The sequence below is a fragment of the Vigna angularis genome, chromosome 2, assembly GCF_016808095.1.
Source record: "Vigna angularis cultivar LongXiaoDou No.4 chromosome 2, ASM1680809v1, whole genome shotgun sequence".
Taxonomy (NCBI): domain Eukaryota; kingdom Viridiplantae; phylum Streptophyta; class Magnoliopsida; order Fabales; family Fabaceae; genus Vigna; species Vigna angularis.
Genome location: NC_068971.1, coordinates 3,239,893 through 3,383,635, shown reverse-complemented (window position 1 = coordinate 3,383,635; position 143,743 = coordinate 3,239,893). Strand labels below are relative to the sequence as shown.

General features: G+C 34.5%; 13 protein-coding genes and 2 long non-coding RNA genes across 25 annotated transcripts; 8 read left to right on the top strand and 7 right to left on the bottom strand.

Annotated features, from left to right (window-relative positions):
- The first annotated feature begins 23,459 nt into the window (after positions 1 to 23,459).
- LOC108327807 (phenolic glucoside malonyltransferase 1) lies at positions 23,460 to 25,216 on the top strand. The gene has a single exon (XM_017561520.2). It carries the CDS (start codon positions 23,666 to 23,668, stop codon positions 25,007 to 25,009), a length of 1,344 nt encoding a protein of 447 aa, XP_017417009.1. The 5' UTR covers positions 23,460 to 23,665; the 3' UTR covers positions 25,010 to 25,216.
- Positions 25,217 to 27,594: 2,378 nt separating this feature from the next.
- On the top strand, positions 27,595 to 29,291 carry LOC108328225 (phenolic glucoside malonyltransferase 2). Its single transcript, XM_017562056.2, has one exon. It carries the CDS (start codon positions 27,779 to 27,781, stop codon positions 29,129 to 29,131), a length of 1,353 nt encoding a protein of 450 aa, XP_017417545.1. The 5' UTR covers positions 27,595 to 27,778; the 3' UTR covers positions 29,132 to 29,291.
- An 8,902-nt stretch (positions 29,292 to 38,193) lies between these two features.
- On the top strand, positions 38,194 to 40,318 carry LOC108327895 (transcription factor TCP17). Of its 2 annotated transcripts, none has more exons than XM_017561622.2 (2): positions 38,194 to 38,380; positions 38,843 to 40,318. In XM_017561622.2, exon 2 carries the CDS (start codon positions 38,911 to 38,913, stop codon positions 40,069 to 40,071), a length of 1,161 nt encoding a protein of 386 aa, XP_017417111.1. In that variant the 5' UTR covers positions 38,194 to 38,380; positions 38,843 to 38,910; the 3' UTR covers positions 40,072 to 40,318. The 2 variants fall into 2 exon arrangements, with proteins under 2 accessions (XP_017417111.1, XP_017417112.1); XM_017561623.2 differs by having other exon boundaries at positions 38,195 to 38,347.
- Positions 40,319 to 43,566: 3,248 nt separating this feature from the next.
- On the top strand, positions 43,567 to 45,558 carry LOC108328485 (uncharacterized). Its single transcript, XR_001832117.2, has 2 exons — positions 43,567 to 43,989; positions 44,131 to 45,558. It is a non-coding gene; the product is annotated as an uncharacterized LOC108328485 (long non-coding RNA).
- A 9,801-nt stretch (positions 45,559 to 55,359) lies between these two features.
- On the top strand, positions 55,360 to 57,289 carry LOC108327712 (transcription initiation factor TFIID subunit 8). Of its 2 annotated transcripts, none has more exons than XM_017561401.2 (2): positions 55,360 to 55,644; positions 55,856 to 57,289. In XM_017561401.2, the coding sequence occupies exon 2, from the start codon at positions 55,967 to 55,969 to the stop codon at positions 57,107 to 57,109; it is 1,143 nt and encodes a 380-aa protein (XP_017416890.1). In that variant the 5' UTR covers positions 55,360 to 55,644; positions 55,856 to 55,966; the 3' UTR covers positions 57,110 to 57,289. The 2 variants fall into 2 exon arrangements, with proteins under 2 accessions (XP_017416890.1, XP_017416891.1); XM_017561402.2 differs by having other exon boundaries at positions 55,740 to 57,289.
- A 3,922-nt stretch (positions 57,290 to 61,211) lies between these two features.
- Positions 61,212 to 66,621, bottom strand: LOC108318746 (protein LONGIFOLIA 1). Its single transcript, XM_017556449.2, has 6 exons — positions 66,424 to 66,621; positions 65,835 to 66,158; positions 64,383 to 64,435; positions 62,461 to 64,311; positions 62,218 to 62,359; positions 61,212 to 62,058 (listed from the first exon to the last, which is right to left on the bottom strand). The coding sequence occupies exons 2-6, from the start codon at positions 65,986 to 65,988 to the stop codon at positions 61,379 to 61,381; spliced, it is 2,880 nt and encodes a 959-aa protein (XP_017411938.1). The 5' UTR covers positions 65,989 to 66,158; positions 66,424 to 66,621; the 3' UTR covers positions 61,212 to 61,378.
- Positions 66,622 to 72,017: 5,396 nt separating this feature from the next.
- Positions 72,018 to 72,632, bottom strand: LOC128195168 (uncharacterized mitochondrial protein AtMg00810-like). Its single transcript, XM_052872147.1, has one exon. It carries the CDS (start codon positions 72,630 to 72,632, stop codon positions 72,018 to 72,020), a length of 615 nt encoding a protein of 204 aa, XP_052728107.1.
- Positions 72,633 to 81,776: 9,144 nt separating this feature from the next.
- Positions 81,777 to 86,019, bottom strand: LOC108327996 (uncharacterized FCP1 homology domain-containing protein C1271.03c). 5 transcript variants are annotated; one of them, XM_052873865.1, is made up of 9 exons: positions 85,723 to 86,016; positions 85,546 to 85,617; positions 84,530 to 84,565; positions 84,103 to 84,433; positions 83,932 to 84,013; positions 83,728 to 83,794; positions 82,875 to 83,060; positions 82,698 to 82,758; positions 81,777 to 82,186 (listed from the first exon to the last, which is right to left on the bottom strand). In XM_052873865.1, the coding sequence occupies exons 4-9, from the start codon at positions 84,422 to 84,424 to the stop codon at positions 82,014 to 82,016; spliced, it is 891 nt and encodes a 296-aa protein (XP_052729825.1). In that variant the 5' UTR covers positions 84,425 to 84,433; positions 84,530 to 84,565; positions 85,546 to 85,617; positions 85,723 to 86,016; the 3' UTR covers positions 81,777 to 82,013. The 5 variants fall into 5 exon arrangements, with proteins under 5 accessions (XP_052729825.1, XP_052729824.1, XP_017417251.1 ...); XM_052873864.1 differs by having other exon boundaries at positions 84,103 to 84,425; positions 85,723 to 86,015; XM_017561762.2 differs by lacking the exon at positions 85,546 to 85,617.
- A 13,153-nt stretch (positions 86,020 to 99,172) lies between these two features.
- On the top strand, positions 99,173 to 104,406 carry LOC108327726 (putative methylesterase 11, chloroplastic). Its single transcript, XM_017561418.2, has 5 exons — positions 99,173 to 99,773; positions 101,100 to 101,336; positions 102,258 to 102,401; positions 102,686 to 102,817; positions 103,561 to 104,406. The coding sequence occupies exons 1-5, from the start codon at positions 99,459 to 99,461 to the stop codon at positions 103,831 to 103,833; spliced, it is 1,101 nt and encodes a 366-aa protein (XP_017416907.1). The 5' UTR covers positions 99,173 to 99,458; the 3' UTR covers positions 103,834 to 104,406.
- A 1,448-nt stretch (positions 104,407 to 105,854) lies between these two features.
- Positions 105,855 to 108,930, bottom strand: LOC108329133 (receptor-like protein kinase ANXUR2). The gene is made up of 3 exons (XM_017563189.2): positions 108,685 to 108,930; positions 106,792 to 107,449; positions 105,855 to 106,710 (listed from the first exon to the last, which is right to left on the bottom strand). Exons 2-3 carry the CDS (start codon positions 107,438 to 107,440, stop codon positions 106,343 to 106,345), a joined length of 1,017 nt encoding a protein of 338 aa, XP_017418678.1. The 5' UTR covers positions 107,441 to 107,449; positions 108,685 to 108,930; the 3' UTR covers positions 105,855 to 106,342.
- On the top strand, positions 108,001 to 111,948 carry LOC128195427 (uncharacterized). Its single transcript, XR_008246898.1, has 2 exons — positions 108,001 to 108,156; positions 111,680 to 111,948. It is a non-coding gene; the product is annotated as an uncharacterized LOC128195427 (long non-coding RNA).
- Positions 111,462 to 113,364, bottom strand: LOC108329134 (receptor-like protein kinase ANXUR2). Its single transcript, XM_052872878.1, has 3 exons — positions 113,258 to 113,364; positions 112,057 to 112,714; positions 111,462 to 111,975 (listed from the first exon to the last, which is right to left on the bottom strand). The coding sequence occupies exons 2-3, from the start codon at positions 112,703 to 112,705 to the stop codon at positions 111,608 to 111,610; spliced, it is 1,017 nt and encodes a 338-aa protein (XP_052728838.1). The 5' UTR covers positions 112,706 to 112,714; positions 113,258 to 113,364; the 3' UTR covers positions 111,462 to 111,607.
- Positions 113,365 to 114,071: 707 nt separating this feature from the next.
- On the top strand, positions 114,072 to 118,474 carry LOC108329131 (putative disease resistance protein At1g50180). Of its 4 annotated transcripts, none has more exons than XM_052872876.1 (4): positions 114,073 to 114,290; positions 114,944 to 115,965; positions 116,167 to 117,945; positions 118,218 to 118,474. In XM_052872876.1, exons 2-3 carry the CDS (start codon positions 114,954 to 114,956, stop codon positions 117,939 to 117,941), a joined length of 2,787 nt encoding a protein of 928 aa, XP_052728836.1. In that variant the 5' UTR covers positions 114,073 to 114,290; positions 114,944 to 114,953; the 3' UTR covers positions 117,942 to 117,945; positions 118,218 to 118,474. The 4 variants fall into 4 exon arrangements, with proteins under 4 accessions (XP_017418675.1, XP_052728836.1, XP_017418676.1 ...); XM_017563187.2 differs by having other exon boundaries at positions 114,937 to 115,965; XM_052872877.1 differs by having other exon boundaries at positions 114,074 to 114,290; positions 114,982 to 115,965.
- Positions 118,475 to 126,484: 8,010 nt separating this feature from the next.
- LOC108328040 (receptor-like protein kinase FERONIA) lies at positions 126,485 to 129,214 on the bottom strand. The gene has a single exon (XM_017561816.2). The coding sequence runs from the start codon at positions 129,212 to 129,214 to the stop codon at positions 126,608 to 126,610; it is 2,607 nt and encodes an 868-aa protein (XP_017417305.2). The 3' UTR covers positions 126,485 to 126,607.
- A 6,977-nt stretch (positions 129,215 to 136,191) lies between these two features.
- LOC108328450 (uncharacterized) lies at positions 136,192 to 139,658 on the bottom strand. Of its 2 annotated transcripts, XM_052873770.1 has the most exons (4): positions 139,133 to 139,658; positions 138,516 to 138,617; positions 138,296 to 138,366; positions 136,192 to 136,422 (listed from the first exon to the last, which is right to left on the bottom strand). In XM_052873770.1, the coding sequence occupies exons 1-4, from the start codon at positions 139,181 to 139,183 to the stop codon at positions 136,413 to 136,415; spliced, it is 234 nt and encodes a 77-aa protein (XP_052729730.1). In that variant the 5' UTR covers positions 139,184 to 139,658; the 3' UTR covers positions 136,192 to 136,412. The 2 variants fall into 2 exon arrangements, with proteins under 2 accessions (XP_052729730.1, XP_017417809.1); XM_017562320.2 differs by lacking the exons at positions 138,296 to 138,366; positions 138,516 to 138,617 and having other exon boundaries at positions 139,133 to 139,642.
- Positions 139,659 to 143,743: the final 4,085 nt, after the last annotated feature.

Below are 143,743 nucleotides of genomic sequence, written 5' to 3'. Positions count from 1 at the left end.
TATTTAATTTCAATTTTATTTTTAAAATAAAAAAACCAACACTAAAATGAAAATAAAAATTTAATAGATAATTTTTAGGCATAATACCCAATTTTGTCCCCACTTTGGTTCAGAAATCTCAAGTTAGTCCCTTTCTAGAAATGTGAGTGGAATGGATCCTTACTTGTAATTATTTGAGTCTAATGAGTCCCTTCCGTTAAATAGAAGGAAACGGAGTTAGTGGGCTGATGATGTGGCAGTTGTCTTTGGTGAGGTGTCAAGACGCAAGCTTACGTGGTGTTAGGGTTGCACATTTTCAAATTGGGTTTTATTACAAATTGGGGATAAAAGGTTTTGGGGGTCATTCGTTCGAGATTAGGGCACGTCCGTGTGCGAGAAAGAAGACAGAGGCACGCTGTTATTTGTGGAACTCGTACGAAGTTTTAGACAGAGCATTTGTGAGTGGACGACCATTGGTGGGGTAAATAACGAAAAACGAAAAGCGACTTTCGAAGGTGCGTTTATGGTAGGTTTTGTTATGTATTTCGTTGCTTTCAGTGTGGTCCCCCCAGAAGTTTTGATTTTTTTAATGGTTTGTCTGTGTTGTGTGCCCCATTTACAGTGCATTTGCTTTGTTTCTGTTGCGACGTTGTCGTTGTGGTCCCCCTTCATAGTGTGTGGTACTGTGTTGTGTCATTTGCTTTATTTAATGTCATAAATGTGGTTTTGTTTTGTTTGAGTTGTTTATGGTCTGTACAATAGTATGTTTATGCTTTGTTTTTTGCTTAGATATCATTTGGGTTAAGGGTTAAGCATAGATTAACTAACTCTGACCAATTTTATATTAGATAATATGGCCAACTCACACATTGAAGTCGTGTTTCACCATGGGGGGAAATTTGAGAATAATGGGACATTTGGATATCACTATGGTCAAACCACAATTATAAAAATAGACCCTGATCGATGAAGTTATTTTGAAATATTAAGCATTCTAAAGGAGATGGGTTATAGGAATGTAAAGGACTTATGGTATTCATTGGGTCGTGGTCCTGTATTAGAAGATTGTTTGGAACCTTTATTAGATGACAAGGGTGCTTGTCATCTGATCAATATTGCTATGTTGAATGGTGAAGCTCACCTTTATGTTATACATAGGGTGTGTGAACCTGAGTATCTTCTGCAGTTGGAATACTGTTCTGAAGGAGAAGTTGAGAGAGAGAGTGCTGATTTGCAAGTTGATAGACCTAGTGTTGAAGGACAAGTTGAGAGAGAGAGTGCTGAAAAGGAAGTTCAGATAGAGATTGGTGTAGCAGATGTTGAGGCAGTGGGTGAACCTGAATCAGAAGTTGATCCAGTAATGGTAGAAGTTGAGGTTGATGTACTGGGTGATATAGAGGGTATGGTAGAGGATGTAGAGGATGTTGGTGTGGAGGATGCAGTAGAGGATGTTGGTGTGGAGGCAGAGGTTGAGGTAGAGGATGTTGGTGTGGAGGCAGAGGTTGAGGTAGAGGGTGAGGGAAATGGGGTGAATGTAGACGTCCAGTCTGATGTAGACGTCCAGTCTGATGAGTATGATGTTAGCAGTTGGAATGGGTCCGAAGATGATGTATTTGAAGGTACTAATGAAGTTGAATTTGGTGGACCTAGGGGTTTATCTGACAGTGATTGGGAATCCGACAGTTTGAAGAGTGTTGTGGAAAGTGATAACACAGATGATGACAGGGATGACTATGGGGATTTTGGTGTTTTTACAATGCCCAAAACTATGGAACAATATAAATGGGAAGTGGGCACGTACTTCAGTGACAAAAAAGATTTTACAGAAGCTATAAGATCCTATGGAGTAGAGAATGGTAGAAAATTAAAAGTTTATAAAAATGACAAAAGAAGAGTGCGTGTCAGATGTTGTGGGGCAAAAGGGAAATGTCCTTGGAATGCATATTGTGCATATAAGGCTGCTGAAAACACATGGCAGCTAAGGAAAATAGTAGACAACCACACTTGCAGTAGAGAATTTAACATCCGTCTAATGACTTCAAAATGGTTGAGTGGGAGGTTAGAGAAGACTATGAAAGAGAATCCAAATATTAATCTGTATAACCTCCATAACAAAGTTTCTAAGAAGTGGAACATTGGTGTTTCACAGTCCACAACCTGTAGGGCAAAAGCAATGGCATCCAAACATATAGAAGGTGATTTTAAAGAACAATATAGAAGAGTGTATGACTATGCCAATGAGTTGCTTCGGTCAAATCCTGGTTCAACTGTGAAAGTTCATGTTCAACCTAATGAGGACACTCCAATTTTCAAGAGACTATATGTGTGTTTGAAGGCCTGTAAGGACAGCTTCGTGTCATGTAGGAAGATTATAGGTTTGGATGGTTGTTTCTTAAAAGGAAAATTTGGAGGTGAGTTGTTAACTGCAGTAGCAAGAGATGGGAATGACCAAATGTGTCCTTTGGCATATGCTGTTGTGGAAGTGGAGAATAAGGACTCTTGGAGTTGGTTTCTACATTTTCTCATTGATGATCTTGGTGGTGTGGAGATTTCTTCAACCATCACATTTATGTCAGATCAACAAAAAGTTAGTAACTTATTACCATTGCCATATTTTTTAATGTTTTAAACCTTAATGTGTTTTATTTTAACTTGTATAGCTTCATGTGAATAGGGACTTTTACCAGCCTTACAAGAACTTCTCCCTGGTGTGGAGCAAAGGTTTTGTGTGAGGCACATCTATGCTAATTTCAGGAAGAGGTTTCCTGGCCAGATTCTAAAACGTCTACTATGGAAGGCAGCAGCATCAACACACCCTCAAACATGGGAAGCAGTGATGAGAGAAATTAAAGGGGTGAATCCAGACGCCTTTAAATACTTATTAGCCATCCCACCAAGGTATGCCAATCCACATGCCTTTAAATGTCATTGGTCCTATTAATTGTTGTTTGTTTTCATAGCTGATATTTTGCAATTGTTATTTGTGGAAGTAGATTTTGGTCACGGTCAAGGTTTACAAGTAATGCTATTTGTGACACCTTAGTGAATAATATGTCTGAAGCATTTAATAGTGTAATTTTACATGCAAGAGGTAAGCCCATCATCACAATGATGGAAGACATTCGTCTGTACCTCATGAAGAGATGGGCAACAAATAGAAACAAAATAAGTACATATGAAGGTAGTATTTGTCCAAAGATTAAGAAAAGATTTGACAAGGAACTGCTGTTGACTAAATACTGGTTACCTAGGTATGTTGACATGACCACATTACCATTTCACTTCTTTATGTATGCAATTTTTTTACTACAAACACTGATTTGTCTTTTAAAAATTTGCAGTTGGTCTGGAGAGAATATTTTTGAGGTCAGACACATTTCAATGATGAGTGACAAGTATGTCGTTGACATAGATAAACTGGAATGCAGTTGCAGAAAGTGGAGTTTAACAGCTATCCCATGTTGTCATGCACTAGCTGCCATGACATTCATCAATATGGAGAAGACTACGTGCCACATTGGTTTACAAAGTCAACCTACCAAGAAACATACATTCCAATCATCTACCCTGTCAATGGTCCTCAGCTATGGGAACAAACTTCTCAGCCTGATGTTTTGCCTCCAACTAAAAGAGTGTTGCCTGGTAGACCAAAGAAGAAGAGAAGGCTAGAGGCTTGGGAGCTAAAGAAGGATGGCACACAACTGAAGCAAAATGGAACTCGTAAGAGATGTTCGATATGTAGACAGGTTGGTCATACAAGAAATAGTTGTCCAGAAGCTCCTCCAGCACACCAAACTCAATATCAATCAAGTGAGCAACCTGCAACCCAACCTGAACAAAGTCAGCCAACTACTGGACCAAGTCAACTTACTCAATGCGTTTTGGAACATACTCAGCCATCTACAACACAAGTTTAAAACTGATTTAGGACTGACAGTATGTTTAGCTTAAGTGATGGCTATTTTGTAATGACAAACATATATTTTGTAATCACAGACATGTTTTTTGTAATCACAGACATCTGCTTGGTAAACTGTCAGACGTGGATTTGAATTCCACTTTGTAATTTCATTATGATGTAATTATGAATGTGAACGCTCGCCCACCACTTTGTAATTCCACTTTGTTTAATATCTACCAATTTTCGTACCAAATCTACCAAATTGGGCGCTCGCCCACCACGAGAGGACGCTCGTCCAGAGAAGACTCTCAGCGGACGATCGCCCACTCGCTCAGAACGCTTGCCAGGATAAGTGGACGCTCGTCCAAGAGTAGAAGCACGAGCGGACGCTCGTCCCAGCCACGTAGAAATGGACGCTCGTCCAAGAGTACAAGCACGAGCGGACGCTCGTCCCAGCCACGTAGAAATGGACGCTCGTCCAAGAGTACAAGCACGAGCGGACGCTCGTCCCAGCCACGTAGAAATGGACGCTCGTCCAAGAGTACAAGCACGAGCGGACGCTCGTCCTAGCCACGTAGAAATGGACGCCCGTCCCAGCCAGGTAGAAGAGAACGCTCGTCCTGTCATAGGACGCTCGTCCTTCAGAAGCGGACGCTCAGAAGTGGATCCAGCAAGGAGAAGAGGACGGTCGTCCGGAATTGGAACTGCAAAATTGGAACTGTCATTATCCATCAACCACTTTCAATCTTTTTCTTTTTGGAACTGCATAATTGTATACAGATATTTCTTTTTGGATTACAGAAGCCACTTCCTCATTTTATTGCCAGTTACACACCACTTCCTCATTTTATGTTGTACATATCAAACTAAATGTAATTTCAAACCATAATTTCAGAAGCTTGAATTCAAATTTGACCTTCATTTGATAACATCATATTACAATTTGTCCAAAGTGCTCTTCACATAAACTATCTAACAGAACACATCATGGACTTTTAAACAAAAAACATACAACAATGATATTAATCAATCCCAGAAAACATATCATTGTTATTAACATCTTCTCCCTTTTTTGACATTCCCTAACACATTTCTCCAGACTATTAATCTTCCTCCTTTGCCTTGCAATAGTACTAACAGTATCATCTACGCAATCTTCACTAAGCCATTTAAAGAAATTGCATCCTTGAAGTTCTTCATTTCTTGTCCGCTTGTAGTTAGGGCAGCCCCAGAATTGTTTCCCCTCGTTCTTAATTGTTTTTGCCACTCTCAACACAGCAGCCTCCCCACAGCGGCATATTTGGCTTCCAACCAATCCTCTGGATAAACCACCACGACAGCTCCCCCATGAGCAAGACGAACAACCGTGATTCGAAGACATTACCAACCCCAAACAGCGAACCCAAAAGAGCAAACCCCAAACAGAGACAACCACTGACAACGAAGAAGAACTCGCCAACCGCGAACCACTACTGCTCCGTCTTCCCGCGATCAATGCCTGCCTCTGTCTTCTTTCTCGCACACGGACATGCCCTAATCTCGAACAAATGCACTGACAATGGGGCACACAACACAGACAAACCATAAAATAAATCAAAACTTCTGGGGGGACCACACTGAAAGCAACGAAACACAGAACAAAACCTACCATAAACGCACCTTCGAAAGTCGCTTTTTGGTTTTCGTTATTTACCCCACCACTGCTCCGTCTTCCCGCGATCACTGCATCCTCTGTCTTCTTTCTCGCACACAGACGTGCCCTAATCTCGAACGAATGACCCCCAAAACCTTTTATCCCCAATTTGTAATAAAACCCAATTTGAAAATGTGCAACCCTAACACCACGTAAGCTTGCGTCTTGACACCTCACCAAAGACAACTGCCACATCATCAGCCCACTAACTCCGTTTCCTTCTATTTAACGGAAGGGACTCATTAGACTCAAATAATTACAAGTAAGGATCCATTCCACTCACATTTCTAGAAAGGGACTAACTTGAGATTTCCGAACCAAAGTGGGGACAAAATTGGGTATTATGCCTAATTTTTAAAAAATGGCCCACCAGAAACTGGCTACCCTGTAATCCTTTTCTGTACGAAATTTGCCAAAAAGAATATGTTGAGAGATCCGCTCTGTCAACTAATTTCTCGACATGAACAATAATATGCATTCTTTAGGTGATAAATAAACGGAGATGCATGATTGGAGTAAGTATTTCACGTTATCAGACAAAAGTTGTGTGAAATTATATATTTTTTCAATGTCATTGTTTTTAATTAAACATTGTTATGCATTTTGTTACTACCGAGGGCAGGCAACCGACCGCAGAGGAGTGTCAAATACCTCTACCGAGAGTAAAGAGCCGGTCGGAGGTGCCTCAACACAGCCGATCGGGCAAACGCAAAGAGAATAGACTGCAGACAGCTGTTAAATGCTCATGAATGCATGATTAATGAGGTAACGGTCATCTTCGAGGGATTAAAGTGAGCATTGAAAGCCATTAAAAAATAAATTAATGAATAATATTCCCTGAAATTATATAAATAGAAGTCAAAGGGGAAGGTAAAGGTTCGATTCATTTTACATACAGATAGACTTGTTATAGCATATTCTGACTTGAGCGTCGGAGTGTTTGCTACAGGTCAACCCCTTCATACTGAGAAGGTGCGCAGAGGAGAGCAGGGGAGGAAGACCGACTGGAGGAGGAGGAGTGTTTCCGAACGGAGGTAGCATAAGTTTTTCCTGGTCCCGTTCAGCAGAAACATTTTAGCGCCCACCGTGGGGCCGAGGGAAGTAGGAGATAACATTTACAACCATAAGGATGGATCAAGACCCAGCAGCGTGCATACAGGAGATGAGGAGAAGAATGGAGGCTATGCAAGCGGAGATGGAAACCCTGAGGGCTGAGCGTGATGCAGCCCGAGGGGCGCAAACTAATCGACCAGCTTCGGCGCGAGCCCAATCACCAGTGGTGGAAATGCCTGAAACTGAGTCGGATTCAGAGGATGACACAGGACCTAGGCTGGAGAGTGATGGTATGGGGGAAGAGCGTAGTGAGGCTGGTTCGCATCGGGCTGCTAACCGTCCGGCTCCAGCTGGTCGGGTTAGAGCACTGCATCCGTTTACGGCTGCGATTATGGAGGAACAGGTCCCGGACCGAACGTTCCCAGCTTTGGAAAAATATGACGGCTCGGGCGATCCGGAGGAGCATTTGAGGTCCTTTGTGGACGCAATGACTATATATTCACCTAGGGAGAATGTGTGGTGCAGGGTCTTTTCTTTATCAATAAAAGGAGAAGCTTTAGCCTGGTTCCACTCATTGAAACCACGAACCATCAATAGTTTCGCAACATTGAGGGACATGTTCGAACGCCAGTTTCCGGCGGGACGAGCGCGGAATCTGACGTATCTGGAATTAACCAATATAAAGCAGGAAAAGGGAGAAAGTCTTAGGGTTTTCATGGACAGGTTCAACCGAACCGCGTGGCAAGTGAGGGGGGTGGGCAAGAAGTTCACCATCAGTACTTTGGCGACCGCATTGAGACCCTCCCCGTTCGCTGATAACCTGTTCGCTGAGCCCCCATTAACCCTGGACAAATTACAAGAAAGGGCCGCTCGTTTCATTAGAATTGAAGAGATGAGGGCGGTCTAGCGAAGGCAACAGAAGCAGGGGACGAGCGCGGGGCAAGAGAAGAAAGAAGTCAAGAAACCGTTCGTCCCAAACGAACGGCCAAAGGGCCAGAAATTTAGAGATGGCCCCAGGGGAGGAAGGTACGACCAATACACCCCATTGAACGCACCAAGAACGAGGGTACTGGAAGAAGCTCTGAGTTCGGATCTCTTGAGGGTGAGACCATCTAAGTCATCACCGAAGGCAGATGGAACTAAACACTGTACTTATCACTTGAACATAGGGCACAACACCGAGGAGTGCACGGTGTTGAAGGATAAGGTAGAGGAATTGATCCGAGCGGGTCACTTACGGAAATTTGTGAAGGAAGAAAGGAAGACAAGGAGCCCGCCCAGGAGGACAAGGGTGGAAAGAGGCGATAGAAGAGAAGACCGGCGGCCCGAGCGCAGGAGGAGTAGAAGCCGTAGCCATGACCGATCGCTGCGAGGGACCATAAACACCATCTCAGGTGGGTTTGCGGGAGGATCGTCGGCGTCTGCAAGGAAAAGGAACTTAAGGGAGCTTAAGAGCGTACATAGGGTAGATGTGAGGAAGCGGCACATGCCGCCAATCACGTTTACGGATGAAGATTTCCATGCTCCCGACCCGGATGAAGATGATCCGATGGTGATAACGGCAGTTATCGCTAGATATAGCGTGGGAAAGGTGTTGGTAGATCAAGGTAGTTCGGTCAATATCTTGTACTGGAAAACCTTCCAACAGATGGACATATCCGAGGACCTAATCGCCCCGTATAACGAGCAGATAGTGGGATTCTCGGGGGAGCGCGTAGACACCAGGGGGTATGTGGATCTTAGAGCATGCTTGGGAACCGAACGAAGCAAGGAAGTGAAAACCAGGTTCTTACTGGTGGATGCTAACACTTCTTACAATGTGTTATTAGGACGACCATGTCTCAATGCATTTGGGGCAATCGTCTCCACGCCTCACCTTACATTGAAATTTCCATTGGACAAGGGAAACATATGTGCCGTTCGAGCGGATCAGAGGATCGCGCGAGAATGCTATATGGCGGGATTGAAGGTTCAACCTTTATCGTCGGGTTCGCGCAGTCGGAGTAGGAGAAGACGATCGGAGGTCACCATGGCAGACTTAGATCCAAGGACAAATACTGACGATCGCATGGAGCCGATGGGAGAAACACGGCCCCTCCACCTGGGGCCGAAGGAACAACAAAATACAACCATTGGGAGTGAATTGGAGGAAGACCAGGCCAAGCTAATTGGCACTTTGTTGAAAGACAACAAGGACTTGTTCGCCTGGACTGCTGCTGATATGCCAGGAATACATCCGGGGGTAATGTCACACAAGCTAGCATTATTCCGGGAAGCCCGACCGGTCGCCCAGAAGAAGAGAAGAATGGGTGAGGAAAAACGGTTGGCAATAGCAGGCGAGGTGAAGAAGCTGTTGGAGGCCAGTTTCATCAAGGAAATCAAGTACACAACGTGGCTGGCGAACGTTGTGATGGTGAAGAAGATGAATGGAAAGTGGAGGATGTGTATAGACTTTACTAACCTGAATAAAGCTTGTCCCAAAGACTCCTATCCCCTACCGAGTATCGATGCGCTCGTGGATGGAGCGTCTGGGTTTCAAGTATTAAGTTTCTTGGATGCCTATTCAGGATATAACCAAATCCCCATGTTCCCACCGGACAGTGACAAAACGGCGTTCATCACCGAGAGGGCAAACTATTGCTATGATGTTATGCCGTTCGGGTTGAAGAATGCAGGGGCCACTTACCAACGGCTGATGGATAGGATATTTGCGGAACAGATTGGTAGATGTATGGAGGTATATGTGGACGACATGGTGGTGAGAAGCCGTTCGGTAGAGGATCATGTGCGAGATCTGGCAGAGGTTTTCCAACAAGTGCGCAAGTATGACATGCGCCTTAATCCAGATAAGTGTACGTTCGGGGTATCGGTGGGAAAGTTTTTGGGATTCCTGCTAACAACTAGGGGCATTGAGGTGAACCCAGATAAATGCCGAACGGTTTTGGAAATGAGAAGTCCGCGCAAACTAAAGGAAGTTCAGAGGTTGGTGGGAAGACTCACCTCCTTATCTAGATTTATCCCCAAGTTGGCAGAGCGAATAAAACCGATCGTGAAAATTATGAAGAAGAGTTCAGGCACAGATTGGGACGACCAGTGTGAGCAATCCTTTAACGAGGTAAAACGCATATTGGTCAGCCCACCGGTCATGGGGCGACCCGACGGAGGACACCCGTTACAGCTATTCTTGGCGATTTCAGAGGACACGGTCAGCTCGGCATTGATACAGGAGCAACCTCAATTCAAACTTGTGTACTTTGTTAGCCGAACACTGCAGCCGACTGAGACCAGGTACAAAAGGGTGGAAAAGATTGCTTTGGCGTTGGTGGTGGCAGCAAGACGTTTGAGGCCGTACTTTCAGAGCCACCAGGTAATAGTACGAACGGATCATCCGATCGCAAAAATCTTGCGTAAGCCTGACTTGGCGGGGAGAATAGTAGGGTGGTCTATGGAGTTATCAGAGTTCGGATTGCAATTTGAGCCGAGGGGATCATTCCGAGGGCAGCACCTGGCTGATTTTGCGGTTGAGTTACAAGATGAAGAAGGACCATATGAATGGATACTTTGTGTGGATGGCTCTTCGGAGAAATCCGGAGGGGGAGCGGGTATTGTGTTGGAAGGACCGAAAGGCTTTATTGTCGAACAAGCAATTGTCTTTCGGTTCAAGATAAGCAATAACCAAGCCGAGTACGAAGCAGTATTAGCCGGGCTAGAATTGGCCAAAGATTTGGGAGCGGTCTGGGTCAAATGCCGAACGGATTCCCAATTGGTGGTAGGCCAATTGACCGGGAGTTTCGAGACCAAAGACGATCAGTTGCTTCGGTATTTTCACAAGGTCAAGGAGTTGGTAAAGCAGTTTCGGGCGGTGGAGTTTAAACATGTGCCTAGGGAGCAAAATGCGAGGGCGGACATCTTGTCTAAGCTCGCCAATAGCAAAGGAAAAGATCACTTGTCTTCGGTCATAAGGCAAGTTATGATGAACCCATCAGTGGAGAGCTTGGCCGTTCATGAGATAACCGCTCAGCCTGACTGGAGGAAGGAAATAAGGGAGATCATTCAGAGGCAGGAGAGTGGACTGCATGTTCGGGTACAGGAAGCAAAGAAAGCCGCTCGTTATCTGATTATAGGAGAAGACCTTTATAAAAGGGGATTTTCGTGCCCTTTGTCGAAATGCGTAACCTCGGAGGAAGCCGAATATGTGATGAGGGAGTTGCATGTTGGAGCGTGCGGCATGCATACAGGCCAACGAGCGTTGCGAGCTAGGGTGATACGAGCGGGATATTTTTGGCCGACGGTGGAGAAGGACTGCAAAACGTTCGTGCAGAAATGTTTGAAGTGTCAAGAACATGGCCGAAACTTCAATTGGCCACCGGAAGAGCTACACAGCTTGATGTCGCCATGGCCGTTCGCGCAGTGGGGAATGGATATTGTCGGACCCTTTCCGGTGGGAAGAGCACAGAAGAAATTCCTGCTAGTAGCCATTGATTACTTTACTAAGTGGGTAGAAGCAGAGCCGCTCGCGACTATTACTGCCGCGCAAGTTCAGAAGTTCGTGTGGACGCTTGTATGCAGATATGGGATTCCTAAAGTAATAGTCACTGATAACGGGCGGCAATTTATCGATAAACGTTTGGGAGAATTTTACGAACGGTCAAGTAGAAGCAGCCAATAAGGTCATCGTGGGCGAATTAAAGAAAAGATTGGGAGAACCTAAGGGCCTTTGGGTAGACGAGTTGTCGGAGGTCTTATGGGGTTACCGTTGCACGCCGCACGGAACTACGGGTGAAACCCCCTTCAGCCTAACCTATGGGGTGGATGCTATGCTACCGGTCGAAGTGGGGGAACCTTCCCTACGAAGGAAGATAAGACTGCAGGATAACAATGAGGAGATGCGGGTAGAGTTAGATACTCTAGAGGAACGAAGAGAAGTGGCCATGATCCGAGCGGAGGCTACCAAGCGACTTGTGGCAAGACGCTATAACACCAAGGTAAAACCAAGACAATTTATGGAAGGGGACCTGGTGTGGCGGAAAACAGCAGAAGCCTGACGGGACAGGTCGGCAGGAAAGCTAGCGGCTAATTGGGAAGGTCCCTTTAGGGTAGTTCAAAACTTGCAAAATGGAGCATACCGTTTGGAGCACCCGACGGGAAAGGCTGTACCCAATACGTGGAACGCATCTCATTTAAAATTTTATTTCAGCTAAGAGCTTTGTATATCTCATATTATCAATAATACATGACATTACACAGAATTTTGGTGTTATATGTAGCGCGAGGACAACCGACAGAGCGGGTGAGGCAGCCTCTTCGTGAGCTCTCACCTTGGTCTTAGAGCACGCTCCTCGAGAGCTTCTAAGACCTAAACCGAGCGGGTGAGGCAGCCTCTTCGTGAGCTCTCACCTTGGTCTTAGAGCACGCTCCTCGAGAGCTTCTAAGACCTAAACCGAGCGGGTGAGGCAGCCTCTTCGTGAGCTCTCACCTTGGTCCTAGAGCACGCTCCTCGAGAGCTTCTAAGACCTAAACCGAGCGGGTGAGGCAGCCTCTTCGTGAGCTCTCACCTTGGTCTTAGAGCACGCTCCTCGAGAGCTTCTAAGACCTAAACCGAGCGGGTTAGGCAGCCTCTTCGTGAGCTCTCACCTTGGTCTTAGAGCACGCTCCTCGAGAGCTTCTAAGACCCAAAAATCGAGCGGGTGAGGCAGTCTCTTCATGAGCTCTCACCTTGGTCTTAGAGCACGCTCCTCGAGAGCTTCTAAGACCTAAACCGAGCGGAACTCACGGCACTCTTACAAGGCGGACAAGGCGAGAAACGAAAGATATACATGGAGACGAGCAAACGCAAAGTAAAGGCGAGAAATTAACTTGGAATTTTACTGACAAACGAGAAAAGTACAACGGAAGAATCAAAGGCAATAAAATCCTAAGTCTACACCTAGGAGGGCCTCGTTGCTTCACCCGTCTCCCCGATGGCTTCAGCATCAACATTGGCATTTTGAACAGTTGGCGTAGAGGGTGGAGGATCCATGATGGGTACTAATTGGCCGTTCGCCACCATCATACTCACGTTCAGCCGAGAGTCGTCGGTGGGCACTTGAAAGAGAAGGTTGCATTGGGCGAGGGCCTTGTCGAAGCCGAGCACATGCTCGTTCACCACCTCATCACCAAACAATTTGTTCTCTGCTTCCACCTCCGCTACCCGAGCACGGAAGGCATCCCGCTCGGCGGTCAAAGTGGAGATGGAGGCACGAAGGGAATCCCGCTCGGCGGTCAAAGTGGAGATGGAGGCCGTAGACTTGTGAAGGTCAAGCTGGGCATCGTCCAGTGACCTTTGCATGCGCCGTTGGGCAGTTCGGGCTTCGGCCAACATCGTGCTGGCCTTCTTCTTGTCTTCCTTGGCCATCCGCTCGGCCTCAGCCAAACGTAAAGTAAGGTCCTGGTTGGCTTTGAAGGAAGCTTCAAACTTTTCTCGCAAGGCTTGAAGCTCGGCAGCAGTAGATGCCGTATCCTCCACAGCATAGGATAGGCACATGGCTGATCGGGCAGCCAGCTCCAGGGCCATGTTGGAAGCCTCCTCTCTGGTCAGTCCACTAACCAAGGTTTTTTCCTCGGAGAGAAGGTTAAACTGGAGGCGTTTGGCCACCCAGACATTAAGGCTCAACAGCCCGGTGAGGGGCGGCCCGTCGGGAAGGTGCCTCTTTGACCTATTAGATTCAGCTGAGGTCTCCCTGGCGGCCTTGCGCTTGCCCTTCTTTTTATGCTTGGCTTCAGGATGAGGGGCAGGAGAAGATTGTTGAGGGGGGACTTCGACCGCGGCAGGAGGGGTTAAGGTCCTTTGGATGTTGGGGGAGGTGGCCGGCGGAGCAACTGGCCAAGGAGCGGGGGAGGCACTCCTGCTTGGTTTCCTAACATTACCCCCTCGTTGAGCGAAGAGGCGGGCGAAGGTGTTGTTACGAGAAGGGTCCATCTTCGATAGGTAATCTGCAGAAAGACAAGAAATTCAGTTCAGCTTTAACAGGCTGCTCAATAAAAGACGATCAGAAATAGCTTACCAAACACATCAGCCGGAAGGTTCTTGTTGCCAAGAAACCCGATCAGAACACGGCACGAGGATTTGGGGGGTAGCTGACAAAGTTGATTAATCAAGTCCAGATCCTCTGTGCTCATCTGCGGTTTCGGCCAAGAGAGGACCTTCCGAGGATCTTGGGTCCAGTAAAGCGGAAACTTAGCATCCCGGGCGGGACCGGCGTTACAAAAGCTCTCATATCCAGCCTCCGTCGGCACGACTTTAGAAAAGTGATTTTTAAAGTCCTTGTAGGAGCTGTTATAGAGAGTCAACAAGTGCTTGTTCCCGACCGTCCGCAGGGATACCCATGGCTTGGTCGGATGTGGTATCACATGGAAGAAATAGAGGAAGGCCGCGGGGGTAGGTTTAAGTGCCAAACCCGTGCAAATAGCAGCGAAGGCTTGCATGAAGGCCCACCCGTTCGGATGAAGTTGGGTAGGAGCCAAGTTGAGGGTTTTTAACACACCCATATGAAAATCAGTGAATGGCAGGGAAACCTTCAGATCTTTAAACAGGGTGGCATAAACATAGAAGAAATCAGAAGGGTATTCACCCCGACCATGACAGACGCGCTCGGTCCTCTGGCAGATAGCAAGTTTGAACCGTCTCGCGTCGTCGGAATTCTTGACCAGACAGGTACGGGTGATCAGATTCCGGAATGAGGCACGATTATAGAAGGAGGAAGGAATTTGCCTAACTTCGTTGGGCACCCAGTCATAACCGGGGACAAGAGGCCAGTCTCGGAGCTTCCCATCCCAGGCGCTAGTGGAGTCTACGTAGATAGCGACTTCTTCGGGGGCATCACTATCCATCAGAAGATCGGAGGAGTTCCCAGAGGGGGAAGCCTTAGCACCTTGACCGGTGACGGCGGCTAGGGAGGTCGACGGATTGGCACTGTCTGACGGACTAGCAGTATCTTCATCAGCATACCCCCTACCCTCGTTGCCGGAGAAATCAGACGACATGATTACCTGGAGAAAATGGATAGAGCAGAGATAATCGGAAGAGAAGACTGGCGACGGCGAAGGGAGTGGGATCAGAGTGAGAAATTACGGTGAAAGTAGGGATATTTATACTTAGGTTAAAACTAACTCAAGGGTTAAGTCTGGAACGTCAAAGGACGGGAGATATGACGGTTCAACAGATGTGGCGTTTCGGTGATGGGAGGATCTGACGGTTGAGGGGGGAAAAAAACGCTTCGTTTTTTACGCTTCCCGCCAGAATATTACAGTCAAGACTTTTTCTATCCCTAATGAAGCGCGGGGAAATTTCGTTAAAGCAGGAAGGAAGGCCGAGCGGGGGCCACTTCAAACCCTACGCAAAGGAAATTTGCTAGGGCTTGGGGGGCTTGTGTTACTACCGAGGGCAGGCAACCGACCGTAGAGGAGTGTCAAATACCTCTACCGAGGGTAAAGAGCCGGTCGGAGGTGCCTCAACACAGCCGATCGGGCAAACGCAAAGAGAATAGACTGCAGACAGTTGTTAAATGCTCATGAATGCATGGTTAATGAGGTAACGGTCATCTTCGAGGGATTAAAGTGAGCATTGAAAGTCATTAAAAGATAAATTAATGAATAATATTCCCTGAAATTGTATAAATAGAAGTCAAAGGGGAAGGTAAAGGTTCGATTCATTTTACATACAGATAGACTTGTTATAGCATATTCTGACTTGAGCGTCGGAGTGTTTGCTGCAGGTCAACCCCTTCATACTGAGAAGGTGCGCAGAGGAGAGCAGGGGAGGAAGACCGACTGGAGGAGGAGGAGTGTTTCCGAACGGAGGTAGCAGAAGTTTTCCTCGGTCCCGTTCAGCAGAAACACATTTCAAATTTTTTCAAAAGGTTATATTAACTGAAATTAATTTTAAGATGCTAATAATTTAATTACTCAAATAAATTTCACTAATTTATTTCTGTTTCGGCCGGATCCGGGCGGACCCTGCAAAAACACACGAACTTACTGTTGATGGCGGACGGGCGGACGACGAAGCCGAACGAACGGACGACTGATGGCGAATGCTGGGGCCGGGCGGATGAGCGCTCACGAACGTCGGAAACGGGCGGACACTTTCAGCTGGATCCCACGAACCGAAGCAAGCTTCACTGGCGGGCGGCACCGAGATGGACGATTGCTCTATGCTCCAAACCGGGCGGACGTCCTCCAATCCAGACGCTCGCTCTCTGCACCAAGCTGGACGGGCGTCCTCCCCTCCTGGCGGATGATCCTTTGCTTTCAGCTCCAAGCTGGGCGGGCGTCCTCCCTCTCCTTGGCGCTGCTCCACCCTCCCAGTTGGGGAGGGGCCGGGTACCTGCTAAAGGCACTCCGACGCTCAAGTCAGTAATATGACAGAGCGATTGTGATGCGTGTATGCATCGTTATCAAGTTGGTTAGAGTTCATACCTGAGACCTTTATTTATAGTGAGTTGTAATGGGCTTTTACCTTTTGGGGGCCTGGGAACGGCCCAATAATACCTTAATCTTCATTAAGGACTTAATGTCTCATTAGCATTTAACCGTGTAATCAGCGAAGTGCGTCGGTTGGGAATGATGGTCGGTCAGGGATGTTACCCTGGGTGGGCGTCCAGCTCTTGGGCGGACGATCCTTTGCTTGGGCGGACGTCCAATCCTTGGGCGGACGTCCAGTCCTTGGGCGAACGTCCTACTTCTTGGGCGAACGTCCAGCTCTTGGGCGGACGTTCTACATTGGGCGGACGCCCCACATTGGGCGGACTTACCACATTGGCGGACGCTCCTCATTGGGCGGACGCTCCACTTTGGCGGACGCTCCACACTGGCGGACGCTCCATATTGGCGGACGCTCCACACTGGCGGACGCTCCATATTGGGCGGACATGCCAACCTTGGGCGGACGTTCCGCATTGGCGGACGCTCCACATTGGCGGATGCTCCACATTGGCGGACGCTCCACTTTGGCGGACGCTCCACACTGGCGGACGCTCCACATTGGGCGGACATGCCAACCTTGGGCGGACGTTCCACATTGGCGGACGCTCCACACTGGCGGACGCTCCACATTGGGCGGACGCTCCACTTCTCGGATGGTTGGCCGCTCGTTCGGTCCTGATTCCTGGGCGGACGTCCTTGGACGGTCGTCCGGTTTCTAAGGACGGACGGTCCTAGACTATTTGGCGGACGTCCGGATTACTGGGCGGGCGTGTCTTATGCCGGGAGGACCTATCAGTACAATTTCTAAATTGGTTTCCAATAAAATCACAACAACGTTGGTTGGGCATTAGGTCATTGGGCCTTTTCTTTCTTAAAGAAAAATACAAAAGTTGAATCAATAATGGAATATCAAAATTTCAAACTAAATTAGATTTATCCTCTACTAAATCGGTTCGGTAGTATGATAAATATCTTTAAGTTGAAAGTTAATAAAATAATAAAATGAAATATACTAATAAAATTATAACTATTCAAAAATTTGTGTATTCCAAATAAATGGTTATAAAAGCAAATTATAGTGTAAAAAATTTTAGTGGATAAAAATATCTTTATATATTATGAATTTTAAATTTTAAGATTAAATATTTTTGAATAATTTTTTATTTTTTTTATTTTAAATTAAAAATAAAAATTATTAAAATATTTCTATGTTTAAAATATGTCTTTTTTTCATAAATAGAGATTTTTTTGTCAACTAAAATTTGATACACTTTAATACATAAGTTAACAAATCTTTTATATATATATATATATATATATATATATATATATATATTAATTATATATATATATAATTCATTTATTTTTATGTCTATAGAAATTCTATTTTTCCTTTACTACAGAGCATCAGAAAATAAAGTCTTGCCATAGGGTACATTTTTTCTTACTTTTATCTTTTCATTTTGTATGTAAATAGGGTTGTGTGGGTTGTAGTGAACATTCACATAACATAATCTTGACTTTCGGGTGTTTGATTTTATGACATCGTGCTAGATTTTTCAATTCCAAAAATTTCCCATTTTAATTGAATAGCCATAGCTTCCGTTGTTTTCAAATAATCATTAAGTTTATATAATTAAATTTCAAAATTAACAATTTATTCAACTTTTTAAAAGTATTCAAAAAATAATTTAAACCTCGTCTTTCAATTATACTTATTTACTTTTATTTCAATTTTATTTTTAAAATAAAAAAACCGGCACTAAAATAAAAACATTTTTTTAAAATAAAAATAAAAATTTAATGGATAATTTTTAAAAAATGGCCCACAAGAAACTGGTTACCCTGTAATCTTTTCTGTACGAAATTTGCCAAAAAGAAAACAACATAATGAAAGATCCGTTCTGTCAACTAATTTCTCGACATGAAAATAATATGTATTCTTTAGGTGATAAATAAACGGAGATGCATGATTGGAGTAAGTATTTTACATTATCAAACAAAAGTTATATGAAATTATATACTTTTTCAATGTCATTGTTTTTAATTAAATATTGTTATGCATTTATACTATAGTACATTCCTTTAACTGTTTTGTAATTTTCATTATTTTTTTTACTAAAATTACTATCAAAATTTTAACATTATAACACTGATAATTATAAAATAGGGTTTTCCTATTATCAAAGCAAAATTAGATAATAGTTGGTTAAGTACGATGAGGGTGTATATGTGTTTTATAGTCCATTTTTTAAGCTCAAAAGGAGTTTCTGTGGTTAGATGTGCACCTTACTCCATTTCTGCCCCCAGTAAACAGTAATCATAATGAAGAAGATAAATGATTGTTTGTGTTAGTTTTTTTATGTAGTTTGATTAAGTTTTTTGTAGTGTGTTTTTAGTTCCACATTGTTTAGTATTGTGAGATGATATTCTTCATTTTGCTATATAAGAAAGATTATGTAAGGTTTACAAATGCACCAAAACAAATACTTCTTAGTGTTGTATATTTCTCTTTTCTCTCCTTTATTACCATTGCTCTCAACAATTGGTATCAGAGCTCATTTCTTAGTATGCTCTGTGGTTGCAACAACGTTTGATCTTCCACTATCAGAAAAGATTTGGTCAGAGTAAATTTTCTTAGTATGCTCTGTGGCTACAGCTGCGTCTGATCTTCCACATCAGAAAAAAAAAATTTCTCTTGTTCTTGGGATCTCAGTTTAAAGAACTAGTGGGGGCTTTTCTTCAAAAGCAGTAGGAGCAATGGCAATGGACGAAGGCAAGATGAAGATTGAAAAGTTCAATGGTGCAGACTTCGGCTTTTGGAAAATGCAAATAGAGGACTGCCTGTATCAGAAAGTTCAATGGTTATCTCGTAATGTTGCTTTCAACATTGCAAAAGAAAAGACTACAACTAGTCTTATGACGGCCCTTTCCAGCATGTACGAAAAGCCATCGGCCGCAAACAAAGTTCACTTGATGAGGCGGTTGTTCAACCTACGGATGACAGAAGGCGCATCAACAACGCAACATATAAACGAACTCAACACAATTACAATCCAGTTGAGTTCAGTTGGAATCAATTTCGATGAAGAAGTACGAGCTCTAATACTTCTTTCTTCCCTACCAGAAAGTTGGAATGCTATTGTCACAACTGTGAGTAGTTCCTTAGGAAGCAACAAGTTAAAGTTTGATGATGTTCGTGACTTAGTCCTTAGTGAAGAAGTTTGCCGGATAGAGACGGGTGAATCAACAACCTCTTCAGTATTGCATACAGAGTCAAGAGGTAGAAGTTCAACTAGAGGAACCGGACGCGGCAAATCAAAGGAGAGGCAGTCCAAATCCAGAAATCATCAAAGCTCTAACAAATCGAAAACTATCGAATGTTGGAATTGTGGGAAGACTGGTCACTACAAAAATCAATGCAGGAGTGCCTCGAAGAAACAGGAGGTGAAAGATGAAGCAAACGTTGCTGTGACCTCAGGAGGAGATGATGCGCTGATATGTTCGTTGGAAAACAAGGAAGAGTCTTGGGTGTTAGACTCTAGAGCATCCTTCCATGCATCCTCACAGAAAGAACTATTCGAGAATTATGTTCCTGGAAACCTTGGTAAGGTTTACCTTGGTAATGAGCAGTCATGTGAGATTGTAGGTAAAGGTGTAGTAAAGATTAAGTTAAATGGGTCTGTATGGAAATTGAAAAATGTCAGACATATTCTCGACCTGACCAAGAACTTAATCTTAGTGGGCCAGCTAGCCAGTGAAGGCTACACGACAATCTTCCACGGTGATGATTGGAAGATTTCAAAGGGTGTGATGACAATTGCTCGAGGCAAAAAGAGTGGTACTCTTTACAAGACAGCAGGAGCATGTCATTTGATTGCAGTTGCAGCAAATGAAAATCTCAATTTATGGCACCAAAGACTTGGGCATATGAATGAGAAATGGATGAAGGTCATGCACTCAAAAGGAAAGTTACCAGGTCTTCAATTAGTAGAAATTGACATGTGTGAAGACTGTATACTTGGAAAGCAGAAGAGAGTTAGCTTTCAGACAAGTAGAAGAACCCCAAAGAAAGAGAAGCTTGAGCTTATCCACTTTGATGTTTGGGGACCAACGACTGTCCCATCCGTTGGTGGGAAGCAATACTTCGTGACTTTTATTGATGATCACTCCAGAAAGGTATGGGTTTACTTTCTGAAACACAAGTCTGAAGTATTTGAAGCTTTCAAGATTTGGAAAGCTATGGTGGAGAATGAGACAGGATTGAAGATTAAGAAGCTCAGATCCGACAATGGTGGTGAGTATGTAGACACTAGATTCAAGAAGTTTTGCTATGAGCACGAAATCAGAATGGAGAGAATCGTGCCAGGTACGCCTCAACACAATGGTGTAGCTGAGCGTATGAATCGAACGTTGACTAAAAGAGCCAGAAGCATGCGTGTACAATCAGGCTTACCAAAACAGTTTTGGGCAGAAGCAGTCAACACAGCAGCTTACTTGATCAACCGAAGTCCATCGGTACCATTGGAGCACAAGATACTGGAAGAGGTATGGAGCGGAAAAGAGGTAAAAATCTCACATCTTAGAGTTTTCGGCTGTGTAGCATATGTGCATATCAGCGATCAAGTTAGAAACAAACTTGATCCAAAATCAAAGAAGTGTACTTTTCTTGGTTATGGTGAAGATGAGTTTGGCTACCGCATATGGGATGATGAAAACAAAAAGATGATCCGCAGCATAGATGTAATCTTCAATGAAAAAGTGATGTACAAGGACATGCATAATACTGGCACCAGAAACTCAGAAACGAGTGGACCAGTTTATGAAGAGGTGAAAGATATCCTAGAAAGTCCTATATTGAGGAATCCTCAGCCAGAGGAATCAAATGAAGAAAATAATGAGCAATCAGAACCTCCTACTCCAACTCCTGTATTGAGAAGATCCTCTCGGCCCCATGTGCCTAACAGGAGATACATAGACTACATGTTACTGACTGATGGAGAGGAGCCTGAAGATTATATGGAAGCTTGTCAAACCACGGATGCCGACAAATGGGAGCTTGCTATGAAAGACGAGATAAAGTCTTTGATCTCAAATCAGACATTGGAACTAGTTGAGTTACCTATGGGAAAGAAAGCACTTCACAACAAATGGGTGTATCGGGTGAAGGAAGACCATGATGGTTCCAAGCGATACAAGGCCCGACTGGTTGTCAAAGGATTTCAGCAGAAAGAAGGAGTTGACTACACTGAAATCTTTGCTCCAATTGTCAAGCTCAATACTATCAGGACTGTGCTAAGTATTGTGGCTAGTGATGAGCTCTACCTAGAGCAATTAGATGTGAAGACTACATTTCTTCATGGAGATCTAGATGAGGAGATTTACATGCACCAGCCTGAAGGCTTTTCAGAAGGAAAGAAGAAAAACATGGTGTGCAAATTGAAGAAGAGCCTGTATGGCCTGAAACAAGCTCCAAGACAGTGGTATAGAAAGTTTGAAAGCTTCATGCACAAGGTGTGCAATGCTGATCATTGTTGTTTCTTCAAGAGGTACAAGTTCAGCTATGTCATTTTGCTACTTTATGTTGATGACATGTTAGTAGCAGGATCAAATATAACAGACATCAGAAATTTGAAGATGCATTTGTCAAAAGAATTTGACATGAAGGACTTAGGGCCAGCAAAGAAGATTCTTGGAATGCAAATCACGAGAGATAAGCAAAAAGGAGTTTTGCAGTTATCTCAGGCAGAATACATCAACCGTGTTTTGCAAAGATTTAACATGGACAAGGCCAAACCAATCAGTATTTGGCCAGTCATTTTTGTCTATCCAAGGATCAGTCTCCTCAGACAAAAGAAGAAGAAGAGATTATGGCTAAGATTCCGTATGCTTCAGCCATTGGAAGTCTGATGTATGCGATGGTATGCACAAGGCCAAACATTGGCTATGCAGTGGGAGTTGTAAGCAGGTTTATGTCAAATCCAGGTAAAGCTCACTAGGAAGCTGTGAAATGGATTTTGCGATATCTACGAGAAACTTTGGAGAAATGTTTGTGCTTTAATAAAGGTGAACTAAAAGTACAAGGTTACGTAGATGCAGACTTTGCTGGAGAAATTGATTATCGAAGAAGTACCATTGGCTACATATTTACTGTTGGAACTATAACTGTTAGTTGGATGTCATAAATACAAAAGATCGTTGCTCTATCCACTACAGAGGCTGAATATGTAGCAGTAATAGAAGTTAGCAAAGAATTGATATGGCTTCAAGGATTGTTGACAGAGTTGGGATTCATCCAGGAAAGGACTGTTTTGCACAGTGATAGTCAAAGTGTAATACATCTGGCTAAGAATTCAACTTTTCACTCCAGAACGAAGCATATTGATCTTCGTTATCACTTCATCAGATCTCTGCTTGAGGATGAAGTACTAACATTGAGGAAGATACTAGAAAGTAAGAACACAGTGGATATGTTGACAAAGGTTGTCATAACAGAAAATTTGAGGTTCTACAGTATTTCAATTGCCCTTCAAGAATAACTGATGATGAAGGCAATTACATTATGTGGTAATCAAACTCTAAGTGGGAGAATTGTTAGTTTTTTGTGTAGTTTAATTAAGTTTTTGTAGTGTGTTTTTAGTTCCACATTACTTAATATTGTAAGATGATGTTTTTCACTTTACTATATAAAAAAACTTATATAAGGTTTACAAATGTACCAAAACAAATACTTCTTAATGTTGTATATTTCTCTCTTCTCTCCTTTATTACCATTGTTCTCAACCGTTTGCATTTTGATCTTGCCCACGTGGCTTCACGTGTAAATATTCTTTTTTTGACTTCACGTAAAGATATTCTTATTTTTTAGAGGCGAATCTTTATTTTTATCAGCTACTACCAGAATTCTGCATAAAGATCAGTTGCTGTATGATTTACCCATGAACTAAGCTCATGACACTCAAATGCTCTGAGAAGGTAAAAGTAGAAATGAAGAAGAGGTTGAAATGGGGTGGGGTAAACCACTGGATGTGAATCTCCTCTTTCTTATCTTCCAGCTGTTAGTTGGAGACTGTGTGGCTGTGGTAGAGTGTAGATCTCTCTGCCCTTCTTCAACATCTTATTTAATTTGTTTTCAAAATACTATTTTTATCAATATTCAATTATTGGGATCAAATTTCACAGAAGCAGTCCTTCTGGTATGTTATGAAATGTAAGTATACTGACTGACTGATAGAACAACTACTCCCTAATAACCATGTTACAGCAACAGGAATTGATGAGTTAAATGGGGTTTTCTCAGTTTAAACAGGGTTCTATAAATACTGATAAAAGTAAAACGTGAATGAATAAGAGAGTTGTTAGAAAGTAGATGGATAGATTTTGTTTTATAAAATATAGTATCGATAATTGGTACCCGAAATTTTTTTATAAAACTAACACGTGAGTGAATGAATAAAAAAGTAGTTGGAAAGTGGTTGGATGGTTTTTATAACAATACTGCGGATTGATAGTCACTCGATTATAGCTGTCTGGTTTTCCCGTATTTGGTCTGGGTAGAACAAAGCAGCAAAAAAACCATGAAAGTGGTCGAAGTTCTGAGCATAGCACCGAGCTCTGAATCAAAAGAGCTGCCGACAGAGGCATCTTTCGCCCTCACCTTCTTCGACATATTATGGCTAAGGTTACCCCCTGTTCAACGTGTCTTCTTCTACGAATTTCATCATCCGACTGATGTTTTTTTTGATACCCTTCTTCCCAAACTCAAACGCTCTCTCTCTCTTGCACTTGGCCACTTTTTCCCTCTTGCTGGACATCTCACTTGGCCCACTCATTCCACCAAACCCCTCATCGTTTACAACCAAGGTGATACTCTTTCATTCACTGTAGCTGAATCTGACGCCGATTTCAACCATCTTGCAGGCACAGATTTCACCGAAGCTACAGAAACTCACCCTTTTGTACCTCCCTTGAACATATCCCACGAACAAACTACGCTTTTTGCCCTGCAAGTTACTCTCTTTCCGAACGCTGGATTTGCCATTGGAATAACCTCCCACCATGCTGTTCTTGATGGCAAAGCTTCAACAACATTTGTCAAATCGTGGGCATATCTCTGCAGAGAAGCACAACCACCCTTTTCTTTGCCAGCGGAATGGACTCCTTTCTTTGATAGGGAAATAGTGAACGACCCCAAGAAAATAGGAGAAAAGTATTCCCTTGATTGGTTAAAGATGGGTGGACCCAACAACAGAAGCCTCAAGGTTAGCGAGATGCCTGTTCCAGAAGAAGCAACCAGAGGCTTGTTTCATTTGTCTAGCTCAGGTATTGAAAAGCTGAAGCAGATTGTGCAGAGTAAAGAGAATAACACGAACCTTCACTTGTCAACTTTTGTTCTAGCTGCCGCCTATTCGATGGTATGCAGAGTGAAAGCAGAAGGTGGCCAAAGTACAAGTACTGGTTTCGGTCTGAATGTTGATTGCAGGCGTCAGATGGAGCCGCCTGTTCCTCCAACGTATTTAGGGAACTGTGTTGGTATCACAGTCGCAATTACTGAAACAAAAGACTTGTTGGGGGAGGATGGACTTATCGTGGCTGTGAAAGCACTGAGTGAAGCTTTGGGAACATTGAAGAAGGAAGGTTTTCTGCATGAAGCAGAAGACTGGTGGAAGATGGTGTATGAAAGTTACAAAGTCGGTGACACAAAGACAGCTGCTTTTGCAGGGTCACCGAGGTTTGAAATTTACAGTAGTGATTTTGGTTGGGGAAAACCAACGAAGGTGGAGATGGTGTCTATTGACAGAACTGCAGCGTTTTGTTTTTCAGATAGCAGAACAGGTGACGGAATTGAAATAGGTTTCGTGACAAAGAAAAAAGCTATGGAGACCTTTGCTTCTCTCTTTGAAGATGGCCTTCAATCTTGAGTCCCTATCCTATCTTGTGCTTTTCAGGAATAAGACTCTCTATCATTTGGTAGCTTATTGTCATCTGAAATGTTGTGTCGGTTTGCAATGATAAAATAAATCATTTGACAGCCATGTATTAGCGGCATAGGTATTGATTATCCCCATGTTTGGGTAGATCATTTCTCTTTTCAGGAATAAAAGTCTGGCAAAACTTTTTATCTCTTATACTCTATCATTTGGCAACTTATTATATCTCAAAAATTCTGTGTTGGTGTGCAATAGTAAAATAAATCATTCCACTATCATGTATTATATTAGCATTGGTGTTGGTTATCCCTGCAGGAGGTTTAACCATATCTGATGTGCTTTCACTCCTCACTAAGGATCACTTGCTCTCCACCCCTAATAATTCATCTGATCATCAACACATATATACATAGATCTCTACAGTGATAATAAGATAATGTTCATTTTGGATCAAGTTATGATAGATTTGTTTTTAATATCACTTCAAAAGATCTCAAATTCATGTCTATTTTTTGTTTTATATTTTTGTTTTATCTAATGTAAAACTTTATTTTTACCCAACGATTCCAATATTATTTTGTGGTAAGTTATGGGTGAATGAGGTACTGGTGTTGATTATGGAAAATGTTGATCCTCCAATTCAATTTTGGGAGGAAATGTGGAGGAAAGTGGAAGGTATGAAAAAAAAAACTAAAAGTTATGAAAAGTGTTAAAAAGGATCAAAAGGGAAAGAAAGAAAAGGACTAAAAGAATGAACGAATAATATAGCCTTACAAAAATGACTTGTTAGATTTTGTGAAGGATTGATTAGAAAGGAAAATGTGTTATGTTGACTGAATTATTTGGTGGAACTGGAACCATTGTTTTTTGGCATTATGAACAAGTTCTTCGAGAAATTGAGATGAAGTGATTCGGTCGAGGCACATTTTACACGCAGAAATAAACTTTCAATCATAACATGATAAAATTACAATGACTAAATGACCGACTAATTCACCATGTGATACACATTGTTTGGATATCTAGGTTCGAGAATGTGCTTCCTTCTTCCCCTTCTCAACGTGATCCCCTTCAAGATATCGATTCCACTACACCGATCGATCGTCCCGTACAGGAAAATACTCTGATACTCAAATCAGTTTTTGTTTAGAGTCTCAACGTTGTAATTATTTAGATCAAAAGTATCTTTATCTGGACACCCATCATATATTTATAAACTTGATTCCTAATAACAACTGTTACCTTATTCATTTGATATATTTTATTTCCTATGACCATTAACACCCATGTTTCGTTTTCACTGTATTAATTGATCTTTAATGCTCTTTATTCATCTATTATTCGTCTCCTCTCACTCAGTTTTAACCGATCTGCTAATCTCCTTATCTAACCGATCGGCTAGCCTCCTTATCGGATTGAGTCTCTTTTTGTGCCCACCGAGTACACTACACACATATTACAAATCTTAGGCATAGATCGACAAAACGATTAGAATAGAAAGATTTTTTAGTGAAACACCACCGAGCTGTTTGAAAGAAAATGACGGACGTCTCCATTTGGAATCACTTAGATGAATCTAGATTTTGTTTGTCTGCTCCGTATCAACTTGTTGATAAATATAATCTTATTTATAATTTGTTGCCTTCACAACAATAATAAAATATAAGAATAAGATTGAATTTTTTTTTATTATGATTGAAATGTTTTAAACAGATTTTATCACAATACACAATATATAGTCTATATTCCGTCTTTATCTAAACTAAAGAAATAATGAAAAGCCATTCAATAAAACGTATTAGAAAGTATAACTAATTTCAACACTACTAGACGGTCCATATTAGATAGTCTTTTATTTATTTTTTTTCGACGGTTTAAATGTTTAAGATGTAAAGATCATTCTTTTTCTCTCCCTTAACAGTGTAGATGTTTTTTTCAAATATTCATCACTTCTTATTAACTTTGATTGTTAAATCGATATGATCGACATACTTATTAACAAAACATTTCTCTTAAGTTCTAAAATATAGCTCGTTTCAGCATCTCCCGATTATCAAACATTTTTAGTCTGATAGACCCAATGCCTTGTACCTCGATGGCTTTATCATTTTCAAGAAGAACTATTTCATTAAACACGTATGATATTTTATATTTTTTCAATCTCTATCAGACCATTTATATATTTGATTCAACTCTTCATCATACAATCATCACATAATTTTATATTTTATATAGTATGGCATTACACACTTCTCCCACGCTGATATTTAATATTTGACAGACTTGGTGTGAAGGAAATTATCATCCATGGAATTTTTGGAACTGCTGAATCGATAATTGGATTTATTCCTATCACACTACCACACCCAATAGAAAGGATAACATTAAACTTAAAAATGTAATAAAAAATGAGTTACCAAAACGAAAATAAACTAAACTCAGAAGAAGTGAAATACAATTGGAATTGCACCTGTGAATTTGTTGTACACGTACGTTAGGGTTTTGAAAAATTTGTTGTAGAATTGACACGTACAAAAGATTTATGCAAGAAATGACACCTGTGAAGTATGAGATACTTCATCAGAGAAGGTTAACGATAGCTAATAGATTAGAATCAACACATTTGAAAGTTATGCAGAGAATAAAATGTATATCAGTTTCAACTAATAAGTAGAGTCATAAGATCAGAGAATCACGAGACATAACCACCTGCATCACTCTTCTATTTTTCTGTTTGGTCCAAGCAACAAGAAAGAAACCATGCATGTGCTACAAGTTTTCAGTATAGCACCAACTTTGGAATCAGAAGAATTACCAACTCAAACATCGCTTCCCCTCACCTTCTTTGACATACTGTGGTTAAGGTCACCTCCTATTCAACGCATCCTCTTCTACCAATTCTCTCACCCTACCCCACCCTTCTTCCATACCCTTCTTCCCAAACTCATACACTCTCTTTCTCTTACACTCGGCCACTTTTTTCCTCTTGCAGGCCACCTCACTTGGCCCCTTCACTCCCAAAACCCCATCATCAATTACAAAACAGGTGACTCTGTTTCTCTCACAGCAGCTGAATCTGATGCAGATTTCAACCATCTAGCCGGCTCAAATCTTTGGAAAACTGAAGAAATGCACCATCTTTTACCTCACTTGAACATATCACATGAACAGGCTACGCTTTTAGCCTTGCAAATCACTCTGTTTCCAAACTCTGGATTTTCCATTGGAATAACCTCACACCGTGCTGTTCTTGATGCCAAGACTTCAACATCGTTTATCAAGTCCTGGGCTTATCTTTGTAGAGAATCACGCGCACCCCCTTGTTTGCCACCTGAACTATGTCCTTTCTATGAAAGGATACTAGTAAAAGACCCTGACCAAATAGGGGAGAAGTTCCTCAATGATTGGTTAATGCAGGGAGGATCCAACAAAAGAAGCCTCATGGTTCGGGATGTGCAATCTCCGGAACATGCAACTGGAGGCTTATTTAAATTGTCTGGTTCAGATATTGAAAGGCTGAAGCATTTTGTTGTGTCTAAACAGAGACAGAACAACATCAACATTCATTTGTCAACGTTTGTGTTGTCTCTTGCCTATGCATGGGTTTGCAGGGTGAGAGCCGAGGAAATGAAAAACGAGAGAGTTACGTTGATTCTGACTGTGGATTGCAGGGGTTGTTTGGAGCCACCTCTTCCTCCGACCTATTTTGGTAACTGTGTTGGATTAAGACTTGCAATTGCTGAAAGAAGAGAATTGTTGGGGGAGGATGGACTAATTGTGGCTGTGGAAGCACTGAGTGAAGCTATGGAAAGTGTGAAGAAGGAGGGTGTTCTGATTGGAGCTGAAAATTGGTCATCATGGTTGCTTGATTGTGTGGGAGGTGAAGCTGATGTGAAGGCGATTGGAGTTGCAGGCTCACCGAATTTTGAGGCTTACAGCAGTGACTTTGGCTGGGGAGGACCAAAGAAGGTGGAGACAGTGTCTATTGAAAGAACTGCAGTGTTTAGTCTTTCAGATAGCAACAATGGAGAAGGAATTGAGATAGGTTTTGTGTCCAAGAAAACAACAATGGAGACCTTTGCTTCTCTTTTTGCTAAAGGACTTCAATCTTGAGTTCCTCCCTTGTGGCTTTTCAAGAATAAAATTTAATCTATTATTCTACCATGTAACAGTTTCTTATTTGAAATGTTCTGTCCTTTTGTAATAAAAAAGTTTTTATGGACTTTGATTTGAGAGATATTATTAATGGTTATGCACACACACATTTTGTTCATACATTAACTTCTCATATTATTAGAATATTTCTATTTATGACAGTACATATTCAAACTTAAATGAGTAGAATCTTCTCTATAATTTTCACATTTTCTAACTTTTCTCCATGCATCCTCATCCAATCCACAAATCTAAACTTCTTTTCAATGTAGTTGTCAATAGATTTTGTTAGTTATATGTGTATTCAAATTCTTTAATGTTATGTTTGGATTAGCATATTCACGATAGACAATTGTTTGGATTAGCATATTTACTGTAGACAATGATGGGAGGGTGAGGCACAAATTGATTGTGTGTGTGCATCCAGTAATTTGAGGTGATTTTGCTAGAGGTGAAAGGCGAGGTGAATGGTGATATTGTTGTCTTTCTAAACACTCTCTAGTAAATACATTGAGTAGTATAACATCCATTTATAGATGCTTTTGTTTTCTTCCTTCAATTATATCTATTAAATAAAACTATTATCTAAATCATAATTAATGCATTCTATTGCATGTCATAACAGTATTCTTAACTTTTTTTTATTCCAACACAATTAATTATAACAATACTTATTAAATGTAAGTAACGTTATTTAAGTTTAACTAATAAAAACATCTTAAATATTTATTCTTTCTTTCATCCAATTATTTTTTTGCTATTATGGTACAGTAACAATGACTTCGTGAACATATCAATATGTTTAACTTTTTTGTGCTCTAACTCTACATTTCCTTTATTCACTTATTATTGAATGAAGTGAAATCGAACATCAATATCTTTACTTCTCTTATAATTGATTGAGTTCTTTGCCAACTTAAATCATAATTCGTTTTTCTTGCTTAGAAGATTTCTAAGCCAAACTGACTGCAAACACTCCAAGATGTTGCAACATTCTTGGCTTCACATGTTGACAACATCACAATGGGCTGCTTCTTCGAAAGCTAGGTGAACGTTGTGTTCCTAAAAAAAAACAAATATCTTGACATGCTCTTCGGATTATCAACTTCCCCACAACAATTGTTGTCTGAGTAGCCAATTAATTGGTAATTATCTATTCTAGTATACAACAAGCCGAGTGATATTGTTCTCCTTAGAATTCGCTTTAATGTCTTCCAATGAGTATACCTCTGCTCCTCCATAAATCTTGCTTTTATTTTTAAGATGCCTAAAACTTCTAATTAAACTTCAATATTTGACTCCACCAACTTAGTCTCCACCTCCATACTTAGATACGTTTGTATTAGGTTTCATAAGGGTGAAAATCAGTTGTAACTTGTCATCTTAAACTTTCTCAAGACGTCTTCAACATACCTTTCCTAAGACACAAAGATGCCTTCTTTACCTTGAACAACTTCCAGATCGAGAAAATACTTCATAAGACCTAAGTCAATCATCTCAAATGCCTTTTTCATCATTTTCTTTAAACTTTTTAATCAACTCAACATTATTTCTCACGAAGATTACATCATCAACATATAGGACAACAAACATCACATCTTCTCTATTCTTCTTTATGTATAGAGCATGTTCATATTGACACTATTCATACCAATTCTTGTTGAAGTAAGTATCAATTTTTTCATTCCATACTCGAGGAGATTAATTCAAGCCATAAAGCATTTTCTTCAATCCTAACACTTTCTTCCCTTCTCCTCTTCGCATGTATCCTAGTGGTTATTCACTATATACTTCATCCTCCAAGACTCCATTCAGAAATGTCGACTTTACATCCATTTACAGAATTGGCCATCTGTGTTGAGTTGCCAGGGAAATTAACAATTGAATTGTTTTCATCCTTGTTGTTAGGGCAAACACTTCGTCATAGTTTATTCCTTCCTTCTGCTTGTATCCCTTCAGCACAAACGAAGCTTTATATCACTCAACATTTCCTTCAACATTTGTCTTCTTCTTATACACCAACTTTACATCAATAGGTCAAGCTCTTTTTGGCAAATCAATCAATTTCCATGTACAATTGCGTTCAATAATGCCTATCATCATCCATATCCTTTTTTCCATTTCTCGACTTGCATGACTTCCTCAAAGCTCAAGTCTTCTATATCTATCAAAAAACATACAACATGCACTTGTTAGTGGAATTGTATATGTCTTGCACACTAAGTATTCTGGGTTGTAGAAGTTCATCTTCTTCATCAGAAATATCATCATCTCTCTCAATAAGTGGTGCGACAATTTTTGTGCTTCTACTTCCAATAAACTCCTCATCTGAGTTGTTCTAGTTCCATTAACTTCCTTCATTTACTTGAACATCTCAGCTCAAGACAACTTTCTTTGTTAGTGGGTTAAACAATCTGTAGGCCTTAGTTTTTTCATCATACCCAATGAATACGTACTTCTTGCTTGTGTCATCAAGTTTAACTTTGCATGAGGACACCTATTTTGCACATAAATAGCATACTGCACAACTTCAACCCAAAACTCCTTTGGCATGGTCTTGTTCTTCAACATTGTTCGAACCATGTCAAGGATGGTTTAGTTCTTCCTCTTGACAACTGTGTTTTGCTAGAGTGAGTATGTGTTGTCAGAAATCTCTATATCCTTTGTTCCTCATAATACTTCATGAGCTCAGACGAAATGAACTTGTCTCATCGATTAGACCTAATAGACTTGAAAGGTTTTTTTGTCTTCTTCTCTACCATCACTTTAAATATTTTGACCACCTCATATTTCTCCTCTAAAAAATATATCTAGGTCTTTCTTAAAAAATTATTTAAAAATTAAATAGAATATCTTTTTCCATTGAAAGACTCACATGTAATTGGTTCACATAGATATGTATGAATCAATGTGAGTTATTCTTTTACTCGGTACTTGACAGTCCTTGGATGCTTCCCGAGCATACACTCTTCTGTTTTCAAACTTCATATTTGAGAGTCCTTGCACCATCCTTTTCTTAATTATAACTCGATCAATCCACCAAAATGCAAAGGGCTAAACTGAAACATCATAGTTTCATCCTTTACATCAAATTGTAAAGCACCTCTCTTATACCATCTTTAAATTCAACTTGGAGATCCTGTTCTTCTTCATAGTACTCGGTCTTTTTTTCGTATCTTTCTTTTCCTTTCCATCTCCTACCCAATCCAAATGATCTTAACGATAATCCAATCAATAACCAATTCTTTCATTTTAGATCTTTAATTTAATTAATCTTAATTTTACCTATCCACGAGTCAAGGTTTTTTTTTTCTTTAATTTCTAATTCCTTCCTATTGTTGTCAATATTTTTCTTTTCATCAACGATCATTAAACTGGTATTGATGGTTACTCAGACCTTTATATCTCTCTGATCAAAAGATGGTGTTTGACCAAGTTTTTATAATCAAGAAAAAAATAAAACATTCATTTACAAGTTAACTTATGTATATAATCTGTAAAAATGTTTTCATATCATTTCTTTAAAATTTTATCTTCTAAGTGTATAAGTTAATTTTAACTAGTAAAAAGGATATTTCATTTTATTTTTATTTTTAATCCAAAAAAATATTCATATATTTATTCTACATTAATTGACGAAGGAACCTCTATTAAAAAGGTGTATTAATGGATCTTCTACCAAAAAAACACACACACATATACATACATACATATATATATATATATATATATATATATATATATATATATATATATATATATATATATATATATATATATATATATAATTTTTGGATTAAGACAGAAAAACCTTTTTTCTATCTATCTCACAGATCTGATTGCCAAGATTCACGGAAGATTGATTTTTTAAATCAGGCCTTTTAAAAGTTCTAATGTCAATTGTTGTGACTAAAAATAAATCATATTTTGAAAGAAGACAAAAATATTCAATTAAAATATAACTCTGTCTTTATAATTTTAATATTACAACCTCTATCCAAAAAGTGAGGTATGTATGACATTAATCTAACCACCCTACCTTACTTCTACTTAACGGAAATTTATTAACAGAGGACAAAATTACCAACTTCAAAAGAGTAGTTTTTCTACAGCTAAATCGTGATTATTATTAAACCTACTGTATATTAAATTAATAATAAAAACAAATAAAAATGAAAGACCCATAACATAAAAAAGCAGGCGACAAATGATAGGGCATGCGTCCGACAAAGCAAGTTATGGAAGACAAAATATTAGAAAGACAAAGCAAATAAGTGACACACATTCCAACGAAACAAACCATTTGTTACGTCGAGTTCTCTTCTATTCAATCTCAAGAGACAAAACCTACCGTTTTTCTCTTTTTGTTTTTCTTTTCCTTCTAAACTTCTTTTGAATCGTCTTTCTGCAATCTTCCATAACAACAGTAACTGCATGTCACGCAAAACTGTTGAATGGAAGTTTAATTGAGTCACTTCATTAAGAAATATTAAATGAGCTTTAGATTTTTTTTTTTCTTTCAATGAATCAGTCATACAATTTTAGTCACACGGTTTTTAATGGGGTTAATTCGATTCTCAAGTATTATCTTTAAAAAATTCAATTCTGATTGAGTTTTCATATACCAAAACTATAAAATTTTAATTACTTTATTAACTGATAATGTTAAGAATTAAATTTTAATTTAATTTAATTTTACAAAAATAATGTGTAAAATAAATTTTATATCCACTTATATATTATATATTATATTATGATGGAACATTAAATATATATAGTGAATTGGAACATTAAATAGAGACAAATATTTAAATAGCATAGTTAAAACATGACACTAAAATCATTGCAAAAATATTTGAAAAATCTTATTTATCATGAAAAATAAAGCAATACATTTGCAATACTAAAAAAACTAGAATTTTAATTAAAACTAAAATATAATTAGTGATTTAGAAAAAAGTAAAAGCCAGACACTCCACTACTAAACCGTATTTGATCATGTTCTTGTTTCTCTTAATATCAGACTGAATCTCAAAACAAGGAACAACTTTTAGTGTGTGAGGGAACCTGAAATTTCAGATGTAATGGCTGCATGTGGATAAACTGCATTTTGGAAACCTAAATCACACCTTTTTTTTTTGGCAGTGATTCTAGTAATTGTCATTTAAAGCTTGGTACTAGAGATTAAAAGAATATTAATTTCTCAAAAAAATAGATATAAAGTTAGTTATGAAAATCTAATTACTTTTTTTTCTTGGAACTTAGCGTTTTTAATCCTTATCCATTAAGAAATGACCTTACTTTATAAAAATCGGTATCGAATGCTTTAGAGTACAAAAAGAAGGATAAACTTAAAAAATGAAGGATTATCTGGATGGTATAAAAAAGATAAATATTTATATTTTTTTTTGCTAAAATAATAGTTATTTCAAATAGATGGAGAGGATAGGAGTTTGCTTAACCTCTACTTTAAGTTGTGACTGATAGCTGCTTTCGTTCTCAATATGGATATATATATATATATATATATATATATATATATATATATATATATATATATATATATATATAGTTTTGGGATTTATTTGGATGAATTTATTATTAAAATGCATATAAAAATACATATAAAAAAATGAAATTAACTTTAATATAAATTAAACTTAAGTTATGTATAAATTAGAAATAAAATTAGAAAATAATTATAGCATAAAATACATGTGAAATTTTACAAAATTGCAGTGAGCGTGGTGATATGACGCGTGATTCTTTAGAGATATAATAGAGCGATTGGCATTGAAAAAATTGTAACATGATTGGTGTGGCGGTGCATTAGTCCAAGTGGTTTGGCAACTATTTTTTCATGGAGGTTACTGTCTCAATTTCTACAATTATGGGGGCCACTTATCATTCTTATAATACACTCTCTGAACATTAGGTTTTTCATTACATTATTACAGATCAGTTCTTCTGCTGGTTAATTAGTGTAAGAGAAATGATGATAATACTGAAAATTATGCAGTTGTAAACACCGTAAAAACCTAGAAGATGTGGACAAAATTGTAGTTGTAGACTGTTTCCTAATCATCACACGACTTACATACAACCGACTTATTTATTTTTCTTTATCTTTCTTCCTTTTGTATCATCTGCATATCACATCCATACTTCTTTCTCTCTGTATGATGAATCATTTTATAGTTATAGTTACCAGGCTTTAAACACTGTAGTGGTGATTACGATTTTATTGTGTTCTATATAGTCGTGGAAGTTATCACTTTTTTACGTTACAACTGATATTACAGTTGCATATTTTTTAAAAGCTTCACAGCTGTATTGCCAATTCGTGACGAATCACCAAACTTCCATTGCTGATGAGCTTAGACTGACATGCAAAATTGAAGTTAGGACTTGGACAAAGACACAAGATAACGTTACAGCTTACAGATAGTACGGATTCTTCTGCTTCTGATGCATTTTTGGCTATTTATAAAAGTGGATGATTAGTCACGAGCTCTGAGTCTGACCCAGGGTTTCTGTGACGAATCTGGAAACCATTTTTTGGATCATATTGTTTCCCATACCAAGAAACCAGTCATTGGTCTGTTTATCAATTTTTTTTTTCAGATAAAACACAAGACACTGCTTGTTCATAGTCTTTTATATAGCCTCAGAGGCTTTCACGGATGACAGAGAGGAACCCTCTATTACAGTGTAAAGAATGTAAATATTGCCATTTTCCTTTCTCCTTTCTGAAAGTAAACTTGATTTTTTTTTTCTTCCTTCTTTCCACCTTTCGCTCATGTTCTCTTGGCCGTTTAACTTCTTAATGAATGGAAGCTATATATATATTACGTATATATGGTGTGCAGATAAACGTTCTTTTAGCTGCAAAACATATTCATAGTATTCCTTTCTTCTTAAATGGTTTAAATAATGAAGCAAATTTATAACACAGTTTAGAAATGTTTGGACTTAGTGACTGTGGAATAATTTCAGCCTCCAAATGGTTGATGTAGTTCTTGATCATCCATCTCTTTCAGATATAATCACTCGAACCATGATGTCTTTTTTTTGGTAATGTATGTGTGAAGAAAAGGAATTGGAGCCAAAGAGTCGTTTGCCTTTGTTCTTTTTGTAGAATTAAAAGAAGGCCCACTTCTTTTTCTATGGAAATTAAAGAACATTGTATCTTTAGGAATATAGTCTGCCTTTTTCTATTTTGTTCATGCTTTTACATGTCAAAGTTACGCAAATTAGAAGATATATTGTTTAGGGCATTTAAGAACTTTTCCATAACCTTATTTATCAACTATTTGCTTAACATGTATCTTAATTAAAGAAAAATCAGGTTGATTGCTGTAGCTTTCAGATATCCTCCTTGTTAGGATGAATTTATCCACGTTAAACCATGAGAGAGAAAATTGTGATGAACGATACTGTATCTGAGATGGGTTTTGTGAGGGAGTTTTAGGGTTTTGAGTTGAAGGTGAATTGAATTTGAAAAGTAAAAGAATATATTTGCAGTCTTTGCCAAATGAAGAAGAGAAGAAACTTGGGTTACGTTTGTGCATCAGACATATGATTAATTGACTTTGTTTTGATGAAAGCATGCGCCATAGGGTTAATAACTGTGTCAGTGTCAGCTCAATGAAAAGCCTCAACTTGCCTCCCATGCATATCTCTCTGCAAAAGTTGTGTGGTCCTGTTTGCGCTCAGTGGGTGTACGTTTCAAAAGATATCACAACATAATTGGTCCCTCACCTACCAGTACCTTTCCCTTCTCCGAAGTAGCTATCATACACATAGACATGACAATGCCCTTGGACAAGGCACCACAACTTTTAAGTCTCGCCATTACTTATCCCAAGTGGATTTCTCTGTTTGTCTTCTAAATCCCCTCCATGTGATGCCCTTACTGTTTCTCTTTTATCTCAATTTCTCCTTTTTTTACCTTTTCTTTTCATCTCTGACCCAGCAACTATGAACATCCCATGCTCCAAAATATAGTAACTGTAAAAGAAAACAGATAATTCTGCCCAAGAAAACCGATCCAGTAGTGAAAACATTACGGATGACATATCAATCAATGTTTTTTTATACAAAAATCATTCTGACCTTTTGTTTTTTTTGGTCAATCCAAAATTTCTGTCTATCTATTCTCCTGATAACTGTTATCTGGAAAATACAAAGATTATTTTAAGAAATTATCTTCAATTTGTTTCATTCATGTATATAACTGTAAACTCTTAGTAAAACAAAACTTGGGATTATTATTGCAATTGGGCTGTCCAAAATTTGATTGATCAATGATTTTGAGGCTGTCATGTCCTTCTGAAACTTTTCATCTTAGATTCTAAGAATACGTTAGTAGAAAACTTCTTTTGCATTAATATGTTAAGAGATGTAGATATTAGTTAACAAGACTTTTGCCCTTAATAAGAGCAACATTTTTGTTGATGCTTTGCCACATCTGTGGATCCCCATGTGATGTGTTCAGTCACAAACCTTTTGTAGTTGTCGATAAAGTGTAATCAGGCGTTTTAGAAGTGTGTAGGAATGGTCCCCTTCTGTGATTATTAACTGTGTTGGTTAGGTTAAGCCCTAATGCAAGCAATTTTGTTGTTGTTGTTGTTAAATTGTGACCTAACAAATATAGAGAAAAATCTTTTTGTACAGAAGTCGAGCCTCTTTCCTGTAATAACAAACTAAGAAAACTTACCCTAAACACTTTTACCTTCCAAAAACATTAAAGTAATTTGTTACAATTTTTACAGTAAATGTTACAAATGTTGTTTAATTTCCCTCCGTTAAGTACTCAAGGTTTTGTGAGAACAAAATACCAGAATATAACAAAGGAAATGATTGCCCATTATGCCTGACCAAAAAATGATAAGACAAAGACTACCATACTTATTTGACCAGCTGGGATGTTTGCCACGTGTCAAACCATGTGCCATTGCTTTATCTTTCAGTGTGGCGTGGTAGTTGAATTCCGGCATCTTCCTTTTCCAAGCAGCAGACTCCAACTTCCACACTATTATGTGCAATTAAAGACAAGTCAAGCTCAATCGCAAATATAAAATTTTGTTCAAGCTTGTTATTCAAAAGCACAGTGCAAACTTCATTCTTCTACCTTCTGGTGCATGCTTGGTATGAGAACAGGCACGTGTTCATGTGAGTTTGCAGATACGATCAACGATAACTAGGGTTTGTATAAATATTAAATATTAAATAGTTGCATTATTTTTCCTGCAATTTTAATTACACCCTTCCTGACTATGATGCAGCCTTTTGCTGCAGTTTTCTTTATGTACATATGATAGATGCCTCTGCTTGTAATTTCTAAATGATTTTAGAGTTTTTTAATATACAACTGCATTTGATATGATTCTTTTTGGTATTTTATATAAATGTTCTTTAATCCCCACAAAATCACATCTATAGAAAGAGAACTATATGCAAACATGCGTTAGTTTTCTGCAAGTCAGCGATCTGTGTCACCATGTCATCTGTTCTTCGTGCATCTACTTCCATTTCCAAAGGGAAAGAATATGGATTTTAAACAATATTTATATTTGATTTATTTACAGCCTTTAAATCTGAGTAAATTTTGTGGATTATCATCTTCTTCGTATTTCCTATTATTTTATTTCGTTTGTTTCCATGCAGATTCCTAGGATCGAGAGACAATCCGTAAATCCGCACAAGGGACTTAAAATTTAGCAGTTTCATTGTTGATGGTACCATGGAACAGAATTTTGACAAGCATAAAGTGGAAGGACAAAACTCTGCACCTAGCTACCAACAATGAGATACATAAGATCATGATTAAGAGCCCAAAAGAAGTGGATTTTGCTTTAAAACAGGAGGGTGGTCATTCTCAAACAATCAGTGATCCTGAAAAGGAAAAGGCTTCATCAAGCTCAGCAGCACAATGGCCAAGATTGAAGGATCCAAGGATTGTTCGAGTATCTAGAGCCTTTGGAGGGAAAGACAGGCATAGCAAGGTTTGCACAATAAGAGGGTTAAGAGACAGACGGGTACGATTATCAGTACCAACTGCTATCCAACTCTATGATCTTCAAGATAGGCTAGGGCTCAGTCAACCAAGCAAGGTTGTTGATTGGTTGCTGAATGCTGCTAAGCATGAAATTGATGAACTTCCACCACTGCCAATTATTCCTTCAGTGAATAACTTCACCCTTGGTTATCCATCTGCTGCTACTTCTAATGAAGCTGCAAACTCTCACTCTCACTCTCAGCCTAATGAACAACTTCTTAATATAAATAGCAGCATTCACTGGCAAGGTTCAGACCAAAATTCTTCATGGAAATTAAAGCGTAAAGAAGTTTCAGGAGAAATGATCAGCACTGACAAGGCAAGTTGGATAAATAGAAGTGAAGAGGATAAGCAAGGAAGCAATAATGAAGGTCCTAGCACACATGTTATGCCAAATAATCTCTTGCCAAGGGTAAACCATCCTTCATTCTTGGGTCTGCTAAATACTATGCCACATGGTTACCACTGGGAAGCTTCCGCTGGTGATGTTTCTCATCCTCAGTTGGAAAACAATGGATTTTCAAACCAAACAGACATACACGGCATTAACGTTGTACCTTTCCCAACATCAACATTGTCTTTATCAACAAGGAATTCTCAAATTCTGCTATGTCCTCCAGGAGCGGCACAGCCGTATTTCCCTTCACATTTTACAGCAATGGACATGGATCAGAGGCAAATCAACCACTATCAGATGTTGAGTTCAGGTTCTCAAAACCCATTGGCGAATTCTCTCAATCATTCTTTCAGCTTGGCTATGATGTCTCATAAACCCCTCCATTCACCCAACAGCAGCAAAAGCCCATCCCATAAAGACCAAGATTTCCCTTCCAAGTGATACACAAAAATACAAAGTTTATCTGCTTCTTCTCTCACAATATGCATGGATCATGAAGACTGTGAGAAAGCTTCTTCAATTACAACATAGTCCATGTTACGGCGGGTTTGAATAATCGTTTCGTTCTTGAATGCGTGTTTGAATTTCCTTCTATTTCTTTCAGTTATAGGTAATCCTTATATTTTATCCTTTTGTTTTTTGAGCTTATATATTGCATGAAATGGTCTTACATATGAATTTCTTTCTATGGGTATAACATAGTATATAAGAGCTCTCCTTTATGCGATAATGAATAGCTTAAATGCATATATTCTGCAGATCTTAGACTCTTGTATGCAGTAAGATATTTTTTCTTTGCTTAGATTGTATTAAAGGAATTGGATTTTAGTTGGAGGGAAAGAAAAGAGAACACGAGTTCTTCTTTCACAATAAATAATTTCTATCTGTTTAAAATTAAAGACATAAAGTAACACATTAAAGTAAATTTATAAAGCCTTAATCTTCTAATTTATTTGTATGAGAATTACACAAATCTCTCAATTTAAAAAGAATAAAAAGCTAATTGTCATCCAAAACTATATATCCTTAGAGAACACATGCAAACCTTTAATCAAGTGGCATACCTTATGTCTTATTGTCCTATTATTCAGCCTTTTGTTTGTCTTGTTATTCCATGAGATGACATAAAACGAAAGAGTTCATGCGTGGTCGCCAGCGCAGCGATCTACCATAGGTTATTGTCTCAAAACGGTGAATAACTATCCCCGCCAGTCACTAAAAGGTAACATGAAAATAACGTATCTCTAAAATTGCTGCACAAAAGCAAGGAAATTAAACAGGAGATTGGTCTGAATTATTATGGAATATTTTTATATTAATGACATTATGTGGGACTATGTACTTTAAAGAAAACTGAGCAAGAAAACAGAAGTTCAGAGTACTTACACCTTCTGTATACGTTGTCTCGGAATAAAGGTTAAGAGGTGTCTTCCTAAAAGGTCAACTTGAAATGAAAGGATAAAGTATATTACTACAAAGAAAAATGGCCATAAATCTTAAGGAAAAAATTTAGATGGACACTATAAAGATTTTCTACCCCTATTTCATACCTAATAAAACTTAGTACTTTTATTTTTTAATTATTGTTTTCAAACTATTTCATATTTTAAAATAAAATATAGTTTTATTAGTGTTACATAGGTGTAGAATAGAAATGAAGGTGTCCATATCTATCATCACCCAAATTTTAACCGAAGGATAAAAGAAAAGCGATGCACTACTATAAGTGTGTTGTGTGAATTTATATATTTATATTGAGAAGAAATGAAAATATTAAATATCAATATTTATTATATATATTTTTAAAATTTAAATTAGAAATAATATGAAACTCTTGGTTAGGAATTTAAATAAAAATGTTTTTTTCTCTACTAATAACAAACCTTCACTTTAATTTAGTCAGATTTAAATCTCTATTAAAATAAAAGAAATTCCCTTTAAACAAGATTTTCTTCCTCAAAAGCGACAATCACCATACAGCAACATGTTACACAAAGAAATACAAAGTTCAAAATTGTTTCGACGAACAAATGAGTCATGATGATATTGTTTACCTGAGCATTAAAGTACCATCTACACAAACAACCATGATCAAACAAAATACCAAACCAGTAGATCGAGGACAAGGGAAAAATTAAGTGATCACAAAATTATTGGATGGTTAAAAATAAAAAACACATACAATATCACGAGGGTCGTGGCCTTTCTAAAAGAAATTGTCATGAAAATGCTCGTTTATACTGTGCACTCGATACTTCATGTTAATTATATAGCTCCTTTGAAGATTTCAATAATAATTTATAATTGTTGGACCTTACATATATAGTGTTGTTGAGTGTGTGTGTGTAATGGTGGTGTTGGGGTGAATACCGACATGATTTGATTTTAAAGTCTTGAAGTTTATTAATTTGGCAAGGCCCGTGAGAATGGCTTGAGGATGATAAGTTCTCGCCAAATATCAGGTTGAAGAGCTGATAGGAAACAATTAAGGATAATGGAGGATAAGCCAATAATACTGTCGCAACCGGAATCGCGACGGGACGACGATCCAATAAAAAGATAGAATATTAATTTTGAAAAAGAGATTTTGGAGTCGCCACCATAGTTTATTCTGGAAAACTACGGAAAAACCATAAAATGATAAGGTATGGTCAAATTGAACCAGATTCTTGGTTCGGGAGTCGGTTACGTGTAGGGAAGGTATTAGCACCCTACAACGCTGCCCTAAGGCAGTACCTTTAACTAAATGCGCGAATGTGGATGTGGTTTTCAAAGTGATTAACTTTCCCTTAAAATAAAACTCAAAAGAAACAAACAATATTTTTTAGCTTTTTGGGCCCGACAAGGATTGACCTTGCTCCTACGTATCTCATGCAGAATGAGAAATCAGGGTTACGTAGTTCTTTTGAAACTGCTTGAAAATTTTGTTTAAGGATTTGTTGAGAAATTTGTTTGGAAATGATTTTGGATTTTTGGGAAGTGAACCTGACAAGGTCTAGCCTTGCTCCTACGTATCTCCACTTTTGATGGAGAATCAAGGATCACGTAGTTCTGGCAGGCGATATTATTTGAGTTTGAAAAATAGATGTTTTTTAGTTTTTGAAGATTTTTTATGTTTTTTGGTATTTTTTATTTAGGAGAATGAAAATGTTTTTAGCACAAGAACGATGCGTGCGATCACACATGTGCCTAAACCTTTGAAACGTATTTTTGACATTTTTTTGAAGAAAGAGAAAAGGTTTTTGGCATAAGGAAGATGCGTGCGATCACATGTGCCTAAACCTTTTAAAACATATTTTTGGGATTTTGAAGAAAGAGAAAAGGTTTTTGGCACAAGGACGATGCGTGCGATCACACATGTGCCTAAACCTTTAAAACATATTTTTGGGATTTTTAAGAAAGAGAAAATGTTTTTGGCACAAGGACGATGCGTGCGATCACACATGTGCTTGACCTTTAAAACATTTTTTTTATTTTTAATTTATCTTTTAATTTTGCGTGATGAGCACTAGGCTGATGCGTATGATCGTACGAGTACTCACACGGCTTTTTTCTTATTGTTTGCGTAATGAGTACTAGGCTGATGCGTACGATCGCACGAGCACTCACACGGCTTTTTCCTTTTATTGTTTTGCGTAAGCTGATGCGTACGATCGCACAAATACTCATACGGCTTTTTTTTGTTTGTTTTATATTTTGGGTATTATATTTTTTTTATTAAAAGTGAATGCTCATACCAAATATTTATAATATCGTGAATGAAAATGAAACAAACAAACAATAATAAAAAAAAAAGAAGAAAATAAGTAAACACAAGACACAGTGGGATTATCAAGGGTGTATACGAAACAAATAAATAAAGCAGACCCAAAACAAACAAAAAAAAATTAATAAAAAAAAGATTGTGAACCAAGCTCAATTTTGAAATAAGGGTACCGCATGAGTGTTATAGGCCCATTGAAGGTGGGTACAGCAAGTTTGTTTAGAGGTGTCGCTAGTGAATCTTGGGCCCAGGTCCATATCCTCTTTTGTTTCCAAATCAGAAACCCTGAGGCTTTCTTATTCCCATTTTGTTTTCTTCGTAGCAAAGCCATAAGCCTTCTTTTCCTTGCTTTCCGCGTGAAGCCACCAGACACCAGCAGCTTCTTCTTCTTTCCTCAGCCTCTTCAAAGTCAGCAATATCACCGACGTTGAACTTGGTGGTTGCTTCCATCTCTTTGCCATCATGGCCTCTCGAACTTTATCTGCAAAACAACCTAAACCACAAATCCAACCTATCAAAATGAAAATCATACCTGAAGCTCCACCGCGAATCTCTTCAAGTCTCGCCGGAAGCCAGCCATTGTACATGCTATCAAAGTCTGTCTTTTTGTGTTTGATTTTTTTCTTTGTTTTATTTTATTTACATGATTGCGATCTCTCTTCTTTTATATTCTTCTATTTCTTAGTATGCCTTTTTTATTTATTTATGAAATGACTTTGGAATCTTTTTTTTAATAGTTAAGAGATGGAGTTGAAGCTGAAAGGGATGATTGGTCTCTATATGAACCCGTGAGTGAAGGATGAAGGCGTATCCGATGGTTTATTTCTGATAGATAAAAGGAAAAGGTTCTGACTTATCTGTTTTTTTTTTCTTATTGAATTAAGGGGTGAATTAAGGAATGAAAGCACAGCAATTGAATCTGATCTGGAAGGAGAATAATGTTTGTTTTGGAAAAGAGATTGCCATTTGATTAGGAAGAGATTATGGATGAGTAAAGAATTGGTTTCTGGAAAAGAGCTTGAATTGGTAGGTGATGGAGAGGTTATAATTAGGAGATATAGGATGAAGGAGATTATGAAAGGAGTGAAAGAGGAATTCTTGGAGAGGTGAGAATTAAAGAGCTCCTCCCTCCCTTTGGTTATGGCTTCCTTCTTCTTTAAATGGACAGAGATGAAGACCGTCGGCAAACTCTCATTGGAGGATTGGTAAAGGTAGAAAATTGTGAACTGTCCTCCATGTGATACCTCAATTGGTATATATAAAATTAGATCTTATGATATGGTATCTGTGAGCTTCCTGTTAATCTGATTCATGCTTTTTTGTGAAATTATGGGTTGATTGGAGAAATTATTTGCAACAAACGAAGGATTAAGTTAATTGGTGGAAGAGGAGAAATGAAAGTATGATTGCAAAACTTAGTGGGCGGCTAGGAAAAGAAAGTGATTGACTGAGGAGAACAATGAATGGCACGTTGGAGAATAATTGGAAAGGAGCAATGTCTAAAGGTGCAATAGGAAGATTATCAATAGAAGACACATTGGAATCTCAAATCAAATGAAATTACTACCAAATTAAATCACATTAATCAAAATCAAATAATTCCATAAATAAAACAAATTAAGATAAATAAAACTAAAATAGAAATAAAAATGAAACACAAGAAATCATAAAATAAAGTAAGTTTTAAAACAAACAAAATTAACTAAAACTAAAAACAAGTAACAGAAACAAGATCACATGAAATCACATACAATAAAATCACATGAAATAAATCCAAATAAGGAAGTCAATCAAATAAAGTAAATTTGAAACATACAATAAAATCACATGAAATAAATCCAAATAAGGAAGTCAATCAAATAAAGTAAATTTGAAACAAATCAAATAAAATTAAACCGCATTAAACCAAATCAAATAAAATTACATGCTATCCATTAAAATAAACAAAATAAATATCAAATCAAATCATTCCATAAATAAATAAAAAACGTAAAAAATAAAATCTAAGATCACATAAAAATACAAATAAAATTAAATAAAATTAGACCCACATAAAACCAAATAAAGTAAAATCATATAAGATCATATAAAATAAAATCAACTCAAACATAATAATCGATAAAACCAAGTGAAATTAAATAAAATGAAGTAAACATCATAAAAAAGGAAAGAAGTATATATTTTTTTTATTTTTCTTAATTAAAAATTACCCGGACAAAATTGGGTGTTGACAAATACATTTACAGAGTTTTTTAAAACAAGCTTGGTACTTTAGTGCCATGTTGTTGTAGTTTGAGAAGAAACATGATCCACCAGGAGGGTAAGGGAGGAATGCATTGACTGATTTTTGGCCTCTTGAGCATTCTGACGATTTTCTTGTAATTCCATGAGTTTGGATCGTAGAAAGACAATCCTGGATTGCATGAAGGATTTCTTCCAGGTTTTGGATTGCGTTGGGGAGGCATGGAGAAATAATGAAAACATCAATATTAGGTTTTCACTACAATTATACCAAGATATAAGAGTTTGGAAGGAAGATTTGTGTATTAAAATTTAGGTTTAATCATTTTGAATGTCCCTATTTGTACAGAATCGTCTCAACTAGGTCCTCGTATTATTTTTTATCTCACTTAAGTTCCTATTTATGTAAAATTGAATCAATTGGAACCTTGCCATTAATTTTAATGAACGACGTTAAAATTGTAGTAATAGGATGCTGACTTTGCATGTGTGAGACAAGTGGCAGAGTTACGTGGAATTTAATTATTTTAAATTTTAAAAAGCTATCCTCTTCCTCTTATGAGAAGAACCAAGAATCAGATAGCAAGCCAGAAACCCTCAGTTCGAGAGGCGAATATCAAACTGCAATCATCAACCTCCAATGGAACAACCAAATCTCAATAACATCCAAAACCGCAATAATCAAAACCCTCAAAATCTCCAATCGAACCCTCGCCGCAAAACGCAGAAGCCCTAACCGCCGATCTACAAGGAAGAAGAATCCCAACCAAATTTCGAATACAGAGGGAACCTAGGATTTCCCAAATCGATTTGAAGTGAAAACCCTAATCTCAGTTCGCAAAAATCAGGTATCGGCACAGAAACCTCTACAGAACCCAATCAAAAACAGAAGAAGAGGAGGAGAAGGAAGCTTCCTCCTTGCCACGAATCAGAACGGAGAGAAGAAGAATAACAACTGCCAACATGCCTCCGACACCTTTCCGTCGCGCCTCCGACGCCTTTCCGTCGCTCCTCCGCTGCGTCTTCGCGAGATCACCCCCTAAGCACGAGCCAAGGATGGTTTTTCCCAAGGTTGGGTGGTCCATGAGATTAGAGAGAAGAAGAAGCTTGAAGCTTCTAGTGGCTCACATAAAAGAAAAAGAGGACGAACTGGAAAAAAAAACAGGTTTCTAAAGCTAGCCAAGGCTGGGTTTTCCAAATTCTAAAAATACAAAGTCTGAACCCTTATTTGAGTTCTCTGTAGAAAATTAGAATCAGAAATCCAATTTTAATCTGATGAAGAAAATAATTAGGAATAGAAATTAATTTGGTTTTTGCTGCCATCCAGAACATGGCATTCATTATGCAGCATTTTTCGTTATTGGATTCCGCTTATACTGAATGGAGATGCGTGTCCAAATTATATGCCAATGACAATTTTTTCTTTTTGGGTGTCTATTTTTCTTGGTCAGGTGGTTTCTCTTAGGATCTTTGTTGGAAAATTTACAGAACCAGAAGCCTTTTTTTTCTTCATTTGTTTTGACCATTCAAAATTATCGGGGTTGTATTCCCTTTGTTTACCATTGTTTACTTTCTTTGTTTTCTTTCTTCGAGCTTTATGTTTATCATATCTTCTGAAGATTTAATGAGAGAAATAAATAGCGGATCTGTTGTGCATTTCTTAATGTCGATTGCCATGTTTTCTTTTACTCTTCCGTATCCCCCGTTTATGAAGTTACTGGTTTTTCTGAATATTTGATTGCCTTGTTGTTCTCCTCAATATTCATTTGGGGAGGAAAATTATCTTTATGGTGTTTGATATGATTTGAGTGATATAGGAAGTTTTATTTATTTTCCCTTTTGTTTTTAGTTTTTTCTGGTTTTTAGGAATACATATATAGCTATTGAAGAAGTTTCAGTCATTCATAAGAGGAAGAGCATAGTTTTTAAAAATTTAAAAGTTTAATACCGAATTTTGTCCCTAGTTTGGTTTGCAAATCTCAATTTAGTCCCTCTTTAAAAAAATGTTTGAAATTGGTTCTTACTTTTAAATTTTTGAGTCAAAATAGTCCCTTCCGTTAAGTATAACTAAACGGAGTTAATAGGTTAATGACGTGGCACTACTTATTGATTACGTGTCAAAAAAATATGCTTACGTGTTGGTTAATTAGGAAATAAATTAGGAAAGAAAGGATTTTATTCAGAAATGATTTTTTAATTGGGGAACAGATCCAGATCCAGCCCTTTGCCAAACCGGCCACCGCGCCTCTTCCGCTGCCTTCTCTTCTTCGCGCGCGAGGTCGACACACTCTCCTTCTGTCTACCGCGAAAAGCCCTCCGCCAAACCGGCCAGTCGAGCCACCGGAGCCGTCGCCAGTCGAGGCGAAATCTCTCCTCCTCCGTCGCTCGTCGCACGCGGGAAGTTCTCTCCCTTCTCCGTCCGTATGTCTCCCCCACCTCCACAAATTCCAAACTCATTCATCACTCCACATACAAATACTTCATCACCTCCGTTCACCCAAACCCCAAACTCACAGAGCACCTCCATAGCCACCAATCAAAGTTGCAGATCAGATTGAGAACCTGTGCCGTTCCCGCGCCCTCGAGGCCTTCCATCTCGATCCCTCCTAGTGGGGCATCAACGTCCAACCCCACTCTGGTTCTCCGGCCAACTTCGCCGCCTACACTGCACTGCTCCAGCCCCACGACCGCATCATGGGTTTGGATCTCCCCTCCGGCGGCCACCTCACCCACGGCTACTACACTTTCGGTGGGAAGAAGATCTGTCTAGGTTCAGAAATTTTCTAGGTTTGGATTTAGGGGAAGCTGAAAGAGAAGGTTCCCAAATTGGGAAGTGAATCAAAGACAAAATTTGACTGCCCCATCTTCCCAGGATAAATTCAGTGAACGTCATGTAAGCGAGGTCGAACGGAGGCAGAGGCGAAAAGGGAGTGGGTGGTGGCTGCAGTCAACCAAACTCAGAAACTCAGAAACCAAAACAAAAACCCATACTTCACTCTTCGTTCTCCCATTTCATCTTCATCTTCTGTTTCAAATCAACCATGAACCTTTTATGTGCTATCAAAAGAAGTAAGCTTTGTGGGATTTTCCTGAGAGGGGCTGATTTTCAAAATGGCCACTGCCAACCCCTTTGTTTTATTGGGCGACGACGCGGAGGACCCATCGTAGTTGATCGCGACCGAGCAGTTCAAGGCCGCCGCGGCGCCGAAGAAAGAGCAGGGCAAGGTTGGACCCCACGCGGGTGCGGTGGCTCAGCAGAGCAAGCTGGCTCAGTTGCCTTCCAAGCCAGTTCCTCCCACTCAGGGTGTGAGGGAGGAAAAAAATGAAACCTCTTATGGTGGCCGTGGAGGTGGCCGAGGAGGTAGACGAGGATATGCACGGGGGCCTCATCGTGGCAGTGGTCGTGGTCGTCGTGGAGGTTTTAGCAATGGTGAAGTTGATGATGATGGGTGTTGATGACACGAAGGAATCGGAGATGAAGGCGGAGGAAGACCCTCCCTTGGGATCGCCGTTTTCGAAGGGAGAAGAGTGAAGACGGTGGCGTCGTGGCCGGCAGTGGTTCTGGTGGCGCGAGTTGTCGCCGGCGAGGCCAAGGCGTGTTCTGGCTGAGGCGACGGTGGCCGGTTCTGACAGAGGCGACGCTGAGCTTATGGGTCAGAGCAAGAGACCTTGGGTCTCTGGAGAGTGTTGGATCTGGGTGAGGAATGGATTGGGTCTCTGGAGGTGCCCTAACACCACGTAAGCACAATCTCAGACACCTAATGAGTGACTACTGCCACATCATCAGCCCATTAACTCCGTTTGCCTATATTTAACGGAAGGGACTAATTTGACTCACATAATTACAAGTAAGGATCCATTACAATTACTTTTATATAGAGGGACTAAATTGAGATTTCCGAACCAAACTGGGGACAAAATTGGGTATTAAACCAAATTTAAAATAATTAAATTTCACGTAACTCTGTCACTTGTCTCACACATGCAAAGTCAGCATCCTATTTCACTACAATTTTAACGTTGTTCATTAAAATTAACGGCAAGGTTCCAAGATAAAAAGAATACGAGGACCTAGTTGAGACGATTCTGCACAAATAGGGACATTCGAAATGATTAAACCTAAAATTTATATATACTTCATTCCTACATGATAGAATATTATATAGAAAATTATTTTGGGCCAAAAACGTCTTAGGAGTGACAAAGATCGGCCAATTCGACCCATTTAAATCCAATTCAACTTTGGTATGTCAAAACGAGTTAAGCAAGATTAGTCCGTCACTTAATAACGGATTGACTCTAATATATTGGTCAAACAAGTTGTTAGGATATCGAGCAGGTCCGTCAAGTTTTTTTTTTTTAAATCAAAAATGTAATTTCACACATGTATGAGCTAAAAAAATTATTTTTTACATGAAAACAGGTAAATGATGGGTTCCTAGACTGATTCCAAATTGAAACCAATTATCATTCAGATCATTTTAGATCTTGACTTAACTATATTAGACCTCAAATTAAATGTATTAGACTTCAGCCAAGTTGTGTTAATATGAAGTGTCATGGCACGAGTTCTAATTTTTTTATTGATGCCAAGCTTGCGAGTTGGCCCAATTGACCCATGGGTTAACCTGTCAGATTGTCAAGCTTGGTGAACCGAATTGGTTTAGACTCCCAGATTGAAAATATTGTCTTAATCTGTCTTTTTTGGCCAAGTTAGCATGTTAATTCGCCATACGATTTTTTTGTTATCCCTACCTAGATCATAAGAAAAGAAAAATGTAATTATAGTATGTATTTATGCAATAAAATTCTTATCTACTAAGGTCTCTTTATAGGTTTGGTGGTTGGATTCGTCCAGTATCAAATAACTTATCGTGTTTATGGGTTTGATAGTTGAATTAGTACATGTTATATTAAAGAACTTCAGGAAAGTATAACTTCTTGTATTTTATTAAGATTTACTCATGCAGATAATTATCACTCCTTTTCACATTAAAAGCAAAGCACAAGAGTTTAGTATTGCCTAAAGTTTGTGTATATATAGAGACACACATACATAGAATTACTTGAGATATCTTGTCATATAATCCTAGTTTCAAACTTCTAAAACATTAAGGTAATATTTAATGGGCGCTCCATCAAATTTCTTCCTTCAACCAATCAAACCGGATTTTACTTTCCAGAACACGTTAGACCAATTCCGAAAACTATTTCTGGAAGATACCACCCCTATTTCGAATTAGAATTTCCAGAAACTTATGATGAGGTGTAAAAAGAAATTTGATGGGGTGCAGGAAAAAACAGCCATATCTAAGGCCAACATTTGTTATTGGGCTCATTATATTAAGGCTTAGCTGGACTGATTTCTATGAAAAAATATGCTATTTTACACCTCTGACACGTTTTCTATTTTTTTTACTAATAAAAGTATCATTTTCATAAAAGTTATAAATGCTTTATAATTCAATTTAAATTGATTTTTGATAATGTAAAATTACCAAACAATAAAAAAAACTATTAAATAAAGATACTTAATTTTTTTTATCATATTTATAATTTTAACTTTATCTTATTGATAATTAAATTACATGATTTCAAATTTAAAAGGAAATATTTGTATACCTTTTTATAACTAATTTTATATTTATAATTTTAATTTGATCTCACATTCATATATACTTTGCATAATTTTATATGAAATAATTATATATATAAATTTTAATTAAAAAAGTATATAACTTTTTTATAGTTATTGTCATATTTATAATTTTAATTTTATCTCACGATTTAATATTAAATAGTTATATGAATTTCAATTCAAAATCTGAAAGAAACTTCTTGATTAAAAAAATATCAAATAAAGATAAACTTACTGGTTAAGAAAAAAAAAAAAAGGTTGAATGAACAAGGATAAAAGAAAATTGCAGAAGACAACCATTCAAAGTTTACTTAGTAAAAAAAAATCCCCTTTTATTGTTAAGACACTAAAAAACAGAGTGACTTTACAGGAGAAGGATATCGTACATCCTAGGATTACGTATATATAACAATGAGCATTGGGATTATTTTCACATTTTTATTACCTCGTATAGTAAGGAGTAAAATGATGAAGAAATATATATACAGAAGAAATTTTTTTTTTCTATTTCCTCTTTAATTTTTTCAGTTCATTTTTTCTTATATCAAAATGTAGATTCATCATTTCTTTTTTATTTTCACATTATTTGTTTCATTTTCGAGAAAAAAAAATACATGAATATACTGTTTTTATTTATTCTTGAAAAAATAAATATAACCTTTTCTTAATCTATTAGACATTGAACATAGTTTCATAGTATAATATTTTTAATATTTGAGTTTTTACTATTTCTCACACAAAAATATATTTTTTATATTTATGAAAAATGTTGAAATATAAAAATTTGAATAATTATATTTTATCACTACAAGAAATTTTTTAAATAACAATCAATTTTAGTAGTAAAAAATAATTATTATAGTAATTAATTTAGATATCAATTTATAAATTTAAAATTATTAGTATCTAAAATAGTCTTTTATTATAAATTTTATAAAAATTTATAATTTGTTTGTTAATTAGACTTTGAATTAGTCATTAACATTATTTAGTAACTTCTTTAATAGAAAAAACTTTGATAGATAATGGTAATGAACAATTTAGAATCTAATTCACAAATAAATTATAATTTTTTATTCATAATAGAAATTATTTTAGATGCAAATAATTTTAAATATGTAAATCTAAACTAATTATTTTTTATCACTAAAATTAATTATTATTAAGAATTTTTCTGTCGTGTATATAAATGATTGTATCAATCATTCTTATTTTTTTTAAAATATTTTTATATGAGAATTTATTTAATGAAAATAAAATAAAATTTTAATTGTTATATAACTTTTAAATCATTGTTCTAATTGAAGATAAATTTTAAAAAAAATCAAAGGAAAAATAGATTCTTTTAAATATATGATTTTTTAATTATAATTATATATCTACATTTTAATATAACATTAGTAATAACGATAATATATATATATATATATTAAATATATTATTTTACATTTCCAATTAATTAAGACTTAGCATTGAGTTTATCAAACAATTGTAAAAGTTTTCTAATAAGAAGCACAACAACTTATATGATGAAAGAAACACAACAAATCCACAAAGTTCATATGATTCTAAAGATAAACTATTCTAACAAAAAAAATGTTAATTTAGCTTCTTAATTGTTAAAATAACAAATAACCATAAAATTATATAATGATACAAAAGATAAATTTCTATAAAAACAATTAACAAATAAGAATTTATATAATAAAAAATTATATATCTATGTTATAATTATATTCTAATCTATATAATAATTATACTCTAGTCGACCATCAACCGTCTCATTGTTTCTCAACACTCCTATTTGCACTATCCTCTCATATATAAAATACAATAATCGTAGGCAAATAAGCCAAATGTAAATTTAAATCATACTACTTGTAAAATTTAATATCAATCCTTATGAACCATTCATTCTTTCAATATTTCACACATCATACTCAACCATTAATAGCATAAAGAAAACATAGAAAGACTCTCATGACTCTTTTATACATAATGTACATCTAACACAACCTTTGAAAGACTAGTGTATTGAATAGAATAATGAGACTTCACACTTATCATAATTCACTCACTTTTTTCTCTTAGGTGCTATACCTAAATCATATTTGAGTAGCTTCCTGATCCATGTAGTATGACAAGGTAAATTATATATTTTACGAGTTTGACCTCTTGCCAAACTCCAAATAAAAACATCCCTTACTCTCACAACTAGTCATCTTCCTCTATATGAACTCAATAGTAAGAGAGTCAGAATGAACTCATTTCAATCTCTTTCATCAATACATTTCACACATCACAGAGTATTATTCTTACCATAAAAGTCACTAGTTTTTCATTCCATACAATTCATATAAAACCACAATTACTAATTTACAATTATTTGAAAACATTATTCATCATTCATACAATCCAAAAATCATCTTTTACACTTTGAACTGCATATTATTAATATTTATTCAACATAGATACATAATGGCAAAAATTGAAAAAGGAAACCAGGAGTATAAAAAACACAAGGTAGCATCTCACAGAAACTTCTTTGTGCCTAACATTGTAAGCCCTCGATTCCTTTGGAATTTAATCTTATGTGACACCTAAAGTAAGATCCTCAATGTTTAACACTAACCTATTATGGGACTCACCGACAAGTGAGTGTCCAATAGTTCAAGTACAATGCCCAATTAAGAATGACAACGGGTCAGGTTGAATACCGTAACCTAACTCGTATACAAAAAATTGTACATGTTACCCAGTTTGTTACTCAATGAATACCCCCACACACAAAAATCCGCAATTTTTTTTTCAATCTGCAGACACTGATTGGATACATGTTTTCAACCCATAAATATTTAAAAATATATATTTTTATGAGTTTTATGAAAATAAAAGGTTCTTCTACTTTTTGTTTGGTTACTAGAAAATAAGAAAAGAAGATCAAAAGTAGAAGTGTTTTGGTATGCAAAGGGAATACACAACCTCTGCAAAAGAAAGGTCCTAAACTAAAAGAAGTAAAACAAATTACACAACCTCTGCAAACAAAGGTCCTAGATCTAGTGTAGTTTTGCATATAATCTCATACTCAACCTTCAACTTATATAAATAATCTTTAATGACAACACCCATGAAAGTATAATCTAGAAGATGAAGGAAACAGAGTAAAGGGTTTAATCACTTTTTGGGTTCGAACATTATCCATGAAAAACTCACACCCACCACTAAAACACCATTCGGGAAAAGGAAAAGAGGTAGTTAGAAGAAAAGTTCGATTACCGTTTTTGGACAACAAAGGTAGATCCCTTTGATTCACAAGTCTATCTGATTTCTAAGTCCTAATAGCACACTAGCATCCGTACAAGAATGCACAATCACGTAAGAGGAGAGAAAATAAAAAAGTCCAGCAACTTAAGCCTAAGGATTAAAAGGTATGAAAACATATGTATTGTATATATAAGTAAAAATAAAATAATGTTTTTTTACTATAATTTATGTTACACAACATATGTATTGTATATAAATATAATAACTTTTAAAAGAATGTTTTTACCTATATATATATATATATATATGTATTGTATTTTTAAAAGTTGTGTAACATATTTAAAAGTGTGAAAACATTATTTTGTTTACGTATTTATGGATGTTATTTGTGAACGACATATAATTAAGGATAACATAAATTATAGTAAAAAAACTAAAATTTGCAGTTGAGAAATGGCTTCACTACCGACTAATTTATCAGTTTGAATTGGAAAACAAAAGCAATTTGGGTCCCAACTGATTTCTCACCTTTGGAAAGGGTCGCTTTAGGAAATTATTTGGAGAGTGGGATATTTATATAAATTTTTAATTAAAAAGTATATTTTTAAAATAAAACTCCCAATAATACCATATTAGATGTAAAAAGTCATAAGGTAGAATATATAGTCCAACAAATTTGTTATTTTGATTTATCATCTATTTTTTAAAAAGTAAGCATGGCAAGAGATGAGAAATGGTTTCTTTCCTCAACTAAAACGACGCCGTTGGATGGGAAATATTTATGATTATTTTTTGGGTATAGATGCCCCTACCCAATTAAGGTTGAGTTAATAGGAGGGTTCAAATATCGAAACCGCATCGTGTCCGTGTCCGTGTCCTTAATTCTGCTTCCAAACTTCCAACTCCCTCTGTTTCTAATGGTAGCAGTGTAGTGTATTTCGATCCAAGGGTTTCCCAGGGTTTAACCTCAAAGAAACCCTAAACCCTAAATTTCCCAATTTCTTCCATCCATATTCCGCTCTGTCTCTTTCTCTCTCTCTTTGTGTCTCATAATTGCTGACCTCTCTCGTTTGTGCTCTCAGATCCAATCACCACCCTCTTATCACTGGTAAGATTTTCTGCTATTTTCCTTTTTCTTTTTAATTCCTTTTTATGGTGAATATTTATTTCCGATTCCTCCTCCCTTTTTATTGGACGAGTTAGGGTTTTTGCTTAGCTAATACATATTGTTAGTGGGAAACGCCGAAATTGTGATCTTGACATTCAACTCAAGTTCTGTGTAATCTGAGACTCGTTTTTTTTATTGCGATTCTTCTCAGAAGTGATTGGCGTTGCTCGGGGTGTGGTTCTTGGTGGGATTTGGGATGCTGAATTATAGTGATTTGGGGAATGTGTATGGTTGGGTTTTCAAGTGATATGAAGTGCTGAATATGAGCAATGGCGGTGGGAAGACTGGAAGACAGCTTGAGCAGCCTGGCCCATGGAGGAGGAGGAAAGTGGGTGATGGGGATGACTTTGCCAGGGGAATTGCGAAGATTGCGGTAGCGCAGGTGTGCGAAAGCGAGGGGTTTCAGGCTTTTCAGCAGTCGGCTCTTGAGGCGTTGTCTGACGTTGTGGCTCGGTACATTTTTAACGTTGGGAAATCGGCACATTGCCATGCTAATCTTGCAGGAAGAACTGAATGTCATGCTTTTGATGTCATTCAAGGGTTGGAAGATATGGCATCAGTGCAGGGATTTGCAGGTGCTTCTGAGGTGGACCATTGCCTTGAAAGTTCAGGTGTTATTAGGGAAATTTTTCATTTTGTTAACGAGGGTGAACCGGTTTTGTTTGCGCATCCTATTCCTCGGTTTCCAGTTGTGAAGAAACGGGTGCTTAATCCAAGCTTTTTGCAAAAAGGAGAAGAACCTCCCGGCGATCATATTCCTGCTTGGTTGCCTGCCTTCCCTGATCCGCAAAATTATTCACAGTCACCAGTGGTGAATGGAAGGGGTACAGAACCTCGTGCAGTAAAATTTGAGCAAGAAAGAGAGAATGGCAAGGGGGAGTGGCCTGTGTTGAATTTGAAGCAGCAGATGGTCTCAAATATGTTTGACAAGTCTGCCTTGGACCCTGCAGACACTAAGGCAAAAAGAATAGCAGCAGAAGGTAACCCATTCCTTGCCGCTCCTTTGAAAATTGAGGGCAAGGAAATTGCATCTGTTCCCCCTGCAGCCAAGGTTTTCAATGATGTAGTTCTCGATTATCCTGCTGTTGAAAATTTCGTTGAAAATGAACCAATTTTAGCTTTGGAGACATTTGCTCCAGCAATTGAAGCAATGAAAAGCACATGCTATGATTCTAAGGAAGACCAGACAAAAAAATTTGTGAATGAGAAGCCTATTGTGCGTTTTAAGATTGGGATAAAAAACAAATTATTAGGAAGGTCCATTGGTTTGATCCCACAAACAGAGGAGCATAACAATACTTTGCCATGGTTTGCGATGGAAGATGAGAAGGATGACAGGAAAAGGAGGGCAGAGAAAATTCTAAGGGAATCCTTGGAAAACCCAGATCAGCTTGTTCAGTTGTAAACTAGATTTTTCTTTAACTAGAATCTGTATACTTGATCAGGAGAATGTCAGGATAGCTAGTTCTGGGATATTCAAATCTTGGTAACTGTCTGGTTAGGATGGATATTACTATTTTGCTCTGACATGTTCTCACTTTAACAATCTTTCAGGTATGTGAATGTCAATTGTTTGGTAGATCAATTTATGATTCTTTTTATTGAAGTCCTTTCGATCTGTATGATCTTATGCTAAATATAGCATATAAAAACATCTCAACTTCTGACTTACTCTAAATTGTGTACTCTACTCATTTGCTTCGTAGTTAGTGCTACATCCACAGGTAAATTCCCACAAAAAATACAATCACGTTCCTTTATGGTTAACCTACAAACTGGCGGTAGCACCCTGCTGTTTCAAATCACGTGTTATAGCTAATAGATTAGAGGACAATGCATAAGATTCGTTTAATAGTTGCTCTTATTTATCCTCTGCACATTGTCATTGTAGCATGTTCATGTATAAAGAAGTAGTATCTCAGCTTCATGCCTAAAATGTACAGAGAGAACTATTTTTCTAGTATATAGCTGTTGTATTTTCCCATTTTTCTTGTTAGCATTTTCTGTGTATTATCTTGAAAAGCCACAGTTTTTCTTGTACAAAGAAATTGACTTTTTCACTATTTTCATTTTACATATTTTAATCCATTTTTCCTTGTTTTAAATGTAGTTATTCTTGCCCTAAAGTATAGTTGCTATTTTTTTTTGGATTTGCTTTTAATACTGGACATCTGTAAACCCAGCAATACGGAGTACCGAGAATAACATAAATAAGGGTAAAGTAGATTATAAGCTTTAGATGAATAATTTGGCATACAATTCAAGGTATGAAGGTAGTCAGGTTAAAGTAGTTGCTATAGAGGAGGAATATGGCATGAATTTGCCTTCGTAAGTTTGTATATTATCATGTGAAAATGTCGAGTAAGGCTTTCCACAAGTGAGAAAAAAAGGATCAAACAGAAGATAGTTCAACTAAAATGGTACACGAGGACCCAGTAAAACATAGAGGAAATCATTAAAAACTACTTCTATCAGAGCGAGCTTATTGAAATTTGGTTCTTGTCAGAGCCCAATGACAATTTTGCTTCCTATTGCTATCTAATGTTTTATCAAGCTCTCCTGGATCAGGTTGTCATATAGTTGTTCTTAAACTGTAGAACTTACACGATGCAATTTTACTGGTATCTTCGACTTCTGCTTTATATTATGCAAGGATGTTTTGAATTTATTGTTCGGAAGCTTACTTTGTGCTACATATCTATGGCTTCTGATCAAAGTTGTCATATGATATGGCCCTTTTTTTTCAATTTTTTATTAAAATATTTTCATTTCAGATAATTTGTGGATATGAAATTCATGTTCAGCTCCAATCCTCTAACTTAGACATGTAAATGCAGCTTGACGACATTCTAGATTGAAGCAATTTGCTTTTTTCAAGTACTAAATTGAAATTTCAATTATCCCATTTGTTCGTACTAAGACTCATCTTTTTTCCCCATATCATTTGTGGAACAATGTGAACTGTCTATTGATCTTGTCTGTTGGATGTTCGATCTAAAGTGTGGAATTAAGGTTGGACATGAACAAACAACCCACATCTTCCCCTGGTTCTTTTTCCCACTACTTCTCATCGTTATAATTCCAATACTTCTTACAATATCTTGAATATCTTGCTATTTGTTGTGGTATTAGATTTTTTATATATTTCTAAGATGTTTAATACATTTATTTTCTCAATTAATATTTTCTTTTTAGGTTGTAATAATATTTGTACGAGGGTTTCACAGTTGTAGAAAGAAAAATGGGGCTGTTTCGGAAAAAGGACGATTTGTAGTTTGTTTACTGAATGAGAGCAATTTTCAATGGGGGTTCCTCCAAATTTATCCCTATAAAATTATGAATATGGAGACTTATCCCTATAAAATTATGCCTATAAGAGACTTATAAGTTGTACGTTGTATTCCAAGTTTATTGGATAGCAGCACTGTCTTGGCATCGATGCAGATTTTGGGCTAAAAAATCACTGTCTGTTCAGTTCATAGTCAAATTTTCTAAAAATGTTTTTTTCAGCTTAAGTTTTATTTGATTTAAAGTTGCAAACAATTATAGCTTTTTTGTGTGAAAAATGATTGCCAAAATGAAATAGAAATATATTATATTTTTGGTAGAACCAGGGCTTAGAATGGAATGGATATTTGGTAAAGTTAAAGGGTAAAGTGATGGATTCACAGTGAAAATCTTAAGAATTAAATGGAGTTTTACACAATAGTTTAGGTAAGTCATTTAATATATTTAACTTGTGTGGGATTCATTCACTTGTTAAATTACTCAAATTATAGTTAACTTAAGTTGATCATATTTAGTTATTAAATCAATTTCATAAGGCTAATTAACTAGTTCGGTTTTAAATTAATATCTGAGTTAGTTCAGTTAGTTGTTATCGCTCCTAAATGCAATTATATGAAAATGGTTGTGTTGTGGATGTGCGTTTTCATTGCTCTGATGTTGGGTAGTACTGTTCAAAACTCAAATTAATGCACAGACATTTTGGTTTGCATTACTCCAATTTTTGTCTGAGATGGCTCACATGACTTAAACGTCCCAACCCAACAAGGTTCATCTTACTAAATTTATTACGATAGTGTTAGAAAAGCCCATCACCACTCAGTTATTTTGTCATTTTATTTAATGCACAGGTATGCTAATTATGATTCTGTTAAATGCTCATAAAGTAAATGAAGTGACGCAATAAAAGAACCAGCTCCTCTTCAAGCTATGTTGTTTATTCCAAAATGAAACCATTTCATTTTACAAGAGACTGTTTTAAGGAAAAAGTAGAAACATAAGAAAGAAGATTCAAATTACTCCTTAGATATAATGATTTAATGCATCTTTCATTATTAATCGAGAACTAGTTAATATTGTTTAAAAATTTAAAATTGAAAGGCAAATTAAATGTTTTTCTTTTTCAAAAGATGTCTAACTTTTAATAAATGTATTCAATTATTATGAGAGTGTGAGAGTGGAAATAAAAGTAACTAATACAGAGGATAATATAACAAAAATTTATACAAACAAATAAATATACCATTTCTTGGTTAATGTCATTTTCAGATATTTAAATGAGATCTCATGTATTTTGTGTAAGGAAAAAAAAGAAGTGGTTAGAAGGTGAGTAAAACTCAAAAGTAGCTAAAAAGGTTTATTTTTTATTAGATTAAATATTTTATAGCAATGTTACTTAAAAATAAAACAAAGCCATAAATGCAATATAGTTCATATAGACCAAATATAGTTATTTTGAAGAGACAATTAATTATTGTAGAAGAAAAAAGACACATAAAAAGGAATCAAAGTTGTAAGTGCAATAGACTTCTTATAGATAAAATATGGTAATTTTGAATGAAGTGTTGATATTTATATTTAGGGCATACATAATTAATTATGCTTCTAAAAATGGTTATTTTGTTTCACAATTGATTAACTATTATTCTCACCATTCTCGTTTATATGACAAAAACATTTTTTTTTTCCAAATACTATAAACAAATTTTACTCTAAGCACTAAAATTTTGGAGGAATATTAAATTTCCAGCACAATAAATAATATTTGACCTTAGTTGCACTATTACAATATGTTCACCCATTTTTAATATATAAAAACGTAGATGGTATTAAATATTTATCTAATAAAGTTATTAGCCACTTTACTATATAGTTAATCACTTAAGATAAAATTAAACTGGATAAAAATATCTGTTTATATAATTTTTAAAATGAACATTAAAACAACACATTACAAGTTGTTACTAAATCTCAATATAAAATTGTTTTGTATAACATCTTTTTTCTTATTTAAATCAATAAATAAAGACATACACCACGATGTTTTCTTGTTTTATTAGGATTCAGACTGAATTTAAAAAAGAAGAAAGATTTATACGTAACAATCTGCATATTTTCAACAGCTTGTCACAGTTCACACCACTGATATAGGTTTGTCTATATTTCTTCATGTATTTATGAACAGTGACTATGCAAATACATGAAGAAAGACAGCAAAGGCAAAGGTAAACGAGGAAACAATTTATACTAAAACAAGTGAAACTGCAAATTAAGCAGTTTATTACCCATCAAACTATATATCATGTGTAGCTAGATTAGAAAGGTGAAACATGAAAACTACAGAACTAGATATATTCTCTTTTACCCTCATACGTTTTAGCTAACATTCCTACTTGAAAAACACTAGTTTCCTGCAATGTGTGCCAGTGTGGTTTGCTACTTCACCTCTCACAACCTCGGTTATCAAATCCTTAAAGATCAAACGTTCAATATCCAACACAACATTTGGTATCTCAGTGCAGCAGTTAGTCCAAATTGCATGGTGATGCTTCAAATTTTCATCCTCATGAGCTAAACTGACATTCCCATTTTGAGGCTGCAACTGCTCTATTTCTGTGCACAGCTCATCCAAAAGCTGCTGCCCTTTTGGTCTTGTGCCTGCAAAATCACTTGGTTTGCACCACAATGCTGAAGAACTATCCAATATCAGCTTTTGAACTAGAATGTCATTGACAACATCAAATATGAGTTTTCTTTGCATCTGCTCAGGATTTTTTAACCTGGCAATCTTTTTTGCATTGGCTTCAATGTTAAAATGTCTCTTCTCTGTCTTCACTTTTTCAAGTGCAAAGAACAACTTTGGATTAATCAAGTGACCCGGCGAGTGAAATATCTGGCTGGAGCTGTGGCCACTGAGCAGACCTGATGCTAACAGTATATCTGTTATATACTTATGGTCAGGGTGCTTAGTGTAATTGAAATTGATGAATTTCTCTTCAATCCAGTCAATTTCTTGAAGTATATCCACTGAGTTCTCTTCACTATCACCATCAGTGCTTTGAGCTTCACCTGCAGCAGAACATTTGAAAAAAACCAAAATGTAACTCAGAATTCTTCCCTGTATAATTTATGTAATACCACTAAAATGTGTATGAGTGGTAGTGATACAAGTTACTTGCAATTGATAAATGGTTTTAGATTATCCTTGACTCAATCTTTGTTGCTTACCTAAATATTTTGAGATGTCTGGTTTCTTTTTCACTGGAGATGGTGGGTCATCTCTATAGAATGCAGCATCAAGAACAGACACAGGACTTGGTTGTTCCACAGTAACCATTGTCTCAGCCTTCATCAACTCTTCAAATGCATTCTGATCAACAAAAGAATGTTAAATTCATTCTGTTCAACAAAAAAATGCTTAACCAATTGATTCAGTTGCAAAATGTTACTCTGCAAGGAAGAAATACTTACATATTGATGCATAGAACTCAGCTGGATGGAGGAACTGATGATCTTTCCAGTTTGATCAATTCGAATGACTTCAATCTCACTATGACCGATCGAGTTTCTTTTGTCGTCTAAGTCCGAAATGACATTAACATGGTGCTTAAAATTCCTCCAGTTACTACTGATCTCACTGAAACGTTCATTTATTTGCTGTAAACTGGAGAACTTATGTGTTGGTGTTGTACTTGGAGAAGACAATTCCACAGGTTGCCTATTGTGCTCTCTTGTGTTAATGCAGGAATCCGACGATGAACTGGTTGGTCGTGAACACCTCTCCAGACCAAACTTCTTTTGTAATCTGGGGCTCCCAGTCACAGTTATATAACCAGAATTGGTGGTGCATTCTTCATTTTTGTCTTGAGAAACTTCCAAGGATTGCATCAATTTTGAAGTTCTCAAGTTTTTATATGATGGACGAACCTGTTGGCCAAAAGTACCCTTGATATTTTTTGTTGAACTTATGCCTTTAGCACTACGTTTGTCAATTAATCTTCCATTTCTTGGATTACTAAGGGAACATTTGCTGACACCAGATTTTCCATGAACTGATAATTCTGTAGGAGAAGGACTATTGACTTTTCTAGTAACTTTCGCAGGTTTCATGATGACAATTGGCAATTTACTACCCCGGTTAGAATTTGACATCTCAACCGTGACAGATGCCAGGTCTTTCTGTCGTACTCGTGGGCTTTGTATGTTCGAGTTTTCATTGGAATTAGTACTGTTCTTATTGTCAGATGGAGAATTTGAAGCCTGGTCTCTAGCAATGTCTAACGAATCTTTACGTCTCTGCATTGCTTCAAGAATGTGTTTAAGGGCTCTGAGATCCTTTCCAGACTTTTTGAACTCAAGTTCTGCCACCCTTTTCTCAATTTCCCCATATACCGTGAGAGAGGTCTTTGAGGCTTTTACATCAGATTCACAATCTTTGGAAGCTTGTAATTGAGAACATTGGATTGCATCAGGTTGCCTCCAAGGATTTGATTCTAGTGCAAATCGTGAATAAGGCTTTTCATTTGTGATTGAATCAGCCTTTCTAAACCGAGGCAAGGTGAATTTTGGGTGGTGCTTATCTTCATCACTTGTGCTAGAGCAACTAGAAGTTCCAATCGGACTCCCACAAGTTTGTGTACGCTCCGGTAGGGCTTCAAGTCCCATCAACTTTGCTACAACACTGGAAGATCTTTTGGAAGTTTCTGGTTCTTGGAGTTGGTTAATCATTGTGCTAGAGCTCTTTGCATAACCCTTCTGCTGACCCTTCAACAGGTTGCGAGACTTGTTTCCTTCATTGGACCCTTCTCTGCTGTCCAAGGAAAGCCTTGGGAATTCCTTATGCTTTGTGGCAGATTTGAATGTTTCATCATAAGAGAGCCGTGGTGAGTCCCAAGGTGTTTTCTTGGACTTGGCAAGAGTATGGAATGGTTCGCCGGCAACTGTCACTCCTGCATAGACAGATTTTTGTGACCGCAGAGGCCGGGGAGAGTCTATGAGTTTCAAGGTATTAGTGTGACCCTTCTTTTCCTCTTCAGCCACAGTTCTCACAGACAATCCTTGAGCTTCTTTATGCATCGAGTCTTTGACAATATGATTGAAATGGAGGGATTGATGGCGCGAGGTATCAAGTTGCTTCTTTGCTACCTTTGAATTTGTATTTTCAGGAATTCTTGTCTGATTTCTTGATGATGATTGCATCTGAATGGTTCTGTTAAACTCAAGGGATGACATGCTAGATGAACAAGAGGATGAAGATAAAGAATTTATGGATGATTCTGTGGAGAATTGTTGCTTTTCTCTAGCATCCTTCAGATTCTTTGCCTGCACCGATACAAATATTTAACAGATTTTCTCTAAAATTCTGCACAAGAGTCACACTACTGCTATCTTACCTTAGTTTTCAGCGTTGTACCGTTGAGCTCTTTAATTTCGTAACTGCTTGCACCTGAGGAGTGAAGGAAGTTTTACTTAGAAGTTAGAAGGAAGTACAATGGAATATTTTGTCAAAGGTTAAGTTTTCCTAAATCCTTTTTCAAACATGCTGAAGCTCCACAAGTCACAGATCAATGATATAACTTTTTAGGATTTGAGTTCAGCAGAAATCTGGAAGTTGTGTGAGAAACAACGATGTTGGACACAAAGTTTTCAAGTATGCATCGAAAATCAAAATACAGAATTATTCATTTTTGGCTTTCGGCAGAATGACGTTCTGCTTGGGATGAGATTTTGAAGCAACTTCAAGCACCCATGTTGCATTGAATGAGGAAATGGAAACAATTCCATATATTCTGCAATGCATCGCTGTAAAAAGTTTTTTTTCTATACATTAGAAATTTTTCATATAAATTTTCAACTTTCGTATATTGAGCATCTTCCATCTTAGACTTCAAAAGAGGAAAAGTACTCAGATTCTTATATTGGATGGATTATGTAACTTGCAGAAACTACAGAGGAAACTCCCTACAGAATTTTATCAGCCAAATTCAAAAATATGTAAAAAAAAGAACATATTTTTGAAAAGCATAAGAAAAAAAGCTCCAAAATTTAATTACAGTCACTTGCATTATCAAACCTGAAGTTGTCCACTAAATTTATATATTCATTGGAAGATGAAATATAAGAAGTTTCACCAAAATGTGATTTTCTTAGATCAGCAACCAAACAAAAAATTCAAAGACTAGGAAACAGGATGGAAAAACAACCATGATTTAAGTTGAAACCACTAAAAAAACAAACTTTAACTACCCCTCAAAAGCTAAAATAAAAATGAAGAAATTAAATTAAAAAAGAACTCTGTGCGAGGACAAGTTCCTGACAGATTGAAATACGTTAATCGTTTCTAAAAATTAATGTAGGAGAAAGCGAATTCTAATAAAAAAAAAATATTGGTAATGCATACAAAAAAATTCAACATATACTCAGTACAAAACTAGAAGCAATTGAAGCAACAAACTTGCAGCATTTCTCTATCTCGATATACGAGATAGCAGAGAAGTTTTGTACGTATACCTAACACTTTCCACGTTATTAAAAATGCTAATTTGTTTGCTTAACCATTTGCCTTAATTTTAGTATGCATGTCAATCAAATTTTCTCTCACCCCAACATCTATCAAAAAGGTATCAAAATCTAAAAAGTACAAACACCCAAGTTGATAAATCTGACTGCAACATCAAGAGTTTTTCAGTTTTTAAGTTTATAACGGTAGTTGCATCAATTGTGTTTTTGCAGTTTTTCATGATATGAAGAAACGTGGAGAAAGCCTCGTTGTGGATTTAAAACCTTGCTAACATTATTATATCACTTTCAAAACTCTGAACAGAAACAAGTATATCACAGAATACCTGAAGTTGGTCTGTGCTGAATGCAGGTGCCGGAGCGTTGGCCCGTGAGGAAACGGTGGCGGTCAAAGAGCTGAAAAAATCCAGTGATGCACCCAATTTGCTTCTGCAAATCTGGGTTTTCATCCTTCAAGGATTTCAAAGACTTCCCAGACATTTTTGCTTTCACAACCTTCAACTTTGCAGACTCCGCAAGGTTATATTATGTTAAGTCGCAGCAGTAACAGCAGCAACAATCATGTCCCTAAGAAGAGAGAGATCTTGTATTTCTATAGGATTCAGTGGAGACAAAAGGTTTTGAATTGTCAAGATGACTCAGCACAGAACCTGAGCCATAAGAGTTTAAAGTTTCAAAACAAGATAGTGACAAGAATTTGCATACTGTGTGCTGAAATATGAAGACCTGGACATGCAAATTTCAGGAAGAGTTGTTTTTGTGTGTTACATGTGTGTGCATGTGTACAAAAGAGTGGACAGAAGCAAAGGGAGAAGAATGAGATGCAGCGAAGAGAATATTATCTACTGCAGAAACAGATGGAACAAAAGAGAAGTGGAAACAAAGGAATCACAAAGTGCTACCGCTAACATCCACCTTCTAGTGAATAACAATGCAGAAAGTGAAGAAAATTGAGGCACCCAAGAAGAGAGATGTTTTGTTAATTTTCTCTGGGTTTTCCCACAGAATAAAAGGATTGCTTTTGTTTTTTGTTATCTCAGCAGGTGCAGAAGCCAGAGTGTATTGTGTTGGGTGAGAGAGGCGTTGTAATTATTATATATGTGAGGCAAATGTTGAAAAACAGGTTGCTTAGAATATAGTATAATATAAGAAGTAGAGACAACCTTTTAATTACATTACGTAAGAGAGAGGGGAAACGGGTGGAATTTGGGGTATCAAAATCTGAGTGCCTTAAAGAGGGAGAAAGTCTTTCATACTTCAACAAAAATACTCAATTTTCTAAGTTATTTTTGAAGGAAATCAGTGTATAATAAGCCACTATTAACACGTCTATGATATTGTATAGTTTTACGTGATTTATAGTTGAATTTTCTTAACTGGTTTATGAAAAGTATGACTAATGTCTGCATAAAAAAGATGGAATTTAATACAGAAAATCAATGGTATAATGAGTAGATTGGAAGAGCATTTTGCATAGTTGAATAGATAATGAAGTGAGTGATTTGTAAAAAGGAAAAGTAAAATGTATAATTATTAAAGAAAGAGGAAGGGTAAGTGGGATAGGCGTGTGTGAATGTGTGGGACAGGTTAATCAGGTCTGGTCTTTGGTCATTTCGTAGCACTTCCATGTGGACAAAACAACGTGGGTGGGACTGTGCCTTCAACCTCTCTCCATGACCATGTGGAGTTTGTCAGACTCAAAGAAAAAATAACATGTACAAGTAAGGAAGTGGATTTTGTACCAAAACAAAAAAGCAAATTTAAACAACAAAAGTGAATACAGATATTCAGTGAAAGCCTGCAGGATCTAAACCCCTTGTTCAACCATTCTCATACACACAGATCCCACTTTTCACCAAATTGCCCTTCATCTCTTCTCACCTTTTTCATCATACTTGGGACCTGCCCTCAAAATGGATCTCATTTCACAGTCATTCACTTTGCCATCCAAAGTGCAAAACACCCTTAATTAAACTTTTGTTTTGCCTACCCAACTACATTTATTACATCAATGTCACACATACACATTTACCTTACTGCTGGGGAATTGCGTTGCACTTGCAAGCCACACACAGTGACATAAATGAATATCTCTGCATTCAATTCTCTGAAAGGGTTGTCACATGTTTAACCTAACACATTACACATACGCATCTTGGTGAAAATGGGAATTCAAGAAAGCTATTGTTATTGTTTCTATTCCGCCCGTTGCATTTGCTAACCTAGAAAGTAACAAGAGTGGCCACTCCCAGTGCAGTGAGGTGGGTTAGGTGCTTTTTAGTTGATACATTTCAGCACAAATGTGGTCCTGCTACAATGTGTCACAAACATTATTATGCAAACCTTGACAGTTACAAAGTCTAGGAATGTGTTTGGACCATTAGCGTTTCCAGAACCATGAATATGAGATTAGGATAAGATTTTGAGGGAGTCCTTTTGGACACTGTGTAGTGTTTCCGCCGCAAAGTTTCGGTGTGTTGCTGCTGCCACATTGCTTATATAGGACCACGTTGTTAGTGCATCATCGCTGTCATTGGTACTGCATGAGTTAGACTTCACTCAGCTGTTTGCATTTTTTTCTTTCATCAAATAAAAAGCTATTGGTCAAGCTGCACCTATTAGATTAAAGAAGAGTACTTGCAAAGAAATAGTTCAAACAGCTGATTGGGATCTTTCTATGTAGGTTTCATTAATTCCTCCCTTTCTCAAACCACTAGAAAAGACTAAAAAGTTTTCTTTCCAGTCATTTTCATCGAGGAGACCATCATCATCATAAACACATTCTTAAAAACTTTAGTTATTTCATTTAATTCTCTAAGTTAAACTAATTATTTGTTATTATATATTTTAGTTCCTTGCTTAATATTCAAAGACACATTTTTTAACTTTGTATAAATTGACAAATTACATTTTCAAGGACTTATGTAAAGTTTATTCAGTGAAACTAATGTGAATAGGTCTATTGTTGAAAGAACTCATCTCTCTAATGAATGACAGATTTCATCAGTTATCTATGTACATTTTAGAACTAAAGAAAGAGTTGAAACAGGTTACTGAGACCTTTTCCTTCTGTAGGTTTCATTCGTTTGTTTTCTGAAATCAGTAAAATTTTCTTCCCTGTGCAAACTAGTAAAACCAGAAAAAAGTAATAGGTCCAACGCTTAAAGAATCCATCCCTTCTCTAACATGGATTCAATCACACCATCATGGAAATGCTAACGTGTGATTATCCATGACGATCTAAATATGGGAAATCCCACCCATCACTTTCTAAACTCGATAGCATCTAATATGTTACGTCTTTTCTTCACCCTACTGAAAATAAAATTGGCATTAAGTGGCTCATATATATATATATACCTAACCTAAAATAAATAAATATATATCAACCATATTAGCTCCTAATATATATAGACTACTATATATTGAAGAAAATACAAATTGATCTTTATAAACGATAGAGAGATTTTATATATATATAAATATACTAGATTTGAATATCTATAATGTAAGAGATTACGTAACAACCTGCAGTTAGAGCATATATATATATAGTGTTCTTTCACATGCATCCAAGAAAATACTATATGGTTTACATGTGCGATATGCTTTTTAATAATGTAAGATACGTCCTATGCTTCACAACACAGTTGTACAATCGATGCTTCTGATATGCTGATTACAAATATATAATGCACAAGTTCTTAGACCACCACATCAATGTCTTATTCCTTTGAAATAGTTAAAGAATTCAAATAGAATGTATTAGTTTTTATCATGAATTGTATTATTGGTTTATTTTAAAAATTAGGTTATTTTTAATTGTAGATAACATAAAAGCTTTTACAACTAGAATATATACAACTTAAACTCTATTATTAACTTAACCAAGGACAATAATTGGAATGATTGTACAAATCAGCAAGGCTAACTTTAAACATCCACGATCTCAGGTCTTTATTAATTAGATTTCGAATCATACGTACGGGAATACAAATACAAAAGATTAATTATCATATTAAGCACTTGTTTGTGGCTAATAGTAGAAATTGTGGTCTTATAAAACATTAAGTACTGATTGGGAGATTTTTAGTAAACAATTTAGTTAGTTAAGTGAATTACACACAAAAGTTAAGTCAGAAATTTAATCATAAAAATTACTACAACTTACAAAAATACTAAGAAACTTATTTATTATTTGAATTTATAAAATACTTGTATAGGTCTACATGTATTTTCTGTTAATTGTTTCTAAAGTGGTGTATTTCAAGTAAAACTTGTTTTAGATAAAATAGATTCGAAGAGAATTGATTTGTGTTTGAATGTATTTTTTTAAAAACCAAGTCTTTGTATGGAAATTTTACACCTAAATAGTAACATTTTATAAAAGAAAGATAATTAACTTAACAAAAATTACTTAAAATTAATTCAACTCAACAAATTCCAAATCTAGAATCAAACTTGTATTTCAATTTAAATCATATATATAAACATCTATCTAAAAGATTATATATATATTAATTGATATTTAAACCTCACTTAGATTATGTACGGTGAATCAAAATACACATCAATCTGTGAGCTCCCCATATGCTTATACAAGGCATATTGTATTTGAAAAGCTTATAGCTTTCCCAAATTCTGCATAGTATAGACATTATCATCACATTAAAGCTAGAGAGACAATTGCTCAAGCATCACAATGGTGCTTTTTCTATTAGAGGTAAAGTTTATCTGAGGTCTTTAAATTTTGTCGCTGAGCTAAAAGGGCTACCTGAATATTCGTCTTACGTATGTAATGGTAAATTTTGGCTAACAAAATGGTCATAATGAGGCTGCATATTGATCATTTTAGATCATTACTAGTTGCATATTCACCAAATTAACCAGTGAGCTATATGTTATAGGTTTTTGACCAAGAGGGCAACTACTACATATATGCTAAGTTCTGTGCACCTGAGTGCTCGTAAAAGAATCATATGTTACAAGTCCATGAATGGTATTGTCCTGTATATTATAAATGCTACCACATTCATTTTATAGTATCTAGCTTTTTTTTAGCATGGTAAATTAAATGAGAGGGAAATGTAGTTTTCCTTTTTGAGTGGTTCAGGAAAAGTAATTTGCTTAGTTATCATGATTTTGCAGGTACATAATCAACGAGTAGCTTCTAGCTTAAACCAGAGAGATCTGCACACTGTATCTGTGAAAGCAATAAATGAGAGTCATTCACTGAAAATGCTAATAGAATTAATTTACAATCATGATATTTAGATACCAACAAGTTAAAGGAGACCAAATAGAAAAATTCGATTATGTAACATCATTTAATGATTTAATGAGTAGAATTGCTGTTATATTTTTTTAGAAAAGAAAAATAATAGCATATTGTATGATCGATACGGTTAGACATGTCATAAGTACAACCACGCATTATTATTGAGTCTTAACTGTTGTGATTCACAGATCGAACAGTTATCTTATAATTCGATTACATCTAACGCTCTTTAATTTATGACAAAATAACTATTATTAATTAGACCACAATTAAATCACCACTAATCCAAAGCTCATTTTGAAGTCTATAACAAGTTTAAGGTAAAGAGACATTACATTACACATGAACTTTTTGAATGATTGAATCTTTACTGAATTTGATATTGAAATACCTTCTGCAAGTAACCTTTAATTGTAAACGGATAAACGACTAGGACGAATGGTGTTGGGTTTTACAATTGGCCCAACACTGTTGCATTTGGTGTGTGGCCCAGCCCATGTTAGTTTGCCACTAACGGGGTTCAGAATACACCACTGATGCCACGCAATCAGTGTTATGTGCGCGATATGAGAGTGAAAAGAGAGAGGGCAGAGCTTCTTGAAGGTTCCGGTAGGAGCAGGAGCAGCGATGGCGTCCGCGAAGCTGAGCGTCGCACAGGCGGCTATGGGCCACGGTGCAGAAGGAAAAAGAAACGAGCACACTGCAAGAGGTAAGAAAAATACCTTCTTTTATTATTCTGTGATTGTTACAAGAGTTCTTACTAAATGATAGTCTTCCTTTTCTGTATTGAAAACCATAAACCACTAACAAAGAGGAGAGCTCTGTCAAACTAACCACTAAACTACTAACAGTAAAACCTAGAATAACAGAAAAAGGTTACTGTCTTTATGACAGTAGAGAATTAGTTTCAAACCTAATAGCCTCCCCTCAAGCTGGACGATGGATGGTCGTCAGTCTAAGCTTGGGAACAATCGATCTGAATCTGACGCGATGAGGAAACTTTGTGAAGATATCAGCTAACTGTTCGTCGGAGCGCATGGGAAGAAGGTTTAGGAGTTGTTCCTGTATCTTTTCACGAACCACATGACAGTCAAGCTCAATATGCTTGGTTCGTTCATGAAAACTCTGATTGTGAGCTATGTGTCTGGCTGACTTGTTGTCACAATATAGGGCCGGGATTCCTGACTCTTCTACTTGAAGGTCATGTAGTAGATAGCTGAGCCACTGTATCTCACATAGTGGCTGCAAGAGCTCTATATTCAGCTTCAGTAGATGATCTGGAGACAGTTCTCTGCTTCTTAGATTTCCATGAAATGAGAGAAGATCCTAGAAAGATGCAGAATCCTGTTGTGGATCTTCTGGTTTTGGGACATGTGGCCCAGTCTGAATCACTGAATGCTTTTAGTTGTATAGGAGAGTCAGCAGGGAAAAACAACCCCTCAGATGGCTTAGATTTGATGTACCTGAGAATGTGTTGGATGGCCCGAAAGTGGTAATCAGTAGGTGATTGAACAAATTGACTGAGTAAATTAACTGAAAAGCACAGGTCAGGTCTAGTGTTTGTGAGGTATAATAACTTCCCTATTAGCCTTCTGTAAGGGCCCGGATCATCTAGAAAGCTGTCCAATCTGTATAAGGAACTTGTGTCACTAAGAAATGGAGTAGATGAAGGCTTATAGCCCAACATTCCTGTGTCTTCCAGTATATCTAGAGCGTATTTCCTTTGGCATAAGTGGATCCCTCCTTTAGATCTAGCTACTTCCAATCCTAGGAAGTATTTGAGTTCTCCTAGGTTCTTGATTCGGAACCTGTTATGGAGAAGTTCCTTTATGTGGTTGATCTCCATCATGGAATTCCCTGTTAACACAATATTACATACACAAGAAGGGCAGTAAAGCTAGTAGGTGTTTTCTTAGTAAATAAAGAGTGATCAGATTTAGATTGAACAAACTTGGCAGTTATCAGGAAGGAGGAAAGTTTTTCAAACCACTGCCTGCTGGCTTGCTTTAAGCCATATAATGACTTGGTTAACCTACAAACATGTCCTTCATTGCATGTGTTTAGTCCTAGGGGTGGTTCCATGTAGACCTCCTCATTAAGGTCTCCGTGCAGAAAGGCATTGTCCACATCCAGTTGATGCAGAAACCAACTGTTGGAAGCTGCTAGAGCAATGAGTAATCTGACCGTGGTGAGTTTGGCCACAGGGGAAAATGTGTCCAGATAATCTATGCCCTCTTGTTGCGTATAACCTTTAGCCACTAAGCGGGCTTTGTATCTTTCAATACTACCATCTACTTTGTACTTCGTTTTGTACACCCACTTGCAGCCTATTGTATTTTTCCCTGGGGGCAGTTGAGTTAGAACCCATGTATCATTGTCTTGTAGAGCTTTAATTTCCCTTTGCATGGCCTCTACCCATTCATCCATCTTTTTCGCATCATTGTATGATGTGGGTTCCTTGTTTCCAGTGACAGTCATAGTGTATCTCAGATGTTTATCTGAAAGATTATCACAGCACAATGCATCAGAGATAGGATATGGTGTTTTAAAACAGTTTTGAATAGATGGGGATTGATTCACCTGGTGAATATAATCTTTCAAGTGTGTAGGAGTTCTTCTGGGTCTATTAGACCTTCTCTGCTGCTGATTCTCATGGCTGGTTTCAGTATCATTACTGTCATTTTCTTCATCATCAGGGAGCTGTTCTCCTGAGTGTTCTGCTGCTGTTGGATCAGCAACATTCAACTCGTCATGTCTGCCATTACCAATGTGATATTGGTCCTTTAGGAGATCATTTAAAGCATCAGCCTTGTCTCTTTCAGTGTTACATTCTTCTCTATTGCCTGGCACCTCCTTGTAGGGAAAAATGTCCTCATGGAAAATAACATTTCTGCTTATGAGGAGTTCTTTGGTATTAATGTCGAGCACGATGTACCCTTTTACACCATATTTGTATCCTAAAAAGATACCTTTTCTGGCTCTAGGATCGAGTTTACCCCTGTTATTCTCAAGAGTTGAGGCAAAACATAAGCTGCCAAAGGTTTTGAGGTCTAAGTAGGTGGGAGGCAGCTTATAGAGAAGTTCATGAGGTGTTCTGTGATTAAGAGTGACAGTGGGCAGCCTGTTTATTAGATAAACAGCATGCCCAACTGCATAGGACCAGTAAGCGTTAGGCAGATTGGATTGAAAGAGTAGGCTACGGGTCACATTTAGGATATGTTGGTGCTTTCTTTCAACAACAGAGTTTTGTTCTAGGGTCTCAACACAACTCTTTTGATGGTTGATCCCATGCATGTTGTAGAAGTCCACACAATTAAATTCAGGACCATTATCAGATCTAACGGTTTTGATTGATTTGTTAAACTGATTCTTAATCTTAGTAACAAAATTTTTCAATAATTCTCTAGTTTGACCCTTATTGTTCATTAGAAAAATCCATGTGTGTCTACTGTAATCATCTACTATAGTGAGGAAATATTTATGACCATGCACAGAAACAGTATTGAGAGGGCCCCAAATATCACAATGCACAATGTCAAAACAGTCAGTGGTGGCAGAAATACTCTTAGAGAAAGATAACTTTCGTTGCTTAGCATAATGGCAAGTGTCACAAACAGTATTGATATCAGTTTTAACATAGGGAAAATTCTCAGATATGTATTTCATCACCTTGTCACCTGGATGGCCTAATCTACGGTGCCATAGGTTTACATCAAGATTTTTAAAAGAAAAAACAGCTTTAGCAGTGTATCTTTGATCAGATTTAGGAGAAACTTGCAGGTAATAGAGTCCCTTCCAAGAATTAGCACATCCAATCATCTTCAATGTATGATTCTGCTTTATCTGGCAGACCTTAGAGGAAAAAGTTAGACTGCAGTCTAGGTCCTTAATGAGGCTTTGAACAGATATCAAATTAAAGCAAAATTCAGGGATATAGAGAACATTAAAAATAATGAAATCTTTGGAAAATTGCACTGTTCCAGCATGTTCAGCAGTTAGGATAGAATTGTTTGGCAGTTTCACAGAAATAGGTTTAATTTTATAGAAGGTCACAAAATTTGTTTTATCATGTGTCACATGATCTGTGGCACCAGTGTCAATAATCCAAGAAAGAATACCTTGTTTGTGTTGGGTGTCACTTCTCTGGTCCTGATTAACCTTGTGAGGGGGCTCATCCATTTTGTCCATCATTCTGAGGAGCTTATGCATTTGCTCAGCTGTGAAGGACTGGAAAATGTCCTTACTGCTTGTTTGATTTGTGCTCTGAGCATCTCCAGGTTCAGTGGGAGTACTGGCCTGGCAAGCATTTGCAGAACCCCAGTGAGCTGTCTTGTTTTGATTGCTTTGGTTGCTGTCCCCCTTCTTGTACCAAGGAGGATATCCATGTTTAGAGTAGCACTCATCTATGGTGTGATTCGTCTTGTTGCAAAAGGAGCATTGTTTCCCATGATTAGGATTCCTACCTCTTCCTCTACCTTGTCCACGAAATCCATTACCTCTTCCTTGGCCCTTCCACTGGCTGTTCTGATCAGTGGTGCTTGCCAGAATCTTGACATCGGGAGATATATTCTTTTCCTGTCTCTCTTGCTGCATAATGAGAGAGAAAACCCGATTGATATTGGGTAGAGGATCCATTAGTAGAATTTGTGTCTTAACAGTGCTGTAAGAGTCATTTAATCCCTTCAAGAAGCATATTACATGTTCCATTTCCCTGTATTTCATGGAGATTCTTGAAAGGTCACAACTACATGGGATTTTGCATGTGCAAGCAGGGATGGGTCTTAAAAATTCTAACTCCTCCCATACGATTTTCAAATCAGTAAAGAACTGACTCACTCCCCTTTCTCCCTGTTTGATAGAATGTATATCCTGTAATAAATCAGAAATCTTGAAATAGTCTCCTTTGGAGAATCTTTCTTTCAGCTCATCCCATAATTCCTTGGCCTCTTCAACCTATATGACACTCTCGGCAATCTGTGGAGAGAGTGTCTTTGTAATCCAGGACAATATCATTACATTGCACCTTTCCCATGCATCATACAGTGGCTCATCTGTCTGGGGTTTCTTTATGGACCCATCAATAAATTTTGTTTTATTCTTGGAGAGCAAAGCTCTCTTCATGAGGAATAATTGTTTTCGTTCAGTGTCTGGGCAATAAGAGTGAGACCTGGGTTCTCACCATGGTGCAGATAGTAGGGGCTGGATGGGTTGTTAGCTTCAGCTGGGTGTGGGTAGCAAGAACTGGGTGGGTCAGTTGATTGATCCATGAGAGGGAGATTCCAAGAAACAGCCCAAGAAGATACCAAGATTTGAACCAGAGGCAACGGAAGCAGAGCAGGTACTAGACCTGCTCTGATACCATTTTACAATTGGCCCAACACTGTTGCATTTGGTGTGTGGCCCAGCCCATGTTAGTTTGCCACTAACGGGGTTCAGAATACACCACTGATGCCACGCAATCAGTGTTATGTGCGCGATATGAGAGTGAAAAGAGAGAGGGCAGAGCTTCTTGAAGGTTCCGGTAGGAGCAGGAGCAGCGATGGCGTCCGCGAAGCTGAGCGTCGCACAGGCGGCTATGGGCCACGGTGCAGAAGGAAAAAGAAACGAGCACACCGCAAGAGGTAAGAAAAATACCTTCTTTTATTATTCTGTGATTGTTACAAGAGTTCTTACTAAATGATAGTCTTCCTTTTCTGTATTGAAAACCATAAACCACTAACAAAGAGGAGAGCTCTATTTATAGAGCTCTGTCAAACTAACCACTAAACTACTAACAGTAAAACCTAGAATAACAGAAAAAGGTTACTACTGTCTTTATGACAGTAGAGAATTAGTTTCAAACCTAATATTGGGTACAAACAAAGTGTCATATCAAATAAAACAAGATATAAACATGAGTTTATATACACATAAGATACTTCCCTTAGTGAGAGACCTTTTGGAGTGATATCAAATGCAAATTCATGAGGGCATAGCCCAATAAAACAAGATATAAACATGAGTTTATATACACATAAGACTGCGAGAGTTGTGAGACTTTCTTCTATCTTCTTAGAGATTATTTTAAAATCCGTATGTAAAATTTAAGTAAATTTTGTTTCCCTTAGATATCTTATATCATTATATACGGATAATATTCTTCCTAAATTTTTTTTTGACATTATTGAAAAAATCTATATATAACTCAACTTTTTATATTAGTTAGTGAAATCTGTATATAATAACTATGTATATGATAACTAATTTATTTAGGGATCCAAATTCAAGTGTAATTATATTGTAAGTTCTTTCTTACAGTGAACATATATATATATATATATCACTTAGTAATTTTAATAAATGGAATTGGAAAGAGTAATGACAACAAAATATAAATTACAATAAGAATAAAATTTAAATGGCAATTTTCTTAGCCTTTTCATATTAAAATTAAATGTGTGTGTATGCGGGATGTTTAAGGTTTTTTTTTACGTAGATTAAAAACAAAAATTAATATTTTAGATTGATTACTTGTATTTCAAGTTCAAAATCGGACCAATAGATTAATTCATTGAAAGTTTTACCAAGATCCTAATTCAATCAATTTCTGCTTCGAAACCTTAGTAACAATTCTATGATCTCACTAGTTTAGTTTTTATATATTCTTAACTTTTACCAAAATTCCAACCCACCTGAAATAAAATAAATATATTAACTTTCTTTTACCTTTAGTTCAACTTGAAGGAAGGAAACTAAAATTAAGCAAACTTATTGAAGTAATAACTTACTCTGAAGATATTGAATTTACAAAAGCATGTCACTTTTATAACCTAAATTAGTATATCACTACTAACCAGTAAAGGATAATAATAAATATTTAACTAAAAGACAACTTAATATATGAAAAACTGGTAAACATTTTCAAATATTTAGATAGAATATAAGAAAAAAAATAAAATAAAATAAAATACTAAAAAACTAAAATTATAATTATATATTACTTAAAATTTAAATTTTTATTATTATTAAAATCATCATTAAAACAATGGAATCTTGCAACTCATGAAATGAAACACCTGACATCAATATTTCAGTTCTTTCATGCATGGGGTAGAGACAATTAGGTCAATCTTTTACAGAAAATATAGTTTAAGAAAATTTGTTTCTTCGGATCATAATATTTGTAACTTGAAACATATTTTGAGGTATACTTAATATTACATTTGATTAGATTTCAATATTCTTTAAAATATTATAAAAATAATAATGGAGATAAAAGAAAAAGATGATAATGGACGTTATAATTGAGTTACAAAATATTCAGTTAGAAATTTCACTTCTTATCTTCTCAATATATAAATAAAAAATATAATAAAGGCTTACCTATTCATACGATAATTTTTTTTTAATTTCTGTTAATTTTCTTTTATGTTAGAATCTATCGTTATTTCCTTTAATATAAGGACAATAATGCTATCGTGATCACGTGCTAATAAATGATAAAGTCAACAAGAAAATATATCACACTAACATAATTAAGGTGAGACGTCTGTAGAACTAAATAAAAAATAATTATTATAAGCACTAAAAAGTGACATTCATAACGAGTAAAAGAAAAACTAATATTATTTATGAGCACTAAAATAAAATAAAAGTAACATGTTTTGAGAAAAAGAAAATATGTTTTAAATGAAAAAAAAAAAGATTGGATTATTGGTGCATATACCTAAAGAAACGGAGGTGAAGAGAAGTAGGAGAGTTACTTTGAAAAGGGATGCACAAGCACATGCAAAAAGTGGAGCATCACGAGCTACCTCTCTTTTTATTGCCCACTAAGCAATCTACATCATCTTAATTCCAAACATAACTTTTCTCTCCCACATCATCCATGTCTCCTCCCATTAATATCTTTTTAATTCACCAAAATTATTACTTTCCATTGATTCTCACTTATTTGTTTATTAATTATCTTTAAATAAAAAATTTATAAATATAAGATCAAGTTTATACAATTGAGTTATTCTTAATAAATTATACTTAAAATTTATTTTTTAATATGATATTAAAATTATAATTTTAAATTTATTTTAATAAATTTGTTGTTTATTAAACATGTATATGCCCTAATATGAAAGAAAAAAGTTAAAAATTCCATATCTAAAATAAGACTAAGTTAGAATCCATTTTATAAACTAATTTTATAAATTAACCAAAGATATATAAAAATTTATTAGAATATACACTTTTTAAAACTCCAACTTAAACGTTTAGGAGTTACATTATATATGCATAATTATTTAAATATGAAATTAGAAGTATCATATTGAATGGAATTGGAAACTAATTAAGTGGATAATATATAAAAGTGATATCATAATATATATTATTTTAATTTTTTTTTTTAAAATTTGATTTAAAAGTGATATCATAATTTTTTATATATATATAATGACTCATTACTTGATTTTAATTTGTAGATTTTATTTCGACTCCTTCTAGTATGAAGATTTAAAGAACTTGTTAATAGTAAACTTGTTTAAATTTATGAAATAATAGCATTATCTCTTGATGAGAAGGAGAGGAATCCTACCCTATTGTATTTTTTATCAATGAATTGAATTCATTTGAGTAAGTTGAGTTTTAATTTTTTTTTAAAGACACTAATTAAGTAAACTTTAAATATACTTGATTTTATGTTTTTCATGAGTGGAAAAGAAGAAGTAGTAGTGGATGAGTTGGAAGAATAAAAGATATTGAAAAGGGAGGCAAAGGTAGAATGTTGTTAAGAAATAAAAAAGTGAGAAAAAAGGTTGTTTAGATATTAAAAAAGGGACAGAGCAAAGAATCCTTGATTCCACCTTATCCTATTCCTACATCACTTCACATGAGAAGACAGCCTTTCAAATCTACCATGTGGAGCACATACTCATTCCAAATTGAATTGAAACTCATACTTACACCTTTCTTTTCAACATTTTCAAGACGTAGAAGATGAACAAGATATGAATGTGCTTCGCATTGACAGGTGCCAAAAGAAATAGCAAAATAATCACACGTGGAAGATTGTGGACTTTGCATTTTTCTGACAAATTCTTCTTTCTCTTATGAAAAGATGAACAACTTAAAGTTGATCTCAATAATAGGTGGTCACGTGGAGTAACTATTATTTATATTTGATTGCATATAAACAAATGTTTGACACAATATATGCTTAGTAATAAGAGTGTTGCCAATCTACACAGTTCATCACAATCAAAACCTTTCTTCTTCACATGTCCCAACCACCAAACTCAACATTTTTGAAGATTCCATTCTGTTTTCTGCTCTTGTCGTTTCGATATTCAGTGGCTCCCATAGGAAATTTAAATGAAATCGATAAATTAATAAATTAATTGTACAAAAATAAAAGATGGTAATTGAAAAAAAGAGATAAATGATTAAATGTGCTTAATTTTAGGTATGCACAATAACCTTCAATATGTTTTGTTGTTGGATGAATTTTAAGGTTAATCCAAACCTAATTAAATATTGACCACGTTATTCTTCGAAAACTGAATCATAAGTCTATAATAATTGTACACACAAACGCTATAAGACTATGAATGACATTTAAGTTAGTATCTCAGTATACGATAATGTATATTCGGTGACATATTGTAAAGTTATGGGAAACGGTAGTAAGAAAGAAAGTGAGAGTGATGGGAATGCGCCAAAGACAATGATTTGGAAAACCGTACAAAGGCGTGCTCAAAGGAACTCATCAGTTCCTGTTACAAGTTCAAGCTGCCATCATCATGGCCAAGGAACAAAACCTTGTCCTCATTATACTACTATGATAAAATCACTCTTTAAATAGTTTATCAAAATAAATCAAAAATGGCATTCGTTTATTTTTACCTTTTTCACTGACATTTGATTTTTAACTCTCTTTTGTAAATTGATGTGAGGCTAAATGCAGAAAGTTTACCTTGTTCGTACCAGATATTATTCTACGAAGCTCAGGGAAAAACATAAGAGACAACCTCACGATAAGAAAAAAATATGTAAAAGAAAAAATTATTTGGTATTTATTTTCAATGCATTATATTTTTTTCAGAGTACTTTTTAAAAATAAATAAACTTTAAATTTAGAAGTTTACTTGACACATTATACCGTGTGGTCTACTAGATTAAAGCTCCTAAAAATTCTTCATTTTTCTTAACTGGGGTTGATGGATTTGATTCAGTCATAAATTTTTGAATCCAATTAATTCATCGCGAATTTTGAACGCACTCGGCAATAGTTTGTAAGTTAGCTGAAAATCGAAATTTCATTCGTTCACGAAATTGCACCAAAACGACTTAGAACGTGCGACGGTGCGAGTGACATAGCAAAACTTGGCCACTAGTTATTCTATTCCGTTTGATAAAAAAACTTGAGCTACTAGGTAGTGGTAGCTAGGTAGATTTGTCAGAGATGAAAAGATTTTCACGTGCAAAGTATTAATGGGAAACCAAACATCATGAAACAGAAGCATTAAGACTCATTAGTCATACTCACAATGACACTGAAGCTTGTCTCCTTTCCTAACACTGCTTTCATTTGACTAGGGAATAGCCATTACCATCATTTCGCACAGACTGATCCACATTAAATAGGAAATTCCGTGCCTTCGTCCTATGATTAAATGGGCTCAACTTTTCCAATAAATTTTTGGCCCATTCCACGTGAAGTGGACCAAACAAACTTTAAGGCCAGATATGTTTCGGCCTGACGCTACATCTATACTCAGTCTCCAAGTAGTTTAGGAACAGGCATAAGGACATTTGATATAGTACACCAATTAAAAGACTGAAAACACTAAACTATTTTAGATTTTTCTGCTCTGACTCTTTTGGTTCATTAAAAAAGTTAATAATTCCATCATAAAAATTCTACAGTAATTGATTCAGTTACCTAATAATCAAGGTTGTTGCCCTTTAAAGAGTAAATCAAATATGTGTACTGATGAATAGAACAGATGTTCCTATATAAATATAGCGAGTGTGTAAGAATTGAAAAACAATTAAATCAATGGTAAACAAACTACTTCAGTTTTGAAGTCTCACTCATTCCTTTCAATTCTATAGCCCTCTTGCTGTTACAGCTGTTCTTCGATATAAAAAATGTTTTGTAAGATGTTCTAACGTTAAAGAATGGGAAAACAACTGCTGTGATGAGAAAAATTAAAGGAGAAGACTACTGATCCATTTATTTGGATTTTTTTTTTCACTTTTCAGGTTGACAGGTAGAAAGACTATCGAGAACCTTGCTGTAAAAGTTCCAAGATTGACTTCTTTCATCGATAGCACTTTGACCAAATGGGTGTTGCTCCACATACTTCTGTATATTTTCAGCATTTGCCAATCCATCCAGATATTCTCGCAGATCACCTCCAGCAGCTGTCATAATTCATTGGTGATTAATTACCACTAGAAAATAGTGCTTGAAAGAGAAAACAAATGATCCATTAATGCATTTTTTGTGGTTGAAAAGTTATAATGAACCAAAAGTACTTTGTCTCATGACAAAACTTGCTTACAGTACCTATAACATTGGTGATGTTCACCAATCACATATAGATAATTACTTTGATAATATATAATGTTTAATAAAGCATTGTTATATCACTTGTATTCAATTTTGTGGCTCGTTAAAAGCCTAATTTAAGTTAAAGGAGTATAAGGAATCACTTGATTATGTTCTATCTATGTATGTCATAAAGATCCTAAAGTATGAGATCAAGCTCAATGTTAACCGAAAGCTGAAGAATATAAAGGTTAAGTTCAAAGGAGAATAGAGAAGCGCTACAGAACAAATAAAATCACTCAAATCCACTTAGCCCATTAGCAAAATCTAGCCAAGCCACAAGCAAATATAAATTAGAAGGTCATTTTGTAGTTTGTATGATACCTAGTGAATTGTCGCTCTGATTCTGAAAGCTGAATGTGTGCGGAAACACGGAGTTGCATGGCTAAAACAATTTATTTCACCATTCAAGATAAAGTTAGTAAAATAATTGAAAATTGAATATGCAGGTGGTTTCTTGAATGAAAATTGAAAAAACGAAAGAAAGAATTAGTTATTTACAGGATTAAGTAATGCCTTGTATGGAGAATCATCCAACAACAATGTATTTGATTCATTATAGTATCCATTCTTCCATGGAAGACGGGAATCGTACTTCTCCCAAATTTTCCTCAAATCTTTAAAAACCAATGGCTTGTACTTGTTTTCGAGACTTTTGAAACTTGTTTTAGTACAATAAGAAAGATCCTACAAAAGTCAATAACATTTAATGAGATGCAGAGAGTAGGCCATTATCTCAAGGTAACTCCATCAAAAACAAATAAATCAAGAACAAACGAATTCACATACCGTGCCATGATAAAATAACATTCTAAATTGGCATATGCAAATTAATGCTACATCGTTGCCATGTTCAAAACAAAAACCCTAAAGAGGGGGAAGAAGAGAAAATTAATATTTAATTTTAATTTCCAGCGGGGTGGCAAGATCACCGAGGAATAGAATTGCACGATAGAAAACTTGTATAGTCCCTAAAGAAAAATACTATTTTGACACCCCAATTTTTTTTATTACAACTATTTAATAATTCTAAATAATAATCAAATACTAAATTAAGTTATTTTACTAAAATCTAAATTAAATTATTAAATAAAAATGGTTGTGATATAGATGTATAAATTTTAAAGAGTTTCAAGATATCGCCTCCCTTGCCCAAATCGAAATATATATGAATATATTAACAAGTAAACAAGAAAGAAAAAAAACCAAATGAATGATAAAAGAGGGTCTTAAACATCTAAACATATAATTTATACCAAATTTACTAAAAGAGGGTCTCCACAGGACAAATTATTTGAAAATCAAGAACAAGAGGTAGCCAAATGAATTCAGAGATGACGGATAAAATACTTACCCAACAAAAAAGTAACCTTTGTTTCATATTTCCCATCAAATAATTAATGACATAATCGATCCTTTTCCTACAAAATAGTAAAATGAAAATTTAATACGGCTCAGATAAAAACATCACTAAAAGTGGCTACTGAAAAGATTATGCAGACAAAGTGAACACCAAAGTTTTTAACTGACATTTTAGAAAAAGATGGTTGATGAATACCTGGTTCTTGAAGACCATATAGCCACTTCAAACTTCTCAAAGCAGAAGTTCAGGAAGTCAAGATAAAAGGGCCTCTTGAATACTAAAACGAAGCATAACTGGATTAGTAAAGAATGCATACGGCACACCCTCTTAGTATAAAAAAAGTAGAATAACAGAGCTATTTCTCACGTGCTTTACTTCCTACGGTTGCATCTGCTTTACGATCCTTTGGAGGAGGAGAAACAATGTCCACAAGAAGCCCATTTAGATCAAGAACAATAAGCTTTTTCTTCAAAGATACAGTTGACGGTCCAACTAAAGAAATCCGCAAAGTTTTTCGCCTTTTTCTTTTATTTCTGGTAGAAACAGAAAATTTCCTCACACGGCGAGAAACTTGTCTGCCACTGTTTGCTTCATCTAATACAGTTGACTCAGTATTCGTAGCACTTTTTATACCTTCCTTTGGCATGCCACAAACTACTATTTCGTTTTCCTTTCTGAGGGCTTTCATCCTATATATCTTTAGTTACTCAGGTAAATTAATGATGCAAGTAACACTATAACGGCAGTATAGATAACAGCAATCTTAATATACTAGCCTCCAAGGGTTGATTACCTTCTACTGTTCCACTGTCTTTTGTCCAAATGAACTCTGCAAATGTAGACATCAAAGGATTTAAATGATATATAGAATTGTATTTACAGAAAAATGAGCCAGTTAAAACAAAAGTAATTTAATAACATAGAGTTTTGTAAAAAAAGTTATGGGTAACTAAACGGATTAAAAACAAACTAGAGAGACGATTTTCAATAGAATAAAAACTTTAATTTAATACAATAAGAATTTTAATTTAGTTTAATTCTATACTACCAATGAAATAACTAATTTGCATTAGTTATTATCTTAATGACAATATGTTATTAGATATTTATAATATAAAAAAAATTATAATATCTCGAGACTTGAAAGTTATAAACATCAAGACACAACGGTATCATATGTAACAAGTTTGCTATGTTTTAGAATATAATTATTTTAAAAGCTTTTGCTACTTACAATTTGAACTCCTGTTACAAACATTGACCAGAGTTTGCAATATGAATGCATATAGCATAGGCTATGCTCAGAAGGGAATGTTGGAGGTATTGTAGGGTTGGGAAAACATTTAATTAAATATACCGTCAATTTGATATGTCACACTAATCATATTTAAGGAGGAGAAGTACTCGATACATTTAAGGTTTTAGGTAGTATTGAAATTTTAGATGATAGTATTGAATTCCTTTAATATTAGGGATTTTAAATATTAGGAATTTTCTTTATCAGGAATTTTCATTAGTAGAAATTTTAATTGTTAGGAGCTTTCAGGAATTCATATAATTAGGAGTTTTCGGTGGATAGAACTTTTAATTACATTTGATTTGGGTATAAAGAATAAAAATATCTTCACCTAATAGTATATAATACATTTCCTCACGCGAAAATTCATCACTAATTCGATTATTACCAACAGAGTATATGTCGTCAACAATTATTCAAAAAATTTCTAAACTTGTCAATAATTTTACATACGAACAAATTACCGTACAAAAATATATATACACAGGTGTTTTTTAACAGAATATACATACAATCTATACCAATCTCAGACAGTTATCCAAAACCAGATCCTCTGAAAGTACTTTGATAAGGTTCTTTGATTTCTGAAATAACAGTCCTCAGAACAACAACAATGTACATGTACACAAAATTAAACTCGTGGAAATTGCAGAAACGATTAATTGAATTCATTGTATTCTTCTACTAACCTGGCAGTTGGAGACGGTTGACGGAGCCTACAGTTTCTGTGTCCTCTGCGGCAGCGCAAGGACACCACCCTTGCTCCTCCGTTGGCCTTCGTTGTTTTGGTGGCGCGGGTGGTTTAGGTTTGTTATGGAGTTGAGATCTATTGAGTATTGGGCTCCTTGGCTTTTAGGACAAAGTGATGCAATGGCAACGCAGATGAAGTGTTTGATGAAACGGAACAGCAGCGCTTCGAGAAAATTGATGTTCTTAAGATTTTAAATAACAGTATAAGTAGATCCAATGGTGACAGTCAACGCCACGTTCACTTCAAATCAAATGAACTGCTAAAGCATATTAATGGAAATAAAAAGGGTGAGTTGCCTGACAAACTTTTTAGTGTAGTCACTAAATTGAATTCAATTTTAAAAATTGAAAAATTGTATTTTAAAAAATTGAATAACATTAAATTAAATTCTCAATTATTTAAGAAAAATATCTTTCAAAAATATCATACCTAAAAAGATTTTATTATATATCAAAAACTAAATATTGAAAGTATTTTTATTCCATTAATATGTTTTTTTCTTCATTTAGCGTATTAGAATATGCTAAAGGAATTTCTAATTTTTAATCCAAACATAACCTAACTTCCTACCTTTCCATTGAGGACAAGTACGTTTAATTTGTTTGCTATTTATGTTTTTTAATACATGAAAACATATTTTCATATATGTTGATTTGGTGTATAACAAGAAAAGGTTGTGAGAAAGAACATGTGCTTGAGTTTCGGAATTTACTTACTGCACCCCATCAGATTTCTTCCACACCCTATCAGTTCAGAAAATTATTTTCCAGAACATAATAAATAATTCAGGATTTTTTTTGTTCGGAAAGCATCTTTCCCTTCTATTACGGAAAAAAATTTCCCAAAAACTTCTTGATGAGGTGGATGAGAAATTTGATGGGAGTGTAGAAAGCAATAGCCTCGAGTTTCTCTTGTTCACCAGCCCAAGCCCAAACACGAGTTCAACGGTCCGTGCTAAAATGGAAAACAGACCATGTTGGGTAAGTCCAAAAAAAAATCACCTTAAATATTTAATTATCTTTTGATCATTATCAATATCAATTAAACAAAAACAAATACATTAAATTGAAAAAAAAGTAAAAAAATATCACATTAAATAAATGCCACAAATATTTAGAAAAAAAAAACTTATTAAACCTAAGCTTTATATATTGCAGGACGGACCACTGTTGTAAAACGACATTAATTGTATCATTAAATGCATGATTGAGTAAATATGTTATGTTTCGATTAGGCAATGTGATAATTGAAGACGTTGAACCTTTAACAACAGTGGCAACTTCTTGATAGAGCTACAATTATTTGGATATTAATAATGTTTTAATTATTGGCAGTAGGCATTTTCAAGTACGGCGTGACGCTGGAGGACAGTTAAGAAGAATGAAAGTTAAAAGATACGCAGCACATGATGATAAAAATCCTTCCGTGCATTGGTTGGTGCATCCAATATTAAATCAAATAAAGCTAACTCTATTATTAATTAATGATAATTATACTTAATTCGATTGAAGTTATCTATTTTATGTATGTGTATAGAAAATAAGATCCTATTTTACTGGTTATTAAATCATTAATAATTACTGATACTTTCCGTATACTATACAGATACTATAATGTCAAGAATATGTATTTTACGTTTCCGTTATGTACTATTCAAAACCAGGTCTTGTCATTGTTAAGCAATAGTTAGTTAGAGTCTTACAAAAGGTGACTCGCCTTACGAATTAGACTAAGCCGAAATTTTTGAAAGAAAAGAAGAAGCATGATGTTGAAGAGATATTTACTTTTAAAAAGTTTTCTCTTAATTATGTATTGCTATATATCGATATCATCCTAACCACATAAAAATTAACGCATGATCTGATAATATACTTATATTTAGTTATTGATATTATAATTAGAATTGATAACGGTAGTTATCAATAAGTAAATTTAACATAGACATTTTTCTTATTAATTACTTATTTATTGAGTGCTAATAATGTTTATCTAGTGCATCTCAACTTATAAGAGAGCATATACATGCATGTTGAGATTATTTATTTAATATTTTTTATTTAAATTAGCTTTTAGAAAAATTTTCAATTTTATAAACATCTTTATAAAAATATACAAATATTTAATTTATGTAGGAAATCAAGATTAACATGTTTTAAATATTTAACATTATATTATATTTTATTTTATATAGAGAGTACATGCATAAAATAAAGTAACAAGTTCCTCAATACAACATATATTTCATTTTCAAAAGTCTTAAAAAAATTTCAATAATGGTATCAAAGTTATTATTGTTACATGACTTTCAAAATGGTAGAAGATTTTTCAAAAGTCATATTTTCAAAATGCAAATTTTGTGAAAAGTATTGAAGGGAGACCATACTTATGATTTGCCTAAAAATCTCACCTGCTTCAAATCAAAATCCAAAAGGGAAAATAGATAAAGAAGGTAAAGGTAAAATCATGTTTGGTGTGATCATTACCAAGATCATTCCTTTAAAATCGCTCAACAAAATTTATGATTATTTGAAAGAAAAATATAAAGGAAAAAGATATTCAAGGTAAAAAAGTTTTAAACTTATAAGGAAATTTGAGTTGCGAAGGATAAAAGAACATGAAACAATTAAAAAATAATCAAACAAATTGTTGGCTTATTTCTAATAATAAACTTGTTGAAAAAATAGTTTTCAAATTTCAAACTCGTTGAGAAAATTTTGGTGATGGTGTTAATTTCATTGAAAAATACATAAAATTTGTTTACAATTACTTAGATAGAAGTTGTACATGTTTTACAAACACAAGTAACAAAGACTAATGAGAAAAGATCATGCAACTTCAATATTAAAGGTATTCTTGAAATCAAGAACAACAAAAGGAATAAATATAACAATATAAAAAAAATCATCTTATTCTTATTACAAGAAAAATAATTATCAACATAATAAATTCTAACGATCAAATGAAAACAATTATAAAACGTAGTCAATTGAGAGAAGTAGAAAAATATAAAAATTCCAAAATCCTCAAAAAGATGTAATTATATAGGATGAATTAAAGGAGAAACTACATTATTACTAACAAATCCAGAAAAGATTGGATTATAAACAATTATTATACAAATCATATGATTCATAATTGAGAACTTTTCAAATAGCTCAACAAATGAAGAAAAATATAAAAGAGTGATTTTATGGATATTTATTGAAGAAATTTGATATCTAAGTAGAGAAAATTAACGAAAACCCACATTAAATATTTTCAAAATTTCAATTTCACCATTATAGAATTCACAATTGACAAACAAAAGATGTTAACAGAAAAAGAGATACTAAAAAATGTCAAATCTAATGAAGATGTGATCCCATTAAAAAAACTACAAAAAAATAAATAGAAAATCAAGCATAAAAAAAGAAAGAAAATAGATTTATATGATTTAAAATTCAAATAAACAAATACTAATCAAAGATAAAGTAGCAAAAAAAGCATAAGATTGTAAAAAAATTTAAAGACATAATATTATAAAATAATCTCAATTTTATAATAATAAATTATTATAGTAGTATTCTTTTGGTGTGTATATTATTAAATAATACATCTTTTATGATTATTATTTTATGTTTTATTTTCTGATTTTACTATATAAAGTTTGGGAATGATATATATACTCGTTAGGATAATTTGCATATATATATATATATATATATATATATATATATATATATATATATATATATATATATATACATATATATATATATATATATATATATATATATATATATATATATATATCAGTTAGTTTTATCATGTAATATGTGAGATTTACAATCATATTTAAATGTGAAATTATATATTTATTTGTAATTTGATAAGTGATAATACGATAATAAACGTTATTAGAACAAACTTCAATATGATATTAAAGGTAAACTTTAAATTTAATTTAAAAAAATTAATTTATAACATAAAATTTGTACCAATTTATACACGGAAATCAAATTTTATATTCCATTAATGTAGAATCAATAATCTCTTTAGAAATATATAAAAAAAAAAGCGGAGGGAATTGGTGTGGAGTTGTTAATAAAAAGAAGAAAAAGTGGTGAGAAGGGTGATAGAGGAAGATTTAGTCATTGGAATGATTAGGATGAAAATTTATTAAAGGAGGGCACTTCCCACCCACTACTTCCAAATTGCAATCAATATACGAAGAAAGATACGGTACCTATGATCATCATATCATGCATCATCTAATATAATGTCACACTACCATGCCAACCGAATAACTTCCTTTATATACCACCGACATGTCCGTGAAAAAAAGTTACAACCATTTCCCAGATTCATTAACTACATAAAATTGATAAATATAATTGTAAAATAAAAATAAAAATGGTAAAAATTTTAACCTGTTATGTCTATCTCCATTGTAAAAAAGAAGATATATTATTTGTAGGTCTGTCATCTATTATCTGAAGTATGTGAATGATTGCAAGAATAATGCAAGTAGCAGTACCCAGATATCTCTATCTTGGAAGTTATAATCATATGCTATAAAAGCATTTGCCAGAAAAAAAGTGATCATATTTGTAATCTAAGTTACTGGCAGTCTTCATTGACCAGATCCTGGAAGTTAATTGGTTGCAATGAATTGTAAGCTGGTGGTTGTTACTTTGCAGAAGGTTCACTGGGATCATGTGCACATTTGATGCACGCCATGATTGTAGATTCACATGCTTAAGAAGATGCAGTGTTCATTCTACCTGTTAGAGGATTCTGAGATATAAAGCTTTTTATGGTTTATGACTCTCTTGATGCATTCTTCGGCTGAAAAGTTACAAGAAAAAAGTTTGATGCAGTGGTCCTGCTTCATAAAACTATATTTAAAAGAGTGGTCCTAGTGATTTGAAATCTGAGGAAATTGAATTTATTTGTGTGTGGATTGCTGCAACCAAAGAAAATAGTATATGCTGCTTAACATGTTTCTATAGGTTTCTTCTTTTTTTTTTCCAAAGAATGAGAAACATGTTATTTAATTAATTCGTTTTCCAAATACTTTTGGTATATTATTTACTTTTTAATATATTTCTTAAAAATAAGAATGTTTAAGATAATAAAAATTAAAATACTTTTGGTAATTTAATATCAATTTCAAAGCCTATACTCACGTTGTTTATATGTAATATAAAAAAATTAAATAATACTGAATTTAAAAATCAAAATTATACAAAATCATTAGTATTTAAATAGTTTTTATTATTATTTAAAATTTACAATTAATTTGTGAATCAAAATCTAAATTAATTTCTTACTATGATTTTATATTATTAATTTTTAAAAACTAATAATAGCTAAAACATTAACAACTAGGGATTAATTTAAATTCTAATTTATAAATTAGTATACAATTTTATTAATGATAAAATTAATTTAAATACTAATAATTTTTAATTTATAAAATAATAACTATATTATTTAATGTAATGATTTTTCTCTCAATTGTTATTTAATTGTATAGTGATGTAGTTATATAGAACGAGTATGTGTGTTAATATTACAAGTATTTATAATTTAATTTTTAATTATTAGTGGTGAAGGAAGTTATAATTATATCCTCAGCATTTACCTTTTATTCAATTTATCTATATAATTATAATTTATTCAATAGATTAATTTTTGTTTAAATATATACAAAATTTATAACATTCTATTTCAATAATATTAATAATATTATAAAAGTATCACACATCTAAAAGAGAACGTTAACTTAAAAGAGGACATATAAAGTGTTATTACTATTATTCAAACATAATTATAATACCAAAATATATATGCAATATTCTATACGAAAATTTTTCTATTATACACATTCATAAGTAGCAAAACTAGAGTTCTTCAAAACAACAAATATATAAAGAACTAAAATTCTACTATGTCTCAACTTCATTACCACCTAGCATCTATTCAAGAGATGTTTTATCATTTGTTCACATAATTAAGATGATCATAGAAAATAAGAAACAAAAAAACACAAACAAAGATGGAAGGGTAAGTTAATTTTACTACAGAAACATACATATAATTTAGTTATGAATATAATAATTGAACACAAGTAAATCTAAATTTGATCATCTGAATACATGTATTGATGTATAATTCTAACAGATTGTGCACTTGTGGTAACTTCTACTGTTCTGCAGAGTCATTGTCAATGAGTTTTACCCTACTACACACAAGGTTAATCCGTCAACATCTTATGGGCAAAGTTCCTAAACTAGGATCCTATGTTCCTCTCACCACATACATCATCTTTCTCTACTTGATATTGGATGGTTATTAGAGTGTCAGGATCTCCACTATGAAATATCTTTACATCAATACATACACAACTTGAAACTACACAAGAAACTTCTCCTTGAAATTTCTTTCACAACATACTACATATTCACAACCATGTTTACAATTCATGAAGTATCAACAATTCTAAATAAGCATGGATTGAATTCATATAAACTATTGCAAACCAAAGGGGAATAAGAAAATACAAAAAACATGCACTCATTTCGCAACAAGGAATGCTCAAACCCATCTCGCATTTTCTTTTGTTCAATGAAATAACATGAAAATACCTTGTTACCGTTCAACACCATTCGCATTTTGGTTCGTTCAACGGTAAAGATGGTGCTCAACGCCATACCAGAAAATCTGCACTTTCTTAAACTATGATATGATGAACCATGTGCCAAATCAAATGACGAAATTAGTATTCCTAGTTAACTTAGATATTGATTCAAACACGTATTTTAGTATTCAAAAGAATGCCAATTTGTTCAAATGACTATATACTTGGTTTATAACACCAAACCAATCAATTAAATTAACACACAAGCATTTTGAACCAACAAATTTCAACACTATTTTCAATTAACCAAGACCTCAATTTCACACATTTCATACAAACAACACATGTACACTTTCAACTAATAGACTTAACAGAAAATCCCTATACTATACTACCAATTTTAGACTAATTAAAACGTGTCAAACAATAAACTATCATAAATCTCGAAAACATATTTTTAATAGTGATTCAATAAATTTGGATAATAATTGCAATCAATCACATCAAACATGCACACACAAATCAAATTATTTTAGAACTTGAGAATAATTATATTTAACTTTCCTTACTTATTAGAAACTCAAATCATTCTATGAAACCTAGAATGACTTCGTCAACTCAAGAAATTCTATTTATTCCTACAAACCACATAATCATGATCAAGATATAGTGTTAGCATTATTGATCAATAGAATCTTATAAAAGACTCAAATGACACATGTAATAAAACAATACTCACATGCATGAAAAAATGCATAAACTAAAAAAAAAAGCATAAACTAACTTACTCTTTTAGAAAAGATAATTGAATAAGCTTGAATATATTGCTTCATTATTAGTTAAACACTTTTTGATCTTAAATAGATGAACTACAATTTAAAAACTTAGAAAAAGAATAAAAATTATAAAAAATAAATTTTAGAGAAATAATATGTTTTAGAAAACAAAACTTTCTATCTTAAATTATATTTATATTTTAAATTTTTAATATTAAAATAAGTAAATCTCATTATTATTTCTAATATTATGTTTTCTAGATCCACAAAATTTAATTGATAAACAAATTTAAATCTAACACAATTTAATTTAGTTTTTTTTTCTATCAAAAAATACCAAAATTGTCCCTCGGTACGTATAAGGTAAAAACGAAATATTTATAGATTATGTAATATAATACAAAAATAGAAAAAATATAGACTAAGTATACATAAAAATAAAACAAAGTTATATATATGTCATTACACTCGGCACAAATTCTGACGAAAAATCAGTGTAGCATTAATGGTGATAAAGATATTAAATTGTTAACGCATTAATTGTGCATGTCAAGAGAGGTGGGGGTTGGAAAAGAAAAGAAATGTTAGATGATCTTAGAATGTAATATTAATATAGAAATGATACAAAACTCTTTTACATCGATTAAATTAATTTATAATATTCATTCTACAATTCTCATATATCTAGATGACATATAAATATAGAATACGTGGGATATTATATAATTAAAGTGTTTTTATTGTACTGGTTAAAAAAACCTGAAATAAAAAATAATTTGTATCAGGAAAATAGTTGTGTTGCAATAAAATATTTAATTATGAAAATGTTGCCTTTGGGTTTATTAAATAATTTGTATTATCTTAATATTAATCTTATTCATTTAACTCGGGAAAGATGTGGGATGGTTATATAAATAAAGGAAAAGTAAATACTTATTTTTTTTAAAATAATAAACCTTATTTATTTAATTCGATCATATATAATAAAATGGGTGGACCACAGTTTTTATTATGGGTGTGGAGCACAGTTAAATTTGCGTCCATTAATCAAACATCGACCAAATAGTATAAAATATTACCTCAATTTATAGGCTAATAAATGAAACTCTATTATCATTAATATTTATGTAATAACAACAAAAAAATAACATTAACATTTATGTATTTGGATCAATTTGTTTGTGAGGTCACCTAATTTTGCTAGCCCTATTTATTCTAAGGAAATGGTATATATCCAATATAGTCAACCCTTCATTGTATCAAAGAAAAAATAGCTATAGTAGGTGGAAGAAGTACAGTGAGTGTGACACATGCTATTAAAAACCAATTGCTAGTATTCCTACTAATCATCGACATTTATTAAGGAATTACAAATATAAATATTTTATCTTTTTCTATTACCAATAATGAAATACAAATATATTAATTTATCATTCACCTGTTTATAGAAGAACGAAACAGCTATTAAAATTTTTCATTACAATACAATTTAAACAAACATTTAATTAAATTATTTGATTAATTTACATGGTTGGGAGGGATATTAACTAAAATTAAAATATATTTTAAAATGTTTAATTCAGATGTTAAATACTTTTTGCTAATTAACAAATATTTTATTATTTCGAAAGAGTCTAAGAACTGAAAAAGAAATTAATTTCCAACAAAATCCCAAAATGAAAAATTCAATTGTTAAGCTTCTAAAACATGAATAAAAGACTTTTTTTTTTTGTAAAAAATATGTAGGCTTGTTTTAAACCAATCATGCCAATTCTTCGATTTTCACTCATGAAATATTATAATAAGTTTCATTAAATTTTGTAAATATAAAGTATAATTTAAGTTGATGCTTTTAAATAAGACATATAAACTTTTAATCAAATATGTATTTAGTAATAAAATTAAAATTGAATATATTTTCAATTTGAGTTTAACATTAAAAATTTAATTTGTAATCGCAAAGAACAAAACTGATATTTGAAAAGAAAAGAACAAACTATAGGAACAATAAATTATCATCATAGAAATCAATTCAATTTGTTTGATTCTCAGGATTTAATTCTCCATATGGATGAAAAAATAAACTAAATTAGAAAAATTTAGAGGAAATAAAAGAAACAATATAATAGAGAAAAAAAGAAAGAAAAGAAAATCAAGAGACAATTCCCTCAAATTTAGTAATTTATGTATAAATGTGAGTTTCAATTACATTTATAAATTCAATTATAAACGTTTAAGCTAATATAGAGAAAATATAATTGGCATGGGTTCTTTTACAAAATATATTTCATCCCCATGCATTTATATTTTATTACTTTGTAATTATTTAGTATTTCTAGATGTTAAAACATGTTTATAAAAATTATAATATAAATCGTTTACTTCAGTGAAAAACTTTTATAATTAATTAAAATTATTTCTTAAAATATAGAAAAACAACAATTTGATCGAGTGTTAACCATTCTATTTTCAACTATTGTAAAATCATTTTTACCATATACATCAATTGCTTTAATAATAGATCATTTTCATACATAGTTTAATAGTAAATCATTCTCATACGTAAGCTCATTTAAAACTATACTTAAATAAGAGAATAAACAATATTTTAAATTAAACTTATTTTATTCATGAGAAATATAATGAAATGCTATTAGTTTGAGGAAACTCGTCCGGTAGAAGAATTGAAATTAACTTTTAATTGAGCTAATATGATGGACAAAAGAAAGATTCTATTATTGAAAAAGATGATGTACCAATTTAAACTATTAGGCAATCAGAAAATGGAAGACCTCTAAAGAAATCTAATGTTAAATCCTCCAAATTCTAATAATTAATCATGAGTTCCATAGGCTCGTTTTGAAATTTTAGAGGTTGGCTAATGATAAAACTCTTAATATGTCATGGAATTTGATTGTTAAGTACTAACCAAGTTTTCTTTCCTTAGCTGAACCAATGACTTCTTTTAGTTCTTAATTATCATGCTATTTATTTTATAGTTTGAACTTTAAGTTGTTGGTTGTTTCTGATTCTTTTATCGAAGTTGCTAGATTATGGTTCTTTGATAGAAGTGACTTCACGTGTGATATTACGGGTCAATTTATTTCATTTGTTATTATGGTCAAAGGTGTTATTACATGTTGTTGGGGTTTATTGTGCAACTACTTACACTACTAATCACTATTTATGGTTTTCTCTTGTTAATATTCATGATTCTTGGTGTATCCTCAAAGATTTAATGTTGTTCTTTGTGTTCAGGATGTGAATGGTGGTATTGCCCCTAGTTTAATTTCTTGTGTTGAGTTTTCAGATTGGATCAATTCTAACAAGCTTGTTGCAACTATATATTCTAGAATTTACTACACTTGGTCAAACTTTCAAGTAGGTATGCATCTTATTGATAAAAGACTTGATAGAGCATTTTTGTAATTTTTCTTGTCTTAAGAATTGGTTTGTGTCATGTTAATGTTTCACCCCAAAACTGCTTGGATCGTTATCCACTGCTTCCTTTTCTTTTTCATTCAGTTGAGGTTTCTAAACCATCAATCTTTTTAGTTTCTATAGATGTGGAAGACTCGTATGGATTGTCATTCCCTCATCAATAACTCTTGGAATGCTTCTACTTCTAATTGTCATATGTTGATTTTGTAAAGGAAATTGCGATGTCTTAAAGTTGATTTGAAAGAGTGAAATAAAAATGTTTTTGGAAACACACAAAAGTTGGTAATGGATAATCAAGGCCTTCTTTCTAATATTCAACAACAAATTTTGAATGCTTCTTCATCTAATTTGGATGCTTTGCTAATTCACAAGACTAAGATAAACGATTATTTAAATTTTGCGCTCGATTGTTAGACTCTTATTGGAAGAAAATAACCTTGCTAAAATGAATTCGTTTAAAGACGGGACAAAAATATTGGATTTTTTCATGTTGTGGTTCGCAAGAGGCATAATGCATGAGGTATTTTTAAGTTGTGTCATGATGATCAAGTTATTTATGATCCAAATATGATTAAAGATTCTATCATTTTGTCTTTTTATACTAATTTATATGTTGCTCATACTACTCATGATGCTTTCTATTACTTTTATGTAGTCTTTTGTTGTTTCTTATTTGTATGATCGTTTACCTATTGATTTGAAGATTACAAAAAAGGAATGATTTTATGCTATATTTGTTATTTATGTGATATAAATGTTGAATTTTTCTCTCATTTGTTCTTTCATTGTCCTCTTGCTATGGGGTTGTGGGTATGGTTGAAGGAAACTTTTTAGTATTTATACTTTTTTTCTTTGTATTTGGTTGTTCAGTTTATGAAATCTCCTTGTAGTCCTTTGCCTAAAATGGTTGTCATTATTGCAGTTATTTAGATGATTTGAAGGATGAGAAATTATAATAGATTTTCAGGAATAGTTATTTCTTTTGCTATTTTTCAAATTAGGGAGTTAGTGTGTATGACTAAAAATAAATCTAAGAAGTATGTGAGTATTATTGTCTTTGATTTTTTTATGCTAAAATTTTTCAATATTCAAACTAGGGACGATATAGTAGTCTCATTTATGGAAGTATGTTCCATTTGTCAATAGGCTTAAGGTGAATACGAATGGTACAACTAGATGTTGTCTTGATTTGATTTCATATATTAATAATTTTAGAGAAAGTCAAGGTGAATACGTGAATAATTTTTTAACTTTTCTTGGAGTACAAACTTCTCTTTATGTCAAATTTGTGAGAGTTATTTATGCATTAGCATGCTTTGAATGTGGGGTATCAAAGACTTTGGTTGGAGAGTGATAATTTTTTAAGTGTCTTGATTTTTTGAATGAACAAATGATTTCTTGATGAGTGATAATTTTTGAATATGTTATGGTTTTTTAATATGTCAAATAAATGAAATGTAAAAATTTATAATGATACCTCATGGTTTTATTTAGGCAACAAAAGAAATGATTTTTATATAAAAAATGTATAATAGCAAAAATAAAATCTGATGTCATAAATTTTAATAACGACTCTTAACGAATAAACGAATAAATTTAAACTGTAACAGGTGATGCATGAGGTTAGTAAAACTTGTTGGTTATGCAAACAAGTAATAAATGATTGCTTAAATATTAAACTGATGTTTAAGTGATATGAATGAAATAATAGTCACTCAAGCAATAAGTGAATGTTTAAGTAAGGGATACAAATCAATTTTGTTTTTCTATTAGACATTTAATTACGAGCACTTGAATGTCACACACAGTATTAATATTAATGTTACTTCCGAATAAAACTTGTTTCAAATTCTTGAACCATTGCTCATACTATGGAATGTTAATTACATTAGTGTAACATGGAAGATGTAAAATTTAAAATTAATCCACATGGTCGTGGTTTTCAACAAAAGTAATTCGAGTAACTTCGGGATCAGAGATTTTGTAAAGTGTGCAAGGACATGTCTACAGGAATCTGCATTCAGCAATGCAATAAAGAACCAAATCATTCAACCCTAATAAAGAAGCCATTTTATTATCAAGAATAATAAGATTTGTATTTATTTATATATTTTAAATTGATTAATTAACGTCAAACTATGTTAAATTAAAATATTTGTATAAGTTTTATGTTATTTTTTCACCGGCAGGACACATCGATAGCAGTATAGGATCAAATCCTATTGTTGATACGAAAATCCTTGTTAATGATTATTTTTTAAATATTTTGGTCACTAACTTTCGTCAAAAACATCCAAACAGCTTTATCGAGTCAAGATTACGTGTGGACAATTCTGGAAAAAAAATCTCTGGAAAGTAAAATTGGTTTTTCTTTTACCGTGAGAGAACGTTGTTTTAACTTTTGAAAAAGTGAAGAAGTTAGGTGAAGGAGAATACGTTATATTAGACAAGTTTCCGATGGGAAAAGGAAATTTGGAATTTGGAACTATCAATTCGGGAATCATAATTATTATTATTAATTTGTTAATATATTTAGTGTTGAATTTGGAAGAAACGTATTTGGAGGCGTACGTTGTGAAACAAAGAAACGTTATTTCCTGTAAACAAACAAAGTCTCCTTTTTCCTGTTGCTGCCAACTCCACACCTGACTGAAACTTCCCAAACCCCACATCACCACGCCACGCTTCGCTTCACTTTTTCCCTCTCTCTCTGTTTTTTTCTTTTTCTTTCTTTCGCTCTTTTATTGCACACTTTTATCTTCTCTTCTCTTGCATGCACCGCCGTCACCATCACGATCACCGTTGAATTGATTCAATTCAATTTCGATAGTTGCAATGGGTAACATTTGCGCTCGCTTGAAGGCGAAGCCCGCGCCGCCGCACTCCACCTCCTCGAAAAAGCGCTCCGCTTCCCGCAGAGAGAGGAAGCTCGACGACGCTGCGATTCGCGAGCAGGCCATCGCCGCCGCGATTCTCTTCAAGCAGCATCAGCAGCAGCAGCAGAACTTCGATCGCTCCACTTCGCTCAGGTACCCGAATGGGGTCTCCAAGAAGAGCAGTGGGAGCAGCAACACCTTGCCGAGGAGTTCGAGTTCGAGGGCCAGGTCCCTCACCGACCCTCTCCTTCAACCTCATCAACTTCTCAATCAGGTGAACCTTCTTTATAGTTTAAACGAAAAAAAAAAATGAAGTCAAGGTTTCTAGTTACTTTTTATTGCTGGGGATGCAATTGGATCGTCAAGGTTTTGATTTGTAGGTCCTTGTTGCGTTTTTTATATTGTTTTGGCGATTATTGATATTGGTATTGTAGGAAATTTCGGAAGATTATAGCCGCGGAAATCCCGAAAGGAAAAAAACGTTTACTTGAATTGCAATTCAAAACCTTTGAAGAAAAAAAGGAGTCATTGCGTGATTTTTTTTGAGGAATTATTTTCTTCGGTTGATTTGGTTTGTTGTTGGACTCATATCCGCTGATTTTGGAAGTTTTTAGAATTTAGTTAATTTTGGAGGATTTGGTTTGTTGTACTCGCGTTGGGTATTTTGAAAATTTTGATGATTAAGGTAACTTTGGAGTAATGAGGTTTGTTGTTTTCTTATTAGATTTTTATTTTTGTATTTTTAAAAACCTTTTAGTGATGTGAAAGGAAACGTATGCATGTTGTCGGTTTTGATGTTTATAGTAATTTTTAAAATCCTAATTACGGTGTTGATAATTACTTAAGGGGGCATCTATGATGATGTGGTTTCTTAGAGTTAAAGTAGATGAAGATGTGAAAAGTGGAATGGAATGATGAAGAAAGCTATAGGATTTTGGATAGAATCGTCTGTAATGGACAGTCATTTTAATCTTCTGGACCCGAGACTTGTATCGGAACAATGTCCGGGAATAAAATAACTTGTTGGAGAGGCAATTGTGCAGACATGTGTTAAATCATCCCGGTGAATGTGCCATAGATACTAAAAATAGAATTTTGTAAAGAATAATCTGTTCTAGCCTTGACTAATGGCAGGGCGTATGAAGGAGGTGAAGTTTGTCCTTTTGAAGTGCTTTTTACTGGACGTTTGGTGTAGCTTTGAAGGGGAACCTTATGTTGCCTCTTTCTTGTCACAACATAGATGTCAAGGTTACCAAAGTGAGATTGAAATTCAGATGGATCCAGTACCATCTTTTCTGATTTGAAATTGCATATGTTGTCATTTTCTTAGAACATTTATATTACCCTTTCTTCTTCTGACTCTAGTATGGTGTTGCATAAAACAGGAATTCATTATTATTTATTTATTTCCTTATTTGTAACTGTAGGAAAAAAACGGCATATTTTAACACTTTCATGCCGTCTTTCCAGTTATAGGGGAAAATGCAAGCCATTATTGTTTTTTAGTTCAAATATTAACTGTTCTTTATTTCATCCTTTCCCTGTTATATTTGTTGGTGTGTTTTCTTTCGCTTATACACGCAGCTTTTCCTTTCGACAGGATGTGAAAGTTGACGATCTTGAGACAAATCATATTGTCCTTGTTCATGGAGGTGGTTTTGGGGCCTGGTGTTGGTATAAATCCATTGCACTTCTAGAAGAAAGTGGTTATAAAGTAGCTGCAATAGATTTAACTGGTTCTGGAGCGAGCTCATTTGATACAAACAGCATTACAAGTTTGTCACAATATGTGAAGCCACTCACTGACTTCCTTGAAAAACTTCTAGAAGGCGAAAAGGTACTTCCACTTTCCATTTTTTGTAAATAATAGATTGATCTATTCCATCACTGTTGTGTTGGTTTGAAGTATCAAAGAGGAGATACGATCCCTGGCTTTAGCATATATGATATTTTTCAATCATCGCCAATTTCTGGTGAAAGTCATGGTTTCATGACTTGCCACATCCATCCCCTCGAAATTCACTTTGTAGTGTAGTCATAAATTCCAAAGTAGATTAATTGTCAAGGAGATAATAAGGAACATCTATTCCCATGGCTAAAATTGTGCAAAAAAATAGGACAAAGAAGAGATGCTGAAAAGCAAAGAAATTTTACTAACAGAAAAGAAAGTTTCACAGAAGTTATTGATGCTTCGGATTGAAGTTTGCAAGTGCAATTGTAAAAACCCTAAAGCTAACAAGTTATTTCCCGACTAGTGGTGAAGTAGTGAAGGGAAAATTATGTGCTTATCTCAGTTACTTCTCTATTTGTCTAATACAGGTAATTATACTTATAACTTGAAAGTATCTTTCTGAAAAAAAAAAATAGTACAACTTCCCTTAACCTGCTTAGGATATGTGGTGATGGTTCACATTGTTCACAGTGTTGCAATATATTTTTTTGTCTACATTTTCCGAGGGTTAGAGTGTTTATCATGACACTGATTGTATTTAGAAACAAACTCAGATTTAATTTGCGGTAATCATGCTCGTGTTACAATTTGTAGTTTTCCCCCTCTACAGTCTTAGTTTGTTCCAATTAAATTTCATTTTGTGAAATGTAATGTTTCACCCTCACTTGCTCTTGGGAGGGCACTCAGTTTTAGGTCATTTAGCATTGTTGCTCGCTTGGATGCAATATTGGTAGCACGAATATTCATGTTTGAGCTCTCTAGGAATTTTCTTTCCATATATTTCTTACCTTTTGAATTCTTTTGAAGGTGATTTTGGTTGGGCATGATTTTGGAGGGGCATGTATATCATATGCAATGGAGATGTTTCCTCTTAAGATTTCCAAAGCTGTGTTTATTGCTGCAGCAATGCTGACGAATGGACAAAGCACTCTCGATATTATTTCTCAGCAGGTGTTTCATCTCCTGCTAGCTTTAAGATTGATGCTTCTTTATTTTACTCCAACTGAAGTCTGAAATCTGAGAATTTCTACCAAAAAAATTACACAGATTTATGATATCACACTACTTAGGAGCCGAATGTTTATATTTTACAAGGAACTAAGGTTGAAAACAGAGACAGAGAGCATCTGAATTGTTTTATAGCTTTTGCTGGTTATATATGCGATTACAATTTCTATAAATAAAGAATTCTTCTATCCTTTTAGTGATGATTTATTTGTGGCTGTATGTTGCAGGCAGGTTCAGATGATCTTATGCAACAGTCTCAGATTTTTATATATGCTAACGGGAATGACCTTCCTCCCACTTCTTTTGATCTGAACAAGTCATTGTTGAAGGATTTGTTATTCAACCAAAGTCCCTCCAAAGTAAGTAGTTGGGTGGTGGCCAAATTTCCTCCTTTCATTTTTTGTCTAAGTGAACAAACAGAAGTCTCCCTTGCTACTGCTACATGAGCATTTTTCAAATTAGATGACAATACTTGTGAAAGTGACTCATCGTTACTTTATATCCAATCTCTTATTCAGTCTGAGTTGGTATGAAGATTCGTAAAATATTTTTTGACACTTGATTATTATTTGTAAAGTGTAAAACATATAGTTAGTTGATCTTCAGATTTATTGGGGATTCCACTCCATTCTAATCAGAGTGAGAATTATTACATAAATATATGTTGTATGATAATTGAAATTGTGCAACTAGTTGAACTGCAGGCAACTGCTTTATCAATGCTTCGTAATTTTCAAAATGGAAAGTTTTCAGTGTTGTCTGCTGAACATATTGCATTTCATAAAGATTTTGCTGTCTTTTATCTTTTACTTCAGATAGAGGTTTTACATATGTTTTGTGGACCTTTGCACTAAAAGTATATTTTGTAATACAGTCTTTTGTATAAATTCTTGCTGTCAGGATCTTTCCATTGCTAACAAAAATGGTCTCTAGTATCAGGGGATGCACTCGTAAATATGCTGACTACAGTATAAATATACATTTGGAACATTTGTATATGTGATTCAGAATCTAAGTTTTGTTTCTGTCCTTTTTAATAGTTTTGCCAACTTTTATCTATTTCCCCTGACCCTCCTTGTTTTTTGTTGCTTTCTAAATGCAGGATGTTGCATTGGCATCTGTCTCCATGAGGTCTGTACCATTTGCACCAGTTTTAGAGAAGCTTTCCCTTTCAGACCTGAAATATGGATCTGTAAGGCGGTTTTATATACAAACTCTTGAAGATAATGCCATACCCATTTCACTTCAGGAGAACATGATAAATGCAAATCCCCCAGAAAAGGTTTTCCGTTTGAAGGGGGCCGATCATTCTCCTTTTTTCTCAAAGCCTCAAGCTCTGCATAAGTTGTTGGTAGAAATCTCAAGGATCCTCTGAGAACATTCGTTGGTAAATTGTTTGTGAAGCCCTACCCACATGAAATAAGAATATGCATTTGGCTTATTACTTAAGTCTACTATTCTGTGCAAGTTACAGGTTTCATTCTTTTTCCTCTTTCTGGAGTTAAATTTTGAAAGTTAGCTTGTACATCTTGTAATATGTACCAGGTGTTACTTGCAACATAAAACTCATGTTATGTTACATGTATCACTAGTTATAAGTGTCGGTACTTGCTGATTAACGTTGCAAGTTACCCTCCTAGACAATTAGAAAAGAAAAGAAAACCTGTAACTTTTCACTGATCCTATGCAACGCTGCGATCATCGTAGCAAGATATCATGACAATACAGAGGCACATTACATGGAAGGAGTTATTGGCATCAAACGTGTTTACATTCCTTTTGATGTTCCATTAGTAATGCTGGTTGATGGAGATTTACATTTTGAGAATCCTGGAAGAGCTGCTGCTGCTGCTGCTGCTTTTCTCTAGACCTACTTTTTTGTTTTAGCCAGTTTGCTCCAATATTTTAACTTGCGACTCTAATAATAAGTGTTTTCTACCTTTATCAACACTGGTGAATAAATTCCCCGTGCTCTGCAAAATTGCAAGAAAGCTGACATGTTTCAGTGTTTTGCTTAATCACTTGCCAGTTTATGGTGATTGATGATTCTGTTGCTATCCAGCATGGATTTGGAGGAGTTAATGATAAAATTTAGTAAGAATGGTAGTTAAATCCTGCTTGGAGTTATTGCATTTAACAAAATAAAACTAATATTGTTGTTAAATGAAAACTTATTGTTTCCTAGAAAAATATTGGAAAAGTAAACATCGAAATAGAACTTCTTTTCTGTTTTGTAATATGGTTAGCCGAAAGAAAAATAGGGGAAGAAGAAAATCTGAATTTTGAGAAAACACAACACTAAGACATTACATCTCCATCAAACAATAATAGTTTGCTGGGGAACAAAAAGTATTTTAAGATTTAAGTGAGTTTGAATTTTAAATTGAGTTTTAGCAATGGCTGTTCTGAGTATAGACATCGTTGGACAAAAAGTAACGTATGAACAAAGTTGTTAAAACTGTTTCAATTTTATTTGAAATCAATGACATATCATAAATTCAATAGATCATACTATGGATTTAGGGCAAATTTTTGATGAAAAACTTCGTAATTCAAAAAGCGAGGAGAATGATACGAAAAGTAGTTGATAATTGTTACTTTAAACTCTTAAATAACATTACTAAAAAAACACGAACTTGATTATACCTTTATTTACCGTATAAATAGAGCTTCAGAATGTACGAAGATAATATGTGTTGTGATTTTTCTTCTCTCTCTGTGACAGTGTTCTTCCTCTTTGAATTTTCTGAAAACCATATTAACCCTTATATCTATATATATTCATTCGTAGTCCTGAATCATTACTTATTTATTCTAGCTTTACATGTGTTTGTCAAAAATATACCAAAAAAGTTGTTCCTAAATGCATAACTTCTATGGATGACATAATTTTGATTGAGAAATTTATAATAAAAATAAGTCAACTCTAGACTTATACATCGGAAAAAATCAGAAGTAATAAAACATAAATCATAGATTACAATTTTAGAAATTATTTGAAATAGAGAATCAACGATTTTACTCAATGTTTAGCTAATATTGGCTTTTTATGTTCAAAGCTTACCAGGTCGTCTCAAATAAGAAAAGAGGTGAGCCGTCAACTTTGACAAATAACGAGTATTTGAACTAGGCTTCCATTCATGACATGTGAATAAGGGTGTATTTACAAAATTGTGGAAATAAATAAATTAAAAAATATCACATTTTTTAAAACATGATGAGAATATTAAACATTTAAAACCAGAAAATATTATTCTAATTACTAAAACACCAACACCGTATTTCATCTCATTTTTTCATCAAAACATAACATTTTTATGGATTATATTATTTTCACAAATCTAATTTCTATGTTCTTTTCAGTATAACATTACAATAGAGCATATTTAAGTTGCACTTCCACTTCCACCCTTTATTAATTGCTTATTTATATCAAACTACAAGGAAATCTATCTTTCTGTAATATCCCTCATACTTCCCGACATTCTGGAACAATATTTCGTAGAGAATTGGACCAAAACATCCTGCGGGAAACCTCTGCGTTAACGTTGCTTGTTTTCCCGTCCCACATACTATTATTTTTCGAGTTCCAACGTTGTTAAAGCCATACTCATTAACTATCAGTTAACTTAGTTGGTCAAATTCTAAGGCATAAACTTACAACATTAAAAACTTTCTAGAGGCTAAGCATTTGATGACGATGATGGCAAAGAACTAAATCTCATTCTTGAACTTCAATTCCTTTCCCATAATTTCCCAGTCATCTGCTATACTGAGATTGATGAATAAGGAGTTTCATTGTTATTATTGAGAACCTTGGTTCCACCATCCATAAGTTTTGTCTTCAACTAAAGATCGTGCCTAGTGCCTAATATAGTTAAGGACTAATTAATAATGGTCAGAGATGATAGGTTATAATCATCACAAGTATTTCTTACATCTGCTTCTTCCTGCAGTGACAGAGAAAGCTCAAGTTGAATCTCCACTTCACCCATTGATGGTCGCTCGTTTGGATCAAAGTTCAAGCATCTTTCTGTGATGTCTATAAATACTTCCCAACTCTCTGGTGCAATCTTTCCTTTAATATTTGGATCAATATACTCCTCAACAGGGTGTTTCTGCGTCTTCTCAACACTTTTTAGCTTGTCTTTGCATACCACTTCTAGTATAACTACACCGAAGGAGTAAATATCGCTTTTTTCTGTTAATGTATTGCTTTGTGAAATCTCAGGAGCCACGTAACCATATGTACCTAGAAGTGAAAGTATTATTTGGATTAGTATTCAGTAAAATTCTTTTCAATAAACACTATCAACAAAACAAAAATAAATACCTGTAAAGCCATCTTTTGTTATTATCTTTGGTGGTGGCTTTGATGCATAATGTGGTCCTGTTAGGGAAAGTCGGAAGTCTGAGAGTTTTGCCTCCATGTTGCTATCCAAAAGAATTTTATACGGTGTTATGTCACGATGAAAGATTGTTCTCTTGAGACCTGTGTGAAGGTAGTGTAGTGCCTTCGCTACTCCTATGCAGATGTTTAGCCTCTGCTTCCATGTTAGTGGCTTCTTTTTCATATCACTACAATATAGGACATCACGGAGAGATCCATTGGTCATGTACTCATATACAATATTCTTCTCGTCTCTGTGGTCACAAAATCCTAATAGAGTGACCAAATTTGGATGGCGAAACTGGCAGAGCAACTCAATTTCGTTCTTGAACTGCTTAAGTTCCTTCTCAGTGATCCCATATATTCGCTTGATTGCAACTGTACACTCAGTAACACAACTGTTTCGGAGAGAGCCTTTATATACAATGCCAAGGCTTCCACTTCCAATTATTTGCTTTTCATCAAAGTTGTTTGTCGATTTCTTAAGATCGGCTAGAGAAAATTGAGGGCAAAGCTCTTCTATCACAGTTGGATACTGTCGCTGAGACGAAGCTGTGTGCTTAAAGCAGCAGAAGCTCAAACATTGTCCCATTTTAGATACCTGTTAGAAAAGATTATTCATTGGACAAAACTGAGAGAAAAGTACATAACTGAAATATGATTGCATACCACAAGTATTACCTAAAATGAGAGAAAATTTCTTGCTTTTTTCACCTTATTATACCACAAGTATTAAAAACTTACTGTCAGTTTTGATTTCATATTTCACTGTGTTTCATTTCGAAATAGAAAATTAAGGAAAGATAAGGGAAATGAATCTTTAGTTCTAATATTATGATTATTACAATCAAATAGTACATTCAGCTAAAAGTTATGATAGTTTCATAGATGGAGATTCATATCTCCTATACAGTATAAGTAGCCTGGCAACATACCATCCATCTATTGAATGAAAATAATTAGAAAGCAAATTACATATGTAAGAGTGTACAGTAGCAATCAAGCAAATATATGAACTGCAGATGGCATATGAATTAACTACGTAGTATTAAAATAAGCCCAAACTAAAAAAAAGCTGAGGCCCAATATTCTCTAGCTCAGAAATAGTAAAATATTACTTTTCCTAGAAGCTTCTTTTGTAAGAAGGTAGGTGAGTCTGAGAATGGATATGCACGAGAGAAAAGAAAGAGCGAAAGCTCTCTAAGGAGATTCACAAGCGGAGGTGACAGCGAAGCTCGTTCCAATGGTTGTCAGACGGAAACCCAAGAAAAGATTAAAGAGAAAGAGAAGAAAAGCTTGTACTTGGAGGTAAGTAAAAGAACGTTTACTGTATTCTATAATATATGAATGTGCTGATGATTCAAATGCTTTTCTCTTCATCATAAAACAAAATGCTAGAATCCCTGTTTATATACGGTTCCAGTGAATCAGAAAAATGGGTTAGTTACAACCCATAACAGAAACATGAAAACGTAAAACTAAAAACCCTAAAACATTAAATGTTGCTCTTAGGAGCAATTACTACAAAACAGAAACATTAATACAGAGATTCAAGAAACACATTTTCCTTTATATATTACTTAATCTTTTGAAATAACTTATTCGTTGAACATTCGTTTCCTTATTAAAGCATCTGGACTTTCTTTTTTCATACTCTTTTTGTTTGGGAGGGAAGGGGCGAAGCAATTGAAATTAAGGCACAAACCAAACAAGCGCTAGTATATAGATACCTAAGAAAAAAAAAATACAAAAGTTAAAGGGGAGTCTGCATATTTTTAGAAATAGAGAATAAAAATATATGGAATATGACATAAAGTTTGATATTGGTTGGAAAACCTGGAAATGAAGGGAATTGCAGAAACAAGGTTGTGTTCAGGCAGGGATCCTGTTGCTTCTGTTTCTTATATTGTTCTCAAATAAGTTTGCAGAAAATCTGACCGAAGATAATTTCCTCTTGCCAATTTTCTCAGTGTTTAGTGTCTTGACATTACCCAGATTTGACTTGAGATACTCAGGTGACCCACGATTAATTAAAATTTTAATTTATTTAAGCAAATTTATTAGACTTGATGGTTTAACCAACATGTTATATAAATTGGGATTTATAAGTTACTATCAATTTCTGTATTAATACTTCACTGTTTACATTTTTTTTTGAAGTAAAATAGTTAAATATTTTATTATTTTTTATGTTTTATTTGATGTTTGAGCTATACAGAGAACTTTTTTTGTTTTAATTTTATTATCTCAGGAATCCTTGTACGTTTTCTTATGTTTTTCTTTCTTAATACGATTATTAAAATGTTAGACATTTTTTCAGTTTTTATAAATTTTCGATGATTCCTTAACATTTATTTTTTAACTATATTTGTGTATTTAGTATTTAATATAGTTTATTGGCTCTCCAATCACCAAACATATAAAATAAAACAAAAAAATAAGTAGCGAGTCTGTGTGGTGCAATAAATCAAAATAGTCGAATTACAATTAAATTTAAATTCCCATTTTCTAAGAAAATAAATTAAAATTTTTATAATTCTAAATTTAAATAATTGAACTATACTCTTTTACATTTTCTTAAAATAATTATTAATCAGTTTGATACAAAATTTAAACTACTAATTTTTTTTTTCAAATTTGATTTTAAATAAAAAATAATTTAAAATTAAACCTAACAGACAAATTAAAATATACATAAAATATGAGAAAACATATAAAAGTTTATTGTAATCCAAATTTAACAATATAATATGATAAAAAAATAAACAAATATAATAATATTTAGTGTAAATTTTTATAATTGAAATCCAAACACTATTCAAGAATATTATATGAAACTTACATGCATAGGTGAATGAATTATTTATTTAAATAATATTCATTAAAAACATACAAAATATAGTTTAATAGGGTATACTTTTTCATATATATATATATATATATATATATATATATATATATATATATATATAATTAGAATGTTGTGATATTTTTTATGTATTATATATTGTAACATATTTTATATCTTTGCTTAATATGAGAATAATAATAAAAAAAAATTTATATTTTTATTTTATGTTCTTATTTTTCTAGCTCTTAATGACTATATAATTTTTTCTATAATAAAAAGTTGTTGGGTTAATCCAACTTAATCAAATTTCTGAGGAAACAGGGGTGGAAGGAAGCATATGGTTAATAATTTGCATATAACATATGTTTATGTACCAAAACAAATAGGATCTAAAATTGATGATTGAAGTGTCAAACAAGTCTTCATTACTATGCTGTTCATTTTAAAGGCTATAAATTATATAATTTCAGCAATGGAAAAGTAGTAGTAAGTCATGATGTTGAATTCGAAGAAGAAACTATATAAAATTGAAAGGTTCAAGAAGGAAAAAACTTATAATTTTCTTTCTTATCTCGGTGAAGAATGAGAAGATCAAGTAACTGCAATTCAAGATGTCAGTCGTCTTTATTCACTCCATCCATCACTTACATTTCATGTCCAAGAAGAAAGTGTGAATGAAAGGTCAAAGAAGACACAAATATATATGAAATCAATGAAAGTTACTTGTTATCTTGAATAATTATATTGTCTTTAAATAGATTGTGAGTCACTGTATTTTGAAGAGATTGTGAAAGATGTGGAGACATGTCATGGAAGAGGAAATCAATTCAATTAAAAGGAATGATAATTGAGAATTAACAAATCTTTTCAAAAGTCATGAAGCAATTGAAGTAAAATGGATGTAAAAGACAAAGAATAGAGAAGAGGTGGAAAGATACAAAATACAACTTGTAAAAGGTTACAAGAAAAAGCATGAAGTAGACTAAAATAAAGTTTAAAGTTTATGCACCAGTAGATTGGATGAATTCTTTGGCAACAGAAATGAAATGAAAATTTATCAACTTGATGTGAAATATGCATTTGTAAATGATTATCTAGAATAAGTCCATATTAAGCAGGGCTCTACCGTTGAAGAACATGAATATAAGGTTCTAAAATTGAAGAAAACTTTGTATGGAATAAAGCAAACATCAAGAGTGTGGAACAACCACGTTGATAACTACTTTCAAGATAATAGTTTTTATTGATGTCAGTATCCTGTCTTTGTCAAAACTCATGATAATAAAGATACTTTGATTGTTTGTCTTTTATGGACGATTTTATATTAACTGACATCAATTGCTTGTTTGAAGAATTCAAGAAGACAATGTCAAAAATGATAGACCTAGGGTTCATGTCATACTATTTGCACCTAGAGGTTAGACAGTTGAAAAAAGGTATCTTCATTTATCTAGAAAGCTATGAAAAAAAGGTTTTGAAAAAAAAAAAGTTAAGATGTATGATTGTAATTCAATGAACACATCCATGAAAAATATGACAAAATTATCAAAATTTGAAGATGGTAAAAAGGATAATCCTACTAAGTTCAAAAGTAATTTTAATATGTTAGAAATTTAAAATGAATTAAAAATTTCATATTGAATAAAAATAATAACATGAACAATGTATAAATAAAAAAACTCATAAATATAAGAAAATTTTGGATTGAAAGTGATATCTCTTATATTTTTTCTAAAATAAATGTCTGGCATTATTTTCTTAATTCCTTTTGCTAATAAAAAAATAATTTCCCAATCATCTGCTGTACTGTGATTGAATAACGAGTTTCACTTGTTATTAACAAGTTCCATCATCAGTCAGTTTTTGTTTTCATCTAAAGTGGTGCCTGGTGCATACTGTAGCTGAGGATTAACTAATAATGGTCATAGATAATAGGGTATAAGCATCACAGCTATTTCTTATATCTGCTTCTTCCTGCAGTGACAGAGCAAGCTCAAGTTGAACCTCCACTTCACCCATTGATGGTCGCTCATTTGGATCAAAGTTCAAGCATCTTTCTGTGATGTTTATAAATACTTCCCAACTCTCTGGTGCAATCTTTCCTTTAATATTTGGATCAATATTCTCCTCAACAGGGTTTTTCTGCCTCTTCTCAACACTGTTTAGCTTGTCTTTGCATACCACTTCTAGTATAACTACACCAAAGGAGTAAACATCGCATTTTTCTGTTAATGTATTGTTTTCTGAAATCTCAGGAGCCTCGTAACCATACGTACCTAGAAGTGAAAGTATTATTTGGATTAGTACTCAGTAAAATTCTTTTTCAATAAACAATACAACAAAACAAGAACAAATACCTGAAAAGCCATCTTTTGTTATTGTCTTTGGTTTTGGCTTTGATGCATGATGTGGTCCTGTTAAGCAAAGTCGGAAGTCTGAGAGTTTTGCCTCCATGTTGCTATCCAAAAGAATATTATAAGGTATTACGTTACGATGAAAGACTGTTCTCTTGAGACCTGTGTGAAGGTAGTGTAGTGCCTTCGCTACTCCTATGCAGATGTTTAGCCTCTGCTTCCATGTTAGTGGCTTCTTTTTCATATCACTACAATATAGGACATCACGGAGAGATCCATTGGTCATGTACTCATATACAATATTCTTCTCGTCTCTGTGGTCACAAAATCCTAACAGAGTGACCAAGTTTGGATGGCGAAGCTGGCAGAGCAACTCAATTTCGTTCTTGAACTGCTTAAGTTCCTTCTCAGTAATCGCATGTATTCGCTTGATTGCAATTGTAGACTCGGTAGCACAGCTGTTTCGGAGAGAGCCTTTATATACAATGCCAAGGCCTCCAATTCCAATTATTTGGTTTTTGTCAAAGTTGTTTGTCCATTTCCTAAGATCGGCTAGAGAAAATTGAGGGCAAAGCTCTTCTATCACAGTTGGATACTGTTGCTGAGACGAAGCTGTATGCTTAAAGCAACAGAAGCTCAAACATTGTCCCATTTTAGATACCTATTATAAAAGATTATTCATAGGACAAAACTGAGAGAAAAGTATATAACTGAAATGTGATTGTATACCTGAAATGAGAGAAAATTTCTTGCTTTTCACCTGACTATACAACAAGTAATAAAAACTCAACCTGCCAGTTTTGATTTCATATTTCACTGTGTTTCATTTCAAAATGGAAAATAAAGGAGAGATAAGGGAAATGAATCTTTAATTCTAACATTTTGATTATTTCCATCAAATAGTTCATTCATCCAAAAATGATGATAGTTTCTTAGATGGAGATTCAGATTTCCCATATCAGTAAAAGTAGTCTGGGAACATACCATCCATCTATTTAATGAAAAAAATAGAAAGCAAATCACATATGTAAGAGTGTACAGTGGCAATCAAACAAATATATGAACTGCAGACGCCATATGAATTAGCTACATAGAGTATAAAACTAGACTAATTGTACAGTAGATACTTCGCCAGCTTTTATACTGTAAGATGTAAAACTAACAATTAATCAATATAGATAGAACATCATATTGGTTGGAGAACCTGGAGATGAAGGGAAAGGCAGAAACAAAGTTATGTTCAGCGCAGGGATGCTGTTGCTTCAGTATCTTCTCTTGTTCAAGTTTCCCAAAAATTTGACCTCAGATAATTCCCTCTTGCCACATTAATAATAGATAGAACCCTTTTCAGTGTTAGGTGTCCTGAAATTAAACAGAGTTGGCTTCAGATAATAAAATGAGTTAGGAATGATTGAAATTTTAATCTATTCAAACAAATTTATTTGACTTTATGGTTTAACCAACATGTTATATGGATTGGATTTATAAGCTACTATCAATTTCTTTATTAATACTTCATTATTTACATTTTTTCTTGAAGTAAAATAGTTAAATATATTTTTCTTATGTTTTATTTGATGTTTGACCTATATAGATAACTTTTTTTTATAATATCCGTAATCCTTGCATGTTTTCTTATATTTTTCTCTAGATTAAATTTATATCTCCTATTTAATAATAAAATAAACATTTATTAAACTACAATTTACTAAAATTATTTATTAAACTACTATTTACTAAAATTATTTATTAAAATCAAGCAATATATATCAAATGTTGAAATGTATATTTAAAAGTGTAATTACTCATTATGTATTATATAAAGATTTATTTAACACTTTTTTTAATATCCGCATTCGTAATCTAAAACCATGTTGAAATATTACTTAACATAATTGTAGATAGATGTTTACATATTTAATTTTATATTAAAAATTAGTTATGATCTAGAATAGGTTTTAAATTAAAATTTTATATTCAATAAAAGTAGAAAAATATTATTATTATCTTAAAATAAAAAAAAATGTTTTTCATCATAGATTATTTAAGTTTAAAATCATTCAAAATTATTGTTATGATAAAAAAAACCAGATTCAATTTGCTGACTTTTTTTTCTTATTAAATATGCAATAAAATAGCATGAATGGAGCTTCCAAACTCCAAAGCGTCTTCTTCCTTGCACAGCCACAGCACATATTTGGTTGAACAAGAGGCACTCCATATTCTCTGAACTGGAGGTGTATCTTCTTCTTCTACAAGTTGTTCCTTAATCTTTTTCTTTCTTCTCCAATATGGTCATCCTTGACTGGATCTCGTTGGTTATGCTCCCATAATTGATTCTATACTAATTTCCCTGTTGTACTTTTTGGCTTTAAATTTATGCTTAGGACAAATTTCCTGCTGTAGAATCATGCTTCATATGAAATTATACGCTATTAAGCATATGATATTCCTTAATAATTTATTGAGCATAATTTTTCCAAAGTCAACTCTGGTCTGCTTCTGAGAGTGTAGGGATTTACTTTGCTGTTGAAGTAGCATATGCACAAAATTACATCATAACTGGATTTTTGTGGTTTCTGGAACATGGATTGGAGGAACGTAGTATAGATTTAACTTTGTATGGAAAGTACAACAGCGTTCAACATCCTTTTCCATTTATTCTTCTTCTTGTTACTGCTTTTCAACCTTCAGTTTGTCCTTTTCTTTTCAATCTTAGCATGTTTCTGTACTTGAAGTTTACATATTCTAGGTTTTCCCAGTTTTGTTAAGTGATTCTATCCATCTATATAATGCCTGTTTTATAAGAGTAAAGTAGCTGTCTCATGTGAGACTTAACGCGTATGGGATGTGAAGTTTTACCTCATGATTTTGTTCTTGAAGGAGACAGAATAATCAAGATGGTTGAGGCAGTTGTGTCCTTTGCAGTTAATAGGCTTGGTGATCTATTGATTGAAGAGGCCAGATTGTTAAGCGGGGTGAGTAACAAAGTCAAAAGCATGCAAAATGAATTAAAGAGGATGCAATGTTTCCTAAGAGATGCTGAGAGCAGGCAGGATGAAAGTGATACAATAAAGAATTATATTTCGGAGGTTAGAAAATTAGCCTATGATGCAGAGGATGTGATTGAAATTTATGCTATTAAGGTTGCATTTGGCATAAGTATTGGAACTAAAAATCCACTCTCCAGAGCTAAAAATATTCACAAAGTTGGCTCTGAGCTCATAACAATCAATTCTCGAATATCTGACCTCACAAGAAGCTTACAAACTTATGGTTTGACTGCAACTAAAGACAATGAGGAAGCGTCTGAGGTCAAAAGACAATTGAGGTGGTCTTATTCTCACATTGTTGACGAGTTCATTGTTGGTTTAGATAAGGACATAAATAAAGTGGCGGAATGGCTAATAAATGAAAATCAGGACTGTCGATTTGTTTATATTTGTGGAATGGGTGGTCTTGGTAAAACTACACTTGCCAAAAGCATTTACCATTACAATACTATTAGGCGAAACTTTGATGGTTTTGCTTGGGCATATATATCTCAGCAATGCAAGAAAAGAGATGTTTGGGAGGGAATTTTACTAAAGCTAATTTCTCCTACAAAAGAAGAAAGGGATGAGATTACGAAAATGAAAGATGATGAATTGGCAAGGAAGTTGTTTAAAGTTCAACAAGAGAAGAAATGTTTGATCATCCTGGATGACATATGGAGCAATGAGGCATGGGACATTTTAAGTCCTGCCTTTCCATCACAAAATACAAGGAGTAAGATAGTTTTTACATCCCGCAATAAAGACATTTCATTGCATGTGAATCCTGAAGGCTTACTTCATGAACCAAGTTGCTTAAATGCAGAAGACAGTTGGGCATTGTTTAAGAAGAAAGCTTTTCCAAGACAAGATAACCCAGGTACCTAGAAATGCCTTCAGTTAGCAAACGTATTTAACTATTGATGTCCATATAGTTTGTTCATTATTTCATATCTTATAATTTCCCAATTTTCTCATTTATCTTTCATATTTATGTGATCTCTGGAGGAAAGTGGTAAAATAACTTGTTTATGGGACCATTGCTTTGCTTAATGTGATAATTGCCTGTTACTTTCTGCAGAATCCACAACTTCTGATGACTTTAAAAGATTAGGCAGAGAGATGGTTGCAAAGTGTGGTGGTCTGCCTTTGGCTATCATCGTTCTTGGAGGGCTTTTGGCTACAAAGGAGTCGGTGAGTGAGTGGGAAAAAATACATAGACATCTAAGTTCGTACCTAATAGGAGCAAAGGTCCGTGATAGGCGAAGATTAGATGAAGTGTTGGATTTAAGTTACCAGGACTTGCCTTGTCAGCTGAAGCCATGTTTTCTGTATTTAAGTCAATTCCCTGAAGACTATGAGATACCAAAAACTAAACTACTGCAGTTATGGGTGGCAGAAGGTGTTGTTTCATCTCAATATGAGAGTGATCGGGATGAGACAATGGAGGATATTGCTGAACGCTATCTGGGTAACTTAATTAGCCGCTGCATGGTTCAAATTGGTCAGATGGGATCTACTGGTAGGATCAAAACCTACAGGCTCCATGATTTAATGCGGGATCTGTGTTTGTCAAAGGCCAGAAAAGAAAATTTTCTCTACATTATCAATGGATCACAACAAAATAGTACCGTTATTGCTACTGGTTCATCTAACGTATCAGATGCAAGACAAATTAATGAAGTTCGTAGGCTTGCTGTCTACTTGGATCAACATGTTGATCAATTGATTCCACAGGACAAACAAGTGAATGAGCGTCTCAGATCCCTTGTATTTTTTCATGACAAGAAGTGTAGGATGGAAAATTGGGACCTAGTCAGAGGTGTTTTTGTGAAGTTTAAATTACTTAGAGTTCTAGATCTTGAAGGAATTAAGGGGCTGAAGGGACAGTCATTGCCTAAAGAAGTGGGAAATCTTTTATGGTTGAAGTTTCTGAGTCTAAAAAGGACTCGTATACAAGTGCTGCCATCTTCCTTGGGCAACTTGGAGAATCTGCAATTCCTAAATTTGCAAACAGTCAATAAAGTGAGCTGGGATTCAACAGTGGAAATTCCAAATGTAATCTGTAAGTTGAAACGGTTGAGGCATTTATATCTTCCAAATTGGTGTGGGAATATTGTTAACAACCTGCAATTGGACAATTTGACTAATTTACAGACACTAGTAAATTTTCCTGCCAGCAAATGTGATGTAAAAGATCTACTGAAGTTAAGGAGGCTCAGAAAGCTAGTGCTAAATGACCCAAGACATTTTCAAAAGTTTAGTGAAAGTTTCAGTCCCCCTAATAAAAGGTTGGATTGCCTTCAATCCTTGTCTTTGAGGACTGACATGCTTTCCTTCCCTGAAAATGTAGTGGATGTTGAAAAATTGGTGCTAGGCTGTCCTTTCCTGCGTAAACTGCAGGTTGAAGGGCGGATGGAAAGACTGCCAGACGCCTCACTGTTTCCTCGGCACATTTCAAAGTTGACTTTATGGGGTTGCAGACTTGTGGAAGACCCAATGGTAACATTAGAGAAGCTTCCTAACTTGAAGTTTCTAAATGGGTGGGATATGTTTGTTGGAAAGAAAATGACATGCTCACCAAATGGTTTTCTTCAACTAAAGGTTCTAGTACTTCGTGGCTTGCCTAAACTAGATGACTGGACAATAGAGAATCAAGCCATGCCTAGTCTTTACCGATTGAGCATATCTGATTGCAACAATCTAAAAACGGTTCCCGATGGGCTAAAATATATCACTAGTCTTCGGGAGCTAGAAATCAGGTGGATGCCCAAATCATTCAAGACCAGGCTTGGAACTGCTGGAGAGGATTACCCCAAAGTCCAGCATGTTCCATCTATCATATTTTTGAACTAAGGATGTAAGTCAAAAAATTTAAGTACCACTTTGAAATAATTTACTCAAAATTGTTTTTTGTTAGCTTTCTGTTGTACATGTTCTTTCACTATTTCATGTTTGGCTGGTTTTCATTTATATATTTATGGAAAACAAAGGGCACAGTTGATCACTTGTTCTCCAGCTGCTATAAATCTTATGTTGCTTGAACTCTTTAGTGTTCATTGAAACAGGAAGTTATTTTGTATGATTTGTTTACACAGTAATTCATGCTAACAACTTTTTGTACATTTGCAGTGAACCAACTGTCCTCCTTTACCCTCGTGCTTCCAGAATCTGAGTTTTAAAATTTGGAACTAGCTCTGTTCGTGCCTGGTAATTGTTTGGATTGTCATCTATGAATTCATTTATTTTTTATTTAGTATGGCTTTTATATTTGCGAGATTGTTGATAGAATGGATTTTCGGAATATTCTGCGATTTGTAACTCCTATTAGTGAAAAAGCTTGGTTGTTGTATTATCACAAACTTGTACAATGTAACAACTGTTTTATATCTTTTCAGAATGTATTACATACTTCATTTCATACAACTTTCTTCACTTAGTAATTTTTTTTCTTAGAATTTAAATTAGGAAAAAAATAATCATAGAAAAATTTTAAGGGGAGAAAGTATTGTGTTCTAATGTCATGACATAGTTGACACTTGTGTGAAGAAAATAGTGCAGTCGGTGTTACATGCATGTGTAAACTTGAAGTCTCGACACATAAGTGAACCAACTCTATTACTACCCTTGTGAAAGAGTAATTTTATGGTATAAATTTAATAAGCAACAATTGAAAAATCTGAAATGAGTTAGAGTTGTTAGAGTTTATGTAAACTGAGAGTAGACTCCAATAGTAAACTCCTAAAAGTTTATTTTTGATGAAAAAAATTTATATAAATAGTATTTTAATTTAAATAAATCTACAAAATTATATAATTTTAAATAAATAAAATCATAAAAATATTGTTTATATAAATATTATAAAACATAAATTAAAGCATAAATTGAAATGTAAAAAAAGTGTAATTATGTGATCCTATAATAATGAATTTGATGCTTTTTTTCAAATATGTTTTTTCATATAACAAGATATATAAACAAAGCAGTGTAACAGAGGACTTTCTTTAGAATTTAAACACAACAACATTTTATTTAACAGAGACACAAACAGAGGAGAGACCATTTTGAAAACAACGTAGAGTTGAACTTAAAAACATAAGAAAATAACCACGTTGAGTGCGAAACAGCGGCAGACGAAGGAGGCGTGCGACCACCACTGACAGGGAGATGGTGGACGATGATAAGATATTTCAGAACCCATTAAAAATCTCAAGTAGTGGAAGTCAGGTATCAATGAAAGGGTTAAGATTTTCAGAAAGTGAAAGACAGATAACTGTAGAAGAGTGGACCGATCAATTTGTGTAGGAGGTATTTAAGTTGAAATTTTGAAATTCGGTCTCACTTTCTGCATGCACCCTTCTTCTCCAAACTGCTAAACCCCATTTTCTCCTCTTTCTCTCTAGATTTCCTCCACCTTCTCTCTAAGAATTCTCATCTTTTTCTTCTTCCGATCACCAATCAGGCACCGTTTGAACTCTCCCGGCATTAAGGACTTTCATTTAAACCGATCAAGTGATTTAAGTGGGTGAGTACTTCTCTTCTTAAGACCGTTCGTTTTCCGTGACATGCAAACCCAAATTCTGGTTGCATGAGTTTATCCTCTCATTATGAGTATTTCTGGTTTTGTGCTTGGTTTAGTTTCATAATGCGTGACCATAGGATTCTAAGAATTTTTGGTGGTGAGATATTATGTTCAAATTGTGAACGTTCGGCTACATTTAGAGGTAAGGGAAGCTTGTAATTTAATTATAGTTCTTGATTGATGATGGTTTATTGGATGGAATGATTTTATGTTTGATGAGTTGGTTGATGTTGTGATAATGCATGTTTGTTTGGGTGTATTGTTGATTGATGAAAAGGTATAACTGGGTAGGAATATAGTTGATCGTGATTCTGCATTAATATGTAGAATTCGGTAAACTGTAACCGAGAGTCATTATTGACCGTTCGGTTTATCCTTGGGTATTTGGTCTGAATTGGATTCTTCTTCTGTGAAAAATTTCAGTTAATGACCGATCGGTTTCCTCTTAGTATAATTGTAAGTAAGAGTTTGGTCTAAGTATGGTTTCCCTTTTATGCTTCCTAATTAGTTAGTTAATATATTTTATAATATTTAAAGTCGTAGACGATATCTTTATCCTTCATTGAAAATAAGTGTTGTGTAATTATATATATATATATATATATATATATATATATATATATATATATATATATATATATATATATATATTCTCCTTCATTTTTATATAAGCTCAGTAAAACTCAGTCCTAGTAGTGCTCGATTTTGAACCAAGTGCTCGGTCTCCATAGTGATTGGTCTTTAACCAAGCCTTCAGTATTTTTATTATACTCCAGTGTGTATTATTTGAGCTAAGAATGTTCGGTCCAAGTCAATAATATTCGGTTTAAGCTTGTAGGGTTCGGTTTAAACTCTTAGGTTTCTTCAATATTTATTATGATTTTCAATTAAGTCTAAAATATATGTATTCTTTAGTATTCGATTCATTCTTAGAAGTTCTGTCTAGTAAAATAATGTTCTGTAGTAACTGTTGAGTAACCAGTAAGTGTCCAAATAGTATCATGAGTGTTCGGCTTATGATGAGTTATATCTAGAATGGATCGTTCGGTCCTATTCTGTGTATAAGTGGAAGACCGCTCGGTCTTACACTAAGTGTTCAACTGTGTTAGATTAGAAAGTATTCAAAGCGTTCGGTCTTGTCTCTGGGGTGGATGTTATTATTCAGTTTTGGTTCAGTTTGATTGTATTATGGTATATGAATGGAATAGTATGGAAATGAAAGAGTATTCCAGGGAGAAATATCTCATGAGTGGTTATTGAATAGTTAAGTATGAATGTGGACAAAACTTAGCTGACGTTTATCCTAATATTCCGTGATTTCTCATTCTCACGTAGAGAACAGTAACTCATGTGTGGGAATGACAGGAGGTCCTAAACCATAAGGTGAACTTGGGCAGAATGGACTAACTTTGGATGGTAGTTGTTGAGAGTATCTCAGCTATTACATCACCCGGGTGCACAAACATCGTAGCTACACATAATTCATACAGTCCGGACAGTCACAGTAAAGTAGTTGGTCATTGCATGCTTTGACGTATAATTTTGATTGGAAGTGCATGATTGGATGTTACATTATTGTATATTGAATTATCTTAAATTATGTGAAGTATATGTTTTACTGAGTTAATTAAATTATATAAGCTTACCCTATTCTTTGTCTTGTATGTTTTGTCCGTTCGGTCATTATTTTTGTTGCAATGATCATCCTATGGATGTGAACAGAAGGAGAAGAGTGAAAGCTAAACCATAGGACCATTCGGTCATTAGGTTGGGTTCTATTTTGTATAAACGTTCGGTGTAAGCTTAGTTTTGAAACTGTTCGATCTATATTGTAGTTATGTAAAGTTTGAATTTAGTAACATGTTCGTAATAAACTAAGACAAGCTAACACGAACTCGTAGAATGAGTTGTTTTAATAAACTTAATTTATTAGGAGTAGTAGAATGTTTTTTTTTTAAATAATGCCAGTAAAACATTATTCTAAATAAATTTATATTTTAGCTGATTTTTTTAATTTTTAAATTATAACAAGATAAATGTATTTCAATAAATAAGAAAGAAAATTTTATATTTTTCTAAAAATATATTACGAATTGAAGTATAGATTGAAGATTCTAAATTAAGTAAAAATAAATTAACTAAATTGAATGATGTATATAAGAAAAAAAAAATCACACACATTAAATCCAATAAAATACATGGTTACAAGTGTTTCTCTTAAATTTGTAGAAGAAATTAGAGAATCCTATACTTAATTTTAATATCTTTCTCGTTAAAACCTACTCTTATGCATGCCTGTTTAAGTTTACAAGTTAAAACCTTCTTTAATATTTTACATAGTTATTGACCCTCTTCTGATATTTTTAAAGTTTTAAATAACATTTAAATTTTCTTAAAGAAGTAATCTAATTTTCATTAATTTATTTATCTATATTTATTGTGATCATTTCAACTGTGATTCCGAGAGACCAGAAAAAGAACCTTTGTTGAACCACTTTATTGCAACAGCGGTAGCACCTTTGTTCAGATAACCCTTGTACACTGCCCCGAATGAATCTTCTCCAATTACCAAAGATTCCTTAACATTTGTTAACGATGACTGTATCTCGGCAAGTGAAAGTTGGCAATGTTCTCCCTTGATGTTGAATGTTGTTGTGATGAGTAATCTGTTTACACCTGCATCAGGTTTAGAGAAACATGAAAAAAGTGAAAGAAGACCCATTCGTGCAGTGTTGAAGAAGTCTAGGGCACAAATAAACCATCTATATAAAGGTCTGTTACTGATGTATAAGGTTGTCTACAAATACCTGACTTGGTCACACTTTATTAGGAAAAACATATTCTTGGTTGTGTATATGGAAAAATAAAGGTTGCATGTTGCCGAGTCTTGGTTTGTGGCAGTAAGAGTAGAAGACTAAGCCAGAGAAAGCCACATTGGTCATGATGATTCCTTCTGTTTCAGCCTTTGGTGACGTTTTGTCGAATAATAATATATTTCGCTTTACACATTCCAACCGTTTTGACATGGTAATAACTTTTTTTTTAACAATTTTTTAACCATAGATAATTTATTATTATTTTATTAGTCGTATGTTTAAAATCAAATCAATAACAAGCTACAAATAAAAAAAGTTGCCAAAAGAAATCGATATCAAAAAAACATTTTAGATGCACAAATTATTGATGTAAAAATACTCTTTTACTTAAAAATGTTTTTTTAATAATTTTTTTTACAACTTTTTAATAAATTAGTTCATTTCAAATATACAAATCAATAAAATAATAATTATCAAAAAATATTAAAATTAAATTATTAAAATATCATCATCGTTTACTATTTGCAGTTCATGCCAAGTGTACTTCGAAAAGGTTAATGTGTCTATGGTTAAATACGTAAAAAGAAAAAAGAAAATAGAAACTGCACATATATGAGGATACTTTTATATTATAAATTGCCAAGTCTTGGCATTGAATATGCGTGTTGAAAATGTTATGGAAAATGATACTTGAACAACCATTTTTGACAACATTTAGACACGCGCACACGTGTCAAAATCTGAGTGGTCCATTTTCATTTAATTTTTCCAACTGGACCACTCAGATTTTGACACGTGTGCGCGTGTCTAAATGTTGTCAAAAATGGTTGTTCAAGTATCATTTTCCAAATGTTATTATGTTAAGCCTGATTTTTTTTTTCAAAGAATGATACTCAAATATCTATGTAATATTTTTATTGAGTTCAAATTTGATATATGTTATTAGTGTTGATATTTTTCAAATCCTATATAATTATTACAAAATAAAAAAATACTCGTAAAACTATTAATCCAATGACAATATAACAAATCTTTATATTATACATGCTAATTAAATATATTTCTTTTTCCAAATTATTACTGATTAAAGTTATTATCATAATTATTTTACTTTCTTTCTTTTATCACATTAGATTATCTATATCTTTTAACAGGTTTCATGTTTAACTTCAGCAGGCGATGAAGACGTCGAACAGTGAAAGGAAAATGTTCTGTTCTGAATTAGGAGAACCTAGAATGAGTTTGGATACAGGAAAACAGATAGTTCTTAGGGTTTCAGTGTTTATTTTGTCTCCCTTTTTGCTTCCACTGTGCCATCTATTTTATAAGAAAAATTTCATCAATCTCTAATAAGGAAGATTTCAATTGAATCCGTTTTAAGGGATCTTCCAAATTACGGGAGAATAAAGGCAAACAATGGATGGAGGGAGGTGCAGAGCAGCAATGAGAGAGGAAAAAGGAACAGAAAATGTGCACACTCTCAAATTAGGATTTTAATACATTTTAATGATAGATAAAATTGAAACTTTGGAATTTCTGAGGGTGTAGGGAGAAAAAAAGGGGGTTACAGGAAGAAACACTACTTTAAACAACAAAAAGCGAAAATAGGCCAATATAGGCCCAAGCGCAAAGCCCAATACCGAAGAAAAACTCAAGTTAGAGTGTTTATATTGAGCACTCCGAGCTTGGAAACAAGGCTTGAAATTTGCATATTGTAGCTTTGGTGAAAACATCGACGGATTCTTCCGTGGTTCGTATAGAATGTAGATGGAAAATGTTAGCTTGTAACTAAGGACAATTTAGTCCTTTTACTGTTGTCATACTCATATAGTTGTATCTTGGTTGTACTTTGTATCTTCATCCTCTCTATTTAGGTTAATATTTGTAATCTTATTATTTTTTATTCCCACATGTCTTCGTCCTGTTTTATTGTTGTCATTATCTATATAAAGGGCACTGAGTTTTTATTTTACTTATGAAAAAAATTGTATGAGTATTTATACATTAGTTTTTCTAAAATCTTCTTAATAAATATCACATTTTAAAACATTTTGTTTTTTGTAAATTTAAACCTAAAATAACATACAATGAACCTGTTTATAGAAATAAGAAGGATACAAAATGTTAAAAATGTTTATATTAGTTCACCTTAATTATTGGGTTAAATTAAATATTTCTTTAAAAAAAATTTAATCGATTCCACTAAATAAATTATAAATCAGTACCACTAGTACAGATTAATGAATAGGCACCGGTTATTTTCAGTCATGAACATCGGTTTAAAAACCGAGGCGTACTTAGGCGAGATAAAAAGTATACACCTCGGTTCTCTTTACTCGAAACGGTAACTAGAATTCAACTCGGTTAAATGAACCGAGGCAGTATCAGTATCAGTTCTTTCAGTGGTCAGATGGTATCCTCATCGTTCCGTTCAGGTAGGGTTCTCTTTCGGGGGAGATTCATTGATCTTGCAAGAAACAGAAATGGTTGGAGACATGAAATTCTTTGAGTCCTTTGAACAAACAGCTGGTGATCGAACCTTCATAGGTTTCAAAATTTGATCTTTCCCATTTTTTTTGTATCCAAGAGTCTAAAAAATCTGCAGAACACCAACAAAGCCTCTTCCATAAAAATCTGCAGAATAAGTAGAGATTGGAAACGGGAAGACCATGGCGGGATGTGAGTTTCCATGTGCGAACACTGAACGGGAAGCCTTAAATCAAAATCGCGCCTCCACCTGCAACCACAATCAAACCTGCAGAAACCAGATTTAACATCATATAATCATCACGCAGGGATCCAATTCAGAAATCGCGCCTCTGGAAGCAACGCGAACTGCATCAACCCTAATCGCACACGGCGGCGGCATGCTTTAGGGATTCTGGTGACGGTGGCGCGATTAAGGGTTTTTGTCCCAGAGTTGCAGGTCCGGTGATGGTGATGGAAGAAGGTTGAAATGCGGTGGCTGGCGCGACGGTGGAGAAGAGGGGTTTCTGTTTCTGGATCTGTTTGAGTTTCCCTCTTTGCAGGTTATGGTTGCGCGCGACTTGGAATGGTTGCGCGTTCTTCGGTTGACGGCCATGGATGGGCTCATGGCGGAGAAGATGAAGATGGTGGTAGCGGCGTCCATGGAGTTTGGACGAGAACGAAGGCACTGTGGTGGCGGCTTGCAGGTTTGCGAGAGGCGAGGTGCGAGGTGCGAGAGGCGGAGGGTGCGAGAGGCGAGAGGGTGAGAATCGCGAGAGTGCGAGATGCGAGAGGCGAGGTGCGAGGTGCGAGAGGCGGAGGGTGCGAGAGGCGAGAGGGTGAGAATCGCGAGAGTGCGAGAGGCGAGAGGCGAAGTCTGGTTTTTAAGCTAAGGATACTACCTCGGTTATATTTAAAACCGGTGCCTAAACCTTTACTTGCATCAGTTACACAGCAAACCGGGGTCTAAACCATTTAAAATTCATATTATATGTCTCGGTTGGCTTTCTACACGAAGCAGTAACATCTATAGGCATCGGTTCATATATAACCGAGGCATATAACCACTCAATAATTACTGAAATGCCACTGCACTTTTATACGCTTCGGTTTCAGTAGAACCGAGACATATATAGCGCATTAAAAAAGCCTTTTTTTTACTAGTGTACAAGTGTACTACGTAACTTATAATTATTTCTTTTTTATCTCTTCCTAAAATTAGATTACAAGTAGTTTATTGTCACTTAGTAAAAAAAACAAACCTAGAAAATTATTATCGTGGAAAGAATATACAATGAAAGCAATTTACCAAGAAGTGTAACTCTAGAGAGTAAATAATATATAAGGGATTTTTCAGGATTAATCTGATAATAACGTTTATTTTATTAAGTGTTTATCACTATTAAACCAACTACTCTTCATTTATACATAATAATAGCATATAAGTACAAATATGACGATGATCGAATACAAAATAATAGTTACAATACTTATTACATTTATTACAATCAAAATTTCATAAGCTATTGGTGGTTTAGTAACGTTTAATATAACCACTCCAGAATTTTAGAATAATAAGATTTATATCTTAAGAACAAATTTTACATGTAGCTCTATCCTAGGTATCAAACTCATCGAACTTGTGTACTGCTCCTACCTTATCGTCCCTTTGGATCCCAAATCTCAGAGAAAACATTCTCAGAGAGCAACCTGTCAGATTGCTTACTCCCATAGCTATCATCTGTATTGCCTGAGGTGTTACATCTAGTGCTATTACTATAATCTGTAAGTTCTACACTGTAATGACTACTGCTAAACAGGTCCTCACTATCTTCTTCGTAACCCCCACCAGTGTCCATCATCACTACATTTTTAGCACTATCCTCCTGAAGCTGCAGAACAAGCTCCAGCATTCCAACGATGACGTTCATGGACGGCCTTTGAGTACCATCCTCCAGCAAACAGGTCAACGCCACCTCTCCAAATTTTTGCAAACACTGAGGTGTTATCTGACCCTTCAGTGCTGGATCCACAATCTCATCCAAACACCCCTCCTTATATCTATGTTTTGCCCAATCAACGAGAGACACCTGTTGCTTCTCCGCCATACGTAGCAAAGGCGGCCTCCCACATAATACCTCCAACAGCACAACCCCAAACGAGTACACGTCAGATTTCTCCGACAAACGCTGTCTTTTATAGTACTCCGGGTCTAAATATCCAACACTGCCCTTCACCTGGGTGCTCACATGGGTCATTGAAGAACTCGTGGGCCCGATTCTGGATAACCCGAAGTCTGAAACTTTGGCTACCCATTTTTCATCCAATAAAATATTGGTACTCTTCACATCACGGTGAATGATGACGTGCTTTGCACCTGTATGCAGATAGTGGAGCCCTCCTGCAGCACCTAAGCAAATCTGGACCCTTTGCTTCCACGACAAGGACTGATTATCAGAACCGTAGAGATGGTCTCGGAGGGTTCCTCGTTCCATGAAATCATAAATGAGTATCATCTCCGTCTTCTCGTAACAGTAACCGATGAGGGAAACAAGATGGTGATGACGAAGTTGAGAGAGCATTTCGATTTCGTTCATAAACTCCTGCATACCTTGCTGAGAACCGGGTTTGAGCCTTTTGATTGCAACAGGTACTGAACCCTCCTCTACGTAGCCTTTGTACACGTTGCCGAAGCCTCCCACGCCAACCACCATTTGTTCGTCGAAGTTATTGGTGGCGGCTCTGATTTCTGCTATGGAGAAGTAGCGGCAGAGGTTGGTTGGCAGTGACGATGAGCCACCCCCGCGAGAAGTTCCGTCCTTTTTGCTGGAACCACTTTCAACGGCGATATTCTTTTTGCATTTGATGAGGAAGAAAACAACGATAGAAGAGAGCAAAAGGACACCTGCAACTGCCCCTAGTATGGCTTCTCGGTTTTTCGTGAAGACGCTACTTTTCTTGTTTGAGCTAAGGGGAACCTTGGGCTTCTGAGGAAGGGGGTTTGGGTTTTGTCCAGCTAGACTACCTGTAGAGCGGTTGATTTTGAAGACTTCAATTGCGTTGATAACCGCGTCTCTGATCCGGCTTGTAGGGCGAGGATGCAGTTTCACTGATAGATTTGTTTTGTTGAGATTACCTTGTATGAAAACTACGTAGTCTTTAACCACCGGTACGCCCTTCTGATTACCGGTCCACAGGAGAACGTCTGCCCGATCGGTAGCCAACTGATCCGCTATGATGATGTTGAAAAACAGGTCACCAATGTTGTTAACCCACGGATCAAGCTGGCAAAAGTGTAACCGTAGCATGTAGAAGAAGCCTGAATCAACTGGAAGCAGCCATGTGAGATTGAAACCCATGTTGATGGAGCCATCAGGTCCCATACTCCGAACTGTTCTGTACACTTGATCTGGTGCCGTGTAGTTATAGGTTTTAATGAACTTGAGCTTTGTATGACTCCCATAATCAACTGATTCATTATATGGAGTTTTTACGTACTTGAGGTCAGGTACCCACGTTCTGAGCATACCCGTGTCTTCTGAGGGGGGAATTTCCTTTCCAACGAGTAACCTGTACATGGTCTCCAGAGAAAATTTGTTCCCAATGACATATGGGGTCGTGGTGCCAACATTTTGCTGCTGCTCTGTGGAGTCGCCAGGATTGGTGTAGTATAGATAAGGGGGCATCGAAACAATCTCGATCCCGTTGATGAAAGCGTAGGAATATGTGGTGCTGGGAAAGAAGGTTATATTGAGCTTCTCACCGTCTCCTACGTAGACGCAATACTCTCTGAACAATATATCAGGGTGGCTAGGGTCATCATCAGCATCGGCGTTGAGGGAAGCGTTGAAATCTTGAAGGAGGGTGAAGGGGCCTGCTTTGACTGAGAAAGAGGCTTGGAAGCGAGGGAAGTTTTGGTATGAAGTAGAGTAGAAGAAGAGACGAATGAACTTGGGGCCTGGTGTGACAGGGAAGGAGTAATTGAATGAGGAGTAAGAGAGACGAGCATGGGTGTAGGGACCCTGTATGGTAGATGGTGTGAGTGAAGGAGCAGCGACTGAGGGGTTTGTTGGAGAGAGGAAGTGATTGTCTGAAGTCCAATTCCGAGTGTCTTGAGTGGAGAAGTTGGTGGATGAGCCACAGCTGATGCTAAAGAGATCAGTGGGACGATAAATAACGTCTGCCATGGAAATGAAAGAGAGGCACGACCACAGGAGGAGGAAGAGGATGGTTCTTAAAGCTGTTCTTGTGCAACTTGTGTCCATCGATAATCTGTAATCAGAGCAACAAAGAGAGCTCAACTCAAACACCATAAATCAACCTATGAATATATAGTTTGAGTGGTTATAGTAGCCCGGGCATTTCGATTGTGTCTTACTTTTCCGGTTTTTTATCCCGAAGTATGCAAAAATGGATTGCAACTTCTGGGCAAAATATCTTTTTTATTTTTTATCAAATGAACAAGTCGTGGTGTCTCAAGACGACTTCGTATGAAAGAATAGATGAATATTTTATTTTATTTTTGTCATTTTCAATGTTGCATATTGAAAGTGTTTAAGGTATATGTAATTGTTTTAATTTTAGTTTTTTTTTAATCTTTTGTTCAGTTTCTTTATTTGTTAAAGATATAAAAATTATCATTTATATTATTGCACTATATAAAATCTAAAAAGATGCGTAAATATAAAAAATAACATTTATATTATTTATTTATATAAATTTATATGTACATTATAAAAATTACCATAACCACTTAGAATATACCTTAAACTTTCTAGTAATCAACTACATGGTTTTGATAATCGATTACAGGGTTTGTATAATTGCTTACTAGAGGCTTCTGGTAATCGATTTCAGAAACCCTATAATTGATTACCAGATGCATATGGTAATTGATTATACAAACCATGTAATTGATTACCGAAAATCTTAGTCCTTATAAATTCAATTTATTCTCTCACTTCTTGCACAATCTCTCACTCCCCTCCCTTTCCTCTAGTTGATCTTTCATTTTTGCCCACCAAGAAGTTCTAAACCCCCGCACCCTCATTTTCATCTCCCTTTCAATCCTAACAACCAAAATCTCAAACTGCTTTAACATTTCTATCATTTGCATCGATTAAAAGTTCCTAAATTATCCATGGCGGATTCATCTAAAAGACAAAGGGAAAGAAGCTCCTCTTCTTTTGATGTGGGACGTCACCGACATTAACCCACTGAAAGCCCACCTTCACCACCATCGCCAAATCCATCACGCCCCAATCTATTACTTTATATCGCTGCATAACCGAAAAGGTATTTTTCAAACTTTTTTACCATGAAATGATAGAACTAAAATACCTAGACCAAGAATATTTTGACGAATTGTTTTTTTAAGTTTTACCATGTGTTGACAAATATTGGTTTAGTTGATTTTGTTTGTACACAGATCACAATATTACCCTGACTTAGTTTGTGTTTTCTATAGTAACCTACGTATTTCTAACAATGGCGTCATTCATAGTGAGTTCAAAAATGTGAGAATGAGCATAAATTACAACCTTTTTTATTCTCTTACCAACCTCCCATCTATAGGCTTGCATTTTAAGGGTAATATACTTGAATGATAAGATGATTATCATACACTAGAGGCTAGACAAATGATTTATAACCCGAATGCAAACCTTTCGGGTAGAATACTAGCAAAGTCCATGAAAGTGGAAACTCAAATACTACATTATGTTATTTGTTGTATTTTGCTTCCTCGATCATCTAACCTTGCTTAGGCTACCGAGGTAGATCTGATTTTTATTTGGGCCATCTTGACAATAAGGGAGATCAACTAGTTTCATCTCATCCGACAAAGGATGAAGAAGGCTTTGAGGGAGGGAGTCCCTTTACCGTATCTACACTTGATCATCGTTTTCAATCAATATTTTGATATTCCTTTTGATGATGAGCCAGTTGTGCCTATGAAAAGGTCCTTCAAAATTGTTGTCGATGTCATCTTTTCCTTCGGATTTATTAAAAACGATGATGGGTAGTGGATTCACAAAAGAGCTTAAGATGCTCCGACAATTCCTCGTCAACGCTAACCGCCTCCCCTCAACAAGATACTTTCTCACTTACAGAAATAATGAATGAGATACGCGATATGCGAGCATTTGTTTGTGACAACTTCAGTAGTATGGATGCTCGAGTTGGACATCTCAAACAAAACATGGGTGACATAGTCGATAGCATTGATATTCGAGTTGGACATCTGGAGCAAGACATCGATTATCTATATCATCATTTTGGCCTATTAGGAGGATCCTCTTAGATTTTAGTTTTATTATACTCTATTTTATTTTTATTGTTATCTTCTTGTAAGCACTTTATTATTTAATAAAATAGTTTCTATTTTGTTTATCATTTTGTTTTATGGTTTTAATTTGTTTTGATTCTGAAATAATGATACTTCTTATAATTACATACCAAATTCAAAATCTATCAATTATAAAATGTATATCTACTTTGAACAATTTAAAAAGTGTATCTACTTTGAACAATTTAAAAAATTATCTACTTTGAAAATTTTCCAAAAATTATCTAAAAAATAAATAAATAAAAAAGGTTCATTGCACTAAACATAAACCAACACAAAAAATGGGTCAATAATTATGTCAATATATATCAATGTAAGCAAGAGGGTGAAGAAATAGGGTTCATCATAAATGGAAATCACAAGAACCTTTAGTTTTAACACTTAAAAGGCTTTGATAATCAATTATCACCAATCCATAATATCGATTATAGAGAGTTTTTTTTATCAATTACAACAATAGTAATCGATTACCAAAGAGTTTTTCTCGAATTACACTTCTTATAATTAATTATAGCAAGGGTGTAATCGATTACAAATGAAGTTATGCCCTCATACACAACTTTAACACTGTGTAATCGATTACAAAAGGTCTAATAATCAATTACCAAAACTTGAAAATGTGTGGGGGTTGCACGACTTCACTTTTTCTCGAGTGTCAGAGGCAAAATCATGCACCCCATGCACAACTTCTTCATATGAAGTCGTCTTGGGGTACCAACTTGCCTATTTCCGTAAAAAAAATTGCCCAAATACATAAATTACAATTCATTTTTGCCTACTTCGGTAAAAAATCCTACTTAGCAAGAAGGACATTTCAAGTCTATAACTATTAAATCTATGTTTGCGTTTGGTTTTTGGTTGCTTAGACTGCTTTAAACAAGTCAATGCCCTATGTATGGAAACTTCAGCCAAGGAAAAAGAGTATCTTGATTGATTTTTTATCCATAAAATTGTTACATTCACAATGTTTTTCCACCACATTTTTCTACTTGTGATCCACTATCGAATAAAAATTCAATGTTTAAACATAGAATGTCCCTATTTTTTATAACTTTTCTCAAATAGGTCCTTTACTTTTTTTTGTGTTAATTGAGTTTCTGTTTTTAAAAATTTGAAGCAATTAGGTCATTGCCATTAGTTCCGTATTAACATCTTTTAAGAGGGTGTCACGTAGTTATTTTTTTTTTAAAAATAAAAAACTTTGTCACGTGTCAAGCTAACATTGTGCCACGTGGCAATAACAGTATGACGTGGCACTAACAATGTCATATGTCATTGCATTTGTTTCAATTTAATCCCTATATTTTCATTTTGTCTCAATTTCTTCTATATATTTTTATTTTGTCTCAATTTAGTCCTAATTTTTTTTAAACTTAAACAATTTTGTTCCTCTCTAAATTCAAACAAAATTTAATTTGTATATAAATCTTTACAAAACTTTTTTACAAATTGATATTTTTTTATTAGAAAAATAAAAAATTACGAACTAATATATGACACATTGTTATTTATGTAATACTAACTAAAATAACTTAATTGCATTAAACTTTTCAAAACAAAAACTAAATTGTGACAAATAAAAATAAAGAAACTCATTTAAAATTTTTCTACAAAATTAAACAACAAACAAAATCATTTAACATAAATAATATGAATGAGCAAATTATAAAAGTTAATATTTCAATAATAAATACTTTTGTGAAGGTGATCTATGCAAAAATAGTCTCAATATTTCTTCAACAATTTAGAAAATAAATTTTTCTGGAGTTAAACATTAAGAATTGGAATACATAATGGCTAAAAATTCACTTAATAGAAACATATCTAAAGATAAGAATTTGAAAAACATATTTACACTTATTTCAGTTAGTTAAATCTTTTGAAATGATTTGTGCATCAATTTTTTGGAAACTCTTTCCTTAGTTATAATTTTACAAATTCCAATTTATTTAGGATTTTCACGACATTAATTTGTTCATTGTTTTTTTTAATTCTTATAGGCATATTTAAAAAACATAATTAACATTTATATAATTAACTGAATATATTTATATATATATATATATATATGTATATATATATATATATATATATATATATATATATTTATATAAACTTAATTTTGTTAATAATATTTAATAAAATATATATTATAATAAAAATACTTATATATATTTATATACAAATTAAATTTTGTTTGAATTTGAGAAGGGAAACAATTGTTTAATTTTTAAAAAAATTAGGATTAAATTGAGACAAAATAAAATTATAGAGACCAAATTGAAACAAAACAAATACATGGACAAAATTGAGACAAATGTAATAACACGTGGTTTGAAGTGACATGTAGCACTGTTAGTGCCATGTCACACTATCAGTGTCACGTCATACTGTCATTGCCACGGGACTAACAACAAAAAGTAACGGACCTATTTAAGAAAAGTTACCGAAAATATAAGAATTATCAGAATGATTAAACCAAAATTCATCTATTATGAGGTGTCATAATTTACTATAAGTTTTTCTAGGTGATTAACTTCATAATGATTTAGAGCTCTATAACATTTAAGACATACTTTTCGTTTGCTCTGTGTTCCACATGCAAAGATTTCAATGCTTTAAGTCACTAAACAATATTTTGTGAATGACAATAAAAAATGAGTATTAAGTTATATTATTTCATGTAATTGAAGGTATTTATAGACCTTTCGTAAGCATATTTGTATCACAACAAATAAGATAAATTCAAGATATAACAACATATTAATATATATAATAATTGGATTCAGTTTATTATAACTTAGATTATGCTTATATTATCATAAATACCATATTTTTCTTATTTTAAGAGTGTTAATATTTTATATAGATCTCACACTTGAATCTCATATTTATTTTTGATCGTTTTAAGCCTAACAATAATAATATATTTTGGATTGGGTATCTAGAGTTAGTTTGTTGGAAAAAAATAGTAACAAATTGAGTATTTTTAACTTGTTGACTAGCCTTTCATTACGCATATTAATGACGAGAAGAGATAAGCTAGATTGCATAATCACAACAAAAATTCCAAATCCCTAAGTCATGTTCAAGATACTAATGAATATTCAAGTGTTTAGTATCTAGCTATCTTTGTTTTTGTTTGTTTTTTTATAACATAAGGTACTTATTAGAATTCTCTAATATATCACACAGTCTATTGACGACTTTATTTCTATTTATAGTGGCCACACTATCAACCGAATCTTTATCTTGCTTAGTCAACCAAATCTTGATAATAACATTAACGACGAAGCGACATCATTCGCATATTCCTAATCGCTCCTTCTCGAAGACTCCTCATATGAAGACAACTGAGTGGTCGACATTATTACTTGTATGTCATGAACAATCGGTCTAAAGAGGAGGAGAAGAGAAAATGTGAAAATGATGAAGAAGGTTTACCCCTATTTATAGTCGCGAAAATTTTAACCACCACACGTCCTCCATCATTAGATCAAATTGAATCCAACAGCTCAAAGTGCCCCGACTTTATGTATTTTGACAGGGCACGAAATTCGAAGTGTGGTGTGCTCTCGTCAACAGTAATATTTTCAAACACTTCGGATGGTTTGGGTGCCCTTCATGTTTCCTAGATAGTTGGCTACAAGATCTCAACCACCCTCTCAAGCCGTGCAGCCCTAGCTGACACAATTATAGCAAAACCCTTCCTAGTCAGGTCACACCTGAACTGCATAAATGGTGAGAACTAAGTGACCAACTTCAAAGCCCTTCACCAGTCACTTTAGGCCTGGGCTTTGGAGGTCTGTATACCATACGACCGTCTGATCAGTCACATACCAGATGGTCAACCTTAATTAGAATCATCCAATAAGTCATCTTTGAGACCAGTCAAACTAAACGTAAACAGGTCAATCATGAACCAACATGGTTAGCATTAATGCTAATCAACTTATAAGTAAAGTGTGATTATCTACGATTAGGTTTTGATTAGGTTGTTGTTAATTAAAAGCTCATTCTGAAACTTATAAATATAGGTTTGAGGTAAGAATTACTACGCCATTAATCCCTAATTGTCATCGTTGAATTGATTTTGACATCGAAGTACCTTTTCCATATATTCTTCAAGCAGATTGGACAAATAATATACTTGAACTTTTGAATAACTTTTAGACATTTAGACGATACTAGACTTTGAACCGTTGACTTTGATTATATGCTCCGAAACAAAATATATATGATCATCCTTGTATATTACTATAAAGAAAAATTAGAAATCAACCGTCTATATATGACTTAAAAAATTGTACTTATTAATTAATTTAAGAAAATGTAAACCGAGACTGCCCATATTTAAATAGCCACATTTTAGTTATAAGACAATTAAATTCATGGTTTTATATTATAGTTTTGCAATTTCAAAATAAGAAATAAAAAACAGCGTCATATTCAGTATATAAATATTTCAATATAATAAGTGTATTAATATGTATGTATAGGAAATAATTAATATTAAACTCCAAAAGTAAAATTGACAGAAATAAAAGAAAACTTATAAAACTATACTAACTTTTTTTTTATTAAAGACTATTATTCGACTATTAAAGACTATTATTAATTGAAACAAACAATTTAGCTTCGTCAGTCTTCTCAACTCGTCACTTACCTTGGTCTTTCATTCTCTAAAAATAAATTTACCGGTAGACTGAAGAAGGTTAGAGAAATGAATAGTGGATTGATCGACTAATTGGAGATGAAATATGAAAAGAACAATTTAAGATTTTTTTTTTTTAAAAGTTAACTAAAATTTTTCAAAATTGTCTAGATATTCTGTGACATCCCAATATTATACTTCATGCAGGTATAAAAATTAAGACGTCAACATAGATGATAATAGAAAACAGTTAGAATAATAAAATAGCAAATAAGGTTCTAAGAAATTAAAATTTAAGGATTACAGTAATCCGGAATGTAAAAGAAATTTTAAAACGTAAAATACTAAAGTACTTCAAAATACAAGAACTGGAATTGCTCAGAAACATGGAAAGCTATGGAATTCCTAAATAGACTAAGAAGTTGCTTCCTCATTCCCCTCCAGGACATTCTCCACTGAGGCCTCATTCTCCTCTGCTCACATCCAAGTGGATGATCATTGCAAAAGAAAAAGCATGCAACAAAAACAAACACAAACAAGCAAGGGTGAGCTAATTATATAAAATCATGCAACTCAATTTTAGCATATACATAAAGAAATAACTCACACCAATTAATTTCAGAAATACAACCTAAGCATGTTAATTTCTAGACTTGACTTGTCCGGACTTTAAAATGATAGTCGGGCTATGGCGAGTCTTGCACCCGTGGTGACTTATGATACTTGGGTTCCCCACCCTGCCACACTCACGAGGTTAGTCCGTTCCGCGCCTTGAGGCATACTGGGAGCTCCCAAGACTAAGGACCTCCTGCTAATCCTCACCACATGATTCAACCTCTCTAAGTGAGTATGATTGACCATTGGAGCGTCAGAATGACTTCCAAGGCTGAGCCCCTACTTTTCATTTTAAAACACTAAGAATCTCACCAAGAGATTCTACATTTGAAACTATCATAAGCAACCATGAAATCCTGTTTTCAGTCTTTCCCAATTCACACACTTTTGAAGTATAATCAAACCACATATTTAAGCCTTAAATATCAAATCATATATAACAGAACATGCTCCACAACCAATTTCAATCATCTCTAATAGACGATATTGTCATGTTATTACCAAACAGTAATATATACCAAACAGTAAGATAAAAATTATGAATTATATGTAAAAATAATAATAGCATAATCTTTAAAAGCTAAAACAACTTTACCACTACAAATTTAATATACTGAATGAAATAATAAATACAAAAAAAGAGAACAACTTTCATTTTATTCTAGATTCATACAAATATAATATACATATATATGTTATACATATATATTATGTTACCTATATATATATATATATATATATATATATATATATATATATATATATATATATATATATACATATATATATATATATATATATACATATATATATATATATATATATATATATATATATATATAAAAGTTTAATATTATAAATATAAATATAGTAACGTAATATATATATAATATAGATAGTAACGTTATATATATATATATATATATATATATATATATATATATATATATATATATATATATATACATTAATAATATAATATAATATCATACGTATTATCTCTAAATAATTTACAATGTTTTCTTAATTATGAAACTGCTTGCTAAATTTTTCATTACCACAAAATATTTGTTCTCTACTTCACATTGCTACCCAATTGGTCACCGGAGAGGGTTCAGATGTCTGAACGCATCAGACTCACCTTTGGCACTAGCACATATGACTAGTCACAACTGATTGGACCAGGCCAGGGTTACTCTATGATCAGGGATGTGCCAACTCAGGTTTTTAAGTTCCCTCTATCCTACCAACAAAGAAAGGCTCTCAACTAATTTTAATTAATTTATTTAAGTTACCTAAACCAATATGTTGTGCTCTAAACCTCAATTGCTAATTTTACATATATATATATACATATATATATATATATTATTTATATTATTTCCTCTCACGGTAATCTAAAACAATGTCTGTATATCTACTTACTACCCATATCAATGCTATTACAGAATCTTACACCAAACCCTCAAACCAGACAATTTCAGCCAACCAACTCATTCGAAACAGATTAAAATAATCATATCACAACATGCACCAATCCACAGTTTCAATTATAACACCCAATACAATAAAAATTATAACACAGTTTCACAAGAGTACACAAGTTTAATTCAAATAATCCTATATACTAAAAATCCAAAATACCGCACGACAATCCAAAATTCAACATGCATACATTTACAAATCAGATTCAAGCAATAAATTCAGAGAAAAATAATTAGCTCCCCTCACCTGGTGGGTTGCACAACGCAGTTCACATATGCTCTAACAGTAACCCTACACCGTGCGAAACTGTACAGAACCTATAAGTCACCAAATAGGTGCTAGACTTTAGCTCTTTGAGTAGGAATAAACCGAGAATGAAAGAAAAAATCACACAGGGCACAGGAAATCAGAAAATGGTACAACCTAAGACAAGAACAGTGAAGGGAAAGAGGGAAAATCTACTTACCCGCTGGAATGCAAAACCAATCGGATGGTTTCGTAGCTCTTGACTCCAGGAATAAGAAAACACCACCAAATTAGGATTCAATCGGTGGAAATGGCTGAAAACCTAGAGAGAAGTCAGAGCACTTGAATTAAGGCAAGGTTTCTGTTTTAGAGAGAGAGAGGAATATGTGAAATAAAATCTGACTTGCAAGGAAAAGAGCCCATCCCAAGGTTCAAGTGTCCTTGGATCAATGGGTTTGGCTTGTCAAATTAGGGCCCAATGACTTAAAAAAATCTTCAAACTATTACATATTCAAAATTTAATTAAAACATGGAAAGGATTATGAACTTTACTTAAAAAGGAGATCTTAATTGACCTGACAAAGCACTAAAAATGGAATAAATGGTGAAAGAGGGGAAGATTAGAGGAGATTTAGATTCATTCCTCGTGAGCTTGAAGAGTACAACTAGAATTCAGCAATCCATTATTACATTAAGACAGGATTCATAGTTACAATGTTTAATGAATTTGAAAACCGTAAATTAAGCATACATATACCCACACACACTGACGAGCATAACAACACAGTGGAGGGAGGAAAGTAAAGCATTCGAACATAATAGTTTCACCCACTCAACTGCATCTCGTTCCCCTGTTGTAGGTGCCACAATGTGCGTCCTGACCTTCATACGCCGCCAGACATGATCTGTAGTCCTGGGCCGTCTTACACTTTATGGCGGGGTTATTAGGATCTCCTGTACCATCCGTCGGGCGATTGGCTTCAGCAAGCATTCTTTGGAAGTGGGAGCTGGAGACGGTGGGAAGCTGTGAGTCCAAGTGGTAGAGGCGGAGGCAGTCCTCTACAGAGCCATTGCACACAGAAGTGGAGTCATTGGACTCCGACAATGACACAGCTGCAATGATCAGATAAACCTGAAGACAAATCATAACCCACATCAGCAAACGGGTTGATGCTTGCTTCTTCATATCTGCTTCTCACTCCTACACAATCTTATCTCACAAAAATCTACACTAAATGCAGACTCCTCTCCCGTTCCATTCTCTTCTAGCAACGTCGGCAGCCGCTATTTATTATTTTATCACTACCAAAACAAACCCTATGTTCATTTTTTAAGTAGAGTTGTGAATTTGACCATGCTTTACGAGTCGGTGGTAGTCATTTTTTAAAAAGTTCTTTTAAATTCACATATATAACATTAACTATCTCAGTTCAGGCACACAAAGGATTAACGTAATTTTTTATTTAAAACATTAAGATAATAGATGGATTTTCGTTATATAATATTTTACTTTTTTATTTTTGTTTTATTCTAGGAGATCAATGATCGATTTTTCTTGTGTTTTGATGTAGTGTTTATAGAAATCATTCTGATTCAAGACATATACCAGGGTGATGATAAAAGTGTGTTTTACCTTGATAACAAACCTATATTTATAAATCTCGTAATGAAAGTTAAATTAGATTAATTAATTATTCATTAATAGTTGTTATTATTTTTATTAACTACCCATCAATGATTTTTATTATTACTGATTATCTTTTAATTATCTCAACGGCTGTCTCCATCTTCAGTTACTAACTTGTTAGTCGCTTGTCCGCTCGGTTCATTGGCCAGACGAGTGGCCATACAGTACACAAGCTCCCAAAGTCCAAGCAAGTTCTTTGGATAGAATAGCGCAGGGATTTAAGGAAAGGTCGCTCGCTAGGCTTTCGTGCCGACCATTCAAAAAAGTTGCGTAAGATGGCAATTACCTAGGCAGTTACTAAGAAGTGTAACCGCCTGTACTGGGATGCGTGGATCCCCAGGATTCGTGCCATATTTGAGATGAAAGGTCATGTATTCTGGGTCGTTGGATTAAGTGGTTATCAAGGGTCGCGATCGCCTTGCAAAAACCATTTTTTTCTACTATATATAGAGAGTGGGGTCATTGCCATTTTCACGCCTACCATTTTCCTCTCTTCTATGATCGAGCGTTTGAATAATTCAAATATTTTCTTTCAAAGGTAATAATGTCATCCATAAAACTCTTCCCGTATGAGGAGTCCGTCAAGAAGGAAGGCCATGGGTACGTTGATGATGTGGTAGAGTCGTCATTGTTGGTCGATTCTTCTATTTTGGGGTCAACCAAGCGAGAAGAGTCTTCGATTGATGGCGGAGTAACGATGCACATAAATAATGAAGTTGCTCCAGCTACGGAGAATGTAGATCTTTCTAAGGAAGAGGCAGAAGCTATGATTGAGATAGACACAGTAGGGGAATGGGATGGCATTTTGCCCTCCCCTCGTACATGACTACAATTGGACTCCTCACGAAGTAGGGCTTTATGTTCCCTACTTCTGTACCGGTTTGTCTTTGGAGGAGCTTGTCGGTTGGGTGTACTTGGTGGCGAGTGAGGGTTACGCGACATGTGCTTGCCATGGAAGAGAGGGTTACGCGACAAACATTTCCTACGCGTACTCTACTTTCTTTCGTGACTTAGGCGATCGTCTACCTTTCTTAGACTTCTAGATTCACGAATTGAACGTGGCTCCCATCCAACTTCATCCGAACGGGTGCACATTTATACAGGTGTTCACTATCGTGTGTATGACCCTTGCTATCACCCTGATGCCTGCTACTTTTCTGTATTTCTTCCTATCGGGCGAAGTTGACAAAGGAGAATCTCTACCTTGGGAACGAAGTTTACAATGAACATGTTGTTGGCTTTGAAAAAGGGATAGCACAGTGCAACTATTTTTTGAAAGTGTCACTCGATCACACAGGTTATAATGTCATGGAAATGGTGGTTGACGGTAAGCTATCGGATGTCCCATTGTCACCTACTCCTAAGGAAGAGATCTTGTCGCTCCTTGCTAAAGAGCCTCAATGAATTGAGGTAGTTGTGGAAGATGTTGACGATGAGACCGGGAAGGAGGGAGGGAAGGAGTGAAGGGTCTATGTTTTGGTGGGTTGTTCGACCTGTGTTTTGTTTTCTTTTTATCGTCAATGTGGTGGGTCGTTCAGAAAACAAGTTTTTTGATGTTTAGGTAGTCTTGTTTTCTGCTCAGCCTCTTATGTATATGTCATCAGCTTGAATGAAAAAATTATTTCTTAGTTTCTTCATACTTGTTATATTGTCTCTCTGCGCGTTAAGTTTGAATGCTTTGTGGTACTTTAAGCTTTACAGTTAACATTTCTCTTTCCAATATTTGTCAATGCGTTAGATCTGACAATTCACTTAAATGTTCCTCCAAAAAGAACGAAACGGGGCTTTAATAAGAGTGTTCCCCCTATCAGCCATTTATAGGAATTTACTGAAAACATTCCTTAGGAGGAAGAAGATGCGATATGGTGAGAGTTCAAGGAGAACGTTCATCACCGAATGGCTAGCTCTAGGAGTGCACTTAGAATATTCCCTTGATTAAAGAAAGACATGATATGGTGAGAGTTCACGGAGAACATTCCTCACTAATCGGCTAACTCTCGGGAATCACTTAGAATGTTCCCTAGGCTAAAGAAAGACATGATCTGGTGAGAGTTCACGGAGAACGTTCCTCACTGATCGGCTAACTCTAGGAGTTCACTTATAACATTCATAGGTTCAAGAAAGACATGATCTGGTGAGAGTTCATGAAGAACGTTCCTCACCCATTGACTAGCTCTACGAGTTCACTTAAAGTGTTCCCTAGGTTGAATATTTTCCTTGACAACTGTTATGCTTATCCGGGCTAGTGATCCATACAAAATCTCGTGCCTGAAATCTCCTCATTTTATTAACTATTAAATAGTATTACATATGATATTCAACTGAAATATAACTTAAGATGTGATACATTCCATATGTTTAGGATGGGTTTGCCGCTCGGAAGATGAAGTTGATATGCATCATTCTTCAAGTCTTCTAGAATTCTAAAAGGACCTTCTCAGTTAACTACTAGTTTCCCATTAGTGCGATTTTTCTGAGAGTCACAAGTCTTTGAAACAAGTCTCCTTCAAGGAATTGTCGAGGTTTTACCTTTGTGTTGTACAAGTGACCCACCACCCTTTTTTGACCTTCAGCCCAAATGATCATTGTTTCACTTCTCTCTGGCAAAATGTCTAACTCCACCCGTAGTTGCTCCTCATTGAGGCTTATAACCTCCAACTTTCTTCAGATGGAGAGTTCTCTAACTTTAAACGGTAGCATTGCATTTGTTCCATACATCAAGTTATATGGAGTTTTCCCAGTGGTGCTATGTGGCATGCATTGGTAATCATAGAGAACTTTTGTTAATTCATCCACCCATGTGCCTTTAGCATCTCTTAAACGACGCTTCAACTCAACAACGATCATTTTGTTTACTGTTTTCACCTGATCGTTCTTCTGAGGATGCTCGATAGAGCTAGTTACATGCTTGATCTTCAAGCTCTAGTAGAAGTCGATCTACTTTTTGTCAATAAACTATCGACCATTGTCCGTCAGAATAATCCGTGGCAAGTCAAAACTTATTTTAATAATTAATAGAATTAAAATAAAAGTAGTTACTATAATTAAAATTTTGTATTAAAATTACATTTTATTATATCAAAAATAAAATATATGAATATTTATTGTATTAAATCAATTATTTATATTTTTGGATGATTAATTATATCTTAAATATTTTATTAATATTTATGTTATTATAATAATAATAAATAAATATAAAATAATAAATAAATAAATTATAATAAAAAATTTAGTCCAACTCTTTAGATTTAAATTTTTTTGAATTAATTAAAATGATATCACTTTTCACTTTTTTTTTTCAGTCTTTCTTTTCCCTTTTATGTTTAATTACACTTTTCATAAAAAAAAAATAAAGTGTTCAGATGGAAATTATTCGTGGTGTAAGTCGGAATCTTCAAGGTCCGCCGAATCGAACTATATTATATAGTTAACTGTAAAAGTAAGAAAACCTTACTCCTGTTAATTACAGCTTTCTTATTCTTCAGTGTAATAATATTTTCCATCAACCTGTCAAAGGACAATAAATTTTTGAGCAATAAATGCATTATGATAATATAACAAAAATATTATTATTCTAACAATTTGATAGTAAAAAATAATTGTATTTTTTCATCATAAATGATATTGTATATTTTTTATACGTATTGTAAATAAATATTTTATATCATACATAATATTATGAGTAAATATTATTACAAAATATTTTAGAACTCGTTTTCGTAAAATTTCACTCACTAAATTAGAAAACAAATTTATAA

What these genes read in the sequence shown, in the direction of transcription:
- LOC108329131 (XM_017563186.2), top strand. Translation starts at nt 114,897, where the DNA reads ATGGGATGTGAAGTTTTACCTCATGATTTTGTTCTTGAAGGAGACAGA. An exon ending in TCCAAGACAAGATAACCCAG is followed by an intron (nt 115,966 to 116,166) that starts GTACCTAGAAAT and finishes TACTTTCTGCAG; the next exon opens with AATCCACAACTTCTGATGAC.
- LOC108327712 (XM_017561401.2), top strand. Translation starts at nt 55,967, where the DNA reads ATGAGCAATGGCGGTGGGAAGACTGGAAGACAGCTTGAGCAGCCTGGC.
- LOC108327726 (XM_017561418.2), top strand. Translation starts at nt 99,459, where the DNA reads ATGGGTAACATTTGCGCTCGCTTGAAGGCGAAGCCCGCGCCGCCGCAC. An exon ending in AACTTCTAGAAGGCGAAAAG is followed by an intron (nt 101,337 to 102,257) that starts GTACTTCCACTT and finishes ATTCTTTTGAAG; the next exon opens with GTGATTTTGGTTGGGCATGA. An exon ending in TCAACCAAAGTCCCTCCAAA is followed by an intron (nt 102,818 to 103,560) that starts GTAAGTAGTTGG and finishes TTCTAAATGCAG; the next exon opens with GATGTTGCATTGGCATCTGT.
- LOC108329133 (XM_017563189.2), bottom strand. Translation starts at nt 107,440, where the DNA reads ATGGGACAATGTTTGAGCTTCTGCTGCTTTAAGCACACAGCTTCGTCT. An exon ending in AACAAAAGATGGCTTTACAG is followed by an intron (nt 106,711 to 106,791) that starts GTATTTATTTTT and finishes TTTCACTTCTAG; the next exon opens with GTACATATGGTTACGTGGCT.
- LOC108328040 (XM_017561816.2), bottom strand. Translation starts at nt 129,214, where the DNA reads ATGGACACAAGTTGCACAAGAACAGCTTTAAGAACCATCCTCTTCCTC.
- LOC128195168 (XM_052872147.1), bottom strand. Translation starts at nt 72,632, where the DNA reads ATGGAGATCAACCACATAAAGGAACTTCTCCATAACAGGTTCCGAATC.
- LOC108327807 (XM_017561520.2), top strand. Translation starts at nt 23,666, where the DNA reads ATGAAAGTGGTCGAAGTTCTGAGCATAGCACCGAGCTCTGAATCAAAA.
- LOC108329134 (XM_052872878.1), bottom strand. Translation starts at nt 112,705, where the DNA reads ATGGGACAATGTTTGAGCTTCTGTTGCTTTAAGCATACAGCTTCGTCT. An exon ending in AACAAAAGATGGCTTTTCAG is followed by an intron (nt 111,976 to 112,056) that starts GTATTTGTTCTT and finishes TTTCACTTCTAG; the next exon opens with GTACGTATGGTTACGAGGCT.
- LOC108327895 (XM_017561622.2), top strand. Translation starts at nt 38,911, where the DNA reads ATGGTACCATGGAACAGAATTTTGACAAGCATAAAGTGGAAGGACAAA.
- LOC108328450 (XM_017562320.2), bottom strand. Translation starts at nt 139,481, where the DNA reads ATGAAGAAGCAAGCATCAACCCGTTTGCTGATGTGGGTTATGATTTGT. An exon ending in CAACAGGGGAACGAGATGCA is followed by an intron (nt 136,423 to 139,132) that starts GTTGAGTGGGTG and finishes GGATGTGAGCAG; the next exon opens with AGGAGAATGAGGCCTCAGTG.
- LOC108327996 (XM_052873865.1), bottom strand. Translation starts at nt 84,424, where the DNA reads ATGAAAGCCCTCAGAAAGGAAAACGAAATAGTAGTTTGTGGCATGCCA. An exon ending in AACCGTAGGAAGTAAAGCAC is followed by an intron (nt 84,014 to 84,102) that starts GTGAGAAATAGC and finishes GCTTCGTTTTAG; the next exon opens with TATTCAAGAGGCCCTTTTAT. An exon ending in TCAGAGCGACAATTCACTAG is followed by an intron (nt 82,187 to 82,697) that starts GTATCATACAAA and finishes GAATTATGACAG; the next exon opens with CTGCTGGAGGTGATCTGCGA.
- LOC108328225 (XM_017562056.2), top strand. Translation starts at nt 27,779, where the DNA reads ATGCATGTGCTACAAGTTTTCAGTATAGCACCAACTTTGGAATCAGAA.
- LOC108318746 (XM_017556449.2), bottom strand. Translation starts at nt 65,988, where the DNA reads ATGTCTGGGAAGTCTTTGAAATCCTTGAAGGATGAAAACCCAGATTTG. An exon ending in TCAGCACAGACCAACTTCAG is followed by an intron (nt 64,436 to 65,834) that starts GTATTCTGTGAT and finishes TTCACTCCTCAG; the next exon opens with GTGCAAGCAGTTACGAAATT. An exon ending in GTACAACGCTGAAAACTAAG is followed by an intron (nt 64,312 to 64,382) that starts GTAAGATAGCAG and finishes GTATCGGTGCAG; the next exon opens with GCAAAGAATCTGAAGGATGC.